Raw genomic sequence first — 144179 nt, forward strand, 5'->3', positions numbered from 1 at the left:
AACTTCTTCCAGTGGCATTATAATGGATTGTTCCATGAGGAGAGCATTCATGATTTGCTCTATGAAGGCTAGAATCTTTGCAGGCAGGGGGTGGGGGTTTGGTTTTTTATTTTGTTTTTGTTTTTGATTTTAGTTTTGTTTTGTTTTTTGAGCAATAAAACCCCAGTGCCTAAAATAGTGCCTTACCACAGAATGGATGCATAATAAATATTTGAATGAAAGTTGACAGGATACTCTGCTACAATAGGTTATTTATATTCAGATTAGATTAGTTATTTGTATACAAATTAGAAATTCCCATTCAAGATTTTAACATGAACTGAAAAACATTTTTATGATCGACATATCTCTGGATCTCTTCACTGCATTTGAATTGCTAAGTTTTGCTAATCAGTCTTGGTATGACAATTCCAAAATGCCTATTTGTTTTGAATGTGCACTAAGAATAGAAAGCCATTCTGAGCTAGCAGCACTAAAGCAATTTGCAGGAAAAGAAAACTCAGTTTCTCCAGATGAATCCAGAGGAAAGTTTCTGTAAGTGTTGAAACTCAAACTTTATACCAGAGTTCTTAATGCATAATAAATAATTGAAAAGCAATTTGAAGCTGGAATGGTTTGCCCAAAATGATTTATCATGAGACTCAAGTTATTATCATTTGCTCTTCTTGCAAAGGATACATCGATGTTTTAACAGCCACAAGAACACAGTTGTTGATTTGTCAACAGCTCTATGATCTCCCCAACTGCTGAACAGCGCCTTCTAGCGATAAGAACCAATTCAACATGGGGGTGACAGGCACGACTTCTGCAGCCACACTACTTCCTTACCAATCACAGAAACTTGTGTGAGGCTTTCCATGCCTCGGTTTACTGATCTCTAAAAATGTAAATAATAGTACACATTGCTTTTATTGGGAGTCTGCGCTGAAAGGTCATTTTCTTTTATTAAGAGCCAATTTACAGAAAACTTTGTTTTTAAATGTTACATTAAAACAATTCATAAAATCATTCTAATGTTTTATATACTTGAAATAATTTCTTCTTTGCTAATGAATTGAAACTGCTTCATTTGTTGGCAATTTGTTCATTAAAAAGCTTCAGTTAATCTGAATATCTGAAGATTAATTCCGGTAAATGACTACTACTAAAGCATTCCTCTGAATCTCAATGGTTAAGCCAAAAGAAGTTTATTCTTGGCTCATATAACAGTCCAATACATAGTAGCGGGGGAGCTGAAGGGAGAGTGTCCTTCTACTAAGCAGTCATGCAGGCGCCCAAGCTGACAAAGCCTCGGTCATCTTCAACACATGGCTCCTAAGGTTGCCCCTGGCAATGGGCACTCCCACCACTTGAGGAAGAAAGACATACAGGATTATATGAGAGGTTTTAGGAGCCAACCTTGGAAGAGTATACGTAGCTTCCAGCTACATTTCATTTATTCCATTGCCAGAATGTAGTTTCCACTCCTAACTGCAATGGTTAAAAATCTAGTCTTTGGTTGAAAAATCTAGTCTTCCCCTAATGGCCAGGACAAAATGAAATAAATGTAATGAACACGTAGCATTGTTATTACCATAATGTCCTTTCAGGGCCTCTACTATCTTGCTATGATGTTATGATCTATATCTTGATGTGACTGTGAAAAAATCTGGCTGGGGGAAGTTGCTGCCCTCACTTTCTCGGTAGCATCTCAAAATGTAAAAAGCTCTTGTTACTCTGTCAACAGGAAGAATAAATAGTATTTAAAATATGGTCAGTAAAACAGTCGAGGTGGAAAACAAATACAGCAAAAATCTTCAAGTGAAAACTAAAGTTTACAAACCACTAAAAGTAGTACAATCCATGAGCTGGCACCACAGCATTTTTGGCTAGTAAGTTTTTTCCTACATGGAAAACACTTAAGACCTTCACATGAAAATAAAAATGAACCCGGGGCACCTGGGTGGCTCAGTCAGTTAAGTGCCTGCCTTCAGCTCAGGTCATGATCTCAAAGTCCCAGGATCAGAGCCCCGCAGAGGGCTCTCTGCTTGGCAGTGGGTCTCCTTGTCCCTCTCCCCTCCCTTTGTGTGAGCTCTCTCTCTCTTTCTCTCTGCCTCAAATAAATAAATAAAATCTTTAAACTATTAAAAATTAAAATGATCCCTACGTGTGTATACCACCCTCAGTTCCTTTGTTTCCCCTCTGTTTTATCTTCAATACATAGAAAAGCACTAAAAATAAAATTTTAAATTTCATGGTTTTTTTTTTTTCTTCTGGACTATCAATGAAAAGAAGCTAAGCGATTTTAATTAGTTTTTATAATTTTTGTCCAGTAAGTCTCTATGTTCAAAATTATTAAGAATTTCAAAACTGACAGCAGAGCATAAGCCAAGCATGGAATTTTCTGAGGGCAGGGACCTGTCTAACACCCATAAAGCCAGCCCTGTATACATGTGTATTTTCTCACTCATACCACACCACACAGTCTTCTTTACTGTCGCTTTACACTAATTACATCAGCAAGTCTTAAATTCACATCATGTGAGTCCTTCAACTATGATCTTGTTCTTCAGAACCGTTTGGCCACTCTAATTCCTTCACTTTTCCATGTAATTTTAAAATCAATTTGTCAATTTCTATAAGATGGCTGGCTGGGACTTTGATTAGTATTACACTGAATCTATAGAGCAAATTGGGAAGAATTGACATCTTAGTAATATTGAGTCTCCAATCCATGAACATGTGGTATCGCTCCATTAATTTAAATCTTCTTTTACTTATTTTCATTAATGTTTGTAGTTTTCAGCATACAAATTGTGTTGATTTTTGTTAGCTTTTTACCTAAAGGTTGATGGTACAATTGTGAATAGTATATTCTTTTTTTTTCTATGTGGAAGACATTTTCTTTCTTTTTTTATTAATTTAAATTCTTTTTTATTTCAAATTCTAGTTGTTCATTGCCAGTATATAGAAATATTATTGACTTTTGTGTATACATTTTATATTCTGTGACCCTGCTAAATTCACCTGTTGCTTCTAAAGATTTTTTGGTAGACTCTTTGGGATTTTCTATGTAGACATTCATGTCATCTGAAAATAAGGGTAGTTTTATTTCTTCCTTTCCAATTTTATATTAATATGTAACTATACTCCACAGGTGTTTAACTCTGTGTAGGATTTTCCCACATTATTGAAATAAAGATTGTGTCCAATATACTGCCATTCAGAACTTTAACCCATATGATTATGCTCTTCTTAAGGAAGTTAGTGATGATATTAAAGAAGATTAGACTTAAACGGGTATCTGCATCTTTGCAATCCAGGTCTTAGCTTTATTTTTTTTAAGATTTTATTTATTTATTTGACAGAGAGAGAGAGAGAGAGAGAGAGATCATAAGTAGGCAGAGAGGCAGACAGAGAGAGGGGGAAGCAGGCTCCCTGCTGAGCAGAGAGCCGACGTGGGGCTCAATCCCAGGACACTGAAATCATGACCTGAGCAAAGGCAGAGGTTTAACCCACTGAGCCACCCAGGTGCCCCAACTCTATTTTAATATAGCACTAGTCTTCTTTTTTTTTTTAATATTTATACAATAGTAAATTTTAATGTCTTTCTTCATATCCAAATTTTTATTTAATTAAATTTTTTAGATCATGAGGTTAGCTCCCAATTAGACATTGAAATTGTCCATATAAATCTTTATATTGTTGGAAAAAACCAGATAGCTTCCTAATAACCAGCCATAATTTGCAATAGGAACCCCTAGTTGTATCTTCTAACTGAATGGGATTTTCCACCTCTTTTGTTGTTGTTAATACAAGTTTACATAAACCCAGTCATCCATATGTCCAGGTGAGTTATCATTTTAATGGATAAATATTAAGAGAAGTGATCGATTTCTTTCAGGTTGACCTGATGACCAATTCGCCAGGTAGCTGGTTAGCAATTCTTCCCAGACCTGGCCTCCCTGAACCTAAGAATAAAAGCACACTACTTAGATTATGCTATAAGAGTAAGTTATAGAGAACTTGAGAGGGAACTATCTGAGTTCCCTTCCTCCTCTGCAAGTCTCTTTCAATTGAACTCTTCATATACTTGAGATAGAAGTGGTTATGTTGGCCTAATGATCCAGAAACTGTCTCAGTTCTCCATTTAATTTGCTTCCTCAGAAGATCATCCATATTTCATTTAGCCTCCTAGATCTTTTATTAAATTTTTATTATCATGACTACCACCAATGGTATTTGATGATGTTGAAAATCCAAATTGGGTTGGTTGGCTTGTCTGTTCACAGCTTCTCTTGAAATAAATGGTTTCAGTTAGATTAGAAGAATGTAGAATCATTTGGGGGATCAATGATAAAATCTCAGGTTTGTAGATTGTTGTCAAGTAAAAAAAGGCAAGTGAGTCAATGCCCTAGCTGAGTAAACTAATGTAAAACAAAGGAAAATCAAAATGTTAAACACTATTGAGTGCATGGTATTGCATCACTATATGAAGGAAGCTTTACAGTATAAAGAACTCACTCTTCTGGTTGTCATAAAATTATAAATATATTAGAGATCATAAATGCACTGGAAAATCCCTCACGCCCACTCTCAGCCCATGAGGGTTGAGAGGACAAATGTAAGTCTTACCTATCTTCTAATCAATTTCCTGACTCAGTCATTAGTTACTCAGCAGTTTCTGATCAAGCCATTTCAAACGGTATCTGAGGCTAATGTTTTGTCCAATAGCTTACATCATTTGCAAGAGATGCTCTGAATTGATATTGCTGTTCTCTTGGTGCCAAAAATATAAGCAAAGACTGTAATAAAGGGACAAAAACAAGCCAAAACGTGATATGGTGCTTCAGAAGGGGTAATCAAATGAATGCTTTTTTAACCTAACAATTAATTATGAGACTCATTTCTAATATTTAGAAAAACATTTTGTTATTTTTCATTAAAATATGGTCACTCCCTCTATCACCTCTTTCCCCATCTGTAATTTAATGTTAATCCTTACCTCTCATTTAGGAAAAACAAAACAAAACAAAACAAATCTCTCTTAAAGGTAATAGTCACTATGTTTTTCTATCCAAATTCAAGTCTTATTCATGATATCTACCTTTCAGAAATCTCTCTTTCTATCCTTATCATCTTCTGGTTCAACATTCTCAAGAGTCAGATAATCTACATATCTTTTGTACAATATTAATAAAAGTGGAAATTCTGTTGTCATTTATAAGATAGGATTTGTCACCACATATTTGGCTGCTGATTAAAATTATCCAGAATAAAAGAATGATCAAGGTGGGGGGGGCAACTTTATACATTTCTCTTTCTTTACTGCGCTCAATAAATATTTATTGAATGAGTGAAATCTATCTTTAAAAATATGTTTAACTTCCAAGAAAGTATTAGAAATCAGTTTGTCTCTCCTCCCCATATTACTTGGATAACAAGTAAGTCAGCTTTGTAGGAAATGAACTTGAGTCCCTGATAAAGCTTAGACCTTCAGAAGAGAGAAAAAAATCTGTGTGTGGGGAAAAAAATCCACGTGGCGAAAGGAGTCAACAAGAAAACATGTATGACTCCCCTGCAGTTCCAGGTGGGAAAAATAAAAGCCAACTGTAGAGTATTTCAGGAACAGCAAGTGTAGAAGAACTTAGTGTGTTCAAGGAGCAAGGAGGTCGACATGAATATAGGTGGGTCAGGATAGAACTCATCTTTGAGATACAGCAGTGCTGTGACCCCCTGCTACAAAGCAAATTCCCCTGGGTCAAAAGGCACATAATCACACATACCAAAATACAGTGTTGATGGTTCAGTTATGTATTAGAAAGCCAACAATTTCCCAAGTCTAGTAGAACAAATGAAACACAAAGGAGAAGGAAGAGAAAAGTGAAAAGAGGGAGAAGGGAGGGATCTTAAAGGACTCATCCCGAAGTATCAGGAAAATAATAGTGAAAAGGTGAGGGCCCTGAAAAGGTAGACCCTAAGAACAAGGCTCACTTGACTGAGAGACCAAATGGCCAGAGGGCAAGAGCACCATCCTGAGCGCAGAGACGCCTGAGGCAGGCCTGTGTGTCTGTGGGTGCTTTGCTTCGCTCTCTGCAGCTCCATTTTCTTACCTATAAAATGAGGGCATCAATTATTCCAGTATTTCATCATATTTAAGGATCATAAGTCTTTCTTTCTTTTTTTAAATTTTATTTTATTTCATATTATTTTAGTGTTCCAAAATTCATTGTTTATGCACCACATCCAGTGTTCCATGCAATAAGTGTCCTCCTTAATACCCACCACCAGGCTCACACAAGCTCTCTCTTCCAAAAGCCTATTTGTTTCTCAGAGTCCACAGTCTCTCATGGTTTGTCTCCCCCTCTATTTCCCCCAACTCACTTCTCCTCTCCATCTCCCAATGTCTTTCTTTTAAGCTGAAAACATTTCTCTTGCATCCACATGATACAGCAGTACTTTCATATACTCAATGACCAGGAAAATAAATAGCAAAAAGTTAATAATAGGAAATAATAATTTAAAATGAATTATCTTATTAGCCATATGTCTAAACTTGGGGAAAAAAAAAACTTTTTCAATATATAGAGGTGTGTTATTTATACAGCTGACAGAATATGGATGAATTGTATGAATATAGATTTCTTCACACCTCCACATAGTCTTCCCAGAAATCAGAAAGCAGCTCCCATGTCACAAACCATAAGACAATCAGCCCATATTTGTTCTATGCTTTTTTCACCAGCCTTTGGGTGGATGACTTCTCTCTATATTGAAATGAGATCATCCCAAGATAATAACAGACTTGAATAATTTTTTTCAATAAATATTTTGGAAGTACACATTATGATGATACACTGTATCTGAATAAATTAATCCAAAGTCTTCAAGTAAAAGTCACATTGTGATGATACACTGTATCAGAATAAATTAATCCAAAGTCTTCAAGTATAAGTCACAATTAATTTCTTCACACAACAAAACTGGGTATGCACATTTAAAAAGAAAAGGAAAAAACGTTTATTACCTGAACCATTCATCCATTTTGGTAAATCTGGAATGCTGAAATTGACCTTTGCGTTTTCATCCCAATAACAAAGTTATTGAAAAGTAAAAATATATATATAAAAGTCCTATTTGGGGAGAAATGTAAGTGAAGTTAAAAAAAAAATAAGGGCCGCCTTCTGCAATATTACTAATCATATCAGAGTAGGAAGCAATCTAAAATTACATATATGTTGACTGTCGGGAACTGAGGTGACTCATGGAAACGAGTGAGTGGAGACAACCTGCAGGCAAGTAATCAGTAAACCTAGCGTCTCTTAATCGCCAGCTGCAACGACAGACTTGGGATCTTGCACAAACATTTAACTTGTCTGGGTCCCTACACAGTACCAGTAAAGAACAGTCTCTGCCCTACTTAGTTCAGGCTTATTGTCGATATTGCTTCTGTTTTCATCCTCAGTCACCTTTCATTCAGTAAACATATACTGGGCTTTAGGGAGTCGGTGCTGTGAAGAACCAAAGACAAATAAAGCAAGACGCTCGCCTCCAGGAGGAAAGATTCTAAAATGTATATTGCAAGAAAATGCAATAGATAAGCAATGAAATGATAACGTCAAGTACCGTAGGCATTCGAAGGATGGAGAAATTACACCTGTTTTAAGTGGGCATTGTAAGGGACTTCAAGGCAGTGGTTGTACCAGGTGGAGAATGCATAGGATTTAAATGGGTGGAAAAGCGAAGATGAACTTTGAGGTAAAAGGAAGTGCTTGGGCAAAATCACAGTGATAATAAAATTTTTGTTGTGTTTGGCAAGTTTAAGAAATGGTGACTAAACAAATTTACTCAGATATGTAAGGAAGCCAGGTGAGTAAACACCCTCAAATGGCTGAAAGCCACGTTCCACAGACTCTCCAGGCCCTGAGTGAACTAGAGAGCCCATGTGCCATGTAAAGCCTCACAAATTTAATTCTAAAAAGAAAAAAGAAGTACAGCGTGACCTGACTCAACTACCCACAATCTATATCAACTTCACAGAATATTCTGAGTTAGAAAGCAAAGGCTGGGGCGGAGGGGTGGTGCCTGGGTGGCTCAGTCAGTTATGTGTCTGCCTTCAGCTCAGGTCATGATCTCAGCGTCCTGGGATGGAGCCCCATGTCAGGCTCCCTGTTCAGCACAGGGTCTGTTTCTTTCTCTCTCTTTCTCTCTCTCTCACTCAAATAAATAAAATCTTTTTAAAAAACGAATGAATGAAAAGGCAGTTGAGGAGATATTAAAGCAGAAAGGAAGGGAATTTGTGCAATCCCACACAACCTTGAGTGGCATACTGAGGAATTTTCTGCTTAAACAACCTCTTAGAATGGGAGAAGCAGTTAATCCCCTATCAGTCAGGTCGTACCTACTATATACAAAAGACTGCTCTGGGTACTGGGGATACAGTAGTGAACAAAACCTCTGAAGTCTTTGTTCTTGTGGCGCTCCCATTCAAATGGGCAGAGAAAAGTGACAAGTATACAATGCCAGAAGCGCAATGAAGAAAACTAAAGCCACGTTAAGGAGCTGGAAGTATTGAGGGGAGAGGCTGTTTTGGGTTAAGTCGTTCTGGAAGTATCTTAGATGAGGTGACATTTGAACAGAGATGGGAAAGCAAGCGGTGAAAATACCTATGGGAAGAATTCATGAAGCAGAAGAAACATCAAGAGCAAAAGTCCTGGGGCAGCATCTTGCACAAACAGTAACTGAATAGCAAAGAAGGCAGCAAGGGAAGCACAGATGAGGGGGAAGAAATAGCCAGGGCCCATGTCAGGCAGAGCCTTGTAGGCCACATAAAGCCTGGGGTTTATTCACTAAGCGGATGCTCATTGAAGGGTTTAGGGCCAGTGAGTGACATTTTCAAAGACTCATTTTACTTGCTATGTGGGAAAATGAATGATGGTAGGAATGATGACAGTGGAAGCAGAGGGACAGTGAGGTACTATTGTACTATTTCAGGTGAGTTTTTTTTTTTTTAAGTATTATTTATTTCTTTTGAGAGAGTGATCCAGGGAGGGGCAGAGGGAGAGAACCTATCATGCACCGTCCCCACTAAGTGAGGAGCCCAAAGCAAGTCTCCACTCCACAGCCCATAAGATCATGACCTGAGCCAAAACCAAGAGCTGGTTGCTTAACTGACTGAGCCACCCAGGTGTCCCTCCAGGTGAGTTTAAAAGCAACTATTAAGTACCTACTATATGATAGACAGTGCAAGCCTCAAGACTTTAAAATGGAAAAAAAAAAAGTGTTTTTGGCCTCTAAGAGCAGAGAGTAAATGTAATAGGACTTTAGGGTAGAGTACAGATGACAAAGAAGATATCACACAGATGGGGAAAAATCATAACACTTAAACCCTTCCCACCTTAAGAGGATAAAATTATAGGGTCAGTGAAAATTATAGAAAGGGAGGTTATGAAGAGATTTCATTGGATAAAGCTCTACTATGTGCCCCATCTCTCTAAAAGGCAGTGCTTTCTTTTTTTTTTACTTCAAGTCTAGCGACATGGTTTTTGTTATGGTCTGAAAGTGTGTATCCCTACAAAATTCATATGTTGAAGCCTTAACCCCCAATGTGATATTATGTATTAGGAATTGAAACATGGTAGTAGAAGGTGGGAACTTTGGGAGCTGATTAGTTTTAATTAGTTTTAAATGAAGTCATGATGGTGGAGCCCCCATGATGGGATTAGTGCCTTTATAAGAGGAGGAGTCACCAGATTCCCCTTCTCCCTCTCTCTGACTCTCCCTCCCCCTTCTTCTCTCCTCCCTCCTCTCTCTGTCCCTCTCTCACTCCCTCCCTTCTCCCATCATGTGAGGATACATTGAGAAGGAGGACCTCTACAAACAAGGAAGGGGGCCCTCAACAAGGACTGAATTTGCAGGCACCTTGATCTGGGACTTCCCAGCCTCCAGGACTGCAAGAAATAATTGTCTGTTGTTTAGTCCCCTTGGTATTTTGTTATTGTAGCTCAAGTTATGACAGTTTTCAGTCTCCTCTGGGAACTTAATTTGTTTCTCTGGCAATTAGGAGGTATAATAGAGTGATGCCTGATGTCTTACAATTTTAAGACAAAGGCAAGCTGATTAAACCTGGTAGAAAATTCAAAGGAAAAGTAGGTCATTGGTAATGGCTGGGAGTTGTCAGGGGCAAAGTTTGCATAAGTGTTCATGGGGACCAGATGGAGGCCCCATAAGAGTGAGCCTGTGTGAAACCATATTTAGAATTAGAGGGGAGAACCCTCAGATAAAAAGAAGTCTTGCTTAAATTTCATTTTTAACGGCCCCAAATTGTTTCCATCAACTCTCAATGCAGATATTTTGAGGAATAATAGTGTGTAACATGTCCTCTTCAATTATTCTGTGTCATTGTTGTTGTATGAATCTTAGGTCAGCAAAATTAGACTGATACAACCTGTCCTCAGTTCACAACATATTTTCAATTTGTCCAGACCCGGTCCTTCATCTTTGGTCTCCTTTATCCCCCTAACTTCCCTTGTCTTCCTTTCCACCACCTCTCATGCCCACCCAGTGTGGTGCATTTACTCTTTCCCTCAAAAACTATGCTTTTGAAATGTTAATATCTTTCAGTTTTGTTCAACCATTCCCTATTCTATTCATTGGAATAGTTGTTTCTAAATCTTCGTTATTTCAAACATTCTTATGTGTGCCTCTTTAGGCATATGTGAAAGAATTTCTCTGGTAATGTGCCCAGTCAGAGAACTTCTGGGTCTTTAGAGTATGAACCTGCTTATACTGTTAAACAATTTCTCACCGTCTCCAGATTTTTAAAAAATTTAAAAAATTTTGCTTCACACTAACAGTTTAGAGTTCTCATTTCCCCCATATTGTTGCCTCTACTTGGTATTATTAACTTTTTATTTTTGTTGTTTTAGTAGGTATAAGGCTCTAGCCCACCACCTCTTGCTGGGGATATACAAATGCATCTTAATAGTCTTTTTGAAAATAGCCAATTCTCAAGCTACAGAGCAGGAAATAATGGTGTCTACTATGTACGAGGCACTCTACAACGAACTTGTCTTATCCATCACTCACTTAAAACTTAAAATCCATAAAAATGGTTACTGATTTTTATCTCTATCTTTTAGGTGAAAAAACAGAGACTGAAATTGTTATACAAAAATATGACAGCACAAAATAGCGAAACGGGATTCAAACTCTTGCTTTATTTACAAAAGCATGCTTTCCTCCCAACTGCCTCTCAACATGAATATACACAAAGCAGGAAAGAGGATGCAATGTATGTGATTTTTTGTTTTGTTCACTTTTAAAGTTGAAAGCTCGTTTACCACAATAAAAACGAAGCATTCTTTATGAGGTTACTTTAGAACTAAGCTCAAGCTATTTTAGAACATGAAAAAGGAACACTCTGGGTTAAATCAGTTCTCTAAAATGGAAGGTACAAACAAAATGATAAAAGGGAAAGATAAATCATCACGAATTGCTCATAACAATCTGAGGAAACAATGGCCCGTTTTCCTGGCAGCATCAACCATCCATCCTTCAGTTGTTATTCACAAAAGGACTGGTGGGTTTGGATTAAAATGCGAATACACGGTACACATCTTGAGAAGACCCCTAATTTCGGGCCCGAGTACTTATTTCACCCTCCTGGAGTTCCAGTAATCATTCACGCAGCGCCTGTGCCAAGAAGCCCAGTGAGTGTAGGGCTCTTAGAGGAGTAGTGGGAAAGAAGTTTCCCAGATACGCTTTCTCCCTAAACACCAGATCAGGAGTGCGCATGTGCGTTCCCATGTTCCTGATTGGGACAGGCAGGAATGTCACTCTGTTGGGGCCTGAGAGGCTGGTTCACTCTCTACTTACTACTCTAGGGAAGCCCATGCTTAACTCTTTGAAGACCTTGGAAGGCAAACTATCGTCAGTCTCTTTAATTCACGCCAGTAAATTTTCTGGGTGTTTTGCAATCTCTTTAATGTTGAGGAAAACAAGTTCTCTCTTTTTCTGGGTGGAGTCAGGACAGCATACTGCTGATGAAAGTGGGACCTGGCGTCACAGCGCCGAGGGCCCCTTGCTCACTCAATTTCTCATTGGTGGACTGAAGACAACAGGAACACTGACCTCATAAGTTTGCTGTGAAGATTTAATGATATAATAGATGTAAAAATTTGCTAACAGTGGGAAAACAAAGAACCACAAACTGCGGGGTCGGGGAGGTGTTATACAACATTATTGTCTCACAGTTCTGGGGCCTACAACTCCAGAATCAGGGTTGTCCCTTCTGAAGTCTGTGAGGGAAGGATCTGTCCCAGGACCCTCTCTGCAGCTCTATAGATGGCTGTCTTCTCCCTGGGTCTTCACATCATCCTCTTTCTATAGATGTCTCTTCCTGCCCACGTGGCATTCTTTTTAGAAGGACGCTAGTCCTATTGGGTTAGGGGACCATCCCGAATTACCTCGTCTTAATTAATTACATCTGCAATGACCCTATCTTTAAGTGAGGTCACATTTTGAAGTACTGGGGTTTAGAACTTCAACATACAGATTTTGAGGAGATAAAATTCAACTCACAGCAATGTCTATAAAGTGCCTGATTCATAATTAAACCCCATTAAACATTAGGTACTTAAATTTTTAGTATCTCTCTCTAGCCAATAGGTTCTGTAAAGTGTGGGTTATAAAAGCTATCAGCATTCTTCATTACTTTTCTTTAGGTCACAGGACATCGATTCTTCTCTCTAATAGATTCTCAGTCAGCAATTCAGAAAGTAAGAACTAGAAAAGTTTGAATCTAATCATAATATTTTATCAGTTGCTCTGAAGTCAGGCAATTGAGAAAAAAAGTGTAGGGCACCATACTTTCTCTGTGTAGACTACGGATGTGTGTGTGTATCTATACATATAAACGTAGTGTGCATGTGCGTCCAGGTTGTATGGACAATGTGTTGGGTTCACCATCAGGCTGACCTGTGCTCAAATCCTGGCTACCTGATTTTTAAATTTTTTTCAGTGTCAGTTTCATCATCTGTAAACTGCTCAACAATCCCCATCTCAGGGTGTTGCTTTAAGTATTAAATGAAATAAAATATCTAAAATACCAGCAAATTTCTGGTGAAGATGAAGCCACTCATTAAATGGAACCTACACTAAGATAATTATTAATATTATTTCAGTGGGAGCACCTAGGGGGCTCAGTCCGTGAAGCTTCTGACTCTTGATTTCAGTTCAGGTCAGGATCTCAGGGTCGCAAGATCACGCCCCCACATCAGGCTCCATGCTGGGCGTGAAGCCTGCTTAAGATTCTCTCTCTCTCTCTCCCTCTCCCTCTGCCCCCACATAAACAAATAAATAAAAAAGTATTTAATTGGAGTCACATCATTTGAACAGTTAACCTGAAATTGAACTGCCTGCTTGGTAAAAAAAAAAAAAAAAGTGAGAAAAAGTGTGTAAATAGTGATGAGGATTGTTCTACCTATTAGTCTTCTTTATTCTGTAGTTCTATATTCATTATATATACATATTACACTGTATTGTTATATACACAAAACCTCATATACTGGGCTTCATAAATGATACAACACTTTGTCAGGAATAATTCTCCCTCATTACCACATGGGCTGACTTCAGAAACTAACCAGCCCTTCCCGAGCCACCACTTCATGTTATTACCATCATGATATCAGACTCTGTGCCATTGTTTGCCAAGTCTCTGAGTTTTCTCCCCATTTGAGAGTATACACTTGAAGAAATAAGGAATAATCCTGGACTTGGTTTACATTTTGTTCACTCCTGCCTTTCACTAGAGTCTTAAATATCATCAAATTTGGAGAAAGCCCTGAATTAACATAATCCCCAACACTGGTTGAGGTAAGGCACTCTCCTTTTCTACTTCAAGTCCTATTTCTCTCACCTTCGTTAATTCGTGCTGAGAGGGGTGTCCTCATCACTCCTTCTGGGGCCCAGACTGTCCTCCCAGAGCACAGATGGGTTGAATTCTTTAATCTGCTGGATTTATGGAATTTTCCACATACTTGAATTTGATACATTTCTGTGTTAATTTTAGAGATGGTTCCAGTTCTAGCTTTGCAGACACAAGATCCTAAACCATAATTTAAGATTTAATAAACACTTATGTTTATCCAAACAGCTTGAGTTTCTCCCACCTGCAACAGCATCCCTGGCCTAAACTGTTAAATAATTATTATTCTTTAGTTTTTATTTATCTTATCAATGCACAAGACTGCCGGTTTGTAAATAAAAACATATTTCAAATGAATTTGCTGCCTTCAATCCCACTTTTAAGATTTTCCACATTGATTTCTAAAGTTCTCAGTATAATATTTTCTACCTAGTGAGTTCTGTAATGCACTGGGATGATTAATTGATATTGAAGAGGTACACACCAACAAGATTGGGTTGATTTTATTACTGATTAATGTACTCAGTTACTCTGTAAAGCATACACCTGCTGGGACCCTGATATTTTTAAAACTTCTTCAAAACATCACAAGCATAGTCAATATCTCAAAAATACCAACAACTGTGATTCCAAGAACATATTACTGAGACATTTAACAGATGAGTGGCCAATGACTAAAAATCTTTAACAAAATATCCTCCATAACAGATTTTATTTAGCCAACTCCAGGACACAAGGGAGAAAAAAAAAATCTTCTGTTTGCCAAAAGCGTCTCATAAAGTCAATTGCCTTAAAAGTTCATGATAAAAACTGTAAGACTAAAGCAGATTTTCTTCAAATATTACTTGCAGGATAAACAGGTTGTAAGAGTCGAAGAAATAACGTGTTTAACCACACAATGCAGTTTTTTTCTTTCTCCTAGCAATGTACATTATCTGAGGATTCAACCAAGACCAAAAAAGGTATTTTAAGGAAAATGAAGAGGGAGGGTATAAAAAAGAAAGATACAAAAAGAGAACAAGGAGGCACTTTTGTTTTTCTTCTAGAGTAGGAGGGGGTAAAGAAAGCAGAAAGGCTGAAAAGTTGGAAATAGGTAATGGGCAGACCAAGGTCGTCAGAACGGGGCCATGCAAGTCAAACAGGTCAGGCCAAAAGCAACATTCTCGCTGCAGCCCAGCTTCAATCCTGGAATCTTGTAAATCTGAAATTTTTTTCATCCTTTGTTTTTATTTCACTTGATATCCCATCAACCTTCTTACTTCACTGGTTCTTCCAGTATCTTTGACAAGTACCAGGCTTTTTCCCTCAAACTACGAATATCTTTTGAATGGTAGATTTGATTTCTGTGAATTCATTTTTCAGTAAAAACATTTGTCTATATTCTTTCTAGAAAGAGGAAAAAATTACTAGTTCGTTGATACTATTGAATCTTCTGGTAAATATCTCTGCCCAGACACCTGGTGCCTTGATATCCATGCAGACGCTTTGTTTTCTACTTCACGGGAGGCGTGGGAACGACATGATAGCTAATCGTGTTTCCAAGAAAATTCTGAAACCCTAAGTCAGAATCTTTCAATCCATGGAGGACTATCTTGTGTTTTAGCAAAGATACCCTTCCCCTGCAGTTTCTCCTCTGCAAATTCCCATGACCGATACAACAATGCAAAATAGCGGCTATAATCACCCTGCACCCTACTAACCAGACATGACTCTAGTTGAAATCTTTGTTTGAAGTATGGGTTAAGTTGTGTTTTAAAATGTTCTGTCATGAGTCAATAAAGTCACTATTCCTTCAAAACTCCTCTGTGACTCATATTGAGCAACAGCAGTGTGAGGTACTGTGGAATTACTGGTAGACCACCACAACTGCGAAGACAAACGCCCTTATCTTTCAGTCACAAAGAAATCTACTCCAATAGTTGACTGAAATTTCCCACTGGGTAGGGAAAAATTTTCCTCATCTTCAGTCATCATTGGACAAGTGACCCACTTCTGAAACTCTCAGTCCCATGGGTTTACACATCAATGTGATGACGACACTGTATCCATTCCCATTTTCTCTTTCTGCTTCAGCCTCATGGAGCAGAGTCAGTGATTATGTCAGAAACAGCAATAACCATTTCTAGGAAACAGTGCAGAACTTCCTTCAAAAACCTCAAGTGATACAATAGGCTCCAATCCGCCATTCTATGATTCTAAGTAACTGAGATAGCAACATGACAAATTACAATCAAGATGGAGATTTTATTTTGTCTGCTCTAGATGATTTTCACACATTTCCAACATCCTGTAAAATTTAATCCACAATATCTCCAGGGGTTCATATCCTAAAAGAAATAAAAATAGGCCTATAAGAGAAACCAGTTAGCCTGAGAGAAACATATTACACCCAAAATACTCTTCCCATTTCCTTTGTTCTACTTGCTATTTTATTGGTTAAAGACACATTGAATACCCTGCACCTTTCTGCTGGGCTATCCTTGGTTATGACTAATCTTAAGAACCTGATTTCATGGACTAATTCTACATTTCTCACTGTTAACTAATGCTTGCATTTACTTTGCTGTAGGAAGAACACTGGAAGAATTAGGGATGGCTAAGAGTCAACCATGGATTGTACAGATTTGGTACTAGATGAAAGTATGCTGCAGGCCAGAAGAAATTTCTTAAATCCATGTCAAACTTTTTCTTCTCAGCTAACTTCTATTTAACACCTTCTCACTTAGTTAATAACTGTCTGAGACATTAAAGGATGAAACCATATCAGACATTACTTTGGAATGTGAGAGCAGAAATATCTCTATCTTGGAACAAGCAAGTAAACACTGGAAAATAAGGAAACCATGTAAGCATTACTTCATCTAGTCCTAAGGGACTACACTTGATCCTTTCTAGTCATCTTCCTTTACAATAAATATGAATGTTCAGAAGTCAGTAAGCCATCTGATTTATTATATAAAAGATCAAGAATACATAGTAGTGGGGCACCTGGGTGGTACAGTCCATTAAGCATCCAACTCTTGATTTTGACTCAGGTCATGATCTCTGGATCGTGAGATTGAGCCCTGAGTCGGGCTCTGTGTTCTCTGCTTGAGAATCCTCCTCTCTCTCTCTCTCTCTGTCTCTCTCTGCCCCTCCTCCTGCATGCACAAACATGTTCTCTCTAAAAATAAATAAATAAATCTTTTTTTTTTAAAGAGAGAATACATAGTAGTATTGATGATTCTTGGAATTTTTATTTTATGGCTTTCTGCTCTAGAATTTTCCTTATGTAATTAATATCTAAGCTAATAGGACTCAGAGGAAGATCACAAAGTATAGCTAAGAATAGCAAGAAACTTTGTTCTTATCAAGAACTGAGCTTTTCAAAATGGTTTCAAGGGGTTCCTGTAAGATTCCATGCAGTTTTTGTCCTAGCTAATACATTTTTGAAACCATTAAACTAATTAAATAGGTTTTTAATCTTATTGTAGATTTTGGCATGCCTCGGAAAAGATTTAGAATAGGTTTCTCAAATGCATTCGACCAAGGAAAACTTTGCTTAAGCAATATCAATTAACAGTTGATCTGTTATACATTACAGTTTTGAAAGAAGTTGGTACAGGAATACGGAAATCCTGAAGGTACAAAATACCAAAGTCAAAGAGAAAACATAACTATTGCACCACAGCCCTATTCTAGTGTACCAAAAATTTCCCAAATGTATAGCATGGAGTGATTTCCTGCGGTTATATCTTCTGCTGCCTGCCCCAGTGTGGAACTAATCCGTTCTTCCTGATTTTTCCTTAGACGACCTTCTTTATCTACACCAGAGAAAGAAAGTGATACAGATAACTGGTAAAACTGAGGGTTTAACAATTTCTAGGATCACATTTGCTTGCCACAGTTTGGCAATTCTCAGAGTAAAATCATTTCACATTCCCATGACCAAAATGAAACTTAGATCTCACCAGAGAGATGGACTGTCTTAGATTTTCTCTTCTCCTGCCAACCAACATCCTATCAGAGCAATTGTCCTAACAGATTTTTTTAGATTTGGGTGGGTTTTTTTTCCTAACATAATCCTCTACAACATTTAATATTTAACAGTATGGTTGTGATATGATAAACAAAGCCTTTTAGAAATCTACAAAGTGCTTTTTCTTTACTTTGGTTTCATTGTAAAATAATGATAATAATATACACCTCATGGGGTTTCTTGAAGATTCAGAAATGTGTATCAAGTACAATGACTAGGATAGAGTACACTCAAAAAATGTATTTCCCCTTTTCTGCCCTATTGATGCATATATTCCTCCTTTCCCAGCTGGTCTTTTGCAACTGGTGTAGAAATACATGAGCATCAGGAATGCCAAATGACTGTATGCCCCCCCAATTTTTTAAACCCAATTATCAATTGGAAATAAATATTTCTTTCTAAAATTTACATTCATTCTGAGTATTCATTTATTAAATATACTCAAAATCAAAATAGAAATGGTTAGGCATGGTTCTGGAAAAACAAAAACATTATTTTTTTAAGATTGATTTATTTTAAGAGAGGTGGAGAGAGTTTGTGCATGCATGCGTGAGCAAGGGAAGGAACAGAGGAAGAGGAAGAGAGAATCTTCCTACTGAGTGGACTTCCTACTCAGTGTGGAACCTGACATAGGGCTTACTCTCATGACCCTCAGATCATGACCTGAGCCAAAACCAAGAGTCCAGACACCCAACCAACTGAGCCACCCAAGTTTCCCAAAACAAAAATTTAATGAGTAGTATTTGGGATAGATATACAAAGCATAGAATTTTTTAAACTGTTTTTTTAAATTTTGTTACTTTAAGTTTTTATTTTAATTCCAGTTAGTTTACATACAGTGTTATATTAGTTTCAGGTGTACAATATGGTGACTCAACCCTTCCGTACAATATCCGGAGCTCATCACAGCAAGTGCCTTCCTTTATCCCCATCAGCTATTCTAGACATCCTCCCACCCCGCTCCCCTCTCAAAACCATCAGTTTGTTCTCTTTAAGAGTCTGTCTCTTGATTTCTCTCTCTCTCTCTCTTTCTCTCTCACGTTTTTCCCCCTTGCTCCTTTGTTTTGTTTCTTAAATTCCACATACATATTTCACTTAGCATTATACTTTTTAGCTCCATCAATGTCATCTCAAATGGCAAGATTTTATTCTTTCTATGGCTGGGTCATATTCTATTGTGTATGTATGTACACATCTTCTTTATCCATTCATCAATCAGTGAATACTTGGGCTGCCTCCATATCTTGGTTACTGTAAATAATGCTGTTATAAACATAAGGGTGCATGCATCCCTTAGGATTAGTGATTTTGTATTTTTTGGGTAAATACCCAGTAGTGTGATTGCCAGATCATAGAGTAGATCTAATTTTAATTTTTTTAGGAACCCCCATACTAGTTCCTCAGTGACTACACCAGTTTGTATACCACCAACAACGTAAGAGGGTTCCTTTTTCTCCACATTCTCACCAATACTTGTTGCTTCTTGCATTTTTATTTTAACCATTCTAACAGGGGTGAAGTGATATCTCATTGTGATTTGATTTGCATCTCCCTGATGTTGAGTGATCTTGAGCATCTTTCATGTGTCTGTTGACCATCTGGATGTCTTCTTTGGAGAAATGTCTGTTCATGTTCCTTTAATCACTGTTAAATAATATTAGACAAATGGCATTCTCAAGTCCAGTCTTTCAAATTAGGTAATCTATGTGGAATTGTAATTATACAAATGCATTTAAAATTTTTCTCATGGCAGCAATGTAACCTGGATTATGAGAGACCGGTGTTTTAATCATCTCTATGAGTTTTTTTTTTTTTTAAGATTTTAGTTATTTATTTGTCGGAGAGAGAGAGACAGAGGCAGGCAGGGGGAGAAGTAGGCTCCCTGACAAACAAGGAGCTTGATGGGGGACTCAGTCCCAGGACCTTGGGATCATGACCTGAGCCGAAGGGACACTTAACCAGCTGAGCCACCCAGGCATCCCTGTCTATGGGCTTTTAAGCAAATAGCTTCTTCAAACTATAGATTGTGTCTATTTAAAATAATATAATAATATAATGGAATGATAATATCACAGTAAGAATCAAATTATATAATTAATAAGCTCCATGAATCTAAAAATTCCACTCAAAAGAATCTGGCTTTCACAACTTGATAAAGAGAACTACTCATGGTGAAATACAGTAGTTCTTAAGATACAAACATAGTTATTGGTAAATAAGTGCCCTTGATAATGATAGAAGGAGATTTAGAAATCTCCAAGAATGGAGGATAGAATGCTGCTCAGACTTTCGAGAGAAGATCCATCACAGACAAGACAATGAAGAGCTTTGTCATGCTGAATAGTTTGGATCTGATTTTGTTTTTTTGTTTTTGTTTTTGTATTATGTTAGTCACCATACAGTACATCATTAGTTTTTGATGTAGTGTTCCACGATTCATTGTTTGCGTATAACTCCCAGTGCTCCATGCAATACCTGCCCTCCTTAATATCCATCAATAGACTCACCCTTCCTCCCACACCTCTCCCTTCTAAAACTCTCAGTTTGTTTTCCCTCAGTCCATAGTCTCCCAAGGTTCAACTCCCACTCTAGTTTCCACCCCCTACATTTTTCCCTTCCTTCTCCTAATGTCCTCCATGTTATTCCTTATGTTCCACAAATAAGTGAAACCATGTGATAATTGACTTTCTCTGTTTGACTTATTTCACTCAGCATTATCTCCTCCAGTCCCACACATGTTGATACAAAAGTTGAGTATTCAATATTCAACCTTTCTTTTTTTTTTTTTTTTTAGATTCTATTTATTTATTTGACAGACAGAGATCAAAAGTAGGCAAGAGAGGCTGGGCAGGGGTGGGAGGAGGCTCCCTGCTGAGCAGAGAGCCTGATGCAGAGCTCGATCCCAGGACCCTGGGATCATGACCTTAGCTGAAGGCAGAGGCCTCAACCAACAGAGCCACCCAGGCGTCCCGGGTATTCAACCTTTCTGATGGCTGAGTAACATTCCATTGTGTATATGGACCACATCTTCTTTATCCATTCATCCAATGAAGGGCATCTCACCTCTTTCCATATAGTTTGGCTATTGTGGACATTGCTGCTATGAACATTGGGGTGCCTATGGCCCTTCTTTTCACTACGTCTGTATCTTTGGGGTAAATACCCAGTAGTGCAATTGCTGGGTCATAGGGTAACTCAATTTTTAATTTTTTGAGGAACATCCACAGTGTTTTCCAAAGTAGTTGTGCCAACCTGAATTCCCACCAACAGTGTAAGAGGGTTCCCCTTTTGCCACCACTTCTTCAACACTTGTAGTTTCTTGCCTTGTCAATTTTTGCTGTTCTAATTGGTGTAAGATGGTATCTCAGTGTGGTTTGATTTGAATTTCCCTTAATGTTAATGATGATGAACATTTTTTTTCATATGTTATTATTGACAGCTATACGACAATAAATTTAGCAACCTGGAAGAAATGGATGCATTCCTGGAAACCTATAAACTACCAAGTCTGAAACAGGAAAAAATTGACAACCTGAATAGACTAATAACCAGTAATGAGATTGAAGCAGTGATCAAAAACCTCCCAAAAAACAAGACTCCAGGGCCTGATGGATTCCCTGAAGAATTCTACCAAACATTCAAAGAAGAAATAATACCTATTCTTCTGAAACTGTTTCAAAAAATAGAAACAGGAAGGAAACTTCCAGACTCTTTCTATGAGGCCAGCATTACCTTGATCCCAAAACCAGGCAAAGACCCCATCAAAAAGGAGCACTTCAGAGTGAAATAAGTCAAGCAGAGAGAGTCAATTATCATATGGTTTCACTTATTTGTGGAGCATAACAAATAGCATGGAGGACAAGGGGAGATGGAGAGGAGAAGGGAGTTGAGGGAAATTGGAAGGGGAGGTGAACCATGAGAGACTATGGACTCTGAAAAACGATCTGAGAATTTTGAAGGGGTGGGGGGTGGGAGGTTGGGGGCACCAGGTGGTGGGTATTGTAGAGGGCACGGATTGCATGGTGCAAAAATAATGAATACTGTTATGCTGAAAAAAATAAAAAAATTTTAAAAAATTAAAAAAAAAAAAAAGGAGCACTTCACACCAATATCCATGATGAATGTGGATGTTAAAATTCTCAACAAGATCTTGGCTAATGGGATCCAACAGTAAATTAAAAGGATTATTCACCACAACCAGGTGGGATTTATCCCCGGGATGCAAAAGTGGTTCAACATTCGCAAATCAATCTGTGTGATAGAAGACATAAATAAGAGAAGAGACAAGACCACATGGTCCTTTCAACTGATGCAAAAAAAGCATTTGACTAAATATAGCATCTTTTCCTGATTAAAACTCTTCAGAGTATAGGGATAGAGGGAACAGTCCTCAGTTTCATAAAATCCATCTATGAAAAACCCACAGTGAATATCATTCTCAATGGGGAAAGGTGAGAGCCTTTCCCTTAAGATCAGGAACATGACAAAGATGATCCTCTCACCACTATTATTCAACATAGTACTGATTTTGAAGGCAATAAGGAAAGGAATAATTTTAAAGCAGGTACATAAATTCATCATAATTATTTTTTAGGAAGAAAATTACAAATTCATTATAAAGAGACAAAATGGTGACCCTTTGCTAAACAAAGTGGTGAAAAAGAAAACACTTAAGCAGCCACACATCAGGAAAAGCTGATGATGCTTGACCTGCAGTGGCAATTACAAAGAACAGCAAAAACATTAAGTTTACACACTGGGACTCAACAGCCATGTGCCATCTCTTAATCATCAGAGCAAGAAATGACTTCTATTCCATTAAAAAAAAAAAATGTGTCATTAAGCAAGTGAAGGTTAAAACACAAGCTTTTGCTCAGATGGTAGTAAGAGTTACAAATTTAATAATGACACTCTTACCTACTTGCAAAACTTACTTAGAATTCCAATTGAAATGTGGAATTTCAGAGTGTGGTTATAATCTTGTAAGGAATTACTGGTAATGCTTATGAGAGTTGAAGTATTTCCAAGAGCAATACTGTAGTGTGATGGTACATCATCTTCCATCCTTGAAATCTGCAGAGATCTTTCTTCTGAGGCTAGAGATGCTAAAATCATTCCCTCTTAATCCCACTCCATGATTACTCCTCACAAATCAGGAATGTGGAAAGTTCTTAAACACATGTACAAGTGAATGACAGAAGTGCCAGCCCGTAGGCTAGTATTGATAATGCTTCATTAGGTCAAGGTTAACTGCTACCTCCATTCTGTATTGAATCATGATCCACAATGGGTTCTTTTCACACATAAAGGCAAACTGGTCTAAAATACATTTATATTTTTGTTGGACATAAGCAGTAATGGACATATAGGGGACCAACAACCTATCTTCACAGGCCTGAAAGATGGGCTAAATGTGTTGAGGGAATGTAGGAGACAGAAATCAGCTGATACCTGTTTATTATTTAGCACAAAACCCCAACTACCACACAAATTAAGCTCCTTTTCACCTCAAAACCTTGGCACATGGGGTTCTTCTTAGAAAATTCTTCCCGGTGATTATAAGTTGATGATTAGTGCAATTAATAAGGGCTTAGGGGGTGTGTACTACAAATCAGAAAAAGGGTAAAATCCAAAGAGCTATACCTAAATCTTCTGGAGAATTCTACCTCATGGAAAGTGCCATTATTTTCCAAGGCATCACTAGAAACATCACTCACTACAGGACAATTTTAATATCAGCCTAACCACAATTTAGAAAGCAAATAGCTATGTAGTACTTCTAATTTTAGCTTCTTTAATTCTCAGAACATTTTTGAGCTCTCTGTTTTGCATTTTCTTGTGAGTATTGCTCTGAGGAAATCACTAATCTTATAAAACCATAATCGCAAGTGATGACAAATGTGACAATCATCAGGAAACTATATCCTGTTTCTGTTTTCAACTCTTCTAATAGTTGAAATTTTACAAACTGGTATACTTTGAGATTTCAGAACAATATATTTAAATAATTGACTACTTGGGTGCTGGGTGGCTCAATCAGTTAAGTGCCTGCCTTTAGCTCAGGTCAAGATCCAAGAAGGAGCCCTGCATTGTGCTCCCTGCTTAGCGGGGAGTCTGCCTCTCCCTCTGGCCCAACCCCCTCTCATGCTCTCTCTCACTCATTCTCTCTCAAATAAATAAAATCTTTGATAAAAAAAAATGATCAACTACTTACAACATTTTTATCTGTGTTTATGTTTGATATTCTTTGTAAGCTTCCCAGAGACGAACAACACACTCTCCGTAAGAGGAAAAAGAATTTTCCTGAGTGAAACCATGTCTTGAAAAACCTCAGCCTGGGCTTTTTCTTCAGTAATTTTTTTTTTCCCCTGAACTTAGAAATGCCACTTACTTGGATTTATACAAAAGATGCTGTATTTTTAATGTCTTTAAGAATAAAATTTTGAGTTCAAGTATTTTTATTTAGTTTGGGTCCTTTTATTCTCTACTGTCATTCTAATTGTTTTGAATAAAATCACTATAATAATTTACTTTTCCCGAAAGTATTAGGATTACATTTTATTTGGAAACTGAAAAAGTTGCACTACTCCCTCCTCCCCTTGGAAGCCAACAACCGACTCAAGATTTATTTTACTGAAGTAGGAAATTATTTTAAGACAAACTAGGCTCAAATAAGAATGGAAAACATAAGAATCAAAGAAGATTACAAATATTGGAAATGTAAGGGAGGAAAATGTAAAGTTAATCCAAACAGCCTTATTCTTTTTCTTTAAAAAAAAAAAAAGAGGTTTTGGTTAATGGTAACACATAAGCAGTATTTCCAGACTTTCATAGGAATGTTGTCTGTCTATATGACAACAAAAGTCTTTTAGACACCAGTAAGAGGTATGTGACCAGCGAAACTCGAACTTCACTTACATCTGCTTTGTCTTTTTGTATGTGACTCTTACTGTCATTCTATAACATCCTGCATTCTAGTGTCTTCCTGCACAGCTCTGACATTTTTTAGGTCCAATTTGTTTCAGGTCGGAGCAAAAACAGTCCTTAGGGAAGTAATTAAATTGCCAATACCAAAATAGTGGTACAATTTTGCGTAGTCTAAAAGTTTCACTTTTCTTTGTATGTTTCATATCATGCCATCTGTGGCTGGTTAACATGGTTGATTAATGGTTCTCAAAGTGTGTTCCTCAGATCGGCAGTGCCTGGGACCTTCCCTGGGACCTTGTTAGAAATATGAATTTTCCAACCCTACTTAAGACTGACTGACTCACTCCCTGCGGTGGGGCCCAGCAATCTCATTTAGCAAGTCTTTCATGTAAAACAGATGCATGGTAATATTTGAGAACCGCTGGATAATAAACCTGTGATAATAAGCTTAATCCCCAAATGGGTCAGTTACTCTAACAGTATCTCAGTATTTATCTCAGTATTGCAGACTACACTCTTGTTAAGGCTGAATCATGTCTCTCCAAAATTAATATGTTCAAGTCCTAATCCCCCAGTTCCACTGAAGGCCACTGGATTTAGAGATAGGGTCTTCAAGGGGCAATTAAGTTTAAAGGAGGTCACCCCTTTAACTCTTGTTATCACAACTCTTGGGCCTTTGTCCAGTGTGACTGGTGTCCTTATAAGAAGATGAGATTAGATATTGATGAAAGGCCAATTGAAGACAAAGGGAGAATACAGCCACCTAAAGACAGGGAGAAGGGCCTCAGAAGAAATCAACCTTACCACCATCTTGATTTCAGACTTCCAGCCTCCAAAATCGTGAGAAAATAAATCTCTGTTTTTTAAGCCACCCAGTCTGTGGTACTTTGTTACGGCAGCCCTAGCAGATTAATACAACTCGTAATTAACCCATTTAACCATCTGGAAACTGTTGGTCACAGCAGACATCTTGCAAAAAGGGAAATAGCATTACATAAAATTATGTGGCATACACATAAAATTTTTTTACTAAAAAAAAGCATTTCAAATCCCGTGTCCTACTGGTGATAGGTCTTAGGGTCATTGGTGGGTCCCAGGAGTAGTATTACTTTTATAATTGTGTGGTGTAGACTAGTATTCCCAAACTGAATTAGTAACAGAGGGCAGGTGAGCTAAGCTCAATATTTCAAAAAGCCTAATATAGAGGTACCCCAGATAAGGTTCCAAGAATATAATGAAAAAAACTTTTTGTAAAACTGCTGTCATGATGTTGGGTCTATTTGTTACACATTTGATATTAAAAAAAAAAAAAAGTTAGGTCCTTATCTTACATGGCACCAAAAAATAAATAAATTCCATGACAGCTACAATATCTAAAGTTAAAAAACAAAACTTTAAGTGTAGAAAATGACATAGGGGGATATATTTGTAATCTTTGAAGACAGAAAGTCTTTCTAAACAAGAAACAAAATAAAGAACCCATTCAAAGTTATTTCTGCCTAAGTAAAAAAGTAGAACTCATCTAACATGGTGAAAGATACCTTCAGCACAGAAGAAAATGGCAGCCTTGGAAGAAAATTATTTGTAACATTCATAAAAAATAAAGTCTGGTATGGACTGAATTGTGTCCCCCCTCAAAATTCATGTGTTTAAGCCCTATTCCTCAGTGTGATGGTATTTGAAGATGGGATCTTTGGGAAGTAACTAGGTTTAGATGATATCTTGAGGGCTGAGATCTTCATGATGGGATTTGTGCCTTTGGGATGAAAGAGAGTTCTCTCTCTCATTCTCTCTCCTTTCCCTTCTATCTTTTCCCCCTTCTCCACTCCCCATCCCCCATCTCTTTCTCCACCATGTGAGGAAACAGCTAGAAGAGGGCTATGAAGAGAGCTCTCACCAGGTACTTAATTGGCTGACTCCTTGATCTTGGACTTCGAACCTCCAGGAACTTTGAGGCATCAATTTCTCTTGTTTAAGCACTCAGTCTGTGGTATTTTTTGATAGCAGCCCAAGCTAACTAAGACAATATCCTTAATATACACAGTCCTCCTGAAAGTCAGTAAGAAAAAATTAACATTAAAAATAGATAAAGGTCAGGAACAGAAAATTTACAAAGGAAGTGGAAATGACTAATAAAGGTATAAAAAGTTGCTCGGCCTCATTAGTGGTGGGAAATACAAGTAACATAACAAAGCTGATATTAAATACAATTTATTTTGCCAATCATATGGCTCACAATAAAAAGATTGCTGAAATAAACACAGGAATAGGGTCTTTTCTTAAGAAGAGAAGCCAAGTACACATGTAACAATGGGGCAGTTTCTATGGATATTGAAAATGTGCATGCCCTTAACCCAGCAATCTCACAGAACACAAGAAAGGATAAGGATGTGTATATTGAAATAACACAATTGGAAAGAGAAATGACCAAAAACAAAAACAGCTCTGCTTCGGTAGGAAAATTATTATTTAAATTATAGTACACTTCTTTTATGTAAGAGCATTTAGTTGTTAACAGGAATGCTCTGCATGTACCAATGTGGGTTATTGAAGAACGAAAGTTTTACAGCACAACAGTATGTCTAGTAGAATCTCCTTTTCTTAAACTAAAATTATTTCTGTGTATACTGGTATAGGATTGCCTTATTTAACACAGGAAATTTAGCACTACACCAACAGAAAGCATTTTGTTAATTTGGGGTTTTACCAATCAGATATGTAAAGAACTCAAATAGTATTAAATACAAAACTCTAAGAGTTCATATGCTTGTATAAGTGGAAATGTAAAGCACACTTTATTTTTTTAAAAGATTTTATTTATTTATTTGAGAGAGAAAGAGTATGAAAGGGAAGAAGTTCAGAGAGAGAAGCAGACTCCCCGAGGAGCTGGGAGCCGGATGTGGGACTTGATTTCAGGACTCCAGGATCATGAGCTGAGCTGAAGGCAGTTGCTTAACCAACTGAGCCACCCAGGAGCCAGTAAAGCACACTTTAAAGCCAAAACACAGTTCCTTTATATTTCAGTCATTCTGCCTCTACTTTGCTATGAATAAGGATATATATAAAATGGTATTTTCGGGGCACCTGGGTGGCATAGTTTAAGCATCCAACTCTTAGTTTTAGCTCAGGTCGTGATCTCAGGGTTGTGAGACTGAGCCCCATGTCGGGATCGGTGTGGGCGCAGAGGCGGCTTGGGATCCTCCCCCTCTGCCCCTTCCCCTGCTCATGTGTGCACGTGCTCTCTCCCTCTCTCAAATTAAAAAAAAAAGAAAAAAGAGAACAAGTTTTTTCACTTCTTATTCTATATTGACTTTTTAATCTTCCAAAATTCCTATTAATTGCAAACAGCGTATGTGGCATTCATTCTGTCTTATAATCTTACCGATTATAGGCTAGTTAGAAAAATGAATTCTAAACGCTTTCATTCTATGATTTTCTTAAATAAATAAAAACTTTAAAAGAAAGAGTTCTAGTTTGAATTATGTTAGAAAGGCAAGCATGAAAATATTTGACCTAATAGGGAAATCTTTCATGCTGTCCACCAATTATTTTCAGTTCTCCTCGAAGGCATATCATAGTATTACACTAACCTGCTTCCTTGAAGGTAGTAGGCTATTGCTTGCTTTGGCCAGAGATGTGTGAGCAAAAGGAACATGTCTTACCTCCAGGTGGAAGCTCTAAGAGCCAGTTCATGATTTACCATGCTTTTTTTCCCTGTAGCAAGGCAAAGAGCAACATAGAAGACGGCGGCAGCTTTGTCACCTAACGTCTGAGTGATTACAAGGAGCAGAGCTCCCCTTCTGAGTGGACATGAGCCATGGGTGAGATGTAAACCCTTTGAGGGTTCACGGCATGAAGACTTGGGAGGCCATTTTCACAGACATGTCTCTGCTATCCTGACACATCTAGGCCAGTGTGTTTTGGAAATTATCAGATTCCCATTAAAATTTACGACCTGCCTAGGTGAACCACAACAAAAACAAAATAAAGAGGCAGGAAACAGATACCAAAGGTAATAAAAGAAAACAAGTGGAAATTCTTCCCACCAAAGAGATAAAAATGGAAGTTTATGTTTAAGTTCCAAGCTTTATACGACCTTCCTAAAAATAGCCACTCTTGGTAAACACTAGTCCAAGTTTATTGTAAATCATTTGTTGGAAGTTTTAAACTAGTCAAAACACTAAAATTCCATGAGTTGCACATGGATACAAGTCACAAAATATACATATCACTGTTTAATTTCATACAGTCCAGCAAGTATGAAGAACACAAAATATATTTATTCACATAACACATTGTATCTACCGTTAAAATACCTCAGTAATAAGCTGAAGTCCAACATTATTTACCACGTGGTAAAATATTTGACACCCAGATGAAGAAGTGAGAAAATGTGTATTCCCATCCCATCTTTCATATTCTGACCTTTGTTTATTAATTTGTAGCAATGGTGGTGATACAGGCAAAGCTAGCAGCCAGTTTCAAAAAAGTTCATCTATGTGTTTAGCAAGTGCTCTTACCTGGGGTCTAAACTCAGATTAGACACAAAACTAAAGCAGGTTTTTCTTTTAAAGACTGAAAATGAGCAAACAAGACTATTTATTTCGTAAGACAGATGCGTGTGTGTGTGTGTGCGTGTGTGTGTGTGTGTATGAGTTAACTTTTAGGTATTTTGCACTTCAGCAATGCAAATAATTACATGGAACTTTCAGCCTTTAGGAAAAAATTTAGAATATTTGTGTCACTTAGTTAAATCCTCAGTAAAAAGTGTGAAACAGTAGGATGTACCTAGAACTAATTATGAGTCAGCATTACCTTTGTTCATAATTCGTAAAAACCCATTTGCTGTTAGCTATTTTTTGTCTCAGTTTTTAAGTTCACCAACAAAAGAAAAACACCTGCATTTACAAGTCATTTGCCTAGAATAATCAATTTCCCCAGAAGTAATATGATCAGATAGTATGTGAAGTTGCTCAGATACTACTTTACCCAATGAGAAGGATAATTCAGTTGCTCGGATGGTCTAATTATAAATTTTAAACAGACCTTAAAATTCCAAAATTGGTTAACCTGGTGAACACTATTTGTACTACTTACTTCTAGTAATCGGAACAAAGTAATTTTCACTTTAAACATTTCTGTGAAATTTGTTGCTGGCGGCTACGTTCTATAATTCAACATACAACAAGATGCCAAACTACACTGAAATATATATAATAACAGAAATAAAATTCTGAAGTCAGATATATGTATATTGTGTTCACTTTATTTTCCTTGGACAAAAGGTCTAACACAATGTAAACACATATTCTTCTACGACATTTTTTTTTCAATTTTTGGTGTCTACTTCTTGGGTTTAACCTCATTATAAAACCAACTTAGTTGCCCTAAACCTGTGCTCAGATAATGAAGTGAATCCTTCCAGGATATGCAGAGATTGACCGTCCTGTCGTTCCCTAATACCTTACATGCCCATGCATTCCCACATATGGTAAGGTCACAGTATCTCCTCGATATAGATGCTCATGGCCAGAGTGATGTCATAAAAACCATGACATCATGACATCAGAAAAACCATGATGCCATTTACCTAAAAGCCTTAAGGAGAAGAGACCTGGAGCCCTGAACGAGAGTTTCTCTGCACACCTCTCCCAGGTCACAGTACATGGAAATTTTGCTGCAACATCCTATCCAGCCTAAGGAGAAAGGATGAAGCTATGGTTCCTTGTGCCTCAGCTCCCAGGACACCAACACTCCCTTAAGTAGCTGTGGGAAATAAATGTCTCCTCCAAGCCAACTAAACGTTCTGGGCTTTAAGTGCCCTTGAAACACATGAGAGCATTCATGTAATGTAACAGCAATCAGAAATTGCAATGGCTTTTTTTTTTTAAGTATATACACTGGATATTTAAATATACATTTACACACATATACATATCAAAATAACCAATATGTAATTGCCATTTTAAATAAAAATGCACAAAACTTTGCAATTCCATGCTCATTTTGCACCAAAAAAAATCTTGTCTGTAACTCAATTTGGCAAGTATATCATGAGCATCTACAATGTGTTCTATATATGAGAATAACCTAACTTTGTGTGATTCATCATTTACTATTCTTAAATTAAGAATATCATGTGTCCCTGTGTGTGTCCCCTCTTTAAATTCACTGGGAAAAGTGTTTCCTTTAAAATCTTCAATAAGGTTATTTGCTTAACTTCTTTTCATTTGTTCATAAGAATTTACCAAAATTCACAAAAGTGGACAACTTCCAATATGTATTACCAGTCAAAAGCAAAAATTTGTGAATGTAATAATTTAAGTCTAGCTGAAACACAGAGATTTCCTGGAGAATGTGGAATCAGTCTCACAGAGAAGGTTAATTTTTTTAAATGGACCACAGGTAATGAAAGCAAAAATTCTTTTACAGAGGCAGAACTACCTACCCTATGTTCTGATGGCCCCAGTCCATTTTCAATGATCATGAAAATTGGGGCGTTGGATTATACAAAGAAGCAAAGAAGTCTAAAGTATTACTGGAAAATTGGGGAGAGATCATTATCCCCTGATCTCTTGGTTACCCATAATAATGATCCCAAAGTGCCTGACTAATTGCCAATTTTCCCCTTGACACAGGTAGCATAGGCTCTAGAAGATGCTGTCATACAGATTTAATGAACTAGCTTTCAATAGAAATTTTTGATATGCATATGTGTCTATGCATGTGTGTGTATGCATGTGTGAAGAAAGCACAAACACACTAGCTGCAGATAGTCTTGGAATATTATATATAGACTGTGTTTCTTTTGTTCTCTAATACAGCAATGGCAGTTCAGAGTAGAGCTCCTTTGCCAACATGCTTTGTACCTCACAGGGGTTTAAGCTCTGTCTGTTCACATTATCCTTGGCATGCTTCACAGGAACTGCTACCAGGCAAATCCCCCTATGTAGAGCTTTGGTTTCTCTAAAAATCATTTACTGAATTTTCAGAGGAAAAGATTATATGAGAACGGTAAATCTATGACACACACAAGGAAACCTTCAAATAATCTGCCATCACAATAATACAAGCAAGCAGTCATATTTGTCAAAATGACAAGAATAGGCTTATTCTAAGGAGGCTCGTGAGGTCAGGCAACCTGATGTCCACATCTGGTGTCATGGAGGTCATTGTAACAAGCCACAGTGAACCCCATGAGACAGGACCATTCATACATTGATTGAAGGCACATACTGAGCGGTGTAACAGACCAGACCCAACAGTGAGGCCGCTCCCCTTCACTGAGCCTCATTTATCAGGAACAGCTGCAGAGCAATGACCCCCAAACAGCTATTTCATTGTGCAGGTAAGTATTAAGATGCTGTTGGACAAATAAGACACACAAAGGCTTTAGGCTTCAACAGAGTCACTCATTCCAAAAGCGTGAATAACACAAAGAAACCCAAAATACTTTTTCAGTGTGACTCCCATACCATTATCATACTATGTTTACCTCCAGTTGAAAAAAGATAATAATAATAATAAGGGAAAAGATGCAATTGCACAGTGAATTTCACAAATTTCAACAGCTGAATCCGACAAAAGTGCTTCCAAACTAACTGCTGAGGTCTGAATTTTCCAGCTAGGCTTTCTGTTTCTATCCAATTAACTGAAATATTGACAAAACTTTCCTGAATGTTGGTTGCCCTAGACCTACACTGCCTTACTGTCCTATTAAACCAGGTGCTGGCTGATTTATTTTCTCTGCAACTGGGGACTCAGAAATAGCAGCAACCTTTAAGGAATTTTTAATGGAGCTAAGCTCCCACATGTGCAAGCTAATGACATGGACCCCACAGCATCGCCGAGAGAGTTTGTAGAGATTCTTCAGGACCGCCTTCCGAAGCAGAATATACACCCAGGGATCTAAGATTTGATTCCACGTTGCCATTCGGAGAGCGAAAATTGTTGTTTCACAGGTCTCCCGAGAATGATCTCCGTTTATTCCAATGTTGGCCATTGTCACCTGCAGAATAAACAAAATAACAAAATCCATTGATACAGATAATTTCTCAGTCCTAGAGTTGTTTAACTTAACTAGCTAGGCTACAAGGTATCCATTTCACTTTCCACAAAGTGATGTTATTTTGCAAAACACTGACATAAATGAACAGTAGCAGCAACATTGACGTAGATATCTAGTTCCTTTGAGTTTATATTGACATTAAAACTACAAAAATTATAACTTATATGGCAAGTCAAATGTGCACAAATAGAATGACCCAAGAAAGGACAAACACTGATATAAGTAACTGATTTTTTTCTTACTTTTGGGAATGGTAAATTCAAAGCCAACACACGTATGTATGTTTCCATGAAAAAAAAAACTTAAGTTTATTGGTAAATAAAAGTACAGATAGGGGCGCCTGGGTGGCTCAGTGGGTTAAGCCGCTGCCTTCGGCTCAGGTCATGATCTCGGAGTCCTGGGATCGAGTCCCGCATCGGGCTCTCTGCTCAGCAGGGAGCCTGCTTCCTCCTGTCTCTCTGCCTGCCTCTCTGCCTGCTTGTGATCTCTCTCTGTCAAATAAATAAATAAAATCTTTAAAAAAAAAAAAAGTACAGATAAACTATAGATAAGAGATTTTTAGAATGAATTCAGAGTATCTGATACAATTTGCACATGGAAATGGTATTGTTCCAGAATGTTACTTTTAGAGTTTTCTGCTTGGTAACTACAATACCAATTTCTTCTTATTTCATATTCCCTTCTCTGCATCCCTCACCCTTTCCTCAACTTGCCTAGAATATTCCAAAAATGCAATGGAATTTTCTAAGGGTTTTGAGGAAATGACTCCCCTTTATAGTACCCTGGAGTTAACAATAACAGTGTATATTTTGGTCCCATGTATCCATTTCCTGACCACCCATGATGTTAAAAAGGAATAATTTTGTGGAATAAGTTCCGTAAAATGTCCCAGCTACAACTTAAAACTGGCTTAATCACTGAGCCTAGCTTTGTGAAAACAGTTGCAGAACAGACATACAAGAAGGCTTTGAAAACACCTTGGTTATTAAAAAAAAAAAAAAAAAAAGGTAAGAATAAATGAACAAAAAGTGAAACTGAAAAATTAAGGGAGGTTTGGACCATTACACCACCAGCATTAAGAGAGGATATAACAAAGCCTAAAATCTAAAAGAAAAGAAAATCAAGTCTTTCTTGTCTTCTTAATTGACCATTATCAGAAGGAAATATCTTAATTTGGCCTGTTGATATTAATGGCTGAAGGATAAATGTCCCTTATCAAAACCTTCATTATCTACACAACAAAGTACCAGCTCCTTAGCTGGTTCCTGGATGACACATCTGAGGTCTGCCACAATCTCATCTCCCCTGCACATACCCTATGCTCCAGCCTGCCCTGAAGGCCCTCACCTGTCCCAGATGCACTGCGTCCTTCTCAGCTTTGGCTTTTTTTTGAATGCCTATTCCCCCTTCCTCTGCCTGGTAAATGCCTATCCCTCCCTCAAGCCCCATGTAAAAATGGGTTCATCACCATGAAAGTTTCCCCAACTTTACCAACAGGGATTAGCAAGTTGCTCTCTCCTCTGTGTCACCACAGCCCCCTGTCCACAGCCAGTTATATCACATCCCACACTGTATGATAATTGTGCATTTGTCTCTATATCTATATGCATCTCTTTTTTTTCTAACATCCAGTACAAAAGTTGACACCTAGGATGTACTCAGTAAGTGTTGGAATGAATAAAACTATATTATTTTCTATTCATTGAGACTATTTCTAGAAGCATAGGAACTAGTCATCAGAGGAACATCTGATCATCCACCATAACTGTCTAATATTTTGAGGCTTAAAATGTTTCTGAAAGCTTTAATACAATGTCACCCACTAGTAAAGGATTCCAAAGTGGTTTATTATCACTCAAAAAAAAAAAAAAAACAGGATCTTGCAATCCATGCAAATTCCTTGGGAAATGGTTCTTTGCTTCAGGGTTCATTTCCTAGGGAAATAATGTATCAAACTGCAGGTTGAAACATTCTGTAGCTCAGTAAAACCAACCAAGTTTCAACACAGAAAAAAAAAAAAAAAACCACAGTCCTCACCCAATAGTACCTGGGTCAGGTATAGACACTATGTCCCTGTTCCCCAAGTTAACCATTAGGATAGAATAAATAAACCCATATGGCCCAGTTTCTCTTAGAAAAAAGCAGAGCCAAGACCCAATGGCAGTTGGAATGAGATATTTTCATTTTATATCTTTCTTTATTCATCAAATTTACTCATCAAATATATATTGATTATCCGCTATGTGCTAGGTAATGTGTTAAATGCTGAAGATATAATGGGAAACAAAGTAGGCATGTGCCTGCCCTCAAGTTACTGATAATCTGTTTGCTGGGGTTAAGGGGGGAGATGGGGATTGAAGGATTCAAGGATGAATGAATAAGTATTTCTCTTGCCTGGTGAGTATTAACATGAATGTATTTCCTATTAATGACTACATGTGTTTCTAGGAATCTCAGGCCCCAGCCAAGAACCTGCTCTGTATAGTTTGGAACAAAGATGCTTCCTGTAATTGCCTGGAACAGCTGGGCCTGGTTTAGAAACACGCAAATTAAAAACACCTGAGTTACATGGTGTGCACTTCTCTCTCCCTGCAAACAGCTGTGTGGTCACCAACTGTGCAAAAACATTGTGTCCTCTACAAGGGCAAATGTATTAGTACACTTTTTAGTATAGTACTGATAATGATATATCATTGAAAATTCAGGACAACCTAAAGTATCCAACAAAAAATAAATTGTGGTAATTTCATGTAACGGAAAAGTATGTTAACATTAATGTTTGGATTGCTAAACTGAGTGATCCCAATTTTGGGGAAAAAAACCCCAAGTACATAATTTTGTGCATGTATAGAGAAAAGACTAGGGTGTGTATCAGTAATTCAATTAGTTATCTCTAGACAGTAGAATTACAGAGGATTTTTATTTTCACCTTTGGTTTATCTCTAATTTACTAGTTTTTTTCAGATAGGTCATGCTTTGCTTTTATAATTAATGCACTTTTCCAAGTGATTTGTTGAAGTACTAAAGAATCAGAACTAATGTGGATTATTATGCGTGTCTGTGTGTATGTGAATGAGGTACCACAGAATTGCCTAAACAGTTTAAGCCCTTGATAAGACTGGCAGGAGAAATGTGGGGGCTGGGGTAAGAATGAGGAAGTCTGCCATTTTCCCTGGGCTCTGTCAATAGTCACCTCACAAGCCCTGAGAGCATTCTTCTCTGGTCAGCCTACCCAAACTTGGATTCCAAGGAGTTGTGTACAGATTTTCATCAGACACTCAGCCTTTTATCTATCTGGTTTCCAAGAGCTATCCAGCACATGGAACCAGAGAAATATTATGTGTTATTTTTTGAAAATATCTTCCTTTGGACCTTGGCATGTTACACTTGTTCATCCTGGCTAATGATTAGAATTCTAACTGAGAAATGCGCAAGACCAAGCATTTGGATATTCTATGGAAAAGTCAATTAATTAACCTGACACCTCTACACACTCAGCACTAAGATGAGAGAGAAATAATAAAGTCAAAGAAGTATATGGGATGAACAGATTATGTTCATTGCTGGTCACAAAAAGCAAAATAGGTAGATGGTGAAATAAAATACCCATTCATTTGGGCCATCTGATACAATTATATCCATTGTTAAGGCCACCAAAATTAATAAATCTGCCAGGCTACTTGACTCATAGATAAGTTTTATTTTGGAAGTTATTCTATAGATCCTCTACCATTAAGTCTATGTATATCTGTGGGCCACTGTCAGGAATCCAGTAACTGTCCACATTTAAAAGCAAGGATAATTTTAGGGATGCCTGGGTGGCTCAGTGGGTTAAAGCCTCTGCCTTCAGCTCAGGTCATGATCCCAGAGTCCTGGGATTGTACTCCGCATCAGGCTCTCTGCTCAGGAGGGAGCCTGCTTCCCTCTCTCTCTGCCTGCTGCTCTGCCTACTTGTGATCTCTCTATATATCAAATAAATAAATTAAATCTTTTAAAAAAATAAAAGCAATGATAATTTTAAAAATTATGCTTTTGTTCCTCTGTGTAATCATAAAAGTATATTAATCTACATCTCACTCATATGTGGGATCTAAAACAAACAACAAACTAAACTCACAGATACAGAGAACAGATTGCCGCTTGCCACAGGTGAGGGAACTTCGTAGTGACATTAACTAGACTTCTTGTGGTGATCATTTTGAAATGTACACAAATATCAAATCATTATGTTGTATACCTGAAAGTAAGATGATGTTATATGTCAATTTTATATCATAAATCAATCTAGCGGCGAGTAGCTTTTGAGTGTTTACTATATCCATGTATTGTGTTAGATACTAGTGAGGCAGAGGTGAATATTTAGAGAAATCTCATCTAATATATGATATATGTTGCTTGTTCTTATTTCTATCTCTCAGACTGAAATAGAATCTTCTTGAAAGCGTATATTTTCCTCTGATTGGTTCTCTGTTGTATCCCCAGCATAGAGTAGGGCAATCAATATTTGTTGAGTGAATTAAATGAATGAAGTTCCTATGAGGAAAGCCCAGTGAGAAGGCAGTTAAATGCTGTAGCATAAGACAGGCATGTAAAAGATGCCATAGGCCAAGCTATTTACTGACACATGATCTTAGGTGCAGTCATTGAAAATCTGAAGTTTTTGCAATTTTTCTAGTATATCAAAACGTCAGTTATTCATACTTGACTAATTTTGAATTTATTGTGATTCTGCTGTAGTTTGTCTGAATTTTCCTTGGCACTATTTTTTTTAAGGAAATTTAAATGAATACATGGTGAAAACTATTTCTGGTGGACTGTCCAACTTCTTTTTTTTTTTTTAAAGATTTTATTTATTTATTTATTTGAGAGAGAGAGAGACAGTGAGAGAGAGCATGAGCGAGGAGAAGGTCAGAGAGAGAAGCAGACTCCCCGTGGAGCTGGGAGCCCGATGCGGGACTCGATCCCAGCACTCCGGGATCATGACCTGAGCCAAAGCCAGTCGTCCAACCAACTGAGCCACCCAGGCGTCCCTGGACTGTCCAACTTCTTTAGACACCAAATAATTTTCTAGAATTCTATCAACATCTATTTGCATACAAACAATATCTCTGACAATATCTCTGACACGGTTCTCATCTAGTCACTGAAGCAGGTGTTTTCACATGTTGTTCTCTTATTCTAAGAAGCAGACCATTCCTTCCCTCCTTTCTGTCGACACAGAACAGTAGTACAGAGACATTGACTTTGGGGAATGATAGGGTACACAGAAGTACAATCCACTGATTTGAAAGTTACTGTCCCTTATGATATTATCATCCAAATACTGATCTTTGAGTCTGACACATAAATAACCACAGAGATGGGGGCTAGTTGTAAATATGCAGTTACAACCCAGCCTTATTGGATGGTGAAAAAGTCCCACCTAGAACCTTTGCTAAGGAACTGTTCCTTTCCATCTCCACATTTGAGAAGTTAAACCTCTGTTTATTTGGATGACTGGTGACTAAGGAACTAGGTACAGATGATAGATTTTTAAATGCCATAGCACCTATGAGTATTTGCAAATGAGAAATTTCATTTTGTTTTTTTAAGGAATTTATGTATTCATTTGAGAGAGAGAGAGAGCACATGAGCAAGGAGGTGGGGGGTGGAAGAGGCAGAAGGAGAAGCAGACTCCCTGCTGAGCAGGGAGCATAACCTGGGACTCAGTCCCAGGACCCTGAAATGATGACCTGAGCCAAAGGCAGATGCTTAACCAACTGAGCCACCCAGGAGCCCTGAGAAATTCCATTTTAATTGAATTGCAATGGCAGTTTTGGAAAAGGAACCTTATGTAAGTTACTGAATCCATCTCCAATAAACAGGTGACTTTTAGAGTTAAATATATTTGTGGTGATTGAACCATACAGCGTTTGTGAAATAGAATATTTTATCTCTGCAATAGTGACTGCAAAAAAACTTCAGGAGAAAAAATTACTCTTATGCAAATCCAAAAATATAGGTTTTAAAAAAACTGTAAAAATTGAAATATAGAGGCTCTAAGAGGATACTTCTTTATAACTATTTTTTCCATACTTAAATTGTATAAATGTCTACTCCATTAAATATAAGCGGTAACAATATTTCAGTCATTTTCCACTTACTGACTACTCATTAAGATTTTTAAAACAGTATTTTGAGCATGGTAGATGATTTAGAGATAAGTAAGACAAAAATACTACAATGGGAGGAAGACAAGAGCGTATGGTATTTCTTGTACCCCAACTGTAGAAAAGCTGCAAAATATTGCCACAAAATACAAACATTTGTACAGAGTAACTTTTTATTTTCTACTGGATGTATTGATAGAAGACTAACCAATGACCCAGTTGACAGCACATTCCTGCCTCTGCTGAAAGACTCTCAGAGTTGCAAAGAAATGAGAAAAGTTGAAAGAAATGAGAAAATAGGACATGCTGGGTAGATTCCGTCCCCTTTGGAATGGGACAATCCCAACTATATGTGCATCTTTGCTCTTCACACCAGCTGAAGAAATGATGTGTAAAACGAGCAGTCGGGAAAATTTTAAACTAAACAGCACATAGAGAAGAAAAAATGTATTATACCTAAAAAACCAAAAAGTTCACCAGGATCAAGAAGGTTCATTCGTAGAATCCATGTATTTTCATTTGCTAATCCAGTCTCTTCCCCCAGGCCGGCATTGTTTTTGTTTTTGGGTTTGTTTTTTTTTTTTTTTAGTCTTTTTAGTGAGAAGATTTATGCCAGAACTCGTAGGAATAACCGTTCAGATGGTCCTCAGCTACTAGACTTACAAAATAATGTCATAACTTCCTTTTCTGACACTTTTTAAGTGAATAAAATATAGTCATTTATTCCAAGATACCAAATATAACAAAATGTAAAATAAATAAAATGTATATATGTTATGTCACATGTGATCACTTCTTTAAGAAAAACTACAGAAAAATGTAAAATAAATACAATCAAAAGATATACACTAGAGACCAAATAGAGAAAGTACTAAGTCACAATAAGATAAATTATTCCTAACTGAATGAGAAACTACACAGTTAAGAAAACATCCTTATGACAAACCGCAGACCCCTCATAGAACTTGACCACTATGAAAACACAGGCCAGCATGAGTCCAGAGAACCAGTCATTCCCTCAGTTACTGGATCCTCAGTCATGTGAAAGGCAGAAAGTCTCCTGTAAACCAAAACATGTCACATGGGAGTGAGACACAGCCAATAATACTAACAACAGAAAATAGAGCTGAGTATTCCCTGTGCTAGGAAGCCTCTTCTTACCTGTAGGTCAAATAATCATCCTAGCAATGCTGGGACATTTGCATTGTTATCTGCATCTTACAGATAAGCAAAGTCTGGTTCAGCGAGATAAGGGACCAGTCCTTGGGAAACATCTGAGCCTGTCCAGGGCCTGTCCTTCAAAGGACTCCACTCTACTGCCTACAGGCCCTGCAGTGCTCAAACTTCCTACCAAATGACACCCAGAAAAGAGTAGAGAAAGCCTTCTGAGGAGTGGGAGACACTATGGAAAGCAGTTGCCTGAAGGAACAGAGACTTCAACAGCAACCACAACGAGGGAAGGACACCTTTAGAATCTGTTTCAGCACAAGAAAAGGGCATTTCCTGGCCCTGTTCTTGCCACTTCTCCTGCCAACACCCCCACCCACCCTGAGGCAATGCTGGGATGGAAAGAGAAAACAGTGCAGAATGGATGCCCTGTTCCCACCGTAAAAATGCCTGAAGAAGCCTTTCTCTTTCTCCCTTTAGATTAACACAGATACACACAACTTGCCCCTAAGACAGGCCAAGGATGACAAGACAGGGGCAACTAACGAGGATTTAGGACTGATGTCTCCTAGTCAGAGGGACCCAGGGAATTCTGTTCAAGTTTCTTAGCCCAAAGCTAGAGATGATATCAAGTAAACAATTATGTGTTCATGTGATCACTACTAACAAGATACAAGTTCATACCTCAGAAAGTGAAGCAGGAATGTAACTAAACAGATTCTAAGAGCAAAGGGAGACAATATACGATTCACTTATCATAAACACACAGAAGTCCACATCGCCTCCCATGAGAAGACAGGATCACCATATCTTAGAGAAAGCAGGAAAGTTTCCGTTACCCAGTCCAGTCCTCTTTATAAAACAGAATTCCTTACAGCTGTCTTTGTGTATCTGATGGAAAAGATTCAGCACGATCCATGGGACAATCTCTTCCATTTAAACTGTGTGAGTTATTGGGACTCCTGGATGGCCCCACCAGTTAAGCATCCAACTCTTGATTTCAGCCCCAGACATGATCTCAGGGTCATGAGATCAAGCCCTGCGTCAGGCTCCATGCTGATCATGGAACCTGCTTAATATTCTCTCCCTCCCTCTTCTCTGTCCCTCCCCTCCCCATGTCTGCAAACGCAATCTCCCTCTCTAAAAATAACTTAAAAACTGTATGAGTGGTTGAACATTCTCTAGTATTATGAGCTGAAATTTACATATTCTAGTTTTGGCCTCCAGAGCATCCTGGATTAAGTGCTGTAAGCTCTTCACATACTTTAAAAATAACACTAACTTCTATCTATTTCTCCATTTCTTCTACTGCTCGTCATAAAACATGGCTTGCAAATGCCTGGCTGTCCACTGGTTTCTTGAACTTCCTTTAAAAAATGCACTTGTTGGAAATAAAATTTACACTCTCTATATAGTCAAATAAGGACAGAGCTCAGTGAATAAATCATTGCTTAAAAGCCAGACAAACCGGGGCACCTGGGTGGCTCAGTGGGTTAAGCCTCTGCCTTTGGCTCGGGTCATGATCCCAGAGTCCTGGGATCAAGCCCCGCGTCTGGCTTTCTGCTCAGCGAGGACCCTGTTTCCCCCACCCGCTTCTGCCTGCCTCTCTGCCTATTGTGATTTCTGTCAAACAAATAAATAAAATCTTTGAAAAAAAAAAAAAAATCCAGACAAACCACTCCTATCTGTGCCTCCAGAATTACCTCAGCTAGTTTCTCCTTTGAATAAGTCCTAGCTCCTAAGACATTATAGGAAATAAGCTTCTCACTTATGAGATGTACTTCTAGTGAAGCAAGACAACCTTCACATTTCCCTGCTTTTTTCCAAAAATTTTTTTCCAAAACTTTTTTCCAAATTATTTACTTCCAAATAACTTCCAAATTATTCAGAATTATATGTATGGATATATAAATATTTAGACATAACTATGCATGGTTAAAGTCCCGTATCTGTGGTTCGATCTTAATGGATTTGCATTGTGGTATAAATATCCAATTCTGGGGGCGCCTGGGTGGCTCAGTGGGTTAAGCCTCTGCCTTCAGCTCAGGTCGTGATCTCAGGGTCCTGGAATCGAGCCTCATGTCGGGCTCTCTGCTCAGCGGGGAGCCTGCTTCCCCGTCTCTCCCTGCCTGCCTGCCTCTCTGCCTACTTGTGATCTCTCTCTCTCTGTCAAATAAATAAACAAAATGTTTTTAAAAATAAATAAATAAATATCCAATTCTGGAGCCTCAGATATGGAACCCAGGGCAGGACCCTGTACACTCTATCCACTCGCAGGATGTCTCTTAAACCCACACCCTGTCCACCCAAGTTTGCTGTCTTATCACTTAAAAACCAGATCATTCTATTACAGGCTCCTAACTGGTCCTCCAGATATAATATACTTATTCACTTCTCTTATTTCAACTTGTTCATTATATTTGTCAAATATTTCATAAGTGCCACAACATGTCATTTTCTCTGTCCTTTTCCTCGCCAGGAAGGACCTGTCTAAATCCTCTACCCTTCCCATCCTTTCTTCTCCAGGAGGCCTTCCCTAACCTCTCTATAGCTCATAATCTCTCATTCTACACTTCCATCACACTTGCCACCATTCCACTAGCATTGATAGACACCGTTATCAGTACCATGTGAAATATATATTATAATGAAAAAATGTCAGCATAATAGTCCTTCATATTGTGAGTGCCTTCTGTCTTTACCTTCTTCAGATCTTTCTCCTTTACTTTTGACAGGATAATTGGAAAAGACTCCCACAGCTGACATGAGAAAGATAAGAACTAACAGGTAATTTCAAGCACAGAACTTTGGAGGGCTAAGCAGAAAGTAGGACAGACAGCCCCAGATTCAAGAGGTCAAGAATTCGGGGCGCCTGGGTGGCTCAGTGGGTTAAGCCGCTGCCTTCAGCTCGGGTCATGATCTCAGGGTCCTGGGATCGAGTCCCACATCGGGCTCTCTGCTCAGCAAGAAGCCTGCTTCCCTCTCTCTCTCTCTCTCTCTGCCTTCCTCTCCGTCTACTTGTGATCTCTCTCTGTCAAATAAATAAATAAAATCTTTAAAAAAAAAAAAAAGAAGTCAAGAATTCAAGGTGAAAAACAAGAGAAGTAAATAAAAGTTTATGTTAGCTCCTGCTTCAAAGACAGCCTCGGACTCTGAGACCATTCATCTCTAGACTGCCCAGAGTGCCTATGTACTTAAGATTAAAAGAACCTGCTACAATTAAAATTAGTTTAAAATTTTTAGTTTTTTAAGGTGATAAACATGTATTTTTACTGATTACAGGGAAGGGTCCCTAGTCTGGTCAAAACTGAGAATCGTTGTGAATGATAAAGAACAAAGGCGCAGATGTAGAGATTCTTACCTGGCCAGACCCCAGCAGGGCTTGGGGGCCTGGAAAGGGCAGAGGGCAGGGAAGAATAAGTCAAAATGCTACAACAGAGATTTCTCTGTCTTAGCAGTCCTAATCTCTGCTAAAGGGCTTCTTCCATCCCTGTGCCTTTTATATAATAAGTTGTTAGACTCAACGGCTAACACTGAATAGTCAGTGTGTTCGATTTGACTCTAGAAAAGTTTTGGCCTACCTACAGTTGGCCATTGACTATTCCTGTCAGTGTGTGACAGGTCCAGCCACAGAAGAGAGGCAGGAAGACCAGACCAGTCCACTGGGGTGACTTGGGCACTGTAGGAACAATGGAATTCCTTTGCCCTAATGTGTCTTCAAGAAAGGAGAGAAAGGGAGGGAAAATGTTGGCATTTCATATCCTTTAACTATTTCATCCTCACAAAACTCCCAGAGGTAGTTACTATTTTTCTGATACTGCAGATAAGAAAACAAAATCACAAAGACATTAACTTGCCCAAGTCCCCACTGCTGGTAAGTGGCAAAGGTAGGATTTAAACCCATCTACCTGGCTTCAGAGCTTCTGATCTTAATGGTTCGCTAAACCATTCCCAGTAATGAGACCAATAATCTTATGTTAGGTTTATGAACAAGATAACAAGCAGAAAATAATAACAAGCATTTATGAGTACTTAGTATGTTCCAGATGCTGTTTTATTTATTTTTTAAAGATTTTATTTATTTATTTGACGACAGAGAGAGCAAGCACAAGCAGGGGGAGAGACAAAGGGAGAGGCAGAAGCAGGCTTCCCGCTGAGCAGGGAGCCCCATGCAGGACTCAACCCCAGGACCCTGGGATCATGACCTGAGCCAAAGGCAAACACTTAACAGACTGAGCCATCCAGGTCCCCCAGACACTATTTTAATATTTTACATCTATTATCGTATTTAATTCTGTTAACAACTCTTCGAGGAAAGCAGTACTTTGCCTCTGTCAAAAAGAAGGAGCTGAAGCATGGAGAAAGAAGTTAAGTAATTTTCCCGAGGTCATGGAACTAAAAAGTGGTGGGGTCAAGAGTTGAAGAGCTGGAGACGGTGAGTGAGGGTGCATGTATTGGCCTCCTTGGCATTAGTAGATCTCATTTTTAACTCACTAGGTTTTGTTTTTTGTTTTTGGTTGTTTTTTTTGTTTGTTTTTTTAGATTGTATTTATTTATTTGACAGAGAGAGAGAGAGAGAGATCACAAGTAGGCAGAGAGGCAGGCGGGGGAGGGGAGAAGCAGACTCCCTGCTGAGCAGAGAACCCGAAGCGGGGCTCAATCCCAGGACCCCAAGATCATGGACCTGAGCTGAAGGCAGAGGCTTAACCCACTGAGCCACCCAGGTGCCCCAACTCACTAGGTTTTTGCTTCTTTCTGCCTATATCTGGTGTTCTTTCTAGCTGATTCTAGCACTTTTTCACCCAGTATTTCTATTAATGCACTTTCACTAAAATCTTTTGTTAAAATCAGGAATGTATGCTATTAAATATGTGGCTCCAAATCTCTCGTGTCCATAACAACAGATTTAAGTGACAGGTCAGTCAGTAGGGTCAAGTACCACCCAGCTGAGGGGTCCTTCAGAAGCATGGCTGTCACAAAGACACAAGGGTAAAGGAAACCTACCTGTCCTGGAAGGGAAGGGTTTCTTTATATTTACTAAAAGATAAAAAGTGATGCAGACAATAAGACAAAACTCAGCATCCTTTTATATCTTTCTTCATATCTATCCCATGATGAATGGCATAATTTTCCTTTTAGTATCGTCTTTCATCATTTGACTGGTCTTCAGATGTCCTATTGGATCCTGTTTAATTTTTTTAATCCCCACTTGTAATTGTTACCCTTATTCCATCCTTTCTGTTCTGATGAAAATAAGTGTTCTGCACTGATGAAAATAAAAAATCAATAGGCAGAATTGTTAGATCTTATAAGAAAACATGTGTATGAGAATATATGTGTTTGCTTATATGTCCTGCCTTGTTACAAAATAGTTTGAGGCATTTTACTTTGAACTATGCTTTTAACAGCACTATAAACTCTAGTTCTTTCTAGTTGTGGTTATCTATCACAAACCCATAGTTAAGCTAACAAAACATGGACTATGCCTTAAGCATTGGCAATGATAGATGCAGAAGACATTTTCATCCTAATCAAGAATTTTAACTTAACATGTCATATCTAAAGTAATTATTTACAACTCTATGAGTTAGAGAGAAAAGACTTAGTTGGAAAGTAGTCATGGTATTTGGGCCACCCTGTTTCAGGAACAAAAGACTACTTTATTGGTGACACTGTTTCAACAGCAAAAGGAGACTGGGGAAGGTGTTTCAGTAAAACATCTGCTCTGAAACACACTATGTTTTTCCAAAGAGAAACTTCTTTAACTGGCAAAGTTCATTTATTATTACAAAAGTTCAGAAAGAATTTCTCAAGTATTCTCTACGTTCTAGGACAATAATTCATTAGTTAATGAGAATCTTCAATGAAATGAGTGTCCCTTTAAAAATAAAAAGATAACCATGATCCATTCTTCAACTGTCTCAGCAGCAGATACCACAACTCCATCAACCCCATCAAGACTTTGTGTTGTGGCCTCCTTTATCCTCAGTGCCATGCTCCATACTTGGTACATAATAGGCACTCAATAAATACCAAATGAAGAAATAAATCAGTAAGGAGTTTTAGGGTCCATGGAGGCCACAAACCATGGCTATTGTTTTATACTGTGCGGAGCACATGGTGGGTGCCTAACTATTAATTGGCATACAACTTTCTCTATAATGCATAAAACTATCCCAATTTACTTCAGTGGCCAATAGTCATCATAAATGAATAGCTTTCATCAAGTTCATGATACCATTATGTTCAACATCCAATAGAAGACAGATTTAATGGGTTTGTGGGATCTTAAGTGGGAGTTAGGACATCTTTTTAAATTTATTTTACTTTAATTATTTACTTCTTTATTTTCGGTAAGAGACTAAGTTATTTAAAGTGGTAAACTTGGACCTTGAAAGTTTAGCATAAGCATGCCACCGATGTATGTTTCTGGTATGATTTTAGGGATGCAATTATGATGGCATTTTTGAATTCCATTAATCATCACTTCTCTCAGGCTTCAAAAAGTCAATCAGATACTGTCATATCAGCATAATAATAATAATTTTAAAGTTTTTTTATTTATTCATTTGGCAGACAGAGATCACAAGCAGGCAGAGTGGCAGGCAGAGAGAGAGGAAGGGAAACAGGCTCCCTGCTAAGCAGAGAACCCGATACTGGGCTCAATCCCAGGACGCTGGGATTATGACCCAAGCCAAAGGCAGAGGCTTTAACCCACTGAATAACCCAGGTGCCCCAATAATAATTTTAAAATAATAATAATAAGTTGCACTAAATTCTTTTGTTAGAGTTAAGACTGAAAGACCAGCAATCATTGTCTAAAAATCAATTTTATTAAAATACAAAAACTTACTACTTTACGCCATCTAAATTTCTAAATAAAGATCGCCATATCTTTTTTTTAAATGATAAAAATCCAATTTTTAAATAAAAAGAGAATTTCTACAATGCAAATATATAGTTATCAGGTAGAGTTGATGTTCTTTCTGCAAAAAGTACTAATTGTCAGATTTCTTTTACCTAAGAACTCACAGTTGCTAATATGAATTATATCTGCTGTCACTGTAGCTGAAGCCTAGGGCTTACAGTAAAGCATAAGAAAACTTTTGAGAATGTTTCAAATGGTCCACTAGAAAAGATACATCAGCCATGCTATCATTTATCCTTAACAAAGGGTTCATGGTCCGGCCAGATCTGGCTTTTATGAAGCAGACTGAGTCCTCCATGTATTTTATGGATAAGTCGTGGTTATTTCTACAATGAACACAAGTTCACTCTATCCCTTTTAATGAGTTACTGTAACCCATCTATGAAATGTCCTCTGACTCACTACTGACCCCATAATTTTGCTTCACAGAAGGCACCTCATTCCCATTCCTCTCACAGGTCATGATGCCGATCATGAGTACTTCCGTGTCATGCTCCTGACTGAGCTATTGCTCATTGCCTCACGTGAAGCTTGCTGAACAATATGTGGTGATCCCATTCTTTTTTTTTTTTTGTCCAATCTTGAGGAGCTCTATTACAAAAACCAATGGCCTGGCTTCCTTCCAAGCAATCACTGGTGTTCTTGTCCTGCACCTTGATGTTCTGGAAGATCTGCAGGTGAAACTGTTTGGGACCGGGGATATCTGGGGCAAAGGGAGTGCTCGGGCTATATAAGTTATACATGTCAATTGACACCACACACATCAATCATTCCTGCTGACAAATGACACCAAATAAAACAAAAGGCAAAAAACACCAGCACATGCTTAATGAGCTTCAATCATCTCCTGCCGACTATCTTTAGAAAGATTCATGCCTATAGAGGAGGTTCAGGAATGCTCCTGCCCCCTGGGACTTCAGTTTGGTGTTAAATTTGATGCTACATTAACCCTATACTTCAGTAGGCTCTCAGAAAAAAAGCCTTCCGTTTTCCGTCACTGAATAGGATATCACTGTGAAATAAAGGTCTAGCAATAACTTTTTAGCTCCAATGAGTAACTTAAATTGTGTATAGTTCTTGCTAGTTCTTGCAGTACAGTGGAGGACCTCAGTGGGTTTTTTTTTTTAATTTTTGTTTTTTAAAGGCAAATTATCCATCAGGTATAAACAAGTTTTATTATCAGGGCACTTGGGTGGCTCAGTCTGTCAAGCATTGGACTCTTGATTGCGACTCAGGTCATGATCTCAGGGTTGTGAGATTGAGCCCCATATTAAGTTCTGTGCTATCCATCCACCCCTCTCTCTCTCTCTTTAAAACTAATAATAATAGTCTCAGTAACAAACCAATGTCAACTACAGTTCTCCTCAGTATAATAATTATGTGACAAATTATTATATAAGCATATTACCAATTCCAGAAGACTGCTTCCAATTTTTAACAATTAAATTGGAACAGTTTCTAAGATTTCAAAGCAATACACAAAATATTGTTATATGACTTTTTATATTGTGGTATAATAAGGAATTTGGCTGGCCATTGTCCCTGATTCCTGGGAGGGAAACTCTAAACCCTTGGAATTTCTTAAATGACGGGTATGTCTTTATTACTCATGGTGGGCCCCTGGAATTATGGGCGTTTGTGCTAATAAGGTGATTTCTGGTAAACCCCTAGGTAATTTCACGATGGGGGCAGGCCAAGGTGGAAAACCCAGTCATATAATTACAAATGGTCCCTAACTTACGATGGTTCAACTTGGGATTCTTCAACTTTATGATAATATAAAAGCTGTACATTCAGTGGAAACCATACTTCAAATTTTGAATGTTAATCTTTTCCCAGGCCAGCCATATGCAGTGTGATCCTGTCCCATGTTCTGGGCAGCAAGTGGCAATGAGACAAAGTTCCCAGGTAGCCGGTCAATCACCAAGGTAAACAAATGATACACTTATAACTACCCATACAGTTGTTCTGCTTTTCACTTTCAGTATAGTAGTCAATAAACTACATGAGGCATTGAACACTTGATTATAAAATGGGCTACGTGTTAGATGATTCTACCCAACTGTAGGCTAATGTAAGTATTCTGAGCATGTTTAAGGTAGGTTAGGCCAATTAGGTCAGTAGGTTAGATGTATTAAAAGCATCTTTGACTTATGATATTCTCAACTTAACAATGGGTTTATCAGGACATAATCCCATCATGAAGTCAGAAAGATCTGTGATGGGTTGGGGTTTTGAGCCAGGAGGTGTTGGCATGAACTCCTGGAGACTGACATGATCAACAATTGAATCAATTGTACGTAGGTAATGAAACCCAATAAAAACTCTGGACACTCAAAGCTACTCAAAGCTCAGGTGAGCTTTCCTGGTTGCTGCTACAGACTGATGAACTGGGAGGGTGAAAACATCATGAAGACATGGAAGCTTGGTATTGGGGACCCTCCCAGATCTCACCCCATGCATCTCTTCTTTTGGCTAGCCTGATGGGTATCTTTTATAATAAAGCTGTAATCATAAGGACAGCATTTTCCTGCATTCTGAGAGTCATTCTAGAGAATTAACAAACATGAAGAAGTAGTGGGAACTCCTGATTTTGTATCCAGTTGGTCAGAAAAGCAAGGATCCTGGGAATCCTCAGGCTTGCAGTTAGAGTCTGGAGTGAGGGCAGTCTTGAGACGGTGCCCCTAATCTGTGAAATGTGAAATAACTCCAGGCATTTAGCATCAGAATGGCATTGTAGGTGGCTTGTTACATCTTTGAACATGTCAGAGTAATAAAGGTGACGTAAGGCTGGAAGTACTGCCATAGCCCTGGACAGCTTCAGTTTAGGCATCCTGATACTGATCTTGCATGGTGGGACTGAATGCTATTTTCATACCATTAAGAAGCAGTTGGGAGGATAGACATGAACTTTTCAATTAAGCGTGATGGTTATCCCAGGTATAATGAGCAGTAGAAAATTTTCAGTGTTTTGTTCAAAGTGTAGAGTTTTGAATGGAGTTATAACACAGTCCCGCCGATTGACATTGAAAACAAATATTCTATTATAGAAAAGATTAAATGTTGGAACTGGAAACGCCTTAAAAATCATGACGCCTAATTTGTTCCTATCACAGGGAAGAAAACAGCCAAGGCCAGGGAGATCAGTGATTTGCCCAATAGCTACTTAACATCTGAGCTGGGACAAGAGAAGATCTGTAATATCTAAAATCATACTGTGATTCTCATGCTCCTTGTAGTAAGAAACTGCTCAGGAACTAAAGCAGATAAATTCTAGTCAGGCTGTCTTGCCACTGAGAGAGGCAGCAGAAAATGGCATTCAGGATATGATCAAATGTCTTGTCTTCTATTGATCATTAGAGTAACACTTTCAATGCCTTCTTATATTTCTGCTGACAAAACATAATAAAAGGGGTAGCCAATGCAGATATTCATCATTCTAGAAGCATTTATAAAGCTTCTATTATAAATCAGTACAAGGTATTTAGAGATGTCAAGACGAACTATTAGGCTCCCCTTTTCTAGTGGGAGGATCTTCATCCTTCATAAAAACATAAATGCAACTGTTTGAGTTCTGTGATCAAGGCCACCAGGGAGCACTGTGAAGAAAGCTGTGAGTATTGTGGAAGGGACTTCTCTGCCTAACTAAGGAATTTGGACCTTATTCTGCAGACATGTCAAGTCATTAAAAGTTTTTAGGTAATGAAAGGAAACCAAACTTCCCCGTTACATACATGGGACATGACCTTGCCAACTTGCTTAAAGCTCTTGAAAGGAAGGTTTATCCTGTTGTTTTCCTCTCTACGTGGCTCCATGCCAACAGTGACTTTTCCAAAGCTATGAAGAAGGTATAGCCCTAACTTTGTATTCTTCAGCCTTTATTATAGAAGTCTTATGATAAAGAATGTAGAATTGAGGGCGCCTGGGTGGCTCAGTGGGTTAAGCTGCTGCCTTCGGCTCAGGTCATGATCTCAGGGTCCTGGGATCGAGTCCCACATCGGGCTCTCTGCTCAGCGAGAAGCCTGCTTCCCTCTCTCTCTCTCTGCCTGCCTCTCCATCTACTTGTGATCGCTCTCTGTCAAATAAATAAATAAAATCTTTAAAAAAAAAAAAAAGAATGTAGAATTGATTCCTCATCTGAACAATGAAAACTCAGTTCTGTCATTCCTGGCTCAAGTGAGGAGCATGAAGAAACTTGAACCACAGAGAGAGAATCAGGCACCCACAGCTGAGATGTAAGCACATTCAAGGACAACACCTCACACCTCCAGTCCCTTGAGTGGCCAAGGCACTGTCTGGAGGGAAAAGCAAGTAAGAGACCCTGGCTGCAGAAGTCCTTCCAACATGAGGCTCTCCGATTCTATAAGGAACAGCAGAGGGTGATGCTGTTGCTTGTACAAACTTCTGCTTCTCAGGATTCCAGGGACTCAAACTGATATACTCCATCAAAACATGCAAATGTAAACTAATCATACAAAAATGATATATTCATCTAGAAAATACAACAAAATCTTTGTTGAGAGGTCTGGCAGTTAAGAATATCAGTTTTATTATCAGACAAAGCCAAATTAAGGGGCACCCTACAAAATAAAGCAAGAAGTGTCAAGGTCATGACAGACAAGGAAAGACCAAGGAGACCTGAATTGTCATGTCCATATAATGCCGTCATGACCATATATTGCCGGATCTTGAATTGGACACTGGAACAGAAAAAAGACCTAAGTAGAAAAGCTAGTGATCTAAATAAAGTCTTTACCTAGGTTAATTACCCTGTTCTAACGTGATCTTTTCATTTTGATAATTGTACTACAGTAAGGCAAAATGTTAGTATGAGAGGAAAGTGAGTGAAGGATATCTGGGAACTCTCCACAGTAATTCTGCAAACTCTTTGATACATCTAAAATTGCTTTTTAAAAAATTTAAAACATACATTTTTTTAAAGAAATACAGATTTTAGAGTCAGAGTCCTGGGTTTAAAACATGGTTCTATCACTTTCTAGCCATATGACCTTGGCAAATTCCTTAATCTCTCTGTGCCTTACTTTCTGCCAGTAAAATGAGAATTTAAAACAATTTTATAAATGAGTAAGATAAAGGAAAATGTTGTATCTAAATCCTCAGTATTGTGTCAGATACATAATAAGTCCCTAAAAAATTATATCTAGTATTTGCTTATGAACATTACCGTAATTATTATAGTTGTCATTACTATGGTTATTATTATTATTAGGATTTTCTGGTTCTGGAGTCACTTCAAGAACTAATAAAAGCTCAACACTACTGTAGATAGTATGCATTTATCCTTTTCTTCGTTTCATTAGAGACAGACGGAGTAACCCTGCTCTAGTACATTTTGGGACTAACTAAATCAACCAGTCTTGGGTGTGTACAGTTTGCTGAGTGTGGGGTGAGTGGGGTGGGAATCAAAAGGGACAAGTACAGCGATGGAGAATTTCTGATTAGCCTTGAACAAGTATCCTCATCAAGTTATATCATTCTCTCTGAATGAGTAGACAATTATACACCAGCAGCAGCAAGACATCACCAACATCAAGCAATGCATACACTGCTTATTTGCTGTCTGTCAGTTACAACCAGATCTCTGTGTGCCAGAGATTTGCTCTTCAGAAATCTGGTACTGATACTTTTGCTGGATTGTATGCCATTTTTAGATATCTTAGGTAAATCTTAACTACACAGTTCCCAAGAGTTAGGAATGTATCAGGACAATACGTGAACTAATGAATTACCATGAATGAAATAAATGAAATGAATCAATGAAAACCCTCTAGGTTTTTTTAAACAAGAACAGACAGTCCCTGATATACAAACTTTTGAAATACCACTCATTTATAAGTTACAGTGTAGAGTGCAGAATACAGCTCACCATAATGTAGTGTCTACTTATGGTGTAAGCTAATTTAAAATATTGTACCACTGACATAAAAAAAATTAACTGAAGTTTAATTCTGTTGCAATATTAGTAAACCTCACAAAAAAAAAAGTTGTTTTCTAAATTGAACTTTTTAATCACATCTGAATGCGACGTAGAGTTCCAATTTCTGGAATATCTATTTCCTTGTTAGTCCAAAGGTACTCACACTTCTCTTTCACATTCTCATTTCACATTTACCCCCAAACCTGTCCTCCAAATCAGACTTCTAATCATGACCACTCCCCATGAGTTTTGAATCAAACTATTTCTCCTTCTGCTGCTCTAACAGACTTACCCCTAGGACTCACCCTCTAACAGCATTATTGCATAATTTAAAAAGTGAAATTTCTGGGAGGAAGTTCAGTCTTTTTGCAGGGCAATGTGGTAAAATACATCACAAGCCTGCTTCAGGTAGTTGCTCTTCAAAGTGCCAATTCCATGTCTATGAATCGATGCTCATCAAGTAAATAGAAATAGTGGGCAAAAATCCACAGGACATTCATCTCAGTGTCGTTTATAAAACAGGAAGTAGAAGCAACCCCTAACAATATTGGTTATAGTACACCTACACAATGGAATAGGGGACCTCAGATCCGCAGGATTCTGCCAACAACCTGAGTAAATGTTGAAAAGGATTCTTCTCCCAAACCTCTAGGTTAGGGCCCCAGCCTGCTCATACTTTGTTTTCATTTACCTGAGCAGAGAACCCAGCTGAACACACCCAGACTTCTGACCTACAGAACCATGATATTTTATTATTTTTTTTAAGATTTTATTTATTTGAGAGAGAGAGACACAGAGAGAGAGAACACGAACAAGGTGAGGGACAGAGGGAGAAGCAGACTCCCCTGCTGAGCAGGGAGCCCGACTCCCCTATCAGCCTCGATCCTGGGATTCCAGGTTTATGACCTGAGCTGAAGGCAGACACTTAACTGACTGAGCCAATCAGGTGCCCCAGAACTATGATATTTTAAAGTGGGTGCTGTCTCATCCACTTTAAAATATTAGAATTTGTTATGTATAATAAAAAGCTAACACAGTATTTATGAGGGGCTTAAAATTAGGAAAAGTTCTTCATCCGATTTCAGAAGTCTACAACAGCCGTTACACTTAATGGAGAAAATATAGATACATTTTAAGGTCTGGAACAAGACACCGATACCCATTAATACTACCACTGCTTAACATAACATGGCAATTCCTGGCTAATGTTTTGAGGAGAAAATGAGGCATATAAGAATCAGAAGAGAAGAGATAAACTTTTGTTATCTAGAAATGGTTAGAATCAATAAATGATTAAAACCAATAGAAGAGTTCAACAAGTTACTGAATATATGACCAACTTAGACAAATCAGACACTTCTCTAACTAACATTACCAACCACAGAACATAATAAACATACCTTTCAAAACAGCATATGGGGTGCCTTCAGCTCGGGTCATGATCTCAGGGTCCTGGGATCGAGTCCCGCATCGGGCTCTCTGCTCGGCAGGGAACCTGCTTCCTCCTCTCTCTCTCTCTCTCTCTCTACCTGCCTCTCTGTCTAATTGTGATCTCTCTCTGTCAAATAAATAAATAAAATCTTAAAAAAAAAAAGCACAGAAATTACAAAGGGTCGAGGAATGTACTTAAGAAATAAACAAGACCTTCTAGAAGCTTATATTTTTAATTTGTCTTTTTCTGTATTTTTCCAATTTAATATAATAAAGATATATGACTTTGCTAATAAAAATATACCATATCAATGATGATATTCAAAATAGGGAGACCACTGGAACCAATCAATCAGAATGGCACTGTCAATACATAAGCAGTTCAGCTTTGTACCTTATAATTGCTAATTAAGTGATTATTATATTTCTCTCTCTGAATTGGCTGGGAAGACAGAGTACAGGCTTCTACCTTCTCCAAGGTTTTTCCTCTCAATTATTTCTCCTATAATCAGGAAAAGGGAACAGAGCACAATTAGATCAAGAAGGCAAGATCGTTTACTGAAAAGATTGCAGGCAGCAAAAAACAGCTGGCATGGAAAGGAGAAGGACTTGTCTCTTAGGCTGGAGGATAGAAAAGCAAAGGGAATTAGCCCATGTGGTCTGCACCTGACCATTCCAGCCTGCCTAAGGAGACAGAACAAAAAAGTACGTGTAGCTCAGACTGCATCTCTCTGCATGATCTCTGTTCTTCAAGAATGAGAATGCTGGGGACCCTGCCATCACCTGCTTTCAAATTATGAAATGAGGAGGTTAAATGTCAAGGTTATGACATGGCAAGGTTAAAAATCCCTCACGGAGTTTGATTCTCAGACACCAGGGGTAATTCAAAGATAATGATTAATGTACAACATACTTAATAAGTACCTTTATAAAATCCACCAGAGCATCGTGTAAATTTAATATTAAAAAAACAGCTTAAGAGGTTAAATTATTTTCACTTTGTAAACATAATCAAGGTAAGCAATGGAGACACCATCTGTATACTTTAACCATGATCAATCCCACATTGGAGGCAAATCATCACAAATTGCACGAATGATTCACACACATCACTAAGAAAGGTCTAAGTAATCCAATGAGTTGGTCTGAAAATAATCACCAAAAGCACCAAGACTATTCTCCTTCCCCTAGGAGATCATAGCAAAAGCCCAGGAAATTTCTTCCTTACATACTATAAAACTGTGGCTCCCATTCCACTTCCTTCTTCCAGTATAAATCATGTTATTTTTTCCATCAAACCACCAAGTCCTGTGCTATTGTTTGCAATGCCAGAAAGCCAAGTCCTTCCTCCATGGTTGTTACAGAAGACATTGTATTCTTAAAAGTTTTTGCATATAATACCACAAAAATGGCCTAACTTAAAAGAACATGATTTTTCCCAGAAATAAACAAGAAGTAACAAAATAGGTAATCAACAAGAAATTAGGTTTTGCATTCAGGTGAGTGATTTGATAAAGGAAATGGGCTTAACTAGCCTTCAGATTTCCCTGGTTGGATTAACCAGTGAAAGACACAAGAGCCAAGACCTCTCTAGCCCTGAAGGTAAAGGTTCAAAATCCCAAAAGGTAAAAAAGTGTCTGGTTGGCATCTTAAAGAAGAACTGCCCTTATTGAACACATTCATATGAAGAGGCATATCATGAAAAGAAAGGCAGAGGTATAAACCTAAAAGGGCATTTATTACAAGTCTATGGAAAAGAAATCAGTGAGGAAAAAGATGATGCCATTTAATCCAAGGAAGAAAACAGAAAGTTTATAAACCAACAATTAAATCAAAAGACAAGAAATGCATTCCTAGGCGAGAACTCAGTCTCATGACTGATGGTTAAGAGCCTATTTCACTAAATCCAAAGACCATCAGAGACCACATGGAACCTGAACTCAAGGGGGCTTTGGTCAAGAACTCACTGCCCTTCGTCTCCTAGCGGAGACTAAACACAGGCAAAGCTTCTCAGCAAAGCTGCTCCTTGGAAGGCCATGGGCACTTGCTCACACTAGTTCTTCTGTAATAGAGCTGGTTCTGCTCATGCCTCCCCAAATAAACTACAAATTCCTTTGAAGTTAGGATCCCATTTTAGTCATGTTTATATATCCATGTAGCACATGCACAAATGCCCATGCTAGGCACTCAATAAATGTTTTTCAAATTGCCACTGGGTTTTACTATGGTACCAAATAGAACAATGGTCATAACCGTAATTATAACCATCACAGAACATTTTACTGGATGCTTACCAGGTATCATGTGGAAATTCATGTTACTTGATTAAATCAGTGATGTAGTCAGTATTATTACTCATATTTTACAGAAGTTGAAATGAGGCACACAAAGATTCTTAGTAATTTTCTGAAGGACATGTGGCTGGTCTGTCCAAACTCAGATAGTGAGAAATGCCTACACCACATTGGGCTACAGGAGCTCCCTTAATTAGAAGTAGAGACTCAAGGGGAGGCTAAGGAACTTCAGTAGAGTCATATGCTGTGGAGACAATGCTGATGAAGATACTCATTGGTACAGACAACGTAAACTGAGAGATCTTTGCATGTAATGGGTACTTGCTAAATATCTGGTTGGCAGGGGTGCCTGGGTGGCTCAGTGGGTTAAGCCTCTGCCTTCAGCTTAGGTAATGATCTCAGTGTCCTGGAATGGAGCCCAGCATCAGGCTCTCTGCTCATCAGGGAGCTGCTTCTCCCGCCCCGCCCCCCACTGCCTGCCTTTCTGCCTACTTGTGATCTCTCTCTCTTTCTGTCAAATAAATAAAATCTTAAAAAAAAAAAAAATTGGGTCGGTGAGTGGAGCCCTGAAGTTGGAAACTCCACCAGTTTTCCAAGTTAGGGAATCCTACTGAGATCCTAATTATGCCATTCAGCTGGGAACAAAGGCTGATTCTTCCTCCCAAGTAACCGAAGGTAGAGAATAGTAGTTAAGCACCTTGACTCAGAAAGCACAGCCTCTTCTCAAGTCAGGATTTGCTAAAGTTTGTTATTTGGGGCCAGCTGTCTTTCTCTTCCCAGAAAGATTCACTTCTGCAGGGTACTCAAGGTTTAGAATATTTTAGGACCCTACAGAAAAACTCTATAGAATAAAATCATAGGCCTTTTTCATATTTGATACAGTTTAAATGGTGGGAACTGTGGTATTAAAATCAATAGCAAAAAAAAAAAAAAAAAAAAAAAAACGGCTTTTATTCCAAAATCAAACCCTAAATAAACCCCAAAAAAGGAATGTATAAACTCTTGGTACATGGTCCCTGTGGCACATAATACACACTTTCCTATAAATGTGTGTCTGTGTCCTTCGTATTATAATCACATACGCAGTGAGTCAAGAAACAGAAAACCATTTGTAACTAAAACCTGAAGCTACCTAATTTTGTGTGCATATGTGTGTGATGCTATGCAAAACCAGAACCAAAAATTAATAATAATAAAAAGAAATAAAAGGGAGCCAAATAACTTCATCTCAAGAGCAAAACGCAGATGGATAACTACATATTCTCAACCAAATTAATGCCCATCAAAGTACTCTTTGTTAAACCAGCAGAGAAGATATATTGAAGTTATTAATCAAGCATAATAGATATGGTATAATTAAATGTTTCCTTTATAATTATACTTTAAGCCTTAAGGAGAATTACTTTGAAAGTGTTTCCTTTGTTGCTCACAAGTTAATCTTTATTTAATTGTGATTTATTATTTGCTTTACTTCCCCATATAAATTCTAGAAAAGTAATTTATCCATTACTTATGTGTCAAATAAAATTTCAAGCCAACAACTTTCTGCTATAGTTCTTCTCTATTGCAATCTATTTTTCATCTGGCAGCCGAAGTCATCTTTTTAAACCATGTGTCAGATCATACCTTTCCCTTGTTAAGAAACTCTCCAAAGGGGACACCCAGGTGGCTTAGTCATTAAGCATCTGCCTTCGGCTTAGGTCATGATCTCAGGTCCTGGAATCGAGCCACACATTGGGCTCCTTGCTCAGCAGGGAGCCTGCTTCTTCCTGTCCCTCTGCTGCCCCCCATTTGTATTCCTCTCTCACTGTCTCTGTCAAATAAATAAATAAAAATCTTAAAAAGCAACAACAACAACAAAAAAAAACCTCTCCAAAGGTTTCCCACTGAATTTCAATCTAAAGCCAACATGGTCCATAAGACAATCTGACCCCTGCCTTCGTCTCCATCCTCAAATCCTACCACCTTCACCAGCGCTCCCTTGGTCCAGGGAATGGCCTTTGTTTTGTCCCTCATTACAACAGCTCAACCCCACCACTGGGTTTTTGTGCTGACTGTTCCCCCTGCCTGACCACCATGCCCACATATCTCCCAATTCCTGGCTCCTTTTTTTCACTCAGGGCTAACCTCAGAGCGAGGCCTTCCTTAACCATCCAACCTAAGAGTCCTAGCCCCCACTTCAGTGACAGGACTTACCACTATTTAAAATCATCGCAATAATTTATATACTTATTATCTCTCCCTCTTTCTCTCTCTCTCTCCAAACAGCCCCTAACCTTTGGCAACCACCACTGCAAAAGAATATAACCTTCATGAGAGAGGGAATATCACTTGTCATGTCCAGCACCATAGCCTCATATCCGGAGCAGTATGTGACACTTGGAAGGCACTAAGAAAAATATTTATTGAATAAATGAATGAGCATTTCTAAACATATTATATTTATAGATGTGTTTTAATTACTCTTTTATAGCAAATTCTCACGAAGGCCGTATCTTTGGCTCTCTTCAAAAATCAAGGACTATGGCATTCTCCGGCTACAAACATGCCTGGGTATGATTGCAAACAGTAGTGTCCTGATACCAAAACCATCAGGTTTTGCAAGACATTTGGAATAAACAGGCTGTTCAGTGAAAGACGAACATATTTTCAACATAAAAGTTTGTTTTGTTGTAATCTTCATGTCACCCTCTGGTTTTAATCAAAGCCTCACTGGTCCCTCAAACATTCAGCAAAGATTTCTTTCTCCTGGAAGGGGCTTTACCCTTTCAATGACAGAAGAGAAGAAAAAGAACACTTCTCAAAGGGTAAAAAATTTCTGCCAAAATCCAGGTTATTTTTAATACTCAATATCAACTAACAAAGCTACCATATTTGTTTTCATTTGGAATTTTTAATTTACACAGATAAATTAGGATGCCTTTAGGTTGGGGACAGGGGCAGGTAGGAGACTAAGGACATTGTCAATGCTCTAGAAGGGAGAAGAGAAGAAAAAAAAGTTTTTTTCAATTTTTTGAAGGCAGTCTTTTTAGCAAATTTGTTCAAAGATTTACTTTCAATTAGGTCTATGTCAGTACAAAAATAATCCTCCTTTTAATCATGTTTATGTTTTCTCCACAAATCAAGTAGAGACATTAAGACATTAAGGACATCACTTTAATGTCTTTGAATGGTCTTCCTATCAGAGCTCTTTCTCACGAATCTTGACTTAAATCTGAAGACATTTTGATTTTAACTAAAATTTCAGTTATAATGCACAACCAAGGCAGTTGTGTAACTGCTTTGGATCCTAAATGCAAGTAACATCAAGACTTCTATGATTGCATCCTTTGGGTGAACCCACTGCACATGCAGAGTCATGTCTTAGAAAATACGCAAGTGAAAATATAATAAGGTTTCAATGGGTTAAGATTGGTAGAATACTGAGAGCATTGTGTCTGGAATATTGTAGGAGTTACCGATGAAATTTTTAAATTAATTAATCCTTATACTACAAAACAAAATTTCTAAGCAAGAATGAACTTTACATTTAAAATGATCATCATGAGTGGCTCAGTTGGCTAAGCAGCTGCCTTAGGCTCGGATCAGGATTCCAGGGTCATGGGATCGAGCCCTGCATGGGCTCCCTGCTCAGCAGGGAGCCTGCTTCTCTCTCTCCTTCTGCCTGCCACTCTGCTTACTTGAGCTCTCTCTCTATCTCTGTGCCAAATAAATAAATAAAATATTTTTAAAATAAAATGAAATAAAATAAAATGATCATCACAATTAGAGTTGTATAATTATATTTCCAAAACTTAACTCGTTTTTTTAAATAACATTTAAAAAATGAAATCCTTATGTGACATTGATATGTATTTAATAACCATAGCTATAAAGATGTTGTTTCATCAGTAATTTCATTTGTGATTAAAGAATTCTAAAGATGAGCTGCATTTTCCTTGAGACTTTCCAAGAAGTATACCAGACATCACAGGAAACAGAGCAGAAACACATGACATTGACTCTGTCACTAATGAGCTCCCTATCCAGTTAAGAGATTAGACAATCACAAAGCAAACAGTGGGAATTTTATGATTATATAGAATTAGATGCTGTATTTTATCCATAGAAAGAGAGACAAATGTGGACTAGAATAATCAGAATGGGTCTCATGGGGAAAATTATTACAAATGTAAACAAAACAATGAATTTCAGAATTATAATTCCTCTAATAAAAAGAAAATCAGATTTGAATCAGTGTAATGTGCTACAGTAACATATTCCTACAGAGATCATTTTAGCCACCAGGCACACACACATTTGACTACACTTCATGCTAAACTATGTAACTTTGGCAGTTTTTTTACGAAACAGCCTTTCTTCAAGCCAGTTTGAAAGGAAAATACTCAGTTACTCAATTAGCCTTTGTATATGAGCATTCTGACTTTAATTATAAAACAATATTCAATGAACAGTATGTACCTATTACTAAAGCCACAGCACATTCATCCCTCCCTCCCCTCCTCAGGCTGGGTGGGAGAGTACGTCTGTCACTGTGCAGGAAGGCCTAAGGCTGCATTTGTTCCTCCATCCACCACAAAGAGGGGCCTTCAACAGACAGGAAAAATGAAGGTAGTTCCAAAGTAGAGATCTCCCACTTTCAAGCTAAAACATTTTTTAGTGTTTTGGCCTGAGCAGGGAAGGGGGTAGGGAAGGGAGGGGAGCAGAAATTCCTCAGGACTCTTTGGGTTCTATTATTTTGCTCAGTACCTGAATACACAGGGCATCCCTCAGAATTCACTGTGAGGCATGATTTTTAATTGACTGCTTAGTTGTCTTTTTATACTCTTCTGCAGATAAATAATCTCTGCGCGAGTCAGGCAGGTTTGAACTTGAGATTTTGGCAACCATATAAAACAAACCAAGAAATTCAAAAGAAGGATAGCACCAACACTGTGGCTTACATCCTAAAGTTAATTCATACATGGCAGGGGGGCGGGGAGGTGTTAGAGGCAAGGGCGCCAATATAGGTAAAAGAGTTTATCCATTCATCTTTCCAGCCAAATATAAATGGTGTGCTAAATGGACCGTGTGGAAATCCACATCAATCTGAAACTATCTAAATAAGCAGAATGGCTTTGTATTACTATCATTTAGCTTATACAGATAAACCTAAAGCATGCAATTAGGAGAAGGTCAATAGCACACAGAGGAAATTATTCCTAGAGAGACTACCGGATTTGCCAACATCCAGGAGAGCATTTAGCAAACTGGCTTCAGCACCTGTATCCACAGATCAGCCTGCTATAAGCTTTGAGGGATGAACTAAAATAACTAAGATGTCTTCCAACTGCCATGCATTTAGAACTGCTTGGTATGTTTCTTCTTTTGTCTTTTCTCAGCAATTCTTCATACTCCTTTGAAATAAGAAACAGTCTGCCTTAGCTGTCTTTGGACTTTTCAGGAGAGAAAAGAATCACCACACACTTAGAATCATTTCAAAACCCCCTCACACTATCAAAGTTTATTAAGACTCTGGAACTGGGGCTCCTGGGTGGTTCCGTGGGTTAAAGCCTCTGGCCTTCGGCTCAGGTCATGATCCCAGGGTCCTGGGATCCAGACCCGCATCAGGCTCTCTGCTCAGTGGGGAGCCTGCTTCCTCCTCTCTCTCTGCCTGCCTCTCTGCCTACTTGTGATCTCTGTCGGTCAAATAAATAAAATTAAAATCTTTAAAAAAAAAAAAAAAGACTCTGGAACTTTAAAAATTTTTTCAGTATTTCAGGTAGTTTTTCAATTCAGAAATAGTGTACGAGAGAAATACTGCAAGTGTCTGTGGCAAAAATATGTAGTTATAAAAGCACATAAAGGTTAAACTATATCAGAAACTAATTCTCCATGCACCCAATGAACAAAGCATAATGATAAACATATCTGCTGCTACTTTTGTGTTGCAATTTGGAAACAAACTTTTATGTTAGGAAACAAGGAGTAAGAAGGCATTCACACAGTTCTTTCTTTCTATATGCAGTTCTAGTCCAGCTTTTCTCCAAAGAATGCATCTGTAGTGTCAACAGACCCAGAGAGCATGCTAGGTTGCTGGAACATTCTCCGAAGTTTCTTCTTGGTGCACAGGTGTTGGCCAATTCTAAATGGAAACCTCAAGCAGAACTGGATGAAGGATAGCCCAATTATAGATGCTGATGACCAGGGTTGTCAGGAGCAAATTCCTAGAACTAATCAGAATCAATCTGCTTTCTGAGCTGCAAATTTAACCATGTTCTTCCATTCCCTTCTGGTTTAACTTCATACTTCCTGTATCAGCAAAACTAAAGCTGCTATCAAAATACTAGTAGCCAAATATAAGAAGAAAATGTACTTCTCACATTTTTTTTTTTCAATGTCAGAATTCTGGAGCCCAACCAAGAGGTATGGGAGTATGACAGAGAGGGGAAAAAAAATTCTACCCATTTTGTTTGAATGTTATGATGATACTGTATTCTAATCATAAGAATGGCACTAAAAGTTCCTTAGACTGCATCAATAATAGTAAATGCACAATGGAATCCTGAATATTCAAAAAGTCTATTGCTCTTACTGTAATAATAATTGCTTATCTTAAGAAAAATAAGAAAATAGAATTTTATAAATAATAATCTTGATTCAATACCTATGTATTGAACTTTATCACTGAAAGAAAAAGAACACAGATTGTTTAAAAGTGACCAAGAAGCATTTAAAGAATCTTATAGTAAGAAGTTAACTAATTTGAAAACATTAAGATTTACAAGTTGGTATAAGAAATTTTTAAACTATTAAACCAGACAGCTCTCGGGGCACCTGGGTGGCTCGGTGGGTTAAACCAGACAGCCCTCTAAAAATCTTAATTTAGAGGGCGCCTGGGTGGCTCAGTGGGTTAAGCCGCTGCCTTCGGCTCAGGTCATGATCCCAGGTCCTGGGTTCGAGCCCCGCATCGGGCTTTCTGCTCAGCAGGGAGCCTGCTTCCTCCTCTCTCTCTCTGCCTGCCTCTCTGCCTACTTGTGATTTCTCTCTGTCAAATAAATAAATAAAATCTTAAAAATAAATAAATAAATAAATAAAAATCTTAATTTAAAAAGAAAAAAATGCAAATATTATAAAAATATTGATAAAATAAACAGATATAAATGTATACTTAATTTTATATGCATGATAAATATAAATTAATAAGTAATAATATCTTCAATTATAAATTCTCAGTAAAAAATGTGATACTAAATTCATACTCTCAATGAAACTGGTTAAATTATACTAAAATATCAATGTTGGCTCAAGACAAAGTAGAAAACTCAAACCAAAAATCAGAAAATAAAACTCTGAGGCACATGTACCCCAATGTTTATAGCAGCACTATCCACAATAGCCAAAACATGGAAAGAGCCCAAATACCCCTCAACTGATGAACGGATAAAGAAGATGTGGTGTGCATATATATAATGGAATATATGGTGGAATATTAGCCAACAATCAAAAAGAATGAAATCTTGCCATTTCCAATGACATGGGTGGAACTAGAGTATATCACACTAAGCAAAATGTGTCAGAGAAAGACAGACACCATATGATTTCACTCATTTGTGGAATTTAAGAAACAAAACAGACGAACATAGGGGAAAGGAAGGAAAAATCAAATAAGATAAAGACAGAGAGAGAGGCAAACCATAAGAGACTCTTAAATATAAGGAACAAACTGGGGGTTGCTGGAGGGGAAGTGTATGGGGGGTGGGGTAATTAGATGATGGGTATTAAGGAGGGCACTTGATGGAATGAGCACTGGGTGTTAAATGCAACTGATGAATCACTAAATTCTACTCCTGAAACTAATACTGCACTATATGTGAACTAACTTGAATATAAATAAAATCTTGAAAGAAAGAAAAAAAAACTCTAAAACTCTATCAAAAAACACTGAAATGATGCCAAATCATCACAAAACAGCTCACATCCACATTATTTAAATTATTGAAGTACATAGAGATAGAATTTCCCATTTGTTTTTTTAAACTAGCACAATTCTAATATTAAAAGCAGAATACAATAAAAGAAGGAAATTATAGACCCATATAACTTTTTTATATATAAAAATATGCACAAAAGACCTCCCTGCAAAATACACAAACGCTCAACATCATTAGTCAGAAAGGAAATGCAAATCAAAACTATAATGAACTACCACTGGATATCCACTGAAACAGCCATAATACAAAATATGTTCCAGAAGAAAATAAGTGTTGGCAAAAATAAAGAGATATTGGAACCCTCATACATTGCTGATTGGAAGGTATAATGGTGCAGCCATCATGGAAAGCAGATTGGTGTTACCACAAAAAGCTAAACATAATATTACTATGTGACCCAGCAAACTTCACTCCTAGTTATACACCCACAAGAACTGAAAACAGTGTTCAAACAAAACCTTGTATACAAATGTTCATAACAGCACTTTTCACAATAGCCAAAGGTGGAAACAACCCAAATGTCCATCAACTAATGAGTATATAAACAAATGAGCTGTATCCATAGAAATGAATATTATTCAACTACAAAAAAAAAGAATGATGTACGGATACATACCACTACATACATGAACCTTGAAAACATTATGCTAAGTGAAAGAAGCCAAACACAAAAGGCCACATATTTTAAGATTCCATTTATATGAAATATCCAACATAAGCAAATCCATAAAGACAAGAGACTAGTGGTTGCCAGGGACCTCAGGGAGTGGGAAGCAGGGAATGGGGGATGATTGCTTAATGAGTGTGGGGTTTCCTTTTAGGATGATGAAAATGTTCTAGACAAGATAGTGGTGATGGTTACACAACATTTTGAATGTAAAAAGCGTCATGGAATTGTACCCTTTAAAATGGTTAAATCATGAATTTTATGTTGTGTGAATTTTGTCACAATAAAAATAAATTATTACTCAAAAAATGATTTCAGTTATGGGAAAGCATGGTCATGAAAGGGAACACTCTACATTGTAACTGACAGACTGAATGCACGTCTAAATAAAATGTGAAGAAGATGGTAGTTGTACATAAAGTTAAAGACAGATCAGTAGGGTGAAATAAAAGGTCCAGAAAGAGAGGTGCCTGGGTGGCTCAGTGGGTTAAAGCTTCTGCCTTCGGCTCAGGTCATGATCCCAGGGTCCTAGGATCCAGACCCGCATCAGGCTCTCTGCTCAGTGGGGAGCCTGCTTCCTCCTCTCTCTCTCTGCCTACCTCTCTGCCTACTTGTGATCTCTGTCTGTCAAATAAATAAATAAAATCTTTAAAAAAAAAAAAAAAAAGGTCCAGAAAGAGCCAAACACACTTAACAATTTCATACATACAAAGGGTAGAATTTTAAAGAGTTACAGAAAGATCATTCAATAAACTATTTTGGGCCAGCTAGCTAACCATTCAAAAGAATATTCGTATTATTAACTTGCAAACAAAATAAACTATAAATATATTAAAAACATAAATACAAAAAATGAAAAAGCAAAAGTGCTAGGAAAAAAGAGAGAAATACCAATATCATCTCAGCCTGAGAAAAGTATTTTTGAACATGAAAGCAGTAACCACAAAAAAACTTATTGATTCATTCACTACTTTTATAAATTAAAATACTAAATAAAAAGGCTAACAATGAACATGGAAAAACAATTGCTTTTATAACAACTGATTTTATAGCTGTTTTTATATATTAGCATTATCTGTTCTTTGTTATCCAAAGAGTTCTTGAAAATCATTTACAGAAACCTACGTATTCACAAAAAAAGAAGATAATGCCCAATTATATAAGAAAAAGAAAGTTTATTCTATTAATCAAAGAAATTAAACCAATATATTTTCCCTATCAGATGAGTAAAAGTATGCACTCAGAATGCTAATAGTGGTAATCTCTAAAGAGTGGGATTTGGAAGATATTTTTCCTAATTTGAATGTGTAGTTTACTGTATCTTTTTAACAATACAATTTTCTACTTAGAGAAAACATTGCATTTTTTAAAGTAGATCGAGAGGACAGGATACACAAATTTAATGTTCCTTAGTAAGGAAAAGATACCTATGGAAATAAAGAGAGGCCTTCCTTTCCAGTGCAGTTCCTAGGACACAGGAGTGTCTCTCTCCTCACGTGCTACTCCTACCCCTGGCTTCCTGCTTTCCACTTCCGTCCTTGCCTTGTCCCTGCTCCTCCCTGCTCTCCACTCCTGGATGTCTCCCAGTCCTTCCTGGGCATTCCTGTGGGTTTTATTTTCCTTGTTTTCCTCCACTATTTACTAAAGAAATTCATACAGCAATTAACACTTTGCCCTGCTCCCAGACAAGGCCAAAATATGCAAACAGTTATATTTATTCCACCTTAAAAGTGGAAAGAGAGGGGCACCTGGATGGCTCAGTTGGTTAAGCATCCACTCTTAATTTCGGCTCAAGCTATGATCTCAGGGTTGTGAGATGGAGCTCACTTAAAAGTCTTTCTTTTCCTCTCCCTCTGCCCTCCTCTTCTCTCTCCTTCTCTCAAAAATTTTTTAAAAAATTAAAATTTAAAAAATAAAAGTAGAAAGAGAAGGAAGAGTATGAATTAGGGGTTGGAGAGGAGTGCAAAGACCATGGATAAAATGAAGAAGCTAAAAGGATGATTGCTAGAAGGGGCCTCAGGAATATTTTCCCAGGTCAAGACTCTGTCTCTGCTTCACTGTCCACCTAGAGAGACACCGAACGTTCTACCCAGCAGAAGTCTGCCAAATGAGTAAATCAATGAGTAAATTAGCAAGTACATCTAAGCATAAGTGATTTTATTTTCTTCATTTCTATTATCAATGTTTATGGTAATCTGTTTTTCTCTATTTTCAGTCCTTTCCAGCACTTTCTTAAATAAATTCTTGGAAAGACTTGGTGGTTCTTGTAATGCTTCATTTCACCCACATTTATTTCTGTTCTATATCCTGAGTCACTTTTCTTACCAATAGACAGTACAAAATACTGATTTGAATTATTAAATTATCTTATCTTATGATTTAATTTTTCTGCTACTCATGTGTCATTATTTGAAAATTCTCCTAGCTTTTAATATTAATTTATCATGACCTGCTGTGTTCTAATATGGTAAAAGTCTGTCCTAAATACTAAGTTTCTTATTCGTACATTTTTGTATCTCTAGGAATTATATACATTATTATCTCTTTACTCCTTGGTTTTTACATTACTTCACTTAGGATCCCATTTATTTCCAGTAATTTTTCCTCCTAAATAATGTACTACAGAAATTTTTCACTTTTATGTTATCAAAAGTCATCTCATCCACATATATTCACAAGAGAATACCTGTTATTCTCTTATAACATAAATGTAATCAAATATCTTCGTATTTCAATTTCCTACACATGCCTTCCCTTGTCTTCTAGGAGTATCGTTTCTTACAGCATAGATATTGTGAACACTTAAATCGGTGATTGTTACTGCAGTATCTAAAACACTGCCTTGCACAATAGTAGGGTGCTCAATAAATATTTGTCAAACCTATAGACAAGTAATAATTGTGGGCCACCAAATCAGAAGGGACTGCCATCTACTAGAGCATCCATTACTCCTTTAATAACTAATTAAAAAGTGCCTTCAATTGTCTCATTGACAAAGGTATTGTCTGGCTGCAGTAATATTTAATAGTAACAGCGACAAAGATGATAATGTATAATCACTGACACATATGATACTATGTCAGGCACTATTTTAACTTACATATATGAATTTATTTAGTCCTCCCAACAACCCAATGAACCATTACAATACTCATCTTACATATGAAGAGACAGGCACAGAGTGGTTATTGTCACAGAGCCAGGAGGTGGAATAAACAGGATTCTTCTTAGCTCTCAGACAGGGTATGCCTTTCACTTCCACTAAGTTACAAGCTCTTTGAGGGAAGAGCATTATCTCACTCCTTGGAACTACTCACAACCCAAGCATAGCGCAGTATATGTAACAGTCTCAATAAATGGGAGCTAATTTTAACCTGATCCCAGTAATTTATAGATTAATACCTTATGAATGATTATCATCATAAAATATTGGAGTATTTGAATTCATATTATGCAGATCTGTAGACAACATCTTTATTACTGGCGAGACAGTGAAATAAGGAAGGGTACCCGAAACTTCAGGTGGAAATGTCCAAGAAAACTTTTCTGAAGCTTCAAGCTCCCTCTGCTCCTTTCCACAGCAACCAAACCTTCTTAATAGAGGAGGACACGGTAAACACCAGACTAAACACAGATGACTGATTTTCTAATTGAGATGGTGGGTAGTGGTAAAAGCAATAGACTTTTTGAGGATTTTGGATTTTAGATTTACTACTGGCCACCTATTGTATTATGAGATGTAGGGAGGTCAGATCATTTTTTCTGATAGTACTTTTAGGTAAGTCGTAGTATTATAATCAGTTCACAGAGGTAAAAAAAAATTGGCTTAGAGTCACTCCCTGTTATAGCCAAGAGGTGGTTGGGATAGGACCCTATCTCCCTGCCTGTACTTGAATAATTACAGCATCTTAAAGAGAAGGCTAGATTTGGAACTGTGCACAAAATCTAAAATAAATCCTTTTATGTTACTCAATTGATTCTGTCTCCTCATCATCACACTACAGCTACTCCATGGTGGTGTTCTACCATCAGGAGGAGTGAGAAAAAACAGCCTCCCTGTCTGTATGAAACCACAATTATACCCACTCTTCTGTGGCATTACCATCTTTACACTCAGGAGAGGATGGACAGAAAGACAGGTTTACACAAGCTTTGAAAAGTAATACTTGCAAATGTGAAAAGATCATTTTCTCCTATTGGGTGAAGTCTTCTCTAAATATAGAAAAATGGCATTGATGTACCAGGTAAAATTTGGTGTGGCTAGAAATGCCTTCCAAAGCAAATACAATGGAAGTTATTTTATATACCTCCTGTAAGGATAAGGCTAAACAAAGTTGGAGCGCCTGGATGGCTCAGTTAGTTAAGCATCTGCCTTCAGCTCATGTCATAATCCTGGGGTCCTGGGATCAAACCCCGCATTAGGCTCCCTGCTCAGTGAGAAGCCTGCTTCTCCCTCTCCCTGTGCTGCTCCTCCTGCTTGTGCGCTCACTCTTTCTCTCTCTCTGTCAAATAAGTAAGTAAGAAAAACTAAACAAAGTTAAAACTGGCAACCTTGAGAGATTCTGGGCACATTAACATCTTGAATTGTTCTTTAAATGTTTTGGAGCTTAATAAAAACCTCAAGACACATTAAGCCAGAAGATTTCTATGTCCAAGAGGGTATAAATCTAATCCACATGTTTCTGATTCATTTACTTTTGAATCATTCAAGCAATGTTTTTAAGTGCCCTCCCAATGTCTATGGTATCTTTGGGCATTTTTATAACTCTTTTGCCTTAAAAACAGGAAATCTTGTTTTGCCAAGAGTAAATTAACTTAAAATACCAAAAGTATTCCAACCACTATACACATCTAAAGCAACAGAATTTTACGAAAATTCTCAACTTAGCAATGTCTCTTTTAATTGACGTTTGCTGAACCAATCTTACACCATACACTTTCATGGAGTGAGATAATAAACGCAAAGGAATTCAACTCCAAAGGTCTGTATGTAGCTCAATATGTTCATCAAATCACACCTATCTGTAATATAGTTTACATTTTGATAATGTATAAATGACTGGACTTCTGATAGACTGTGCTAAGCTGTAGGAAAGAGATTTTGTATCCCCACATCTACCCATTACTGCACACAGAGTGACCAAAAGGGGGGAGCCATGGTCAAGGCAGCTTCCTTTAGGAGGGTAAATTCCCCAAGAGCAAGGCTCTCATCATTTGCCATAAGCCCTCTAAGACCTGTTCATTTGGATGCCAATACCTGTAGTAATTCAGTCAAACTTCAATCGGCTACCCAACGTTTTTAATTATCGCTGACAACATCTTAGTGACTAAATGTTTAACTACACTGGCTAGAAACACTAGCATTAGGAGTAAATAATCTTAAAAAAAAATCAAGTTCAAATTTTATATATGCAAGGGAACACATTTCTTGGATAAACTCATCTACATAAGAAATCTATTTACTTTTCATAGGCTTTACTCTTCTTTTCCCAAATCAAAATTACCCTCTGCCCCTGAAGTAAAAGTGAACAAATGTATGTCCTTCTAGTAAAAGATTGCTGAAGTTTAATAGTGTCTACAGGTGCTGACTTAGGGAACAGATTAAAAATTACCATTTGGTTTCAGCATTTGCCTAATTAACTCTTACCTACAAAACCGAGAATCCACATTCTGGTCAATCATTTGCAATCTCTGGACATTCATACTAAAGTTACAGTCAACCAGTCAACAACTATTTATCGCTCTGCTAAACTGATGAAATAAGCATAGCAATAATAATAAGTTTCTTTCAGGGTTACGTATTCTAGAACGGATCATTAAAAAGAATAATTACTTGTATAAAAACAAAAATAATATCAAGAAAATGTTTCTTGAAGGGCTGATAAACGGGCTTTTTTCCCCTCACCCTAGAAACATCAAAAGAATGTCTTCAAGATTTACTTATTAAGGAATGGGGACTCACTTAGGATACACAGAAGACAATTGTATAGTTGCCATTTGTCTCTTAAAGATTATTGTATTAATCTGTTGCTAAATGAAATTGTAAACTAGTCAGTGACCCTTGTAGTTTCCTGTATTTTTCAGTTGGGATTATAATTGAATGAATTTATATGAGTCCCCAGGTTTAAAACTATAAAATCCAGATATTATAAAAGTTTAAATTTTATTGAGCTATAGTTTAAATTAATATTACATTTGTACTACATTTCTAAATCTTAATTCCTGAAAACACACACTTCCTCCTTTGGAAAAATAATACATTATATTTAAAAAATTTTTAAAAAACACTAGAGGGGATTTTAGGGCAATGAAATTATTCTGTATGATACTCCAATGATGGACACATGTCCATATTAATTTATCCAAGCTCACACAATGTACAACATTATGGAAAAACACTACAGACTTCAGTCAGTAAGAATGGGGCATGAATTGTGATAAATGTACCACACCAAAGGAGGACTTACTAATAAGGAAGGGTAACAAAGAGGTCAGGGGGAACATGAGAGAATGTAAATGTAAATGTAAAATCTGTGCTTTTCACTCATTTCCCTGTAAACCTAAAACTACTCAAGAAAAAATAAAGTCTACTAAATAGAGGAAGAGAAAACTCAAACAACATGATCATCTCACCTGTGTATTGGTTGAACTAGATCATTGAAATTAATAAAGCATTCCCTTTGTCATCAGCTACAAATTTAAATAGTTTTAGAAATTATGCCACTATTGCCAAGTTTCAACACAGTGAATCTTAACAAGCACAACCACTGTCATCTGCATTATTTGTTCCACTTAGTGTGTGCACCTGTAACTTTGTTCCAGTTTGAGGCTTGAAACTGACAGTGAAAATAAGTCAAAAATTGGGCACAAATGTTCAACCAGATTATAAATCCAACAATTTATATTCATCAATCAAAGAAAGAAGGCACATGATGTAAAGTAGGGCATTGGGGGAAGCTATCAATATTATAGGACAACTATGGGAATCCAGAAGCTTGATTTCAGAGATATTTTTAAAACTTCTTAGTTTTTAAAAATACAGGGTGGAGAGTGATGGCTCAGTCATTAACACCCATGCAATTTTTCCTAAGCATTTAAGGAAAAAAATGGAGAAATATTTCAAATGAGATGCTAGCACTGGGTGTTATTTGGCATTCCCAAACCTGAGTTTTTTTTTTTAACTAGGGTTCCATTTAGAGCTGACTGGTGGCCTTACCCTAATGCCAAAGGCACGTGTGTCCGGACCACAGAAGTTATGAATCTCTTAGTCAGAATTTGCTATAAAGACCTAAGTCTTCACAAGAGAAACCAAGAATGCAAAGAATGCTTCAAATAAAATATCAATCCATCAGCAAGTGTCGGTGGCATATCCATTATGCATCTAACAGAGAAATAATTCTTACGCTAAGAGGCATTTTAGAAATATTGATCCACTGGTGTCATAGGTGTGTTGATAATTCATAAACAGAACATAGACCTGGAAAATGTTGCACAAAAATAAAACTGTGCTCCCAGTAGAAATATGTTCAAAATAGGAACTAAATTGTAATATCTATTTCAACAGTGAAGGAAACCAAAAATTCAGGAAGAGAAATTAGAGAAAAACATAAATTCAAAATATCCATGATGAGCATGAAATCTTGCTACCTTCCACAGTCTCACAGCAGTCAACCTATCTGTCACTCCTCTCTCTCAGTCAAAAGCCATAACTAAGCAGAATTTTAAAGGTGACTGAGAACAAACAGAAACGAAAGCACCAGTGATCACCTTGGTTGCCCTGACCACCTGTCTCTCCTTGCACACCGTATCCCATTGTTTTCAGGTTCTCTCCAGAGCTACGACTTTCATTTAAAATGTTTCTTTAACTATTTTCAGGTACCTCTTTTCTCACCTTCCTCATATTCTCTTTTTAACCCTCAATTAATTTCAGTGCTACTCACACTCACTTCTGATTTTGGAAAAGCTACTCTATTTCAAAGTTTAAGGGGAAAAAAGGAGTCTCCTTTGAAGGGAATTCCCTTTGTCAAGTGGCATAAATTAAACTTCAAGAATGAACGCTGAAGTGATTCCTAGTATTGACAGAACTGTTCTCTGCTTCAGGTTCAAATAACTAGACTATGAGCACAGATCAAATCCTGGCTTGGTTTCACCTCAGGCCTACTAAAATGATAACAGGCAGGTCTCAAAAGGTTGACTTACCACTGACAGACCCAACCTAGCCTCCCTGGGCTTGGGCTCCGAGGACCAATTCAAGACAATTCAAGAAAGCTAAACTGAGACTGTGAGGACATAATATGAATAAAGAAATCTTCAAAAAGTAGCAATCCTTTTGTAAAATAAAATCAGCTGTCAGGGGATCTGTCTGTAACAGCAGGTCTCACAAACTTTCTTGTGCATCAGGATCATCAAGATTGTTTATTAAAACTCCACTAGCAACAATGTTTAGACATGGGCCTGCTAGGGGTTTAGGAAAACTGCATCAGCAACAAGCACCTTTATAGGACCAGGCAAGGGTGCATTCCATCTACCTTCATCTCCCCTACCTGTGGCTCCCCTGTATTACTATCTCTAGCCTATTTGTTCACCAGTACCGAAAAAGGAATGAAAATCATCTTTACTGCCATCACTAGCTGTGTACGGAGGATTCTTTTTCTAATTCATGGCATGTTGTTACTCTTCCCATCATAAAGTAAAATGATGAAGGGAGTTATGGCCATACTTAAAAATCATATGTATTTTTTTCTTCCATCTAGAAGATACTATAAATGACTGATGTTTGTTGTTAATTCCTTAACCTTAGTTTTCATTTCCAAATAAAAATCAAACACAGCTACTGGCTACATTTAAAAATTTTTTTTCTTAAAGGAATGGAATGATAAGGGAATGATCCCTGGTTTTCCTACCAATCACACCTCTCCCTGAACTATGAGCATTGTTCTTGGGTTGGTGAACTAGTGATTTCTTCACCTAACCTATCCATAGAGTTCACCTCAACTCTCCAACTATCTCAACTCATCACCTCCCTTTGTAAGCCAAGACCTAGTCCTGTGTGTTTAGAAGAACCCAGGAGCTAATATGCCTTTTAGATAAATTAAAAGTCTGTGTGACTTTCTTCTACTAAGACTTAAGTTGAGTCCATTACAATACTGTATTATAGTTGGTCAGTTTTTTTCATTTTGACACTAATCCTATTAAGTATATTAAAACTATGTTGCTCTGTTAAAATTACTTTATCCTCTTCTGCAAGCAGGTTACACTATAGTTAGAATTGTTTAGCAAGACATTTCTTTCAACTCAGGACTTGTAGGAAAATAACCATGTGTACCATAAATAGCTTAATCCTGAGCCAGAGCTGGGTGTTAAAGTAAGTTTTGAGTAGGAATAAACTCCAGCATTTAAAAGATTGAACAGTGCTGCCTCAAGACCACAACTTTGAAAAAAACAACAAACCTCATATTTAACAGGGAAAAACAAAAGAAAGCAGAAATTGTCAAAATGTTAGGCTCTTACCAGAAATGGACTCCAGCAAATGCAGGAGACACACATAATAGCCAGGAGCTGGATGACCATTTCAAAATGATGAGACCTGCCTTGTCTGTGCTGCTGACTTTTAAATTTAACTCTTAAAAGTGTAATTCCTGTGATGGCATTGCACAAGAATGAAACGCCAAGGGCTAAGAGCCCCAGAAAAGAAAAGAGTAGAAGGTAAAACCTATCTTCCCAGTCTTTGATGTGCTCTGTTTTGTAGAAACACCAGGTCCTCGATGCTTGAATTTTATAGTTTCGATGCCCAAGGATGGGTAGCAAAGCTATGAAAACAGCAAACAAGCACACTCCACTCAACATCATTTTCACATGTTTGGATGTGATTTTCGTAGAATGAAATATTGGCTTGGTGACTCCAATACATCGCTCAATGGCCATCACACTGCCTAGAAAAAGCGGACATAGACCAGAGAATACCATGCAGATACCAAAAATACTGCAAAGGATGTTCGACTGGTCAAAGCGGATCCAGTCTTTATCAGAAGCATACACAAAGACTGCTATAGCTCCATTGATGAGGTGGCCAAAGAAGTCTGTGATTACCAGGGCACTGGCCAAAAGTAGAAACGATGCCTTGGACTTCTGTCTAAATCTCTGATAGGCCTTCATGAGAATAGCAATGGCAAGGCTGTTTGATAAAATTCCCACTGTCATGAAGATGATTGAAAAAAATACCGAAAACCAGTTGTCCGTCTGGCAAGTTGTATTGGAAAGGAGCCCAGCTGCAGGAGATACTGGCTGTTTGGAATTGTTCATAGACATTGTTGTGGAGCTTAAAAAAAAAAAAATGCTGGCCACTCAAGTCATCTCTCTCTCAGCACAGTGCAGGCTTGCAGTCCAGACATCTGTAGCATAAAGACAGGAAGTGTGAGGAGTATAAACTGCTCATCTGGCTTTTAAGACTGACGCGCCCCAGCACCCCGTGGTGGGACTCAGATGTATCTGGCCTATCATAAGCAAGGTTGCATCATACCACAGCAGCACACATCTGCCTGCCTTTCCACATTTCACTTCCAAGGTAAAGAAGCTGCCAAAATTGAGACCCCTTCGGTTCACTCTGTGGCCCCTCTGCAAATGGGTACCCCCAATATCTCCCCCTGACGCCTCACAGGCACCTTAAAACTTGTAAAGTTGACAAAATCTCTACCAAGATTCAATTTAAACCCCATGAAGTTTTTTAAAAGCATACTCGTCTATTTAAATAACGAGGTGACATTTAGAGTTTCTGCTTTTTTCTTGGATGGGCTTTGTCCCCAAACTGCAGATTATTCTTTAAGTGAGCCACCTGTTTGTCAGGAAGATGAGACAATCTTCTTCAAGAGGACAGAGTGGACCAGCAAGCTCACTGATGTTAAATGGGGCTTCTCTCAATACGTTCTAAAACCGTTCGATTTAGATCAAATTTCAGCAAACCACACGCAAGTGGGACCCATGGAAGGTCGAGGGGTGAGTCTCTAAGAAGCGTCTCTGGTCCAGCGAGCACCGGTGCAGAAATCCCGGCTCACGGTAAGTAAGGAGGCAGTTCGTCGCGCTCCCCGAGACATCTGCCTATATGCTGTTGACCAAGTCACAGCTGCAGGGTAGCAACGTCTCACACGTTTATCGTTCTTTCCGTGGTGTGTCGAGGCCTGAGTCACAGACCCTGCATACCCACGACCACAGCCACACGCCTCGAGCTAATTCGATTGAGGTTTCCCCGGAGCAGCTTTCCGGGAGGCTGGGAATTACCGAGCCAGCCTTTCTTGGGCCGGGCCGGAGTCGAGCCGCCCGGCCTGCGCGAGGACGGCTCCTGCTCCGGGTCTTAGAGCTCAGAGTTCGCCCTTACTGTCCCATGGCCCCTCTAAGCCTCTGCTTGCAACATCCTTCCCAAACCTAACTTGCTGAAACTTTCTGCTATTGCTCAAACGCCCTGGGGCCGGTTTCCCTCCCTCTCTGGGGGGCGCCAAATGCCTGCTCCGGCCCGGGTGCGGGACTCCCAGAGTCCCCGGCCTGAAACCACCGGACGGGCAGGGATCTCTCCGTGGTCCCATTCCCTCCCCGGGAAGCCTTTCTACACGCTCCCTACGCGCGCAGCTCAGAATCAGTTCGGGTCAGCAGAACTAGCTCCGCCGCTCGGGCATCTGGTCCAAACTTGCCAAGCTCAGACTAAGGTGACCTCCAGTGCAGCCGGGCGAGGTTCCACCTCGGTGGGGTGGAGCATCCCGAGGCCGACCCGTGGGAAAGCAGCCGCTGGAGGGCTGGTTACCTTGGCATCCCCGGCCGCCGGTAGGGCTCTCCGGGGAGAAGGGCGCCCCGTTCCGAGTGCCATCGTGCTCCGGGCTCCGCTCCGCCGCCAACGCGGGCTCCTCCCGCGCAGCGCAGCGCCGCGCCCCCGCTCCCGCTCGGGCTCTGCTGGGCCCAGCCGCGCGTCCCTCCGCGCGCTCTCCCAGCTGGAACCTGCGGGCGTGCTGGGCTCCTCGGGTAGCTCAGCGCCCCGCGGCGCTCGCAGCCTGGGCGGGATGGAGAGCGCGGGTGACCTCCGCCCCCAACCCCCGCCCTCTCCTCTCTCTTCTCCGCCCCCTTTGCCAGGAGCCCAGAGCCGGACCGGGAGAGACCAGGGCTCCGCACTCTCGGATGCTGCGGCATCTCCATCAACATCCGAGCGGCAGGCCCACCATCTGGGAAAAAGTTTTGTTTCAAACTCAAGTTCAATGCGCCATCTCTAAAGCTGCAAAATAGGAATCCGCGGAGCTGAGGAAAGAACAGACAGCTGTCGGGGCGGCGTGCTGGACTGTCCCATTGTAGTCTGCAGACGGAATCCGCCCCAAATCCCAGCTCGAGAAGGAGAAAGAAATCAGGCAGAAAGAAAGAGATGGTGTATTTGAGGAAAGGGCTTAGCGGCCAATATCCCCAGGGAGTTAAAAACAAGCATTTAAGCCACAGGCTGTAAATCAGAGTCACTGCCTGGGGGTTCACTATCAGAGGACGGGACTATGTTTCTAACTTTCTGAGGAATGTGAGAAGGCAGAGGGACGAGAAGTATTCTCGAAGGACACCTGCAAATAAGATATTAGTAACATTTTAATGATTTTTTAAAAGCCCAATGTTGACAGTATTTCTAATCGTATGTTTACTCAGAGTTGTGAATCTAAATTTTGGGGAGATCATTTCATTATCAGGTGAAGAAATACCCACTACTTCATTAGGAATTATTATTTGGGTCATTTTAATACCGTAACTGATTTTTACTAATATTGTTTTAATCCATACCTGCTGTGTCTCATTCTTCCAGCTAAACACTTACAGGAATCTATTAGTGACCTTTGTTCTTTTTATTTTAGTAAAGTTTTGCCACCACCTATGTGAAAAAATCAGCACCACATAGAAATAAACCCTCTTTACTCAGTTCTAAAGTCAGAAGGGGCCTCTAAATTCCTGGAAATTGAAAAGGATAGTAAAATGCTAAAGTGAGATAAAATAAATTAGCCATTAACTATAGAAAAGATTGATTGCACAGTTTTCCCCTGTGGTAAATATTGAGGGTTTTTTTAATGATATGATCGTGATCTATAAAATAAACTGTTACTCAGGTATGGTCAGGGAATTGAACAATTTGATTAATCAAATATTCTGGTTAGTAAAGGAATATTATATCTGGAGGAGCCAGTGTCCAAAGAACAACTCTGTAATAAGCTACGCAGAAAACGTGAATGCCATAAAGCACTATCCTTTCCCTCAACAATTAAGAAGACTTAATCACATTACGTTGCAGTTACCTGCTTATTTATGTCTCTCTCACTGAAATGAATTACTGCAGAGGTCTTGTTCCTTTCTCCACCTCACCTAGGACTGTGCCTGGTCATTTATCAAATGTTGTTTGAATTCATCCATGGTACCATCAACATTGCCAGTATTATAGTTTGAGATCTTGAAAACTCTCCATCTCGCACTTGAGCACCTCACTAACATCAGCTTCTCTATCTACTGGAAGAAAAAGAAAGAAAGAACAAAAGAAAGAAGGAAAGAAAGAAAGAAAGAACAAAAGAAAGAAAGAAAGAAGGAAAGAAAGAAAGAAAGAACAAAAGAAAGAAGGAAAGAAAGAAAGAAAGAACAAAAGAAAGAAAGAAAGAAAGAAAGAAAAAGAAAGAACAAAAGAAAGAAGGAAAGAAAGAAAGAAAGGAAGAAAGAAGAAAGAAACATCATTAATGTAATGTTAAATCATAACATGCATTATGCGATATATTCAAAACAATAGTAATTTATGTTTCAAAATACTACATAAATCCCATTTTTTTCCTTTTTTTTTTTTAGAGAGATGCACATGGAGAGCACAAGCAGGGGGAGGGGTGGAAGGAGAGAAACAAGCAGACTCCCTGCTGAGCAGGGAGTCCAATGCAGGGCTCAGTCCCATGACCTGAGCCAAAGGAAGATGCTTAACCAACTGAGCCACCCAGGTGCCCCTTAAATCCCATTTTGAAAAATTACCTACTTTGCTTGTATTCCTGGAGTTTCTTTTTTGGAATCCACTCCTCAATCGAGAGGCATTCCACTTGAAGATCAATAAAAGATTCTAAAGCACTCTTCTCCTCAAGAAAGAAAGAATATGTTACTATTAGCAGAGCAAGTTCTAATAGATATGAAAGATTAGACAACTAACTCATAAAAGAAAAAAAGTTACACACACGTGTGTGTGTGTGTGTGTGTGTTTATGTGCATGGGTCTGGCCTTATGGGACTCAAATCTGATCATTTTGATCAATGATCAATCTGATCATAATCTGTTTATTCAAAGTTCCCAAAGGCAGCTTTGACTGCTAATATACAGAAGAAGAGCTGGTGATTCCGTAGATAAGGGAAACAAACTGATCAAAAAAAAAAAAAAAAAATTACCAGAACCTGGGGCACAGCTCATAAACTCTTCTGAAATGTGGTAGTTGCTATTGGTACTTCTCCTGAGAAGTGGACACTCTCATAAAACTATTCATTGATATATTCATTCAACAAAATTTTTTGAGCACCTACATCATGTAAGGCAGTTTCTCAGTGGCAGCGACACAGCAGTGTGAACAAAGTATACAAAGCCCCTGGTCTGGTGTGACTTCTAGGGTAAGGGAAGGTACTGTGGGGGCATGTGTGCTGGAAACCTTGCAGTGATTTTAGATGTCCAGGATTCCCTTTGTGTTCAATGGAGGTAAAGCTGACGTCAGCCAGTCTACAAGAAGCAAACATACCATGACAGGTGTGTGCTTGGCAATCACCTTCGCTCAGAATTAGACAAAGTGTCCTCCCTCACTTTGCTCAGAAGATGAGCGCACTGTAATTAAAGTCAGAGAAACAGGGACTCAGTGACACTGAGGTTGAATAAAAATTCCATAAAAGTTAAAGGGAGTGTTGGAAGTTGAATTTTATGGTTTTAATAAAACTGTCTAGAAAAGCTTTTCTGGAATTTGCCATTGAGATTAATAGTAGAAACATGCCCTGATTTGGTAGTGATGAAAATAATAACATCTTTTGTCTTTTTATTTTTATTCTATAACTATTGGATGCATGAAAAGTAGCAGATGTCACACATTTGAAAATTGTGAATTATTTAAAAAAAAAAAAAAACCTCTCCACCTACTACCTAATATAAGGACAGCATTAGTTTCCTAGGGCCCCTCTAACAAAGTACCACAAAGTGGATGGCTTAAACAACAGAAACATCTCCTCTCAGTCTGGAGGCTAGAAGTTCCAAATCAAGGTGTTGGCAGCTTAGTTCCTTCTGAAGACTGTGAGGGAGAATCTGTTCCATGTCCCATGCCTACCTTCTGGGGATTTGCTGGTATTCTTTAATGTTTTCTGGATTGTGGATGCATTACTCCAATCTCTGCCTTCATCATCATATGTCATCCTCTCTGTGTCTCTGATCTCACATGAGGTCTTTTAAGGACACTAATCACATTGAGTTAGGGGTCCACCCTACTCCAGTATGACCTGATCGTCATCAATTACATCAGCAACAACCCTATTTCCAAATAAGATCACATTCTGAGATATTGGGGGTTAGGACATCAATATATCTTTTGGGAGGGGGGAGCAATTCATTCCACCAAGAACTATACTAGAACATCAATAAAATTGCTACATCTATCTGTATGTTTCTGCTTCCATTCCAATCCTCTGTATCCCTCTGTCAGAAATAAGAGAGATAAGTACTATCCTGAATTGTGTGTTTGTCATCATTCTCTTGCGTTCATTGTTTTATGACATATATATGCAGATGAACCAATATATTATTTACTTTTCCTTATCTTCTGATTTAACTTTCTATAACTTGCTTTTTTCATACAAGATTTATGACTCATGCATATCACTGGATGCAGTTGTTGTTTATTCTTTAATAAACTCCTATAATACCTCAATGTTTGGCTATCCAAATTTTTAATTATTCCATCAATAACCCTTGGGGTTATTTCCAGTGTTTTATTCTTAGGAAATATTCTGCTATGAGGATGGTCTCATGCCCTTCACCTTATGTAAAAGTTTCTCTAGAATATGTACCTTGAAAGAAATTCCTGGGTCATTGGGTTTGAGAATGTTCAACTCAATTTTACAAGATAATGCTGAAATCTTGTATCAATTCACACTCTTTAAATGGTGCAAAAGAATTCCTCATCAACTTCATTCATGATAATGCTTGGAATTGTCTAGCTTTTTTTTTTATTTTTTTATTTATTATTTTTTTTATAAACATATAATGTATTTTTATCCCCAGGGGTACAGGTCTGTGAATCACCAGGTTTACGCACTTCACAGCACTCACCATAGCACATACCCTCCCCAATGTCCATAGCCCCACCCCTCTCTCCCGATCCCCCTCCCCCTGGTAACCCTCAGTTTGTTTTGTGAGATTAAGAGTCACTTACGGTTTGTCTCCCTCCTGATCCCATCTTGTTTCATTTATTCTTCTCCTACCCCCCAAACCGCCCATTTTGCATCTCCACTTCCTCATATCAGGGAGATCATATGATAGTTGTCTTTCTCCCATTGACTTATTTCACTAAGCATGATACCCTCTAGTTCCATCCACGTCGTCACAAATGGCAAGATTTCATTTCTTTTGATGGCTGCGTAGTATTCCATTGTGTATATATACCACATCTTCTTTATCCATTCATCTGTTGATGGACATCTAGGTTCTTTCCATACTTTGGCTATTGTAGACATTGCTGCTATAAACATTCGGGTGCACGTGCCCCTGCAGATCACTACGTTTGTATCTTTAGGGTAAATACCCAGCAGTGCAATTGCTGGGTCATAGGCTAGTTCTATTTTCAACTTTTTGAGGAACCTCCATGCTTTTTTCCAGAATGGCTGCACCAGCTTGCATTCCCACCAACAGTGTAGGAGGGTTCCCCTTTCTCTGCATCCTCTCCAGCATCTGTCATTTCCTGACTTGTTAATTTTAGCCATTCTGACTGGTGTGAGGTGATATCTCATTGTGGTTTTGATTTGTATTTCCCTGATGCCGAGTGATATGGAGCACTTTTTCATGTGTCTGTTGGCCATCTGGATGTCTTCTTTGCAGAAATGTCTGTTCATGTCCTCTGCCCATTTCTCGATTGGATTATTTGTTCTTTGGGTGTTGACTTTGCTAAGTTCTTTATAGATTTTGGACACTAGCCCTTTATCTGATATGTCGTTTGCAAATATCTTCTCCCATTCTGTCAGTTGTCTTTTGGTTTTGTTAACTGTTTCCTTTGCTGTGCAAAAGCTTTTGATCTTGATGAAATCCCAATAGTTCATTTTTGCCCTTGCTTCCCTTGCCTTTGGCGATGTTCCTAGGAAGATGTTGCTGTGGCTGAGGTCGAAGAGGTTGCTGCCTGTGTTCTCCTCAAGGATTTTGATGGATTCCTTTCTCACATTGAGGTCCTTCATCCATTTTGAGTCTAATTTCATGTGTGGTGTAAGGAAATGATCCAATTTCATTTTTCTGCATGTGGCTGTCCAATTTTCCCAACACCATTTATTGAAGAGGCTGTCTTTGTTCCATTGGACATTCTTTCCTGCTTTGTCGAAGATGAGTTGACCATAGAGTTGAGGGTCTATTTCTGGGCTCTCTATTCTGTTCCATTGATCTATGTGTCTGTTTTTGTGCCAGTACCATGCTGTCTTGATGATGACAGCTTTGTAATAGAGCTTGAAGTCCGGAATTGTGATGCCACCAACTTTGGCTTTCTTTTTCAATAATCCTTTGGCTATTCGAGGTCTTTTCTGGTTCCATATAAATTTTAGGATTATTTGTTCCATTTCTTTGAAAAAAATGGGTGGTATTTTGATAGGAATTGCATTAAATGTGTAGATTGCTTTAGGTAGCATAGACATTTTCACAATATTTGTTCTTCCAATCCAGGAGCATGGAACATTTTTCCATTTCTTTGTGTCTTCCTCAATTTCTTTCATGAGTACTTTATAGTTTTCTGAGTATAGATTCTTAGCCTCCTTGGTTAGGTTTATTCCTAGGTATCTTATGGTTTGGGGTGCAATTGTAGATGGGATTGACTCCTTAATTTCTCTTTCTTCTGTCTTGTTGTTGGTGTAGAGAAATGCAACTGATTTCTGTGCATTGATTTTATATCCTGACACTTTACTGAATTCCTGTACAAGTTCTAGCAGTTTTGGAGTGGAGTCTTTTGGGTTTTCCACATATAGTATCATATCATCTGCGAAGAGTGAGAGTTTGACTTCTTCTTTGCCGATTTGGATGCCTTTCATTTCCTTTTGTTGTCTTATTGCTGAGGCTAGGACTTCTAGTACTATGTTGAATAGCGGTGGTGATAATGGACATCCCTGCCGTGTTCCTAACCTTAGTGGAAAAGCTTTCAGTTTTTCTCCATTGAGAATGATATTTTCGGTGGGTTTTTCATAGATGGCTTTGATAATATTGAGGTATGTGCCCTCTATTACTTTGAAGAGTTTTGATCAGGAATGGATGCTGTACTTTGTCAAAGGCTTTTTCAGCATCTATTGAGAGTATCATATGGTTCTTGTTCTTTCTTTTATTAATGTATGGTATCACATTGATTGATTTGCGGATGTTGAACCAAACTTGCAGCCCTGGAATAAATCCCACTTGGTCGTGGTGAATAATCCTTTTAATGTACTGTTGAATCCTATTGGCTAGTATTTTGGTGAGAATTGTCGCATCTGTGTTCATCAAGGATATTGGTCTGTAATTCTCTTTTTTGATGGGATCCTTGTCTGGTTTGGGGATCAATGTGATGCTGGCCTCATAAAATGAGTTTGGAAGTTTTCCCCATTTTTATTTTTTGGAACAGTTTCAGGAGAATAGGAATTAGTGCTTTTTTAAATGTTTGGTAGAATTCCCCTGGGAAGCCATCTGGCCCTGGGCTTTTTGTTTGGAGATTTTTGATGACTGTTTCAATCTCCTTACTGGTTATGGGTAATTGTCTAGCTTTTTAATTATTACCAGCCAGATGGTAGTAAAATGATATTACATTGTGGACCTAAATTGTTTCCCTTTTCATGTATGATTATTCTTCTGTGAAATACCTATTTGTCTCTTTTGTCCGATTTTTTTTATTGGGTTGTCTTCTCATTAACTCTTTTGCATTCTAGATACTAACCTCTATCAGTTAGGTGTTTTTAAAACATCCTTTTTTTCCAAATCACATCTTGCCTTTTCATTCTCTTTATGTTATCATTTTTTATCAGCAGTTCTTTTTTTGCATTTTTTAAATTTTTATTATCTTGTACTTTTAATTGAAGTATAGGTAACATATAATATTATAGTAGTTTCAGTCATACAATATAGAATTACCACATGATTCAGGAATTCCACCTCTGTGTGTTTACCTAAAGAAAACTAAAACACTAATTCAAAGATACATACACTCCTATGTTTATTGCAGCATTATTAAAATTGCTAAGATATAGAAGCAACCTAAATGTCCACCACTAGATGAATGGATTAAAAAAAGATGCAGTGTATATGCACAATGGAATATTACTCCACCCTAAATAATGAATAAAATCTAAAATACCTAGAGGGTATTATGCTAAGTCTAATTAGTCAGACAAAGAAAGACAAATATATATGATTTTACTTATAGTGAACTCTAAGAAATAAAACTAACAAAAAACAGCAACAACAAAAAAGAGAAACAGACTGATAAATACAGAGAACAATCAAATGGTTGCCAGAGGGGATGGGCAAAATAGGTAAAGGGGATTAGGATCTACAAACTTCCAGTTATAAAATAAATATTTTATAATTTATTTTATAAATAAATAAATGGGATGAAAAGTACAGTATAGAGAATATCATCAATAGTACTCTAATAATGTTATACAATGACAGATGGTAACTACACTTATCCTGTTAAGCATTTTATAAACTATATAATTGTCAAATCTGTTATTAATTTTAATATGATCAAATATTTTAAATCTTATCTTCTGTGTTGTATTCTAGCATTTTTGTGTCACTTTTTTTAATTTTAATTCCAGTATTATTAACATACGGTGTCATGTTAGTGTCAGGTATACAATATAGCGATTCAACAATTCTATACATGATTCAGTGTTCGTCGAGATGAGTTTACTCTTAATCCTCATCACCTCTTTCATCCATCCTCCCACCCACCTTCCCACTATTAACTTTCTGTTTCTTTATAGTTAAGAGTCTGGTTTGTGTTTTATCTCTTTTTTTCCCTTTATTTTTTCTTGTCCACACACGAGTGAGATCGTATGGTATTTGTCTTTCTCTGACTGTTTTCTCTTAGCATTATGCTCTCTACCTTCATTAATGTTGTTGCAAATGGCGAGATTTCATTTTTTTTTTTATGGCTGAATAACATACCACCTCTTCTTTATCCATTCATCTACTGATGGACACTTAGGCTGCTTCCATTGTAAATAATTTTGCAATAAACACAGGGGTACATCTATCATTTCAAATTAGTGTTTGTGTATTCTTTGGGGAAATACCCTGTACCATGATTACTGGATGACAGAGTATTTCTATTTTTAATGTTTTGAGAAATCTCCCTCCTGTTTCCACAGGCTGTAGCAGTTTGCATTCTTACTAAAAGTGCAAGAGAGTTCCTTTTTCTCCATGTCCTCACCAACACTGATTTATTTATTAGTTCTAATAGTTTTTTGGTGGAGTCGTTAAGGTTTTCTACATGTTGTATCATGTCATGCAAATAGTGAAAGTTTCACTTCTTCCTTACCAATTTGGATGCTTTTTATTCTTTTTTCTTGTCTGATTGCCGTGGCTAGGATTTCCAGTACTATGTTGAATAACAGTGGTGAAAGTGGACATCTTTGTCTTGTTCCTGAACTCAAAGAAAAGCTCTCGGGTTTTTTTCCCATTGAGTATAATGTTAGCTGTGATTTTTCATATAAAGGCCTTTATTATGTCAAAGTATGTTCCCTCTAAACCTACTTTGTTGGGGTTTTTATCATGAATGAATATTGTACTTTGTCAAATGTTTTTTCCAGGGGCGCCTGGGTGACTCAGTGGGTTAAAGCCTCTGCCTTCAGCTCAGGTCATGATCCCAGGGTCCTGGGATCAAGCCCCGCATTGGGGTCTCTGCTTGGCGGGAAGCCTGCTTCTCCCTCTCTCTGCCTGTCTCTCTGCCTACTTGTGATCTCTATCTGTCAAATAAATAAATAAATAAAATCTTTTAAAAAATTGTTTTTTCTGAATTGATTGAAATTATCATTTGGTTTTTATCCTTTCTCTTATTGACATGATGTATCATGTTGATTGATGTGTGAATACTGCATCACTCATGCATCCTAGGAATAAATTCCACTTGATTGTGGTAGATGATTTTTTTAAATGTATTGTTGGATTCAATTTGTTACTATTTTGTTGGGGATTTTTACATCTATATTCATCAGAGATATGAGCCTGTAGTTTTCTTTTTTACTGGTGTCTTTATCTGGCTTTGGTATACAGGCCTCATAGAATGAATATGGAAGTTTTTCTTCCTTTTTTATTTTTTGAATAGTTTGAGAAGAATGGATATTAACTCTTCTTTAAATGTTTGGTTGAATTCACCTGTGAAACTATCTGGACTTCTGTTTGTTGGGAGTTTTTTTGATTACTGATTTAATTTCATTGCTGGTAATTGGTCTGTTCAAATTTTCTATTTCTTCCTAATTCAGTTTTGGAAGGTTATTTTTTTCTAGGAATTTACCTATTTCTTATAGGTCATCCAATTTGTTGGCATATAATTTTTCCTAGTATTCTCTCTCTTTTTTTTAAAGATTTTATTTATTATTTGATAGACAGAGATCACAAGTAGGCAGAGCAGTAGGCAGAGAGAGAGGGGAAAGCAGGCTTGCTGCTGAGCAGGGAGCCCGACACGGGGCTCGATCCCAGGACCCCAGGAATATGACCTGAGCCGAAGGCAGAGGCTTTAACCCACCTAGTATTCTCTTATAATCCTTTGTATGTCTGTAGTGTCAGTTGTTATTTCTCCTCTTTCATTTATGGTTTTGTTTATTTGAGTCTTCCCTTCCTTTGTTTTTTGTTTGTTTGCTTGTTTGTTTTCCTTGTTGAGCTTGGCTAAAGATTTATCAATTTTGTTGATCTTTTCAAAAAATCAGCTCCTGGTCTTGTCAATCTGTTCTATAGGGTTTTTTAAGTTCCTATTTCATTTATTTCTGTTCTAACCTTTATTATTTCCATCCTTCTTTTGGTTTTGGGGGTTTTTTGACATTCTTTTTCTAGTTCTTTTAGGTGTAAGGTTAGGTTGTTTATTTGAGATTTTTCTTGCTTCTTGAAGCAGGCCTATAATGCTATAAACTTCCTTCTTGGAACCACTTTTACTGCATCACAAAGATTTTGGACCATTCTGTTTTGACTTTCATTTGTCAACATGTATTTTTTATTTCCTCTTTGATTTCTTGGTAGCATGTTATTTAGTAACATGTTAATTAACCTCCATTTATTTATGCTCTTTCCATATTTTTCCTGTTTGATTTCTAGTTTTATAGTATTATAGTCAGAAAAGATGCATGGTATGATTTCAATCTTTTAAATTTATTGAGATTTGTTTGTGGCCTAATATGTGATCTATTATGGAGAATGTTTCATGTGCACTTGAAAAGAATGTGCATTCTGCTGTTTTAGGATGGAATGTTCTGAATATATCTGTTAAATCCATGTGGTCCAATGTGTCATTCAAAGCCTCTGTTTCCTTGTTGATTTTCTGTTTGAATGATCTATTCATTAATGTAACTGGGGTGTTAAAATCCCCTACTATTTTTGTACTACTCCCAGTTACTTCCTTTATATTTGCTATTAAGTATTTGAGTATAGTTGCATAAATATTTGCAACTGTTATATTTTCTTGTTAGATTATCTCCTTATGGTTTTATAGCATCCATCTTTGTCTCTTGTTATAGTCTTTGTTTTAAAGTCTAGTTTTTCCAATGTAAGTATTGCTATCCCAGCTTTCTTTCCACAACCATTTGCATGATAAATGTTTCTCCAGCTTCTCACTTTCAATCTGAAGTGTCTTTAGGTCTAAAGTGAGTCTCTTATAGGCAGTATATAGATGGATCTTGTTTTCTTACCCATTCCATCACCCTATGCCTTTTGACTGGAGCATTTAATCCATTTACATTCAAAGTAATTATGGATAAGTGTGTACTTAATGGCATTTCCTTACTTGTATGGTTGTTTTTGTAGTTCTTCTCTGTTCCATTCATCTCTTTATCTCTTCTATCACAATAAGTTGACTTTCTTTAGTGATGTGCTTGGATTCATTTCTCTATTTTTTGCATACTTATTAGTGGTTTTTGATTTGTGGTTACCATTAGGTTAGTGTATAACATCTTACACATGTAGCAGTCTGTATGAAGTAGATGATTGCATAAATTTGAACCCGTTCTTTACTCTTCTCCTTCCACCCCCTCCCCCACATTTTAGGTATATGGTTTCATACTTAAAATCCTTTTGTGAGTCCCTTGACTGATTTTCATAGATATCTTTATTTTTACTGCTTTTGTGCTTTCTACTTTTCTTACTCTTATCATTTTTCTTTTCCACTTAAAGAATCCCCTTTAACATTTCTTGTAGGGCTGACTTAGTGGTCATGAATTCCTTTAACTTTTGTATGTCTGGGAAACTCTTTATCTATCCTTTTATTCTGAATGATTGTCTTGCTGGATAGAGTATTCTTTTTTTTTTTTTTAGATTTTATTCATTTATTTGACAGACAGAAATCACAAGTAGGCAGAGAGGCAGGCAGAGAGAGAGGAAGGGAAGCAGGCTCCCCGCTGAACAGAGAGCCGGATGTGGGGCTTGATCCCAGGACCCTGGGATCATGACCTGGGCCAAAGGCAGAGGCTTAACCCACCGAGCCACCCAGGTCCCCCTGGATAGAGTATTCTTGACTGCAGATCATTTCCTTTCAGCACTGAATATATCATGGTACTCCTTTCTGGCCTGTAAAGTTTCTGCTAAATATTCTGTTGAGAGCCTGAAGTGGTTTGCTTTGTATGTAACTGTTTCTTTTCTTTAGCTGCTCTTAAAATTCTCTTTGTCATGAATTTTTGCCATTTTTATTTCTATGCATCTTGGTGTGGACCTCCTTGAGTTGATCTTATTAGGGCCTCTCTGCCTCTCGGCTCTGGATTTTTGTTTCCTTCCCTAGATTAGGGAAGTTTTTCAGCTATTATGTCTTCAAATAAATTTTCTCTCTCTTCTCCTTCTGAGAGTCCTATAATGTAAATGTTATTACACTCAATGATGTCTCTGAGTCCCCTAATTCGATTCTCATTTTGCATAATTTTTTTTCTCTAAACTGCTCAGTGTGATTATTATCCATTACTTTGTCCTCCAGGTCACTGATTTGTTCTTCTGTTTCCTCTAGTCTGCTATTTATACCATCTAGTGTATTTTTAATTTCATTTACTGTGTTCTCCATCTCTGATTGGTCTTTTTTCATCTCTTTTTTAAGGGTTTCACTGATGTCCTCCACTCTTTTCTCAAGTCCAGTGAGTATATTTATGATCATTACTTTAAATTTTCTATCAGGCACATTACATAACTCTATTTTTCTTAGGTCTCTTGCTGTGATTTTATCCTATTCTTTCACTTGGGACATATTCCTTTATCTCCTTATTTTGTATAACTCTCTGCTTCTGTGTGTTAGGAAAGTCAACTATGATTCCTGTTCTTGAAAGTAATGGTCTTATGAAGATGATGTCCTGTGGTGCCCTGTAGTGCAGTGTCCCCCATTCACCAGAACCTGGCACTTCCAAGGTGTCTTCTGTGTGTTTTGCATATGCCCTGCTATTGTGGCTGAGCTGATTTTTCATTCAAGTCCATTTATCTCAGTGGCTCTCTTTGCCTGTTGTCATCAGTATTTTGTCCCTGTGGTGTTAATGGACTAGTCTAGGCTGCCTTGGGTTGAGTTTGGTCAGATCAGGCATTTGCTAGAGATGCAGTCACACCAAACCGCAGGGTATTTTCCCTGTGTTGTCCCCTGAGAAGCATTCATTGGTGGGTGGGGCCTGCCATCAGACCAGCTGTCTTGCCCCAGCCCACTGCTGGGACCTCAGTCTGAGTGGTGTGTGTGGTTATCTTTCCTTCTCTCTGGAGCATGAGTCACTTTCAAGTGGTGCTGGCCTCTGTCAGGGCCACTTGCACACTGCCAAGCTTGTAGCCCTTGTTTGAATGCACTCCAGCCAAGAGCAAGAGGGGACCTGCCACTGCAACTGCCAAGACTGAGGTGTTGGAAGAGGCAGATCCATAAAGTGCACATGTCAGAAGATGCATTAGAAAGGCTTGCATTGGTCTTCTGAGAGAAGGGATCCATAGCAGTGGGACCAAGACAGGCCTAGCTGGAGGGGACAGACCCACTGAAGTATAGCATGGGATGCAGAGCATGGTGTCAGCAAGTTAGGTAGGGAATGTCAGTGCCACACTGGTTCCCTTATGCGTATGTATGTTTATGCTAGGCAGGGGGAGGTAAATGGCACCTGCCAGCTCCTTTGTTCCTGAAGGAGTCTCCCAATGATCTCTGTCCTTCTGGGACATGCTCTGAGATTAGTAAATAACTCTCTTTCCCCTATGTCTTAGGCATTTTTCAAGCTGTTGCTTCTATGCTTTATCTCCAGGGTCTATTGTACTGTCTTTTTAAGGGCAGGGACTCAGTTTCCTCTTGTCTCCCCTCTCACCCAAAGCCAAGTCCACAGATTTCTAAAATTCCAGGCTTTAAGTCCTGCCGGTTGTAAGAGTTCATAAAATTCAGTCCCTCTGGTTTTCAGTGCCAAATGTTATAGGGATTCATCTTCCCTACTCAAGCTCCCCAGTGTAGTAGTCTCTCTCTCTCCCCTCTCTGTGTCCACAAGTCTCTCCCCACCTCACCTTCCCCTTCCTACTGTCTGTGATGTGGCCTTTTCTCTACATTAAGTTGTGAGGTTTGTTCTGCCAGTCTTCAGGTTGTTTTCTGGATTATTTACATTTTCATGGTTGTTATCTAGTTGTATCCATGAGACAAGGTGAGCTTAGGGTCCTCCTATTCTACCATCTTCCCAGCAATTCACCCCTGTATCACATTTTAAAAGTTTTTCCAGATTATAAAGGTAATTCTACTATATATTTTCTAAACATTTTAGCATTCTTTCCTTCCATATTTAAGTCTTCAATCCTTCATAATGATTTTTGAGTATTATGTGAAGTAGGAATCCAGGGGTTTTCTTCGTATAGATAACTGATTTTCATGGTGTTATTACTAAATCATCCCTCTATTATGGACTGAATTATATGCCCCCCCCCAATTCATATGCTGAAGCCCTAAACCCCACTACTTCAGAATGTGACCTTATTTAGAGATAAGGACTTTACAGAGGTAGTAAAGTTAAAGTGAGGTCATCAGGGTGGTCCCTAATCCAATATGATTGGTGTCCTAATAAAAAAAGGGAAATTTGGATAGACACACATACAAGGAAAACACAATGTGACCATGAAGATGGTCAACTGCAAGCCAAGGAAAGAGAACAGAATCTCTCCTCACAACCCTCAGAAAGAACCAACCCTGCTAACACCTTGATTTTAGACTTCCAGGCTCCAGAATTGGAAGACAATAAATTTTTGTTATTTAATCCACCCAGTTTGTGGTATATGTTGTGGCAGCCCTAGCAAATTTAAATACCCCCCTTCATCACTATTTTGGACTTTATATCTCTCATATATCAAGTTTCCATATATTCATGGGAAAACTATTATTTGTTGACTGCCTACCATATAGTAAAAACTATCATAGATACTTTAATTATGTTATAATTCTTAATCTTCTAAACAAATGTAGGAAGTCCAAGTAATCATCATCTCTCATCTGAATTATGACAATAACCTCCTCCTAATGGGCTCAAGTCTTGTTTGATTCTAACCCATTACCCTATGCAGTCAGATTCATCTGTTGAGTACAGGTTCCAACCAGTTCCAGAAAGGCCAAGTTCATGTTCAATGGCTTTCCATTTCTCATCATTTCTCCTCAAGTAGGTTCTCTGGGGTTTCAGTTTATAAGAGGTTAATTTCTTAAAAACACTAATTAGGTTAGGGAAGGCTATTAAACAAATGTGAAACAGAACAGTTTATTGAAGAACATTAATAGATACTAATGAGCATTGTAAATCTTCTGGAAGGGATAGAACACTCAGCAATTCCCCTGAACTCTGGTTCCAATGGGAAGTACTGTTTGGGAAATGCTATTGTCACTCTTAGGATACACAAAATGCTTTAATATGGTTTTCAAGGCCCTTCCTAATCTACTCAGCTACTTCTCCCCAATGCTTAACTTTCATTCCTCAGCCCAAGAACTCAACCCCTCAACACCACTGAAATTCTCAGGTCTGGAATCCCGTCCCTTGGTCTTCATTCACCCTCCATCTTTAAGAATCTTCCTTCAATGGGGCGCCTGGGTGGCTCAGTGGGTTAAAGCCTCTGCCTTCAGCTCAGGTCATGATCCCAGGGTCCTGGGATCAAGCCCCGCATCGGGCTCTCTGCTCAGCGGGGAGCCTGCTTCCCCCTCTCTCTCTCTCTGCCTGCCTCTCTGCCTACTTGTGATTTCTGTCAAATAAATAAATAAAATCTTTAAAAAAAAAAAAAAAGAATCTTCCTTCAACCCCTCATGCATTGCCTGTCTCCTATGTAGGCTGCAGGGCTCAGCACCCCAGAAGTGAGTCTGCTCTCTGTGTCTCGTGCCAACTGCCCATCACCATCACCACTGTGTTTTCAGCGTTTTGCCCATGCTGAGGAGATGCTCAGGAATGAATGAATGAATGAATGGGCATGAATGCTGCATGAGTGAACAAATGAATGAATAAACAAATAAAATATGTGTACTACAGATGTGGAAACCCAAGCACAAAAAAATAACTTGCCTGATTAGAATGCCAAACAAGTATAACAAAAACCAAGTCTATCTAACCACAGAACCCATACTCTGACCAACTCTTCATATTGTCTCCAGGTTTAATAAAGCATAAAGTGCTGTCCTTTATGCATAAGGTTTGTTGTTACTAATCCTACCACCAGAAGGACAGATGCCTGTATTGTTTTCTTTTGGTGCAAAAAGTTTTTCAGTAATTCATCTACATTCTTATACAATGCCCAAGACCCAACAGTGGCACATTTTTAGCACTAATGTTTTTGTTAACTCTTTATGACAGAAGCAGAATAGAAAGTCCATTAGGTAAAAAGAAGGGATGATTGGAAGGAACGTCTGGTTCCTGCACAATCCCACCTTCCTGGGATGGACCTCTTTAGGACCAGTTCTCCATGACCTATTCCCCTGTCCCACATCCCAGTCAGCCTCCCCGACTCTATCCTTATCTGTAACTGCTGTCACTCTTCACCTACACAGGGGCCAGACCATGAACTTTGGTAGGGTTGGGGTCAGGCACACAGCCTGTGGCATCTTAGACATAGCTGCTGCCATTCCCAATCCAGATGATATCCTTCTGGGCTAGGATAGGGGCAAACCTCTGTACCTCACCCAGGCACTGAACATATTCTGGCATAGAGGTTTAAGATCTTTAGGGTTTGTCCATCTACCAGGGGTTGCGGTAGTAGGTATGGAAATAAGGAACCCCTGACTTGATTCCCATGACCTCAGCCCCTCACTGGGATGCTGCTTATAGGTTCTCTGGCTAATGGGAGGAGGAACCCAGTAGTAACCATCAAGCCCAAGCAAATGCACACACACTCCAAATCATAGAGTAGGACCCCTGGACGCCTGTGAGAGTCTGCTCAGCCCCATGAGTATCCTTGTGCCCTGAGTGCCACCTCAGCCAGCTCTATATCTGGGGGATATGCTCTTCTTCCCTCCTACCGTCTTCATTTGGTCTTGAGTTTATCTCTGACCAGCTAGAGGCACCTTCCAAGGACAAGCCACAAAACATAAATTGTGTAATTTTGGTGACTCCACACAAAAGAAATGTTCTGATATTTGCTTTCAAATGGGCATTGCACAATAAAGAGACGAACGATAAAGTTCATCATAATAACTTAATATTTTGAGCTTTATTTATTTAGAACATAACTAGCAAATAAACATTGCCATGACAAGTTGAGAGAAAACACCACAAAAGGAATGAAAAAGTTTTATATTCTAGTACTTTTACCCTGCTATTGGCATTTCTTTCTCGGCTTCCACGCTGAACACTGGATCTTAATCGTCTGTACACCCTCTGTCATAGTGCCTAACGCAATGAGTAAATATGTGCTAAGTGAGTGGATAAATTCCTGTAACAATTTCTTCCTTATGGAACTAAAATATTTCTACCTGCTAAACCAACAAAGAGGCTGTGTCCTCTGTATTCTTTTATCTTCCATAAAACAGCACAATTCCTTTAGTGTTATCCATTGAGGTATATTGAATAATTATATACATTTGTGTTTTTCGCTTGTCTCAATGACTATATCTCTCCAGACAACACGAAGTGAACAAAAATTATAGACTGAGTAAGTTAAAAAATACTCTCAAATTATCCAACACACAAGGCAGAAAAAGAAATGAAGAGGAAAAGTCATTCTCGGCTAAATCGTGCAACTGATTATGCACATTTTCCCCAGTACGTCGCATGTCCAGGCAGAGATGAAGATTCACGTCTCATTTTCTAAGAGCTCATTATGATGTACTCTCACATGGTTGACATTTTTTCATCTATTGTAAAATTTTTAAAATCAAATTGAAAGCCCTGCATGGTCCTGAATTTCTGTTTTAAAGTTCAAAAAAAAAAAAAAATGCTGGCTTTCAGAGTTTGACTTGTCTGACCATAAGAAAAGCTCATTCCGTGAGTGTCAGTCAGAGCCAGTCCTCACTAAACAAAGGGAACAAAACTGCTATTAGAACACTGTGTCCTTGACAAATAAAAACTTTGCTGTTTTCACACGTGTTGGCTGTTTGCTCTTTCACATAATCAAATCTTTATTCATAATAGGGTAATCATTGGACAGAAATGTCTCCCTTTCCAGAGCACCTCTCTTGCACACTGAACACTTCTGCATGTCTCTGCCACAGTAGGTGGTTAAAAAACAACTGAATGAAGGTAAAACTTTGTCTCAAAATATGTACATTCTCTTGGCATCTTTATTCCTCCAAACACTTCCAGGTATCCGGCAGGTCAATGTCTTACTCATCACTAATGCTATCCCTCACCCACCCCGTCAACCGATCAACATGCCAACTCAGGCACCAATCAGATGATTATCTCAGACAAGTCCCTGGACCCCTCTGAGCTTCGGATGCCCCATCTACACTCTGGAGAACAACAGGCAAATGAAAGAAAAAGAGGAGAAATGGCAGGCTAGAATGGTCTTTAGGATTCTGTATTGGTCAAAGTTCTCCAAAAAAAAAAAAAAAAAAAAAAAAACAGAACCATGAAGGGATGTGTGTGTGTGTACATAAATATATATAGTAAGAGATAGAGAAAGAGATTACATGTATATATTATACATATGTTATATTATATATATCATATCCTTGGAGAAGTCCGTGTTTTTATTCTACTCAGCTGTTCCTATATATATATTCTAATAGCTCTGTTTCTCTGGAGGACCCAGATACAAACCCCGATCACACTCTGGCCCATTAAGTGAAACTGGCGCTCCATATACCTGCAGGGTATATGTATATGTATATCTAGGGACCAGCCAGTTGGCATAGCATTCCACACAAAGAATCAGTCATACAAGGAACTAGAGCATAAAATAAGAAACCAAGAGAGAAGCCTGTTTATAAAGATTAGATATAGTGGGATTAGTGGAAGATTCAGTTCACTGGGCATACGAGTGCCTGGGACTCATCCCAAGTACCCCATAAGCAAGGTCTGCTCCAGTTCCCCTTGGATGATGGTCTGAGTCTGCTGATGCAACCAATCCATCTAATATCATAACAGGTCCAGGAGTCTGCAAAAATTTAAAAGTTAAGAGTAGCCAATAAAGGCAAGGACAGACACTCCCTGCTAATTCAAACATTGGTTTATTCATTTTTTCTACCAACACTTATTTGTTTAGCTTGAACAAAATTCTGATGCAATGATTCTAGATTGTTTCAGGAGTGGGTTTGCCATGAAGTTATATAGCCAAGATTTAAGTGGGCAAGAGGCCTTTGATAGAACTGGCATGGTAGACATAATCTAAATATAACATGTGAAGAAGAAAGAGAAATTGAGCTCATAACCATACCACATCTGTAGGTGATTTTAGAATTTAACCACATCAGGGTGTGGAATGGAAAACACATTGGGTGAACCTTGTTCCCATTGAAAGGCTGAAGGTGTCTGGAGTATTAAAGGAACCACTGGGCCAGGACCAGGCTGGCAATCATCGTGTCATGGTGCCTTCAACTTGCCAAGACATCTGCTCAAAGCAGTCAGTGAAGGCTGTTCTGCCACGTGGCTGACCCATGCCACTAAACGTTAGCCACTATTCTTTGACACCCCTGCCTCACACATAGACCCTGCCACGGTTTCCAATACACTGAATCCAGATACAGACTGCACCAAGTGGATGCTGTAATCCAAAACCATTTCTTTTACTAAGACATTATTTCATCAAAATTACAAAAGTTGGACCTTAGAATTATCAAAAATTTCTAAAATAGCAGTGATTCTAGCTGAAACGCAGTTGGTTTCAAGGAGAGTCCTTGTATATTTATGTTCAAAAGCAATGGGAAACATCTATCTCACATACATAATCGGTTGTTTGATTTCATTCTTTTGATCTGGTTTGGTGCTTTGAAACTAGTGGAGGAGATGGCTCTGTGTTGGTGGTCTTCCTCTAGTTTATCCTATCAATAATTGTTTTTCGATCGAAAACGATTTCACTGAATTGAACAGCTGTGTGTTATTTTCTAGAAAACAACTTCTGGTAAATCTGTAGGATAGTTTCCTCTTCCTGACAGTAGGCTCTACAGGGGCTACCAGAGCTCAGCTCATCAGCCAGCAAACACACCTCTCTGCTCTCCCTGCTCCTCTTCACCCCCCTTTCATCACCTGGCCCGTTTCCTTAAAAGCACCTGGCAGACTCTGGCCTTAAGGCACTTGCACTGTTGCTCTCTCCACCTGGAATATTTCTGATGCATATCCACTGAACTAACTCCTCTACCAACTCACATCTTCCCTCATATTTCACCTTCTCAATGAGGTCCATTCTGCCAACTCTACTTATACTGTCAATCTTGCCCCATGGCTCCCCAGCACCCCTGCATGGATCAGGCCTTCTCCATCCCTCTTACCCTGCACTAACGTTCCTCTTTTTCATACTACTTAATTACCTTCTAACATACTATATGATTTGTTTACTGTCATTATTAGTTACTGTCTGTCTCCTCCTCTAGAATGAAACTTCCATGAATGCATTAGTTTCCCATGGCTGCTCTAAGAAATTACTACATATTTGGAGGCTTAAAACAACATAAATTTGTTCTATTAGAGTCTGGAGGTCAGAAGCCCAAAATCAGTTTCACTGAGTCAAAGTCAGAGTGTTAGCAAAAGGCCCTGAGGGGAGAATCTGTTTCCTTCCTGTTTTCAACTTCTAACATCCATCCATACTTCTTGGCTTGTGCCCTTCATACATCTTCAAAGCACATCACCCCAATCTCTGTTTACATAATCATATTGCATTTTCTTCTTATGAAGGAAATCCTCTGTGCCTCCTTCTCATAAAGATATTTGTAATTACATTTCAGGCTCACCAAGATAATCCTGGATAATCTCTCATCCCAAAATTCTTAATTATACATGCAAAGTCTCTTTAGCCACATAAAGTAACATATTCTATTCTTAGCCTATCATGCTAAGAATAGAATATTTGTTCATTTTGTTCCCCCAGGTATTTCAAGCCGAAATCCAGAACACACAAGGAATCAACAAATATTTGTTGGATTAGTAAAGTTAAACTGCCGTAAAGTTTAAACCGTATAAGTAGTTTAAACTATAGTTCAGAATGTGAATGCATCATATCTGGGGGTGCCTGGGTGGCTCAGTCAGTTAAGTGTCTGACTCTTGATTTCAGCTCAGGTCATGATCTCAGGGTGTTAAACCAACCCCTCATCAGGCTCCACGATGGTTGGAGAGCCTGTTTAAGGTTCTCTTTCTCCGTCTCCCTCTGCTCATCCCCCACACTCTTTTTCACTCTCTAAATAAATAAATAAATAAAATCTGTTTGAATGCATCATATCTGATCTTTAGAACAATTCACAGAGAATTTCACAATCTGGTAAAGGCATTCAAAGAACCCATACTGTCTGTCTAGTGTTAGTCACATAACTACCTCTGCCACATCTTAGCACATTTCTTTTTCTAAAAGAAATGAATTCACTATTAAAGTAAATCTCCCTTGAATGATTAGACTGAAATGTGACTCCTCCACCCTGTTTACATTTTTTTAAGTTATTATCCACCTTACTGGGGTTTTGGAGGGGCCTGGGTCTTTTTTAATATTTATTTATTTGAGAAAGAGCCTGTGTGGATACACAGTGGGGGTAAGGGCAGAGGAAAAGGAAGAGAGAGAATCTCAAGCAGAATCCTGGCTAAGTGCAGAGATCTCAGAATCCTGAGATCATGACCTGAGTCAAAATCAAGAGTCAGGTGTTTAGGGCACCTGGGTGGCTCAGTGGGTTAAGTCTCTACCTTCGGCTCAGGTCATGATCTCAGGGTTCTGGGATCGAGCCCCACATCCGGCTCTCTGCTCAGCAGGGTGCCTGCTTCCTTCTCTCTCTCTGCCTGTCTCTCCGCCTACTTGTGATCTCTCTCTCTCTGTCAAATAAATAAATAAAATCTTTAAAAAAAAAAAAAAAAAGAGTCGGGTGTTTAACCGACTAAGCCACCAAGGTGCTCCTCCACCTTTCTGTTTTATCTATGTGCTATAAAATACCAGTGAAGGACTACCTCACAGGATACATACATTTAAAGGTATTAATTCAGAATGTTTAACTAGCCAGTCAACAGTTATTAAATAGCATACTAGACTTGGCCACTCTTAAAGATGTTTATTACCTCACAGAGGTAATCTACAATATTGACTCTCAAAAATAGATATTTTATCACTTGATTATTTGGGAGTTATAAAACTTGGGGAAACAACGGGAAGCAATATCTGCTCTCAAATAATACCTATCGGGTCCTTAATCCGTCTTGTTGAGCAATTTATCAAGCTATGAAAATAGGCTTTTTTTAATTTGTTCATTCGCTTGTCTTGTTCCACAAAAGAACTGACTATGGCTTAAAAGGGGCTATTTTAATAAACCGATGATTGAATAAAAAGACAAGTTGAAAAACAGCAATGAAGACTGAGTGAAATATAAGTAAGAGAACAGAATATCATTATCAGAAAAGCTTAAACATGCAGTTCATCAGCATTATAGAATCACTATATTTGAGCCATCAAATTGGCCCTAAGCTTCCTTATAAAACAACATATGAAGGAAGGCACAGTCATATAGTTGTTGTAGACAAAGATGGGAGGGGAAAATACCAATTCTTTGTGGCAGGAAGCAGTCGGGGGCGGGGGGGGGGGGCTGTCCTTAGCAGGAGTAAGAGATACATTATTGGAATATGACATGACAGGTAATATGCAATGGTGATTAAGAACACTGGAGTCATAAACGTCTGGGTTTGAAAATCAGCCCCAGTACTTCACCTTTAAAAGCCTCCATTTTCTTATCCATTAATAGGGATTAAAAATACCTACCTAATATTATTATTATAAAGATTGAATTAGGTGATATATATAACACAATTGAACATGGATAGCAATATCTACCTTCAAGGATTGCTATACAGAGTAAGTGATGCACAGGATGCATAGCAATGCACCACTGTCAGGCCCAGCAACAAGCATGGCACCAAGAGAATCAAGCAGTGTTGGCTATTATTAAGGTTCACTAACATTTTATATCTAAAATAAATGTCCTACATGGGAACCTAACTGGAAGTTTAAAGTTAAAAGTATAACTCTAGTGTACTGGTGTACTGCTTTGTATAAATAACAATGGGATGGAATTAATGTAATAATTTCCAAAATATAGTACCAACTTTACCATATATCACAATAATATCTAATATTTATTGAGTGCCTCCACTGAGCCAGACATTGTTCCTTGTAACTTATACATTGTTTATCTCTGAATCTTCACCACAACCCTAGAAGGTAAATACTATTCTGTTGTTCATCATATAATTAAAAAACTGAAGTTCCTAGAGTCTAAATAGCTTGCTTAACCAAGCAAGTAAGTCACTGATAACTCTAGTTCCCTCCAAATTTGATTGAACTAATGTCACAAGCTCCTAATAATAACAGCCTGGGAAAGTTCAAATCAAGAGCATCTAATGGAACTCCTCATTTTAAAGATAAGGAAACAAGGCTCAGAAAAGCCTTGGGATTTGCCATGGTCCTCAGGTTGTTATGGCAAAATTAACATGGGAAGCTCTCCTCCCTGAGGGAGAGAATGGTGGGATGACACCAATAACTCTCCATGGTTGAAAGAGCTGGGGGTACACTCACATTTACCCTCTGAATGGTTCCAATACTGCTCTGCTGGAGCATACACTTTACACGCAGAAAAATTCTGTGAGAAGAATTCATTAAAACTAATGTTTGACTGAATCTGACAGTTCTGTTGTAGTAGTTCATTTGATCGCCTCATGCAGAGACAATATCTTCTTCTCCTCACAAACTCAGTAATGAAACACGGCCTTGATCATCAGAAGCACAGTAAGATGGGTCTCTGTTTTGTGGCTTTGTCTTGATTTCCTACTTTGTAATTAACAAGATGAGGAGATCTCATTAAATGAGAGCAGCCTATTTCTTTCTCTCAGTCATTCCCAGACATCTAATGATGGTTCTTGTGGAATATTGCACACTTTGAAAATTCTTGACATTTCCTATTTTCATAAATAAACTTTAGTTCACCATCACCATACTTAGATTTTCCAAGGTAATCAACATTTTTTAGCACATTCTATGTACCCAAGGACTTTCTTAAATACTTTGCATAGATTAATTCACTAATACATTTCATTCTCAAGATAGTATTAAAGGCATATACTCATGTTATCCTAGTTTTGCAGGTGAGAAAATTGAGACACAGAAAGGGTAAGTAACATGTCCATGGTTTCAAAGTAAATGGGGGGTTGAGAGTCAAACTCAAGCAGTAATGATCCAGATCCCACTATCTTAATCAAATTCTTCTGACTGACCCTACAGCAAAGAAGTTAAAAGAAAGTAGAATGTATTGTTACTGTCACTCTGTTCTAACAATACTGAAATGCTTAAAAAACAAAGACAATATATAAGTGTGGAACTCTTCTCATTAGAGAATTGTGCATTCCCTATGCCCCAAACAGTTAGCTTATGTTCCTCTCTCTTCATCCCAAATCTTCAAACATTTGTACTTGTAACAAATATTCATAGAGCACCCATCAGCTAGATGGTCTTGTTCTCTCACAACTGAGGACACTGCTTAGCCCTCACTCAGTTCTTGACCCAACACACAGCAGCTGTTCTCTTATCCCCTCTAATAAAACCAGTGTGAGATCAAGGTTGACATAATATTCAGTCAGGAATAGTAGGAATTAAAGGATCTAATAAAACGTAGATACAACTACTGCACGCTGTTACCCATTTTATGATATACCACATTTTATGAATTTGTAACATTTTCTCATATAATTTTTATGCATTTCTTACATAAAAGTATGTACTTAGAATATACATATTCATATTCGCATTTTATGTACTTTCATATTCATAACATTTTTCACATTACAATTTCATTAATGCTTTTTTAAAGATTTTATTTATTTGTTTGACAGAGAGAGAGAGCACAAGCAGGCAGAGGGGCAGAGGGAGAGGGAGAAGAAGCAGATTCCCCGATGAGCAAGGAGCCCAATGTGGGACTCAGTCCAGACTCTGAGATCATGACCTGAGCCAAGGGCAGACCCTTAACTGACTGAACCACCCAGGTGCCCTCATTAAACATTTTTATAATCTTTTCTCATTTCTTTTTAAATCAACCTGCTTCTGTACAAAATATGTTAATTATATAAACAGTTCTCCATACTTTTGCAGATTAAAGAAATTATATTCCAGAATTTTCTTCTTCATGGTTTCTGAAGATCATTTCACAACTGAATTTTGTTTTAAAGATTTTATTTATTTATTTGGCAGAGAGAGACACAGCAAGTGAGGGAACACAAGCAGGGATAGTGGGAGAGTGGGGGAGTGTGAGGGGGAATGGGAGGGGGGAATAAGAGGAGGGAGTGGGAGAGGGGGAATGGGAGGGGGAAGTGGGAGAGGAGGGGAGTGGGAGAGGGAGAAGCAGGCTTCCTGCTGAGCAGGAAGCCCCATACAGGGCTTGATTCCAGGACCCTGGGATCATGACCTGAGCCCAAGGCAGACACTTAATGACTGAGCCACCCAGGCGCCCCTCATAACTGAATTTTTTTAAGATGTGTCATCAAGGATGAAGAAACAAGCAGCCCAGATGCTCACTTCAGAGCCCACTGGTCTCCCTTCCACTCAATCCCTACACCATTCATTGTAGCAGATGAGTAGGCACATCTCCATGAAGTTATATTACACAATGATTAAGAGCACGTGTCCTCACAGCAACATTCCAGGTTCAACTCCAACTTCATCACATATTAGTTGTGACCTTAAGCAACCTACTTGATATAAATAAAATATATTTCATACTTATTATAGTAAATGATTAATGAATGCTTATTAATACTCTGATTGAAAATATTAGGAAATAGGCAGTAACAATCCCATGCACCACTTGAAAACATTACCCCTACACATTTCCCTGGTTATCATGCAGCATCCATTCTTAAGGCTATTTGAAAGACAAAGCTAGTGCTTCTCAAATTAGTGAACATCAAGCAGTGAAAAGAATCCCTCTGAAAAAAAGTTCAATTGTAAATATGTGTGCTTATTAATAAAAATGAAACAAATTGCTTTTCTTAGAAAGACAAATTTGAAGGGGTTAAGAGTACATCCAATAACAAGTGATTATGCTACATATGGATATAGTTAAACTATTTCTCCCAGTGTAAAACATAGGTTTTTCTAATACACAAATGCCTTTTTAAAATGTCTCTTTTCTGGAATCCAATATGAACTTAATTAAATGGTAGGAGGTCTTTAGCAATGTTAGAAAACAAAAGCAAAGTTTCAAAATAATAGTCCAGAGAGTTTTGGGCTTTTTATTATTATTACTAGATTGAAAGTTTGAGCAAAAAAACTTGAATCAAACCTTAAAATCAAACCTTAAAAATATTTTAAAATCTCATGAAAAATTGAATTTTAAGCTGACACTTTTTTTCTTTTCCCTAGTGATTCCCAGGGATCTAAGTTCAAAAACAGACTTTGCATATATGTGTGCGCATATATGTACAGCAAGGGGTGACGTAGGCTAAAACTGAATTAACCAACAGCGAATTAGAAGTCACAACCAATGGCTCAAATGATTTCACTTTCTTTTGAACCAAATAACAATTAAGAAAAAGATTTTTAATTACTGAAGCGTTCACAATCTTAACTCTGAATGAGTTAGTACTTGACCTACCTGCATTTTCCCGTACAAGCTTTGAAGACAGGGTTTATGATTCACTGCACTCAAAGTTCATCCTTCGTATTTCTTATGAGATTCAAGATGATTTTATAAAAACTGAAACCTAGATCCTGGACATCTTCCAGAATAGAGTTAGAAGTAACATGATAAATAATATTAGTCATCCACCACTATCACTGTAAAACCCAGGAAGGGAGACCAAGTGATTCAGAGGGATAGACAGCAGAGGCCCAAACACCGTATTTGGGAGGACCCCTAATTCAGGCTGTTCCCAGCAGCCACAGGCAGCCAGCCAGGCAGGGCAGAATTCTGGCACTGAACAGTCCTGTTCTCCCAGACAGTGCCTTTGGGAAGAAGTGAGTATTAAACTGCTTTGAACTGGCTGGGCAGAAGATTCCACATAAATGCTTGCTTGGGTCTTACTATCATTTTCCTTATTAAGAAAAAAGGAAGAGATAACAAGTTTTTGAAAATCAGTCATTCTTCCTTATTTATGAAAGGAAAACTTGATAATACGTATAATTCCAATTAAACTTTCTTTTTGCTATTTAAAGAACAGTTTATCAATGGCTACAGGGAAACTTAGGAGTTTAAACTAATAGCAGTATTTTTAATTATTTTTGAGTAGAAATTCAAAAAATTTCAAAATAAAGAAATACATTATGATTAGACTAAAAATATTTCCCAGGAAATAAACAAGATAAATGTTCACAGAAAAAAAAATATGTTCCTGGAGATAAATTATTATAATTTCCCCTATTATGTTTAAATGACTATTTTAGATCTTAATATGCACATTTAAGAATAAAATACCAAAAAGAGAGAGAGAGAGAATAAAATACCAAGTTGCCAAAAAAAAAAAAAAGATCAAAAATGAAGTGCCTGGGTGGCTCGGTCTGCTAAGCATTCAACTCTTAATTTCAGCTTAGGTCATGATCTCAGAGTCATGAGATCAAGCCCCACCTCAGGGTTCCATGTTGGAGGGAGAGTGTGCTTAAGATTCTCTCCCTCTCCCACTGTCCCTCTGACATGCACAATTAGACACCCACTCTCTCTCTCAAAAAAAAAAAAAAATCACAAATAGCACTCTCCCCTTGCCCTCTCCTTCCTTTTTTGGAGTGAAAAATAGTTTGTGGGAAGATCTTAGAAATATAAAGCATAATTAAATGGTGGAATATAAAAGAATAAGACAGTCAAGACAGAAAGAAGAAACAGTGACAAAAATTATTATTATTTGCAAGATTTTTATAATTTTATAAAAAACAGTATGCCAGAAATCCATAGGTTTCCTGTCACAAAATATCATTAAAAGGGAAAACTCATTTACTTAACAAATAATTTTTAAGGCCTTGCTATGGCATTGGACAACACTCAGAAGATAGCAGCGAACAAAACAGACCAATATCCCTCATGGAGCTTGTGTTCTAATGGGAGGACACACAGCCCTTACACTAGCTATTCTCTCCATCACAACAGCTCTTACTCTGTTCTCTGTTGAGTCCCTCTCACATTTCAGGCCTCTTATTAGGAGGTAATCACAGAGTCCAGGAAGGATATGAAGGTAATCACATAGTCCAGAAAGGTCCTGGCTTGGACCAGGTTGTGGAAACTGAGAAACAGTTGAACACATTTGAGCAGTAGACCCAGTAAGATTTACTGATGGATTTGTCATGAGGTCAAAAGAAAGAGAAGAGTAATGCCTCCAAAGGTGTTGGCCAAAGCAACCAAAGAATGGAATTTCTCTTAGCTGAGAAGGGTAAGACTAAGGATAGAGAAGGTTTGGTGAGAGAGAGGAATTCAGCTGTGCATATGGTAAATTTTAGATGCCTGTCAGAAATACACGCAGAGTGTTGATCAGGCATTTGTATATATAAGCCTGGAGATGTAAATTTGGGAATTGTCCACCTATAGATGATATTTAACCTATAAGAGTAAGTAGGAAAAAAGAGGAGGGGCTCTTACATTAAGAGTTTGGGTTGATAAAGAGGGAACAGCAAAAAAGGCTAAGCAGCACCAGGTAGGTAGAAGGCAAACAAGACAAGTATGATATTCTGGGGGGGAAAAGTAAAGAAAGTATAAAAGACAAAAAAGTGATCAACTGTGACAAATGCCACTGACAGGTCGAACATGGTTCTAAAAATTGATATTTTAGGGGCATCTGGGTAGTGCAGTGGATTAAGCGTCTGACTCTTGCTTTCAGTTCAGATCTTCATCTCAGGGTCATGAGTTCAAGCCCCACATTAAAAAAAAAAGAGAGAGAGGGGGGCGCCTGGGTGGCTCAGTGGGTTAAGCCTCTGCCTTCGGTTCAGGTCATGATCTTAGGGTCCTGGAATCGAGTCCCGCATCGGGCTCTCTGCTCAGCAGGGAGCCTGCTTCCCTCTCTCTGTCTCTCTGCCTGCCTCTCTGTCTACTTGTGATCTCTCTCTGTCAAATAAATAAATAAAATATTTTAAAAAAAAGAGAGAGAGAGAGAGAGAATTGATGTTTTAAAAAGTGGACAAGTCTGGTGACTTTGACGATACCATACTAAATACTATATTACATATTATATACCATAGACTAAATGCTAAATAAAAATATAGTAAATACATAATTTTTCCTTGAACTGTGTTATGAGAAAGTTTGAAAGTGAGTTATGGAGTCAGATCTCAAACCTAGGTCTTTGGACTCCAACTTTTTGCTGTCTTCCTATGTACTATGTGTCTTGAAATTAAGCTTGTCTCCCAGGCTGGAGGCAGTCTTCATCACACACCATCTCTCAAGAGAATATTCTATTTCTTGAATTGGGTAGCAACTACTTTGTCATAATTTATTAAAGTCTATACTTAGAATTTTTGTTCCTCAGGATGTATATGTCAATTTTTAAAAGTTATTGAAACTCAGTTTCTGGCTGCTGTGGGAAAAATGAATAAGCGGGAGCAACACTAGAATCTGGGACACTAACTAAACAATGTGCTCATTTGATTATGGATAATTTTCTAGTTCCCAAGATGGAACAAAGAACAAATTTATTCCTCTAGCTGCTCCGGAGTTTAGACAATTCAGACTCCCAAGAGCAGTAAATGAACAGCCAGCCTTAATGTTTCCCTCCTGTGCCCTTAGAACCAGTAATCAAGGAAGGAGAGGGGTTAGGGGAGGGCATGGGATAGTCCATACAGTTGGCAAATGGATGAACCTACAGTTTCCCAAAGAGCGTTTCTTCATGTGGTCAGGGGAAGACTAACAATTGATTTAGAGAGTCTGAGCAGGTGCAAAAGAAGCAGTATGGTCAAGATAGGTATCTTGTTGCCTCAGGCTGTCCCAGAAATAATGTCAAAAAAGTCTTGCTTTTATGAGACCAGCTAGGTGTCATGCTGAGTCAAACTGTCATGCTGAGACAAACATCAGACATTCAGGGTCTGGCCTGCCAAAGCACTGGTAATCCACAAAACCTTTTAAAATATTTTGCTGCAGGGCGCCTGGGTGGCTCAGTGGGTTAAGCCTCTGCCTTCAGCTCAGGTCATGATCTCAGGGTCCTGGGATCGAGCCCCGCATCGGGCTCTCTGCTCATCTGGGAGCCTGCTTCCCCCTCCCCGCCGCCTGCCTCTCTGCCTACTTGTGATCTTTCTCTCTGTCAAATAAATAAATAAAATCTTTTAAAAAAAATAAAATAAAATAAAAATAAAATATTTTGCTGCATTCCAATAACATCCTTATATTGCAAACAGCATTTGCACCTAAACTCAAAGAAATCTGCCAAATTATTGATTTTCTAAGGCCCACATATCTACTGATATTCAAGCTCTGCAGAAATCCAGATGAGAGACGATTGACTGAAGTGATGGAAGTCATGACAGAAAAGAATGGATGGATATAAAATAAATTTTGGATATGGTAGTGACAGGATTGGATGGGAAATGGATAAAGAGAGAGGAAAAAATAATTCGCAACTTTCTAGATTTCATAATGGAGCAGATAGCCAGGTACCAGTCATTAAAATAGTTAAGATAGGTCATGGACTTGGGCGCAAGAATATCAAAGAACTCTGTCCTGGGCTTGGTAAGTTTGAGATGTCTGTGTGAAGACACTCAAATGGAAATACCAGGTAGGCAGCTGGATATCTGAGTTGGAAGGTCAAAAGAGAAGCCTGATACGGAGACACACATTTGAAGACTGTTCGCATATAGACAGCACTTAAAATCATATGTTGGAGAGGGATGAGCACTGAGTGTTATACACAACTGATGGATAACTGAACTCTACATCTGAAATTAATGACATGCTGTATGTTGGCTAATTGAATTTAAATTTAAAAAGGAAAAGAGGGGCGCCTGGGTGGCTCAGTGGGTTAAAGCCTCTGCCTTCGGCTCAGGTCATGATCTCAGGGTCCTGGGATCAAGCCCCACATCGGGTTCTCTGCTCAGTGGGGAGCCTGCTTCCTCCTCTCTCTCTGTGCCTCTCTCTCTCTGTGCCTGCCTCTCTGCTTACTTGTGATCTCTCTCTGTCAAATAAATAAATAAAATCTTTAAAAAAAAAAAAAAAGGAAAAGAAAAACATGTCAGAGAGAAATAACCTTGGGAGAAATTAATGTAAATAAGAAAGGAAGGTCACTAAGATATTGAGCATGATAGAAACAAAGAAAAATCACCATAAATACAACACAGAGGTCACTGGTGAAATTAACAAGAGAAGCTTCAGTGGGGATGATGTGGCTAGAAGCCAGCTGGGAGTTGGTCCAAGAGGGATTAGAGTGAGGAAGAGGAAACAAGATGTGTAAAAATGTCTTTCAAAGAGTGTTGTTTCACAAGCATTAACTCGTTTTGTTCTCTCACCAGCCTTATAAAACAGGTATGCTTATTGGCCTCACTTTACAGATAGAAGAAACTCAGATCTAAAGAGGGTGGGTTAATTTGCCCAAGGTCACACAGCTATGAAGTGCCAGAGTTGGGATTTGAACCTAGACCGCTCTAATTCCTAAACCCATGTTCTTGACTACTATTCAATAGAGCAAGCTACATAGCACAAGATAAAGTATAGATCTTCCTTGACCTACAATGGGGTTACATGTCAATAAACCCATCATAAGTTAAAGATATCATAAATAAAAAATGCTTTCAATAAACCTAACCTACCGAACATCATAGCTTAGTCTAACTTACCTTAAAGGTTCTCAGAACACTTACCTTAGCCTACAATGGGCAAAACTGTCTAACACAAAGCCTATAAAGTATTCAATAGCTCATCTAATTTATTGAATACTGTACTAAAAGTGAAAACCAGAATGGTTGGAAGTGTATCAGCTGTTTACCCTGATGACTGCATGGCTGGCTGGTTGCTCCAACCTGCTGCTTCTGCCCAGCATCACAAGAGAGGAGTATACTGCATATTGTTAGCCAGGAAAAGATCAAAATTCAAAATCTAAAGCAAGGTTTCTACTGAATGCATGTTGCTATCACATCATTACAAAGTCAAAAACTCATAAGCCAAACTGCCATATGTTGGGGACTGTCTGTACAGATTTTGGTATCCACTGATTTGTCTAATGTATAAAAGTAAAATTAGATAATAAATTCAGAGATGTTTATCTAAAATAGAAGCGGGGCACCTGGGTGGCTCAGTGGGTTAAAGCCTCTGCCTTCGGCTCAGGTCATGATCCCAGGGCCCTGGGATCGAGCCCCACATTGGGCTCTCTGCTCCGTGGAAAGCCTGCATCCTCCTCTCTCTCTGCCCGCCTCTCTACCTGTGATCTCTGTCTGTCAAATAAATAAATAAAATCTTTAAATAAATAAAAAATAAAACAGAAGCGATTTTAAAACCTGAAAAACTAGAGTTTATGTTTGAAACAGATGCTTATAATTGGGGACTGAATGTTAATTAATTCATCAAAAATGCACTCATCATTTCCTATGCACTTAACACAGTGGTGAAATAACACCAAGTATAAAACTTGTCTCATTTTTTAGTGATGCCCGGATGGTTAGTCAGTTAAAGCATCTGCCTTCAACTGAGGTCTTGATCCCAAGGTCCTGGGATCCAGTCCTGCTCTGGACTCCCTGCTTGAGGGGAGACTTCTTCTCCCTATCCCCACTCCCCACCACCCTTTGCTCATACATTCTCTCACTATCTCTCTCTCCCTCAAATAAATTTTTAAAATCTTAAAAAAACAAAAAAAGATTTGTCTCTGTTTTCTATTAGCTGGGCCCTCTTAGCTACTACATTGATAAAGTGATAAACCAAACCACTGATGCTTGTGTGCAATCTAGATTGTACTGGCTGATTTTTCTACATGGAACAGTGGAAAGAGAGATTTGTAAGGTTTTTCGAAGCTCATTTTAAAATACTCAAGTCTAGTTTATCTTCCAGGCAACCTTATAACCATGAAAGTTTAATATTACAACACTCTTTACCCATTTTCTCTTATCATCAGATTACTTCAAAATCATATGTCTTATGTTACATACACACACCCTACATGAAATATGGATATGAAATATTATATAGTACCAAATTCTTAAGACTACAATGATTCTTACCATCATGACATTACAATTTGGATTTCAAGAGGGATACAATTGAGTGTTTTATTTCCATTTGTATGTTCTTGAGAAGAATTTCCTTCAGGAGTAGATTGTTCTAACAACTGTCACACTATAATTTGTCCTTTTTCTACATCAATCAAAATTATAGAGTTTCTTTATATTAAATAAATCTCTAAAGTTTTACATTCTTCCTTGCATTGCTCTACTGTTTTTTCAGAACTTTTAATTTTATCATAAGATTTTTCCATGAGTTAACTTCAGCCAAATTCTTTTTTTTAAAAAGATTTTATTTATTTATTTGACAGAGAGCACAAGTAGGCAGAGAGGCAGGCAGAGAGAAAGGAGGAAGCAGGCTCCCCGCTGGGCAGAGAGCCTGATACCGGGCTCGATCCCAGGACCCTGGGATCATGCCCTGAGCTGAAGGCAGAGGCTTTAACCCACTGAGCCACCCAGGCACCCCAACTTCAGCCAAATTCCTAAGATTCATGCTTGGTTTTTATACTGCATTACTTCCCAAATTCTCCATAAGCAATATATATTATGTATAAATAGGTATCATAAGTAATAAATATATTAATTTTTTAAATAAATATGTATTAAATAGAAATAGATAGTAATTGTATTCTACTTGACTTATATTTTAACTCTTGTCAATTCCACATTTGGATTATTTTCCAAGAATGTTTGTTATTTCCAAATAAGTGTCAGAGAACATGGTACCCATTGAGAGCCAGCTCTTGGTATCTTCTTTGACTGGGGATTGCTGTCAGACTTCACCAATCAACTGAATAGCAACTGAGCTTCTGCTAATGCTAGAGTCCACCCATACCAAAGGTTTCTAACTTAGATCCATTGTCATGGTCACATCATTTAGTGAACACCATGCGCCTGAGATTATGCTCACCAAATAAAGGATAATTCATGATTCCACTGAGAGTTGGCAAGGAATCTCAGTTATCTTTGCATCCCTAGTTCCTGGCACACAAACTTTCACACAAATGTTTGGGAATGAATAAGGATAATGAGTAAGAAGACGTGATTAATAGCATCTCTAATATTCCATTATAATTCAGTATCTCCTTTCTAGCAACTGAATACTTTGATAGCCACTCGGTTTCCTTAATTTTTCTATTTCCCCTATCCCCTTTATCTAATCCATTGGTACATTTAGTTGGTTCTACTTCCAGTATAAATCATGAATCCCAACCCTTCTTCTCCTCTTCTCTGCCCTAAAACATAGCCCAGGTCACACCATAACTCTCTCCTGAAACACTACAACAGTCTTCCTATTAGTCTCTCTGTTTCCATTTTCATCTATCTCCAATGGTCCATGCAACTTCCAGGTGGTTTTTTTTTTAGGATATAAATTTGATTAATGTCACTGACTTACCTAACATGCATCAATGACTTCACAATATGCTTCAAATGAAAGGCAACTCTTTCCTCCCATTCCTCTGCATGATAAGGCTCTATCTCCCCAACCTCACCTTCTGCCATTCTTCCCTGAGCTCAGTCATTTCCAAGCACATAAACCCAACTCTGTTTTTCCACATACAGAAATATCTTCAAGACATGCACACTCATTCAAGATCATAAGAGAAAAACTTTTTCCTGAAAAAGCCTTGGCTCTTCAATGTCAGGAAGGATAGCTAGACATTTTCTGGTGAAATGTTTTAATTCCATAGTTGCAAAGAAAATACTACATACTTACAAAAGTAACTTTTAAAAGATTATTGTCAAATGAAATAGAATCACATAGGTGTTAGACTTCTACCCTCTATTATTAAATAAATATAAGAAGAAAAAGAGTAGATCCCTTAACAGTTACTAGAAAAAACAGAGTTCTAGAACTGTGACCCCATGAGTATTTATCAGATTAAGCAGAGAACAATTAAATAAGATAACAGAGGACTAGAATAACTTAATTTATTAGTGTATCAAATTTTATATCTAATAAATCCTCATTTTTTCCACACACCAGAAATGATATTGTAAACCTAAAAGAAATCATAATAAATTCCTAAAACTAGAAATAATACAGTGTGATTCACTGACCACACAGCCGTAAAGCAGAGATTATCAACAAGCATCGTCCACATCCCCACCATCTAGTTAACCACTTGAAACTTTAAAAATCTTTCTCCAAGTAATTTAGATCGAATGGAAATTTATGCTGAGGTCATAGAATTTTTAAATGAGAGGCAATGATAACACATTCCAATTATAAGATGAAGTCAAGAGGTGTGCAATAAAAATAGTATTACCCTGGGGCGCCTGGGTGGCTCAGTGTGTTAAGCTTCTGCCTTTGGCTCAGGTCATGATCCCGGGGTCCTGGGATGGAGCCTACACCAGGCTCTCTGCTCCACGGGGAGCCTGCTTCCTCCTCTCTGCCTGCCTCTCTGCCTACTTGTGATCTCTGTCAAATAAATAAATAAAAAATAGTATTTTTTTAAAAAATAGTATTACCCCAAATGTATTTATTAGAAAATAAGATATATCAAATTCAAGTTAATTCAACATTCCTCTAAAGGAACTAGTAAATAAATAAGGAAGGAAGCCTAAAAGAAGTCAAAAGAGGGAATTCATAGAGATAGAAGCAGAAATTAATAAAGTAGAAATGTAACATTTGTAGAAATTGCAAAATGACATTGAAATCTTTTCTAGTACAAATAAGACAGACAAATATCTACCCAAACAAACAAACAAACAAAAAAGCACCTGGGTGGTTCAGTCAGTTAAGCATCCAACTCTTGATTTCAGCCCAGGCCATGATCTCAGGTTCATGAGACGGAGTCCCCCACAGAGTTCCACACTGGGTATGGAGCCTGCTTGAGATTCTGTCTCTCTCTCCCTTCACCCATCCTCCACCCCTCCCCCACCTAAAAAAAAAAGAGAGAAAGAAGATAATATGCAAAAATTATGAAGAAGAAAGCCAATATAATTACAGATACAGATGAAATTGGAAATCTAGACAAAATATATGATATTCTGGGGGAAAAATTATCAAAATTGACACAAGAAAAGGTAGATGACCTAAAAGGACTAATCTTAAAGTAAAATTAAAAAGTTGAGGGTTTTGGAAGGGAGGGAGATGGGGATTGGGTGAGCTTGGTGGCGGGTATTAAGGAGGGTATGTATTGCATGGAGCACTGGGTATGGTGCCTAAACAATGAATACTGGAACACTGAAAAAATAAATTAAAATTTTTTTAAAAAGTTGTCAAATTTATGCCATCCTAAAAGTCACTAGGCTTTTAACAGCTCTTATTTAAGAGCTGCTAATATTTGGTAATAAGCAAGAGGCACTGCTAGCAGCTAGCATTTAGTGAATGACTGCTATTTGCCAGGCACTATACTGAGCATTTTACATTACTTAGTTAAATACTACCTTACTCTATTTTATGAAACAGGAAACTTACTTGTCAGTTTTCACACAGCTAGCAAGTGGCAGGCCTACTATTGGAATACAGACTGCAGAGATCACAAACTCCAACTTCTTAACCTCTATATTATATGCAAAACTGATTTCACATTAAAACAGAGCATTATTGGGGCACCTGGGTTGCTCAGTCAGTTGTGCCTCTGACTCAATTTCAGCTCAGGTAATGGTCTCGGGGCCCTGGGAAATAGCCTGAGTCCAGGCTCCATGCTCAGCAGGGAGTCTGCTTCTCTCCCTCTCCCTCTGTCCCTGGCTCTCCATGCTTGCACACACTCACACACATTCTCTCTCTCAAAGTAAATAAATATATCTTTTTTTTTAAATAATAAATAAATAAAATGACATTATTTTTAAGAGATAAAGAAAAAAAATTATATAATCATTTCAATAAGAGTAGAAAAGTCTTTGGTAAAATGCAATATCAATTCCTGAGTTAAAAAACAAAAACAAAAACAAAACCTCAACTTCCTTTACAGGATAAAAAAGTATTTCTCAGAAGCAAACAACAAACACCATACTCAAGGGTGAAACAGGAAAGCAGAGATCCTCAAACTGGTATTAAGGGAGGGGATGTCCACAGGTATGTTTAGAAAAAAAAGTCTTCCTGAACAAATAAGTTTATTTGTTTAGCTATTAAGCAAATTAAACAGGTTTCTTTTATACTGGGTGACTTCTCAGGGGCTTTAATAAGCTAACGTGTTTGTTCTATGACTCCCCTAAAAGGGGTGTGGGGCTGACTGGATTTAATGTGCTATTTCCCAAGACTTTTTTGACTCCTGAACTCTTTGTTCTCCCCTCTGGGAACCAGTGCCCACAGTGACACAGCTTAGATAAGGTTACTCTATAGCACTAAAGGCAATGGCACTAAGATTAGTGACAAAAAAGGAGGCCCACTCTGACAGCTACTACTCACCATTATTCTTAGCCAATGCAATAAGAGGAAAAGAAAAGAGGTAAATATTGGAAAGGAAGAAAAAATATTATTTATAAATGATATGACTGCCTACACAGAAAATTCAAGATCAAGATGGTCAATTAAAACCTTAGAAAGACAGTAACTTAGATTGTTAAATACAAAATAAGTATGCATATAAACTGGTCTCTACTCTCCATGAGCTCACAACTTGTCCAGGCAAGTTTACATGTAATCAGGAAGAGATGAAAAATAAGGATAAGAGAAGGAAAAAATTATTGAACATACACGAATCAGTTAATAATTCCCTCATCTTAACTCAAGGAGAGCATCATGATTGGAGGAAAAGCACATTTCTCTCACTTCTGGATTTTGTATTCATGGAGAATTGTATCAATCCACATGTATAGGGGATAATACAAGTAGACATAAATCTGCTCATAATTAGTTGTGTGACCTTTAACAAGGTATCTTTCCTGGGTCCAAGATTTTAGAGATTTCTAGTAACAGAATATCTTTAAAAATTCTTTTAAAAAACAAAGTATCTTTAAAAAAAAAAACAGTAAGAGCAAACAGGAATAGATAAATCATCCACACAGATTTGCAAAACGTACTTACTCATAAGGAGGCTTAAAATATAAAAATAAGTGTACAGAAGAAAATAGAAGTAGGAAATTGAAATACAGGATTTAGGAAAAAATGATAACATTCAAGCATGATAAAGGCTAAAACACGTGACCACAGTTACATCTCTGGATAAAGGGTTGGGTGAGAGCCGTTGGAGGAAAAATGAAGAAAGCGTAACAGTCCTCTCCCTCCCTGAGTCCCTTGACTTCCACTCACTGAAATATGTTGGTGTATAAGCAAAGCTGACCTCACAAAGCAATGACTCACGTTGTCTTCCGTTCCCTGTAACAATTTTCTAGCTGAGAAATTAAGAACACAGGATCTTCCTCAAACTATTTCTGCAGTAATGCCACTGTCCTGCATGGTCAATCTCTCCCTGTCTCATAATCATCCTGAAGCATTCAGACATATGTTAAGATCTTCCTTCCCAGACCCCACAATTCCTCTGGCTCTTGTACCATATTCCTGCCCCATTTCACAGCAAAGCTTAAAAAAAAAAGTCTTACTTTACTCTGTTGACACTGCTCTACTCACCATTCCTTTTTTCCCCAACATTTTCAATTTTTAATTGAGTAAATAAAACTATTCATTGTGCCTAGATAAGAAATGCAGTAGTGTACAGAAGCTTTATGGAAGGTAACCAATGTTAATTATATAGTCTGTATTCAACTACATCCTCTTCCAAGTATCTAAACATATATGCATGTACAGAGGGATTTTGTTTTTATTGTTGTTTGTTCTTACAAAGGGAAATTATATGCCATAAAGTATTTGCTATTTATTTACCAATTTGACAATTTGTGATAGAATGCACTTCCATCTGGCTTCTGTCCTACTGTGGCCCTGAAACTGCTTGTCAATATGAGTATATTATCAGGCTGTCAAGTACTATGATAACTTCCATAGTTTTCATCTTACTCTGGCCCCCAGCAGAGTGAGAGGAAACTACTCTTAACTTCTTAAAGCGCAATCCTCACTTTGTTTTGTGATGTCTCAATTCCTTGTATTCTTCATTGGGTGTCTTTGTGGTCTCCTTTGTTGGCCCCTCCTCTACTGACCCCTAAATGTTGGAAGTCTTGGGGCTCCATCCTAAGCCCTTTTCACTTTTCTACCTCTGCATCTTAACTTGAGATCTAATAGAAATTTCATATTTCTCATGTTCAATTTTGAATTGATCTTTACTTCCAACTACCCATTCACTCCAACAAACAACCAAGTGAATCACCTTGAAAGCAGTTGGATATGTGAGTTTGAAGATCAAGGAAGAGTTATGATATAGGAGTCATCACTAAGAGATGGTATTTAAAGCCATGAGTATGAATGAGATAACCTAGAGAGAGATTATAGTCAGAGACTTTCCCAAGTCCTTTGAAGAATCAGAGAAAGTAATGTTTTATTAATTTAAGGTTCGAATGGTTTTTTTTGAAAGGATAAAAGCAGCATGGAGACAGCAATGGATTACTTTGTGACCATGGGTCAGCCCCCCAGCCCTAATGAGGGACTCTCCTTGCAGCTATTTTAATGTTTCCATGGGACAAACAGGGACTGTAAAGGTCTATGGGACCCAAACTGAGCCTCGAAGCCCCAAGCTAAGGCAGCACATAAAATGCCATGGTCCTTTTCCTAATCAGCTTTTACATAAAACCCTTATTCCAACTGTACTTCTTTGTCAAAAGTCAAAGAGTAACTCTCCAGCCATTATCTCTTTATTAGCTTTAGAAGGTAGCTCATCCTACTAGACCTGAATTAGCCAACTAAGCCAGACAAAATCCTGAAATCAAATTACTGAACATGTGGCCTGAGCAATGGTCATGCAAAATCAAAGAAATCATAATGAATGCCTGTCTACCAGGTAAAATTAACTCATCAACACCTACCATAAATAGTCAACAACTTCTAAAAATTATAAAAGTATTGACATTATCCTGTCCAATATAAATTTTTACAAACTTTATAAATATTTAAAAGAAATACAAGCATTTATTAAAAGGTAAATTGGGAAATTAATCATTTGATTGGTTCTTCGGAGAATGAGTATTCAAATGGGTGATTTCAGGGATTTGGACTACAATTTCTTCTGAAAATCATGGACTGGTTTGTTTCAGACCTACCCTCATGCTGAGAACAAATAGAAAAATCTAGAAATACTACTTTTAAAAAATCTACTGAAGACATCAGTAAGCTACCAGTATTAAAAGCTCAAGGAAAGGAAAACAGAGAGAAATTAGCCTGAATTTTTTTTTCTTTTTTTAAGATTCTATTTATTTATATGGCAGACAGAGATCACAAGTAGGCAGAGAGACAGGCAGAGAGAGGGGGGAAAAGCAGGCTCCCCGCTGAGCAGAGAGCCTGACATGGGGCCAGATCCCAGGACCCTGAGATCATTACCTGAGCCGAAGGCAGAGGCTTTAACGCACTGAGCCACCTAGGCGCCCCAATTTTTTTTAAACATTTTTTTTATTTATTTTCAGCATAACAGTATTCATTGTTTTTGTACCACACCCAGTGTTCCATGCAATCCGTGCCCTCTCTAATACCCACCACCTGGTTCCCCCAACCTCCCACCCCCACACCTCTTCAAACCCTTCAGATTGTTTTTCAGAGTCCATAGTCTCTCATGGTTCACCTCCCCTTCCAATATTCCCCAACTCCCTTCTCCTAACTCCCCATGTCCTCCATGCTATTTGTTATGCTCCACAAATAAGTGAAACCATATGGTAATTGACTCTCTCTGCTTGACTTATTTCACTCAGCATAATCTCTTCCAGTACCGTCCATGTTGCTACAAAAGTTGGGTATAATACTCCATAGTGTATATGGACCACATCTTCCTTATCCATTCGTCCACTGAAGGGCATCTTGGTTCTTTCCACAGTTTGGCGACCGTGGCCATTGCTGCTATAAACAGTGGGGTACAGATGGCCCTTCTTTTCACTACATCTGTATCTTTGGGGTAAATACCCAGTAGTGCAATTGCAGGGTCATAGGGAAGCTCTATTTTTAATTTCTTGAGGAATCTCCACACTGTTCTCCAAAGAGGTTGCACCAACTTGCATTCCCAACAACAGTGTAAGAGGGTTCCCCTGTCTCCACATCCCCTCCAACACATGTTGTTTCCTGTCTTGCTAATTTTGGCCATTCTAACTGGTGTGAGGTGATATCTCAATGTGGTTTGAATTTGAATCTCCCTGATGGCTAGTGATGATGAACATTTTTTCATGTGTCTGATAGCCATTTGTATGTCTTCATTGGAGATGTGTCTGTTCATAGCCTGAAATTTGATACGGCTATTCCTCTCGAGGCATTTGTAGATTCAAAACCTGTAGCTGAGGGTCTGGAGAGACAAAAATTGAAATTCAGGGCTCACCAAGGAGGAGAGGTCCTGAAAAAACATTTAAAGCTTTCAAGTGAGCCCCATGAAAGCATAAATCTTAGAAGTAGAGGTGAAGTAGAACTGATCAATCCTTACATAGACTGAAGACCAGCTGATATTCACCTCAATCACTTACTGAACTGAAGAGATCTACCTCCTCTCTAACCACTAAAAGTAAATTCTCTCTGAAGAAAAACATTACCCAGAGAATCAAATTATCTTTATACTGTTTCATAAACAGTGCTGTTACAGCTGAATTGTATCCCCCAAAGTTCATATATTTAAAGCCTCACTCCCAGTACCTCAGAAGATGACTATATTTATAGAAGGGGCCTTTAAAAAGGTAGGAAGTTAAAATAAGGCCATTAGAGCAGGCCCTAACCCAATATGACTGGTATCCTTATAAAAAGATGAGAATGAGACACCCAGAAACACCAGGGATGCATAGAGAAAAGACCATGTATGTACACAATGAGAAGGGAGAAGGCAGCTATCTTCATGCCAAGGAAGGAGGTCTCAGGAGAATCCATATCTGCTGACAACTTGATCTCGGACTTCTGGCCCCTAAAACCAAGAGAAAATAAACTTCTGTTGTTTAAGCCACCCAGTCTGTGGTATTTTGTTATGAAAACTCTAAGAAACTCAATCAAGTGCCCAGAAGTTAATTTTTTAAAGAATAAAACAAGAAAAAGGAATTTACCACGAACTAAATGGGAAAAAAAAAAACCCATAGGATAGACCCATGGGGATCCAAATATTGGAATTAGAAACCATATTCTGAGACAGTTATTATTAACATTCCAGAAATTATATGAAAAGATGTGAAATCCCCTAAGGAAAGTGAAAAGAATGAAAAAGAAAGAATAAAAAAAGAATGAAAAAAATGAATGAAAAAGAAAGAACAGATGTTCTGAAAATGTTTTAAATACAATAATTGAAATTAAGATGAATTTAACAGTACACGAGACACAGTCAAAGAGAATATTTATGGACTAGAAGATTAAGAAGAAGAAAATATGCAGATTGATGCAAAGAAAGACATATGGGCAGGTCATAAATGTCTAACATACATATAATTAGAGCTCAAGAAGGAAAAGAGGGAGAAAGAACAGAAGTTATATTTGGAGAGACAATGGCTGATAATTTCCAAAACTGATGAAATACATCAAGACATAGGTTCAAGAATCTCTACAAACCACAAGCAGAATAAAGACAATGGGAAACCCACCGAGATACCTACATATTGTAAAATTGTGAAAATCAAGGACAAACAGAAAATCATAAAAAGCTCCCAGAGATTAACACTGACTTTTCAACAATGGGATAATACATACAAAAATAAAATAATTAAAATAAAATAACTAAAAGCTAAAATAACTAAAATAAAAGACAACTAAAGTATTACAAATATAATATAATATAAAGTATTACAAATAAAGCATACAATAACTCAAGTATTTGTCAATGGACTGTAGGTTATAAAAACATTTAATTTAATCTACATTTTTCTTCTGCCTTTGTCTCCCACATCAAGGTTATTACATAGGGGCGAGGATGGAGGAGGAAATGTTCAAAGTTTGAAGAAAAAGGAAAAGTAATGAAATCATTTTCTAAGAGAGTAGACTAGAGAAATGGGGTATGACTGCTGAGCAGCACTGAGAATTCCAAATAAAGTCAGCCTGCAAGGGTACAGAGGAAGCAATACTCCTCCAGCTAAGGTAAGAGGGTGGGGGAAAAGGAAGGGAGAAAGAAAGGGAGGGATTTTTTTTTTTTTTTTTTTTTGTAAATTACTTCTACTTCTTTATAATCAGGATCTTGTCTGGGGTCCCTTCACAGACCATTGTCTCATAAATCTATGCCCATAATCTTATTTCCTTTGCTTAAAGTGCCCTTTCTTCTCTCTTCTCTGTAGCCTCCCCAATCCACACACACACACACAAAAATCATTGCATTTTTCCATCTTTTGTCCCACCATTGTCCCCAGTATGTACTTCTGTCATCCTACTTAGCACAATGTAGTATAATATTTTTAATGTTAGTCTTCTTAATAAACTATGGACTGCTTCAGGGGAAAGCCTATCTTTAAACACCTCTGTGTTCTTACCTTATACACTGTCTAGGTATTCAGTAACTGTTATTACAAGGAACCAGGATGGATAATATCCTACCTTTAATGAGAGTATCAAACATTCCTGAATCTTTTTTTCCAACAGAGAAAATTAAAACTTGAATGAAATTTTAATAAAAAATCTTTTATGTGGACTGTGTAATTGTCTACAACTGTGATATGAGAAGTAGTGTTTTCGGCGTCCAGGTGGCTCAGTCAATTAAGCATCTGACTCTTGGTTTTGGCTCAGCTCATGATCTCACAGTCATGATCTCGTGGTCATCAGATCAAGCCCCACATCACGCTCTGTGTTCAGTTTGTTGTCTGTTTCAGATTCTCTCTCCCTCTCCCTCCCACTCTCTCTCTCTCTCAAATAAATAAATAAAATCTTTTTAAAAAGAAAGAAAGAAAACAAGTGTTATGTATTTCCTTTCTCTTTATGTATCTCTACCAGCCTGTTCTAATGCCTCATAAAATCTGAATTCCTAGGTCACCATTCTTCAAAGTAAATAAAATATAAATAAAGAATATCTTAATTTTTTAACAAGAAAATTAGCACTGAAATGTGAGCAACTCACAGCACCCAGAGCAGGGCATAAGATGAACCACACAACAAACAAGCTAACAGAAGGGTGCAGGAAGTAAATGACCCAAAGGCAAAGTCAGTCAATGGGCATGCAGTAGAGATAAGGCCTCAGTCTGGTCAGGGTCAGCTCTCAGCACTTACTTACTTAATCCTTCTAGCAGTGAAGGATCTCGGCTCTGTTTGGAGATCAATCAAGAAGAGCCTTTGGGGGCAGTTGCCTTTTTTAAGGGGTCAAACATAGAGGGGTCAGGTCTGAAGAGTCTGACAGTTTGCTGCCAAAATCCTTTTTAAAGGGATTTAATCATTTGCGGGCCCCCACAGACCTCCTCTGGTTCTGCTCATTTTCAGTTCCAGAGTGTCCACTGATTCTGGTCCCTGTAGCATCTCCTAGCTGTAGTATCTTTAACTGTTTGCATCATCGCTTGACACAGACCCCTACTTGATGTGAGGGACTCCATTTTGCTCTCCACAGCCAGAAAATGTTCTACCTCTAAAATTTAGAATTTGGAACAAAAGAAGAATTTAGTCTTTCTTCTGGTGCTGAACTTGTTTCAAGTAAACTCAGAAACTATATGAGCCATGTTCTTCCATTTAAACCAAAGAAGTAGAAGAAGCCTCTCTGTGGGAGAGAAAAATGCTACAGACTCATCCAGAGTAGTTAATGAGACGCAGAAAGAGCCCAATAGTGTTGCCGCACCCGGTTCTAGATCGAACTACTGTTCAAGCTTTGTGTGCTATGAGATAGCCATAAATCCCATTTCTGCTTTAACCTCCTTCAAATGAAACTTTATTTCTTGCACCAAGAGTCATAGGGAAATTTATCAGAAACTTTCCAACTAAAGTCTAATGCCATTTTTTGTCTCCCACAAAGTAATGTGAGCAACTATAATTAAATAATACAAGACATTTCCAACACCTCGCTCCCCAGTGTGTTGTGGGCTGTCCATAAGGTAAACTTTGATGAGAGGATAGTTTGCGTACCCCGCAGTGGTTGATAATTAAGTAGGTCTGTGTGGCTGAAACTGTAAAGAGTAGGCACAGCTCAGAAGACTGGCACCTATAGAGAAGCTAAGGAACATAAAGAAGGAAGAGTTTTGCTAGACTTGTAGAGAACTAGGGTTGACATTTGCCTATTTTGCAATTGCCAACATGTAACCAGGAGTAATGTTACCAAGATACATTCAAGGAAAACAATGAAATACAAAAGAAGAACTAGAAGAGGAGAAGGAAGAAGAGGAGGAGAAAGATCAAGAGGTAGATGAGATATACTCTCAAGTTCTCCTTAAGAGGAAACATGAGCTCTGAATGGAGAGAAGCCAATTCCTGCCTAGTATAACCCAACTGTAATAATACTGCTGCTAAGGGTTTTTCAAAACAAGCAAACAACATGCCTGTTAAATTATCGGGTTTTCAAATTTTAGCAATTCACTGGAAAAAGAAAATTTGATCTCCCTTGAATTTCTCATAATTGTATTTTTTTCTTCAGTAAAAGAAATAAGTGATCAATCACCAGAGACATCATCACAATAAAAAGTTTCTAAAGAGTGGGCTAACTTAGGAATACTTTGGGTTTAGTGATTATTTCAAGATATTTTTCAAATGTCTGTGGCTTTACCAAACCCCAAACATGCTTCATGTTTTACCAAACCCCAAATAAGTTTTGCCAAGTATTTTTTTTACATTTAATTTTTTAAGTCATGTGTATTTCGTATGAAATTTAATTCATATGTTTCTCATTTATTTATGTACAAATAACCAAAACTTTGTTTTTTAAGAAGTATTTAATGTTCACAGAGGCATTTTATCAACTGTCTAAAATACTTTAATAATCTTTTAACACCTTTTTTTTCCTAGAAATAGGAACTTTTTCTTTGAATTTACTTAAAACTTCTTATTCCCTATCCTTAAGTCCCCAGACTAATTAAAATATAAAAGCTAGCATTTTTTTTTGTTTTCAAGTACAAATTAAGGAAGTGTCATGTTGTTCCTAGTAACATGAAGATTGAAAACAGATTTTCTTGTCAATTCCTTACTCTCTCTTTTTGCTTCCTTTACTCCATTTTTTCTCCCCATTATTAGTGAAAAAAATATTATGTATGTTTAATGGAAGAATTTAGTGCAGATAATTTACGCTCCTAGAAAAAGTGGCAACTAGGTTAATGTCTAAGTGGCATAGGCAGTAAACAATAAATAAGGAAGAAGTAACTGTGTAGCACCATATTATCACAGATAATGCTAAAACCAAAATGACACTAGGCAAAATTGATGAAAAGTCATTGTCAATGACTAGTTCCGTAAAACAAGAGGTAACTAAGGGAAGTAAAATATTTTTATTCATCCTTTACCACTCCATTCATTCCTTCATCAGCCCATCTCACTCACTAACTCACACTTACACACAAATATGTATTTTTTTAAAACAGATTTTTACATTTCACATTTGACATTCTAGTATTGTCCTTTTCATCTTGTGAATAATCTGGAAGCTCTATACTATACAAAGCAATTTATACATTTAAGGGTATACTTAAGTGAATTCACTCTGGGCTAACCATCCCTTTTGTCATCATAAGTGTTTTATTCCTGAACTCTTTACAATTTCACCTGGTATTTCTATGCCTTCCCTAATGTTTGCATCAACAAATATCACGAATAATATTAAGACTAAAAACCACAGCCTTGACGTCTCTCTGAATGTTAAATTCTACTCACATTTCTGCCTATGTAGCATATCATTCTATCAAAGAAGTGGTTTAAAGGACTCCACCTATGAAGGATTAGGAAAATTAAATAATCTTCATGAGAAAACACAAAATTCCGAAATAAGTGTCACATTCATTTCATTGCACAAAGTTTGGGATATCAGATTTCCTCAAACTTAATCTCCACATATGGATTTAGAAATACTTTGCCAGTGGGAAAACATAGCTTGCCTGCAGCACTCAGCTTACAAAGCGGAAATTAAGCAATTTGCAAAACATTGTACTTCAAGGGTAGATGAGGCATAAAAATAATGCTTCTCCCAGTAACTACAAATTATTACTCAGAACAGAGTTTTGTTTAACAATAACACACTTTTGATTGGAATTTCTGGTCCAAGATCCCTCCTATCACATGCATGGTAGACAATTATCCAGCAAATACATTATCATGTAGTCAAATAGTGCGACAGTGGGAGTGAGGATGAGAACACCGTCTCAGCCACATTCGAACTATGTGACCTTGGCTGGGTCATTTTAACCTTGTTGAGATTTATAGGGTTGTTGTGAGAATTTGATGTACCAGATATGACTTATTTTATCTCATTTAATCCTCATAACAATCCATAATAATTCAATAAGTAACATGCCATAATAATTTAGTAAGTATTTTAGAGTTGAAGAAATAATTTAAATAAAACAACTACCACAGTATGTGGCAAATAATAAACATTTGTAAGTTAGTTCCCTTCCCCTACTATGTGGAGTGCGTAAAGTCCCCTGAATGCATAAAGAGAGTAAAATGTGTACGCAGCTGTTTAGTTATTTAATATTTGTCTTGGTCTTAATAAACACCATTTGTTCTGTTTACAATAATTTCTTGATTCACCAAGAGATGGTTGCGAAGTGTAGGTCCCTAATCTGCTTCAAACAAGCTTTTTCTATCCCTTCACAAGGCAAACCAGCAAAGCTTATTGTAAAGACTAAAGACAGATGAGCTCAGTTATCTCACATTCCCATAGATCCCTTTCTTTCTTTTAATGTGTCTTCAGAGAAAACGAAGCCAATTCTTAAAAAGTGACCTCTCTTAAAGAAAGGTGGGTGGGCTTTTCTCACATAAATTCTCCTTTTCTTCTCCCTGTCCAAGAATTCTTTTATTATTCATTTTGTTGAAAGCATTAAGGAGGATGGGTGACTACAATGTTTTTTAAGGGGAAAGAAAACACATACAATAGTTTGATTTGGTTAGGATCTGAAGAAAAAAAAAATCCTGGGACAAAAGACAAAACAGTCCAACAGACTGGAGCTTTCCTGAAAGGAGCTGAGAGAGCACTGATGGAAATCCCTTGGGTTATTTAATTGTTGCTGTTCTGATTGTTTTCTTTTCCATACAACACTGAATTTTTAGTCACTGATTCACAACATAAACAAATGTGCCCATGGAGAACCCTAATGAATCAGAATGTTAGAACAACCAACCAGGCAGCAACCATCTTCACTTACCTTGCTCATTGCTCTAAAGTATAAGTCCTGGGTACTGGTTTCCTTCTGAGCTCCATGATCCATGGGGACCATCTCATGCTTTTCCTCTCTCTGCAGGTTTTTTTTCCTATAATTAAAAGACTCATACATTAGGGCAGATCATCTCTCTGATTATAATTTATTGCAAACTCCTTCTGTTTGGCAACCTATTTGTATGCTTGAAAACTATCCTTTTCTATAACAAGTTGTCTTAATATTTACAAAATATTTTTACTTCTTAAGAGACATGTTAACTTCTAATTCATTAATATACTTGAAAGTAAGATTTTAAGCTTGTTAATAACATTTTTTAAAGATTTATTTATTTTAAAGAGAGCACACAGAATAGAGAGATGGGCAGGGGGAGAGAATCTTCAAGCAGACTCCCCAATGAGCATGGAGCCAAACATGGGGCTCCATCTCACAGCCCATGAGATCATGATCTGAGTTGAAACCAAGAGTTGGAGGCTTAACCAACTGAGTTACCCAGGTGCCTATAGACTTGTTAATAATATTTTAAAGGGAATATTCATTGAGGTGAACAAGCTTCTGCCATATATTTTCAAGTTTGAATCTTCACTAAGCTAAATAGTTACCAAATTGCCAATATGTATTTACTGAAAGTCAAGATACATTTAATTGTATATGTGCACAACCCCATACTATGCACTATAATATACTAATACTTGAGATTTAAACCAAAGTAACTACAGTAATGTCTATGTGATAGAGGAGGCAGTTAACTAGATATGAACAGGGAACAAGTGCTTTCATGAATAATAAAAAGCAGAGACCAAGTTCCAAACAGCCTTGACAGACCCCAAGGGATACGGATACGGTTCTTCCCTAGCACCACTGCCCTACAGTAAACTATAGCTTCATTATAATACATTTACATTGTGGTTTTTAATCCCCCCACTCCCCCCCCCACCCCTGGGCAGAGAATGTTTTCCATGACAGTTCTCAGAAGGAATATATAGGGCCAAAAACTTCCTCTCCCAATAGTGGGAGTCCCTTAGATGATTGGCTGCAACCTTAGACACCGCCCTCGTTATGATTCATACCCTATCCTAACATAAAAAGTAAAGACAACCCTGAGCCCCAGTACAGCTGCCACCTATGGGCTTACCTGCTCTCGAAATTTGAGAGTATACTTTTGCTTAAACTGCTATTAAACCCTTGCACACTTAAGAGTTTGGCTCTGCGAAATAAGTCAATCAGAGAAAGACAATTGTCATATGATCTCTCTGACATGAGGAATTTGAGAGGCAGGGTGGGGGGTTGTGGGGGGTAGGGAAGGAAAAAATGAAACAAGATGGGATCAGGAGGGAGACAAACCATAAGAGACTGAGGCTTGCTCAGGGGTTGGGGGGTAGGGATGGGGTGGCTGGGTGATAGACATTGGGGAGGGTATGTGCTATGGTGAGTGCTGTGAAATGTGTAAGCCTGATGATGATTTACAGACCTGTACCCATGGGGCAAATAATACATTATACATTAATTTTTTTAAAAAGGGGGGGTGGCTCTGAATTCTTTCTTGGCTGAACTCAAGAACCAAGGCCATGGACAAGACATGTTGACATATGTATTATCAATACCAACATAATAAAAATCTCTGCAATTCACTTAAGAATGTAATTATATATAATATGATAATTATATTTCTCTATATTAATAGTTTTAAAACCCTTTAATAATCTAAAACCCTTCCTATTCCTTTACTATTTTGCTTTAACTCTTTAATATCCCATCCCTATGTCTAGGATACAAATTAATTTGTTAAACTAAACAGCAAAATATAAACACGATCTCATTTTTTAAAAAGTCTTGGCTTTATCTCTCATTTTTCTAGAACACAATTACTTAATAAGTGCTTGTTTTTAACCTGCAGTCATAGTGTTTTCTTCAAGTAGCTGAGTAACTTATTTTCATATTTAATATTAAGTGGTCCAGCAGTTTATTGCCAATATGAAGCTCAGCCATAAAATATACAACAGCTTCGTAGCACAGTCTAGCTATCTCCAAAACAATAACCGTATTATAACTTTATAATTTACAGAAAATTTAAAATAGTTCCCCAAATTAATAGTCCTAGGTTGTTTTATCAGATGAGAATTTTAACTCTCTAACTTGATTAAAAAAAAAAATAGTTAACTGCTCATTTCTCTATATCACATCTCATAAGCAAATCCTAATCCCTCCATCTGCATAATATATGCAGTGCTATTTATTGCTCAACTACCCAGGCATAGAGTGGAAATATATGAGTTGGTGTTGAAAAGCAATGAGTGCCTCATATAAAAAAAAATTATGTAAATACCAAATGACATTATATCGTCAGAAATAAAGTTTGCTTGAGTGAATGCAGCAAACCAAAAGAGACCTTGAGAACCTGCCACTAGATTTTATTTCCTCTCCCTAAATCCAAATTCTAGGCTTCTTGGTTCCAAACACACTATAAAACCCTACAATATTTCACAAATTTGTGAGTTAGCTTACCTAGTAGAATTCATATTATAACTCTGGGTAAGGCTCATATATTCATTTACAAAGTCTTCATTCTATTTTTTTTTTAAGATTTTATTTATTTGTTAGACAGAAAGAGAAAGAGAGCACAAGCAAGGGGAGCGGCAGGCAGAGGAAGAAGCAGGCAAGCAAGGAGCCTGATGTGGGATTGCTCTCTAATAATTCAAGGAAAAACATTTTTCTTTGTACTCTTCCTGAATTTTCCTGAAAATTTGACATTGTCTTGAAGTAAAATAACTTCTTATAAATAAACACACTGGCAAAAATGACTGAGGTACCAGAACTTTGAACACATCAGGAGAAGGTAGAAGCAGAGCTCTCAGAACAAGTCAGTAGTTGCTGCACACTACGGACAAGTTCTAAGTGAAGGCTTGTAAAACCAAATACGCTTCATTCTTCATCGCATGACCCTTCCATTTCTGGCTGTCTGACCCAGCCATTGTTTTTCAAGTGGAGCAGAAAAGGGACCCCGTCTCTAGCTTACTAGCACAGTAAGTTTCCAATACAGCTTGGATGCTGAAATTCACCAGGCAGCTCACATCTTTATTTACCTACTGGCGTGGGAAACCCTTCATGTTATCAGGATTTCATATCCAAGCTCATTTTTCACATCCAAAACTCACACCCCATAGGTTTCAACAACAGACAACTTGCGATACGTGTAGTTTCAAGAATGTGTCATTGAAAGAAGTGGCAGTTCCCCTAAACCAAAGGGGATGACAAGGTGAAATTATTTATAAAGTGCAAAATCCCACCACATAAAAAAAAAAAATCTTGGGGGGCGCCTGGGTGGCTCGGTTGGTTAAACATCTGACTCTTGATTTTGGCTCAGGTCATGATCCCAGGGTTGTGAGATAGAGCCCCGCATCAGCAGAGCCCAGCGTGGAGATTGCTTTTAGATTCTCTCTCTCCCTCTCCCTCTGCCCCTCCCACCACTGTCTCTCTCTCTCCCTCTCAAAAAAAAGGGGGGGGTGCTTAATGTCTCTGGCGATTAATCATTTGAGAATTTTCATACATAAAATTTTTCTAAATTAATCTAATCTACGTTCTGATACAATGTTTTCAAACAGTACCGAGGTTGGGGCTGCTCCAAATATGAACCTATAGCTAGTAACCAGCAGATAAATTCATATCTTTGAGTCAACTCAGAAGGTTCTACTGTTCCAGCCTCGGCTCCCAACTTCAGCAGGGAGTTTATAACACATCACAGGTAAAGCCTTCTCAGTCATTTTCAAAATTAACTATGCTTTTCCTACTATGGTTTGCATTTTATCAAGTTCCTCCACCTCAAGGGGATATATTCATTTTATTTTTATTTAAATGGTATCTAAGCTATATACACTTATTTGTCTGTTTTTTCTTCCCTTAGTAAAACATTAAAATACTATGATTATTTCTATGTCAAGAAATATTTCTCCAAACTCGGCTGCATAGAATTCTTCTGAATAGATGTACCTTTTTTTTTTTTAATGATTTCCTTGTTAGTTGACATATAGTTGACAACTTCTATCTGGATAGCTGATTATTTCCTTGGCATAATTTCCCTAACAGTGAAATCGCTGAGCCAAAGTGTGTACATGCATTAAGACTTTAAGAGTATTAACAAAATGCCCTCAGAAAGGTTTTAAAAACTTGCTCTGCTATTAGCCTCATCCTTTCCCCCTTGCCACGCTATTATCACATTTCAGTGAAATGAATTGAATTATTAAAATATTCATGGGGCGCCTGGATGGCTCAGTGGGTTAAAGCCTCTGCCTTCGCTCAGGTTGTGATCCCAGGGTCCTGGGATCTAGCCCTGCATCCGGCTCTCTGCTCAGCAGGGAGCCTGCTTCCCTTCCCCTCTCTCTGCCTGCCCCTCTGCCTACTTGTGATCTCCGTCAAATAAATAAATAAATTTTTTTTTAAAAAATCAATAATTGTACCTAACTGGGTAGGCCACTGTTTGGGAAAAACATATTGCTCAGAGAGTCAATATCTTCTGAGGGCCAAAGGGTTTTCTTTGTTTGTTTTTGTTTGTTTTTCAGAGAACACTACTGCCTTAAAAGGCTGGTTATTGGGCTACCTGGGTGACTCAGTGGTTTAAAGCCTCTGTCTTAGGCTCAGGTCATTATCCCAGGGTTCTGGGAGCCCAGCAGCATCGGGCTCTCTGCTCAGCAGGGAGCCTGCTTCCCCCTCTCTCTCTGCCTGCTTGTGATCTCTGTCTGTCAAATAAATAAATAAAATCTTTAAAGAAAAAAAAAAGGATGGTTACCTGCTTATCTCAAAGCAAATAACTTTCCGAATACTACCACTCTTCATAACGTTGTCTGGCTAAAATAAGTTACCCGCAAAGAAATATTTACTTCCTTGGACTACTTTCTGAGTTCTACACCAGTCATTTCAAGTGTTGCAACTCACTTTTTTTTTTTTTTTTTTTTTTTGCCAAAATTGGCTCATTCACCAACTGTTTTCAATTAACTATGGTTGAAATGGTGTTTGCATTTTGCCCCCTCCCCTTTTTAGAAACATAAACTTCCAAAACGATTACCTGTTAGGCTGGGAGTCTCTTGCTTTTGCTAAGCCTGAGGATGAGTGTGTGTGAGTGTGTGTGTGTGTGTGTTGTTTTGAAAATTTTGTCAATCCATTTAGTTCTTTCTGAGAAACAGTAGCCAAATAAATGTAGGTGTCATTTTTGGTAGCATAGTTATTAAAATACTGTATCTTTTTTTGGCAATTCTACTTGGGTCTGGCTTTCTCATATACTACTGCAGGAAACATAGAGAATTGACTCCATTCATGTTATTATAAAAATAAAGTTACAAAGACACAAGGTATGGCAGTTGGGCTTAGTTAATTGAATGTACTTAGAAAAAAGTATACTTAAATGTGTATGAGCAGATATCTAACTTACTTGCATTTTTTCAAAATCAATCTTTCTCACATTGCCAAGAAGAATTTCCTCTCCTCACCATCCCATTATTGTTTTTTATTTGAAATATGTTATAGTATAGAGGTTAATGTTATAAAAAAAGACATTATAGGGGCACCTGGGTGGCTCACTTGGTTAAGCATCTACCTTTGGCTCAGGTTATGATCCCAAGGTCCTAGGATTGAGCCCCACATCTGACTCCTTTCTCCCGGGGAAGCCTGCTTCTCCCTCTCCCACTCCCCCACTTGTGTCCCCTCCCTCACTATCTGTCTGTCTCTCTGTCAAATAAATAAATAAAATCTTTAAAAAAAAAAATTATAAATGCAGTGAGGGGGAAATATTTGTATTACTATTATTGTGTAGTCCGTTTAATTTTAATGCTTGCTTTGATATAATGAAATATCCAATGTAATGTTGCATAAAATATCATTTTTGTATTTAAATTTCCTTGCTCTCACACAAGATCCATTTGGAATAAGGCAAATGGAATTGGAATTTTGCACTAATTAACCTATAAAAATGATGCTGCCTCGGTTTTCAGGGGCTGTTACAGATTCCAAACCACAGCAGCACCTCGGTTTGGTCTGGTGGCACAGGGTGAAATATCTGAACTGTTGTGCTTCTTGAGAATGCCTGGACTGAGCAGTAACGCTAAGTCAGGAAACTAACCCCAGAGTTTATGAGGCTCCTCAGTATTCAGCTTGACTCTGTAATAGCCCAGAAAAAAACTTTTGCACACATCCATTTTCTTTTCATCTGGAGTTCCCTCATCTGATTCTCTTGAGAAAGTGTGTGGATATTCCCTCTGCCAGAGCAAATAACTTTGGACACTTTAGGGAGAACAAGTTACATTTGACCCTTGAATGGCAAGGCTTTCAACTGCGTGGGTCTGCTTCTACATGGATTTTTTTTTTTTTTTTTTTTTTTTTTTTTTAGAGAGAAAGAGACAAAGAGAAGGCACAAGCAGGGCCAGGGTGGTGGGGACAGAGGAGAGTGGCAGAGAGAGAGGGAGAAGCAGACTCCCTGCTGAGCAGGGAGCCCTACTCAAATTTCCATCCCAGGACCCTGAGATCATGACCTGAGCCAAAGGAAGATGCTTAACCGATGAGCCACCCAGGTCCCATTTTGTTTTGTTTTGTTTTGTTTTATAAATACTGTACAGTATTGTAAGTGTATTTTCTTTTTCTTATAATTTTCTTAACATTTTCTTTTCTCTAGCTTACTTTGCTGTAGGAAAACAGTGTATAATTCACATCACATATAAAATACGTGTTAATTGAATGTTATCTGTAAGGCCTTCAGTCAACAGTAAGCTGTTGATAGTTAAGGTTGGGGGAAGTCAAAATTATGAGTGGATTTTCAAGTACATTGGGGGGGGGTCAATGCCCCTAACCCCTGTGTTATTCAAGGGGCAACTGTATTTGCTAGTTGATTCGATATATTGATCAATGACCCCATCCCTACACATGGTGGAGATGAGTTCCTATAGGAATTGTACCCACCAAGCTCAGGCTGAGCTCTGAGTACAACAGACAAGTAGGATTGCACGATGTGGACTCAAGTAAAGCTGTGCTCCAAACCTCTTTCTGCTGCTTTCTGGCTCTGTGACCTTGTTAAGTCACTGGACCTTCACGTCTCAGTTTTCTCGTTTATAAAACAGGAAAGATAGCAGTACTTGCTTAACAGGGTTATTTTGAAGATTAAGAAATATAATGCATATAAAACACTTTGCAGGGCTTACAACATTATATGTGCTGCAATGTTCTAGCTATGTTTTTTATTCTTTTTATTTAACTCTGTCTATAGTCTGGAAAACATTAATAGAAAACATAAAAACTATATTATATCCAAAATTGAGGCTCATCAGAATGTTTCAAATTTTATCATTTCTCTTTCTTTGGCTACTCATGATAGAGCTAGTTTTATAAATTATAGCATTTCATATACTTATATACATAATTTAAATATGAGATTTTCTTATGTATGTATTTCTCACTTTGAAAAAAAAATGTTTTCAAAGTTTAAAAAAAAGACAAAATCCAATGTTCATTTGGAAAAACTCAGATTGCCTTTAAATTCAACTACTTAACACATTTTGAAAGCTTTAAAATTATTGCCACATCTGGGTGGCTGAGTTGGTTAGGTGTATGCCTTTGGCTCAGGTCATGATCTCAGGGTCCTGAGATTGAGCCCTTAGTGGGGCTCCCTGCTCAGCTGGGAGACTGCTTCTCTTTCTCCCTCTGCTACTCCCCCCTTTACCCCTCCAGTCACTCTCTCTCTCTCTCTCTCTCTCTCTCTTTCTCACTCTCAAATAAATAAATACATAAATAAAATCTTTTGACAAAAGAAAGCTTTAAAATTATCAATGAGAAAAAAATTATCTTAACGACTTTCAAAAAGGCATATTTTTCCATATTAAAAACTAATTTATTTATTCACCAAGACTTCATTCAATAAGCACCACTAAGTACCTACTATGTTAAGTACCTGGTAAGTAGGGGTAACGTACGTATTTTAAGCAACTGTGCTTGGTAATGGGCAGTTTGAAGCAATGTCTGGTTTCACAAGCTCACTAACACTATTTGATCCATATTGTTTACAGTCCTAGAAAATGTAATCTGTTGGTCCTAGCATTTATCTTTTTAAAGTCATACCTGTCTGAAAATGAATAAAACATTTGGATTCTATTTACAACTCTTTTTCCTAGAGGGGCACCTGGGTATCTCAGTTGGTTAAGCAGCTAGTCATGATCCCAGGGTCCTGGGTTTGATTCCTAAGATCAAGTCCTGGGATCGAGTCCCACATGGGGCTCCCTGCTTAGTGGGGAGCCTGCTTCTCTCTCTCCCTCTGCAGCATCCCCTTGCTTGTGCTCACTCTCTCTCTCAAATAAATAAATAAAATCTTAAAAAAAAAAAAAAACTCTTTTTCTTGGAGCTTTTCCTACTTGACTTAATCACTAGACTAATTTCAAAGGTCTGTGAGGAAAGCTGGGTTAGCCTAAATTATTTTTACAAAAATCCAATGGCTATATCTGTACAATGACAAAGTAAATTATTTTTTAAATGTTAATTTATTTCAGCTAAGCTTGTTGTTTGGAATCACATAAACTACCCATGGAATAGTTCTGAAGATTAAATGACAAAATGCTTATACAACACCTAGTACAGAATAAGAACACAATAAATGACAGTATTAGTATTATGATTAATAGCCACAGCAATAGGGAGAAAGATCCATATCCACGTTTCAGGATGGACAGCATTAATCTTTTGCCTTATGTGGCTAGCATGCTTCACAGTGCAAATTTAACTTATGAGTAACAATTTTCATATTATATTTTTAAATATTTTCCAATTATTGAGAGGCCTTCTCTTGTCTAAATTTATGTTTGTTGATTTCTGAAAATAATTCTGAAAGGTATATATTCACTTTCTCATTTTACAGAGAAGGAAACAATCTCCTCCAGTAAGAAAACCTGGCCAAGGTTATATGGTTAGTAAGTGGCAGAACCAGATCAAACCCAGACTTGTCTGACTCCAGAGTTTTTCCATTTGTCATGTTGCCTGTTTTGGAAGATGTTTGTTAATACAATCGAATTTATAAAATTGTTTTCCAAACTGTTCTTTCTTCTTGAGTCCAGAATTCCTAGAGACTCCAAAAAGATATCTGGGATTTGCTAATCACTATTTCAACAAAACTATACACAAAGAAGATTTTCTGCAGTTTGATTTTGTTACACAGAATAATTTCCCAATATCAGAAAAGTTGAAGGTGATTTTATTTTTTTTAAAGAATTTATTTATTTATTTATTCATTTATTTGACAGAAAGAGACACGGTGAGAGAGGGAATACAAGCAGAGGAAGTGGGAGAGGGAGAAACAGGCTTCCCACCAAGCAGGGAGCCCAATGCGGGACCCACCCCAGAACCTTGAGATCATGACCTGAGCCGAAGGCAGATACTTAGTGACCGAGCCACCGAGGCACCCCTGAGTGACAAAAATATCACCTGGACAACTTAAGGTTGGTACTGATAACATACAGCTCCTTTCTGTCTCTCATGTTACAGAAACCAAAAGACAAATGCAAGATTCTCAGGTAGAGGTTTATCTCTGAACTGAACACATCCACACTCCCTTGTGATATCTGCCCTCCTCTCTCATGGTTGAAAAGACTAAGGCAAATTTAGAAATTAGACCAAAATTGGGTAGCAAACACATTTCTGCAACAAATGGAATGTATGAAATGTCTTTTACTTGAAAATGGAAACAAGATCACAGTCAAAATTGCTACCAAGTTTACTGATATATGACAGCTTCTAAACCCACAAGATAATTCTGCAGGGGAACCTAATGTATTAAAAATTTGGTTTCTATTAGGAAATCCAAGAGAGCTGGAGAGGTAGGCTGAGCAGTTAACCATGAAATAAATAGAAGCACACTTTTAAGGAAGGCAAGGAATCTCTGTGAAGTATAAAAATGAGTAAGACCGGTACCCTTTTTTTGAATAGAAGATAATATTTTATGAATTAATATGATTTCAAAGTAAATTCAAGATTTTCTTAAATCACATAGTGGTAGTTTTAGAGGCAAGTATTCATTTAAACACTCTGAATTTCCCTCCAGTCTAATTTCTCACTTACTTTCCAAATTAAGCAATTTCTTTAGATACTTAACATATTCATCAACAGTGCATATTTTGTTCACTCTCTTACCTAAATGTAGAATTGATATCTTTAATCTCCTCAATACTCATGACTCACAGGAATGGGGAGGGAGACCCTAGAGTTCTTTTGCCTGGTCATTCCAGTCAGCCCCACAACCTCAAGCCAACTGAGCCAAATACACATCAATACAAATAAAACATTGCAAGAGACTTGGCAGGTCTTCGTGTGTTGTCTGAACATTTTCCATAGGCAATGCCAGCTCCACCACCACTCAGCTACTCCTATTCTACTTGCAACCAAAACTCCAACATCTGGAAAGAATCATCATGATTTTTAACATGTTAGTCCTTAGAGGGCTCATGAGAGTAAAGAAAATAAGAAGCGCTCAAGGATGTCTAAGTCACTTAGAAAGTTAAGTTATGAAAAACAGTCTTTCCCCTACATTTGTAGTTAAAGAGGGGGAGCAAAACTTAATTATGTACAGGGAGCTGCCTTTTATTGCCATTGACAATGCCCTCCAAATCCTATAGCATCTCCTGGCACTTGTAGCCATAGCAGGAGTAGTCCCCCAGAATTTTAAAAGGTTAGCTTTAGGGTAGTGTCATTCATGCTCATGAAATCCTCAGAAATCTGAAGTGGCTATAGATCATCTGTAGATTGTCAAGGTGATCATCCTGGGAAGCAGCATGAGGCCACAGGGTCAGACAGGCCTAAATTTCAACCCCAGCTCGGCCACTTCCTGACTTCATTACCTTGGGCAAATTATTGAACTCTCAGAGTCTAGGTTACCTCATTGATAACAGAAGGCTAATTGGAATCACCCTGCCATCTCAAGAAAATAAAACACTCTATAATCTAGCAAAGTGCCTGAGACATAATAGGTGCTCAATAAGTGGAGGTTGAAATAAAATTAAATGAAATATCTACATGTTTCAGACCCTTAAAGCCCCTTGGAAAAACAATGAAGAGGATTGTGATGTAAGGTTCAAGATTCATACACTAAACGTAAAAGAGTTGCCCAACCTGAGTGGGAAATACCCATCAAAGTACAGAAAACTCATCCTGAAGCAAAAAAATGTCAAAAAATTCAGATGCAGCCTTAAGTTGATCACTGCTATAAAGTACTGACTTTGAGTTCAGCAGGGTAAGGCCCACCCGATGTCCTCAGGCTACCCTTTGGAAACACAAAAATCTCATTCTCTGGAAAAATACTCCCCATTCCAAGGGGGCCCAAATCTAAGAACTGGGCCACCAACACCTGTCCAGGAAGAGTGGTTGAAGTGAAGCCACTGAGAGATGGTTTCCCTAAGGCAAGAGAAATGGGCAGCAGAGGTAGTGAAGTCACAGTTCACAGGGAGAAGCACTCCGGACCCACAGGCGACAGCCCAAGAAGGACCAGCAATACCATCTGACGGAATCAGAGCACAAATCATCACCATGCCGCTCGGCTCTTAATCAAGACTTGGAAGCAAGGACTACAGAGAGGAGGACTATACTATTCAGTCACTATGTATTCAATCCTGTGTAAAAGTCATGGTTTGGGTCCCACTTCTGCTACCACTACAATTTTGCGGAAAGAGAATTCTGTGAGTGTGTTGGTATAGACAGAGGGGAAAATGGTTGCCAGTGGACAGAGATGAGAATATAAAACAATCATAGTCCCGACACTTTCTTGACTATTTTGAAACAAACACCTCACAGATCTGAGCTTCAGATTACTTGGTTGTAAACTGGACACAATTCTACTTACTCCGAATCCTGAGATCTTATTTGTAGAGTTTCTTGTAAAGATGGGACACTGTTTTGTTCTTGTTTTTAGAAACAGAAGTAATCTCCTGGGAGGTAGAATGGAGAACATTGCATCAAAGAGGATGATTTAAGCTGAATATACATCCATTTTATAGTTCTCAGAGAGCGTTCTAGCCCAGGAGATTCACATAAAAATACCAGGAATATACTATGTAGTAGATGACTACAAAGGGCTACAGAAATACAATGAATTGTGTTTGTGTGGTCACAGAATGCGTGACATATAAGTGACTAAGAGCTTGCCCAAAGAACAAGTGAGGAGGACATATGTGTGCAGGTAGCAGGGGCAGGACCTTCCAGGTCAAAGGGAACATGTGAGCAAAGGCATAGAGAGGCATGAAAGGATACAATATGTTTGGGGATCAGTAAGTACCCTTGTTTGCTCGCATAGGACCCATAAGAAAGTCCTACTGTAGAGACTGGAAAAATTCATCTAGGATCAGAGTACAACTCCATACTAAGGAATCTGGCCTTTTTTCATTAGCAACAAGAATGCCACTCAAGGTAATTAAACAGAGACTAACATCATCCGATTTCTGTTCCAGAGAGCTCACACCCGCAACAGTGAGCAAAGCAAACTGAAGACAATTACAAATAGCTATATATTGATTGCTAAGTACGTGTCCCTTAAGTGTTTTGCTCCAGGAGGCCAAATGGAATGTGTGTCTTGTTCACTGCTGTATCTCACTGGATACACAGTGCCTAACACACTGCTTGGCTTATAGCAGTGCTTTTTAGATATTTGTTGAATTAATTCATTGCTATTGGAATGACTGTGGAAGAATTTTACAGATGCACTTCAACCTTATTTAACCTTTAATGCTGCAATATGTGATACTATTATCATTTATTTATATCCTAGTCATCTTTGGATTCCCAACACCTGGCTCATTACAGTAAGGAGCTCAGTAAGTCTTGCAAACTGTACTGAGCCCCAGAGTATTCAATACACAAGACTTGCCCAAATAGACCCAGGAAAAGTAAGTACAACTGACCTTTCCAAAACAAAGGTGTCCGAATTATTACTGATGCATTTCATTTTGACCTGAATTTGCAGGTGGGTCCACTCCCGAAAAGTAAAATAGTCACTCTCCAGAAACCATATATATGTATTTACTGGTATGTGCACTACAAAGTACAAAAACATGACGACTCAATTAACCACACAATGGCAGAAGTTCTACTACTGACCAGATGGATTTCTAGAAGTAAATAAGCATGGTGCTTTAATTTCTGATTTGCAAGAAAAACATTTAATTTAGAGGGCAAAAATCAGTGAGTTTATGAAAACAATTATCAGTAATACTGTTGCCATTTTTCCAAGTCAAAAATGACCTAACAATAATTTTACATAAATCAAGTTGATGTTTGCTCACTACAAGACTATTATGTTTTTTGAATGCCTCTTCATGACAGTGTGTCCAGATGAGTTCAAAGAGAAAAAAAAAAATAGACAACCAGTCTTTCTCACTGTATCTGTAGAAAAAAAGTGACTGCTTTAGGAAGCTTATTACAGATTAAAATCTAAAATTTATTAGTAATTTTAAATAGATTAAAGTGCCAAGGCAAATTTTATTTACTTTGCAGTAAATATTTTTAAAACTTTTTAAAAACTTCCATTAAGTTTTTATGTAAACTAATAATTCTTATAGGTGATATATATACATGACTAAATCCAACAACCAAAAATTGGAGAATGCGATCAAATGAGTTATTCATCATTACATAGAATAATGAAACCTGATGTCTTTGCTGAGTTCAGCCAAATTTATTTGCATGTGTGGACTAACCACACTGTGGGAGAGACTTGCAAATGATGTTAAGACTTATTACATCCTAACACAGCTTGCCCCAGAAAGCAATTGACTTGGCAAACAAATAAGATAATTTACAAACAAATAGAGCTATTAGTTCAAGTGTTTCTGTTGGAACAAAGAACAACCCATCAGTAGAAAAAGTGTAAACATAATGCCAGGGAAAGAGGACTTCGGTTGGTCACATGAAGTGTCCCCAACATTCAGGAAGAGACATGGTAAATATGAGAAAACAAAAGCAGGCAAACAGCATAAAAGTCTTATGCAACAAAAGGAAGGAAGAATACCAGCTAAAAGGTATCTTCTCTTGTCTTAGTCCGCTTGGTATGCTATAACAAAATACCTTGGATTGGGTGTCTTAACAGACATTTATTTCTCACATTCTGAAAGCTTGGGAGATCCGATTAAGATGCCTGCAGATTCAGTGTCTACCGGTCTAGCGATGGCCCTTTTCTCGGCTTGCAAAAGGCAGCCTTCTAGTTATGTCCACACAGGGCCTTTCCTCAGTGTCTGCACACAGAGCAGAAGATCTCTCTCTCCCTCTTCTTTTAAAGGCACTAATCCCATCATGAGGCTCCCACACTCCTGACCCACTCTAAACCTATTTATTTCCCAAAGGTCCCATCTCCAGATACTATCACATTGACCATTAGACCTTCAATAGTTGAATTTTGAAGGGAAATATTCAGTCTATAACACCCATAAATCCCTGACTTTCATCATTAGCAATTCCTTCCATCATGATAAGTTCCAGTGCCTTCTATCTAGGGGTTCTTTAAGAAATGTTAGTCCTGGGAGGAATAATACCATACCTGGAAGAAACTGGAGGCTACATGTGAGAACACAGAGTGTCTATGTTAAGAATGAAATGCTAATAGGTACAAAGAGAGAATGTAAGGTCACTGAAGAAAAAGAATTAGCTTCCCATCATTTGTACTGATAAATCATAAAGACAGCACATAACAAAAATATTCCAACCAATTTCTAAACAATACATTATGTAATTCAGTAACAATTATTTTAGGAATCTGCCATACGGTCTATCTTCTTATTAAGTACTCTGAGGCCCATTAAAAATTGCTTCTTTAGGGGGCACCTGGGTGGCTCAGTGGGTTGAAGCCTCTGTCTTCAGCTCAGGTCATGATCCCATGGTCCTGGGATCGAGCCCCGTATGGGGCTCTCTGCTCAGCAGGGAGCCTGCTTCCTCCTCTCTCCCTGCCTGCCTCTCTGCCTACTTGTGATCTCTGTCTGTCAAATAAATAAATAAATAAAAATCTTTTTTTAAAAATGCTTCTTTATTTGTTATATTCCTGTGGGTCCCCTGGACACAAGTCCTGCAGACTTTCAGAGCAAGGTGTTTTAGATGCCCATCCCTCCAGTAGGAGTCTTAATGCCTGCTTTTCCTTCTGCCTCTCCCCACCTCACTCGTGCTCAAGCTCTCTCTCTCTCTCTCACTCTCTCTCAAATAAATAAATAACTCTTTTAAAAAAATGCTCTTGCATTATGTAATGTGAGATTTTGTTTTCTTGGACTTGGAAAGAGTAATAAATCCCAACACATGACCTTCTGCAGGGTGAGGTTCAAATAGAAAGGTCTAAAGCACAGGATAGGATAACAGCCATCTTCCTAGATCAGTCAGTTAACTAGAAGGAATCACTCAAAACCAGACAAAAAATGCATGCCTCATATTTTCCAAATCTAAGAATCTCACCACTATTTTTTCTGGGAAATCTTCCCCTCCCAAAAGACCACAAACCACTTCTAGGCCTTCATAATAGTAGGGAAATTACGCCAACTGGGGCTTTGAAATTCACAGTATATAAATACAAGATAATAATCACAGTAGGGCAACCACACACCACTATCAATATGTTTACTTGATTGATTACCAGGAAAACAAAGCTATTCAAGACAAAAAACCAATTCACTGTTCTATCTGATATATCTTTCTGCCTTCTTCTCTGTTCCTTCTACCTGTTTAAATCACTCCATATCCAGATCTTTGCCCCCTCTTTTGTCAAATTTTCCATGATCACTGTGTTAATATAATCTCTCCTCTGAATGACTAGTTGTGAATCCCAACCTATGTAGTCCTTCACAGAACCTTATTTCATAGTTTTTTCTACACCTGGTTTAACCTCTCCTTCCTATAGCACCCGCCGCCACTACCCTCCCACCCTCACCCACACCAGATTGCTGCAATGACCTCCTACAAGCTTTTATACCCTTGAACATAACAAATAGTCATGAAATACTTTTGAACATGTGAATACTGAAAATTTTTTAGCACACACTTTCTTTTTGCTAGATCCTCAAGCATATGAAAATTTTTTAGCACACACTTTCTTTTTGCTAGATCCTCAAGCATATGAAACAGAAAATGTAAATTTAGCAACTGACAAAACAAATAGAAGTTCTTTTAGGGCAAATAGAAGTTCTAGGGCAAATAAAGTTCCTTTAGGGCAAATAGAAGTTCTCTTGGTAATCTGTGACTATAGTCACAATTAAGTTACTGTTAATCAATAAAGGATTCAGGGACTGATTTCTCCTTTAGCCTATATATTATATTCCACTTTACTATGGCCAGTAACTACAGAAGGAAAAATTTCTATAGAGATGAGCTATATAACAGACATATAGGTGAAAATGACTCACACGGCTCAGGAAGTGTTTGAAATAAGTATGTGTATCTTTCAACCTTTCCCTGCCCTTCAAACCTGCTCGTCATCGGCCTTAAGCCTCAAAGCTAGGTCGCTCTTCTGTCCTATATCTAGATCTCACCTTATTTCAGCTTGTTGGGTCCTTAGAGAAGCAGTGGTTTTTCTCATTCCAGTCATGACCTTTTCATTATTTTAAGTTCTAGGCCTCTAGAGTCAATAAAACTTTAATTCTCCAAAACATTTCCTGAAATCATTTTCTATTTTACGACCTTGTGACCTTGCTCAGACTACCTATTTCTTCTTCTTTAAACACACCTTTTAAAGATTTTTATCTTATTTTATTTTTAGTAACCTCTACACCCACTGTGAGGCTCAAACTCACAACCCCAAGATCAAGAGTTGCACACTCTACCAGTTGAGCCAGCCAGGTGCCCCTCCTTAAACAAACTTTTATTGAGTATCTGTTACATGCTCAGTAGTAGGGAAACAATGATATGTATGCAGACACAGTTCTTATCTTATCAGAACTAACAGTAATGGGAAAGGCATGCAATTAAACAAATCTAACAAGATGAGCTAGTGAAAAATTGATGCTTTAAGTTTTTAAATTTTTTATTCATATAAAAATATATAAATACATGTATATATGTACCTGATATATTTTTTTACTTATATAAAACATATATGTGTGTGTGTGTGTATATATATATACACACACACTTGTTTCTGTGGACTTGTTGGCAAAACTAAAGATTTTTCCTTCTCTTTTCATTTTTTTATTTAAACTCAATTAATTAATATATAATGTATTATTGGTTTCAGAGGTAGAGGCCAGTGATTCATCAGTCTTATAAAATACCCAGTGCTCATTACATCATGTGCCCTCTTTAATATCCATCACCCAGTTACCCCATCCCTTCACCCCCAACCTGCCATTCCACCAACCCTCATTTTGTTTCCTATGATGAAGAGTCTCTTATGGTTTGTCTACCTCTCTAGTTTCATCTTCTCTTATTTTTTCCTCTCTTCCCTTATGATCCTCTGTTTTGCTTCTTAAATTCCACATATGAGTGAGATCATATGATAATTATCTTTCTCTGATTGACTTATTTCACTTAGCATAATATCCTCTAGTTCCATCCACATCTTTGCAAAGAGCAAGATTTCAATTTTTTGATGGCTGAGTAGTATTCCATTATATACATATATATACCACATCTTCTTTATCCATTCATCAGTCAATGGACATCTGGGCTCTTTCCATCATTTGGCTATTGTGAACATTGCTGCTAGAAACATTGGGATATAGATGATGCTTCGGATCACTACATCTGTATCTTTGGGGTAAATAGCTAGTAGTGCAATTGCTGGGTTGTAGGGTAGTTGTATTTTTAATAAAGATTTTCTTTTTATAGAAACAGATTTGTGTATTCCTGAGTTTGTAGCTCCTTGTCTAAGGAACTTTACTGATGGTTGTGTACTTGAATGTGTAGGCCCTGGAAGAAAACTGAGCCAGGTAAGCTGAGAGAGTGACAGACAGAGGCTAATGCTTCCTGGAGAAGAGGCAGAGTGGTCTAAGTTCAAAAAGGAGGATGCCTTGAGGGAATAAGGAAGGCGGGGGGAAAGGCTGATCAGAACCAGTCCATACCCAACACCTTAGCTGTGGCAGGACACCTCAATGGGAGATGATACAAGGATGCCTAAGGTGTCAGCACTAAGCAATCTGGCTTCAAAAACTGAGCAAGGCATGAAGTGAATGGACCCAGAAGCATCCCTGTCTTTGAAAGAACCACATAAAGCCTGGCACAGGAACCTCTCAATGGTCACCATAACAAACCCCTGACCTCTCCTCCATTTGTCCTGGACTGCATAAGCCCCAGGGACCTAACTCAACCCAAAGGAGGAAAAAGGA

The 144179-nt window shown here is 38.0% G+C and overlaps 1 protein-coding gene across 2 annotated transcripts; it reads right to left on the reverse strand.

The window, feature by feature from the left end:
• Nucleotides 1–28942: 28942 nt before the first annotated feature.
• PTGFR (prostaglandin F receptor) lies at nucleotides 28943–78826 on the reverse strand. 2 transcript variants are annotated; one of them, XM_047728369.1, is made up of 3 exons: nucleotides 78771–78826; nucleotides 74980–75860; nucleotides 28943–32862 (listed from the first exon to the last, which is right to left on the reverse strand). In XM_047728369.1, exons 2-3 carry the CDS (start codon nucleotides 75775–75777, stop codon nucleotides 32560–32562), a joined length of 1101 nt encoding a protein of 366 aa, XP_047584325.1. In that variant the 5' UTR covers nucleotides 75778–75860; nucleotides 78771–78826; the 3' UTR covers nucleotides 28943–32559. The 2 variants fall into 2 exon arrangements, with proteins under 2 accessions (XP_047584325.1, XP_047584324.1); XM_047728368.1 differs by lacking the exon at nucleotides 78771–78826 and adding an exon at nucleotides 77261–77484.
• Nucleotides 78827–144179: the final 65353 nt, after the last annotated feature.

The sequence above is a fragment of the Lutra lutra genome, chromosome 4 (genome assembly GCF_902655055.1).
Source record: "Lutra lutra chromosome 4, mLutLut1.2, whole genome shotgun sequence".
NCBI classification, from domain to species: domain Eukaryota; kingdom Metazoa; phylum Chordata; class Mammalia; order Carnivora; family Mustelidae; genus Lutra; species Lutra lutra.

What these genes read in the sequence shown, in the direction of transcription:
- PTGFR (XM_047728369.1), bottom strand. Translation starts at nt 75,777, where the DNA reads ATGTCTATGAACAATTCCAAACAGCCAGTATCTCCTGCAGCTGGGCTC. An exon ending in TTTGCTGGAGTCCATTTCTG is followed by an intron (nt 32,863 to 74,979) that starts GTAAGAGCCTAA and finishes TTTATTCTGCAG; the next exon opens with GTGACAATGGCCAACATTGG.